Consider the following 144,179-nt stretch of genomic DNA (forward strand, 5'->3'; position numbering starts at 1 on the left):
GCGCACAAAATGTCCCCTTGTGTATTCTACAAAAAGACTGTTTCAAACCTGTTCAATCAAAAGAAAGGTTCAACTCTGTGAGATGAAAGCACACACAACAAAGAAGTTTCTCAGGATGCTTCTGTCTAGTTTTTATGTGAAGATATTTCCTTTTCCACAATAGGCCTCAAAGCGCTCCAAATATCCATTTGCAGATTCTACAAAGAGAGTTTTTAAAAACTGCTCAATTAAAAGAACGGTTCGACTCTGTGAGATGAATGCAAACACCACAAAGAAGTTTCTCAGAGTGCTTCTATTTGGTTTTTATGTGAAGATATTTATTTTTCCTCAGTAAGCCTCAAAGTGCTCAAAATGTCCACTTTCAGATTCTAGAAAAAGTGTTTCAAAAATGCTCAATCAAAAGAAATGTTCAACTCTGTGAGATGAATGCAAACACCACGAAGAAGTTTCTGAGAGTGCTTCTACTAGTTTTTATGTGAAGATATTTCCTTTTCAAAAATAAGCCTCAAAGCCCTGCAAATGTACACTTGCAGATTCTACAAAAAGAGTGCTTCAAAACTGCTCAAGAAAAAGAAAGTTTCAACTCTGTGAAGTGAATACACACACCACAAAGTATTTTCTCAGATTGCTTCTGTCTAGTTTTAATGTGAAGATATTTCCTTTTCCACAGTAGGCCTCAGAGCGCTCCAAATGTCCACTTGCTGATTCTACAAAAAGAGTGTTTCAAAACTGCTCAATTAAAGGAAAGTTTCAACCCTGTGAGATGAATGCACACAACAGAAAGAAGTTTCTCAGAATGATTCTGTCTAGTTTTTTTGTGAAGATACTTCCTTTTCCACAATAGGCCTCAAAGCGCTCCAAATGTCCACTTGCAGTTTATACAAAAAGAGTGTTTCAAAACTGCGCAATCAAAAGAAAGGTTCAACTCAGTGAGATGAAAGCACACACAACAAAGAAGTTTCTCAGGATGCTTCTGTCTAGTTTTTATGGGAAGATATTTTCTTTTCCACAATAGGCCACAAAGCGTTCCAATTGTCCAATTGCAGATTCTTCAAAAAGTTTGTTTCAAAACTGTTCAATCAAAGGAAAGTTTTAACACTGTGAGATGAATGCACACAACAGAAAGAATTTTCTCAGAATGATTTTGTCCAATTTTTATGTGAAGATATTTCCACTTCCACAATAGGCCTCAAAGCACTCCAAATGTCCACCTGCAGATTCTACAAAAAGAGTGCTTCAAAACTGCTCAATCCAAAGAAATGTTCAACTCTGTGAGGTGAATGCACACACCACAAAGTATTTTCTCAGAATGCTTCTGTTTAGTTTTTATGTGAAGGTATTTCTTTTTCCTCTATAGGCCTCAAAGTGCTCAAAATGTCTACTTGCAGATTCTAGAAAAAGAGTGTTTCAAAACTGCTCAATCAAAAGAAATGTTCAACTCTTTGAGATGAATGCAAACACCACAAAGAAGTTTCTAAGAGTGCTTCTGTCTAGTTTTTATGTGAAGATTTTTCCTTTTCCACAACTTGAAATCTAATTTCCCCCTGCCATGCAACCTAACATATTTGTATGTTAGACTCTGGGAATTTAGACATGAACATTTTTGGGAGGCCATTATTTTGTCTACAGCAGACATAATCTATTTACCTGCAGATGAAAGTGTTCTTTATTTTTCTGCCTCCCTCTCAATTTTTTTAAATAATATGAATTGTAGTAAAGAGAAAGAAAGAAAAGAAAAGAAAGAAAAAAGAAGGAAGGAAAGAAGGAAGCAAAGAAAGAAAGAAAGAAGAAAGAAAAGAAGGAGGAAATGAGAGAAAGAAGGATGGGAGGGAGGGAGGCAGGGAGAAAGGCAGGAAGGGAGAAAAAAGGAACTAATAACACAGAAAGAAAGAGAAAGAAAGAAAAAAAGAAAGAAAGAGGGAGAGAGAGGAAGAAAGAAAGAAAGGAAGGAAGGAAGCAGGAAAGGAAGAGGGAAAGGAGGAAGAGAGAATGTTAAAAGGGAGGAAGGCAAAGAAACAAAGAAAATAAAGAGGAGAAGGAAGGAATTAAGAAAAGAAGGAGGGAAGGAAAAAGGAGGAAAGGAAGGGAGAGAGGAAGGAAGAATAGGAGGGAGGGAGGAACGGAGAAAAAAGAAAGAAAGCAAGAAAGTGAGAAAGAAAGAATAAGAGAAAAGAAGGAAGAAAAGAAGGGAGGGAGAAAGGAAGGGAGGGAGGACGGAAGGAAGAATAAGAGGAAAGAAAGAAGGAAGGAGACAAAAGAAAGAAAAGAAGAAAGAAAAGAAAAAAGAAAAGAAAGAGGAAAAGAAGGAAGGAAGAAGGCAAGGGAAGGGAAGAGAAGAGAAAGGAAGATGGAAAGAAGGAAGGAAGACTGCAAATACTAGAAATTCTGGGTTTGTTAGAGAATATGCCATACTGTGTTTTTTTTTTCACTTGAAAGGAAAGAGTATCTGCCATTGAAGATTGGATGTCTTGTCGGTGATATTGTTGTTCTTATCTTCCATATGATTACTCAGTTTGTGCCTAGTCTGTCCATTACTAAGACAAAAGTGCTGAAGTCTGCAAATATAACTTTGGATTTTTCTAGTTCATCTTTGATTTCTTTCATGTTTTACCTCATGTATTTGGAGGTTCTGTTGTTAGCTGCATACCCTAATTAGGAGGATGTTTACATCCTCTTGAGAATTGATTATTATATTATTTATTATCTATGATCTCTGATACTACTTCTTGTTCTGAACTCTGTTGTGTCTAATATCAATGTAGTCCTTCCACAACTTTATTTTAGTGTTTCCATGATATGGCTTTCTCCATATCTTGATTATAACCTATTTATATCTCTATATATTTGGAGCAAGATATAAAATTTAGAGTTGATTTTTTAAAGATTTTTCAAGATGTAATTCCTATTTATTTTTGTTCTATTTGACATTCTCTGAGTTTCCTATATCTGAAGTTCGATTTTCTGTCACTTCTTTTAGAATATTTTTGGTAGTTATTTTGAAAAATATTTCTTTTGCTCCATTATTTTTCCCTCTTTTGTTTTTGGGATTTCAATTATAACTAAGGTGGGTAATTTCACCTCAGTCTTATGCAGGTACTTTTTCTCAGAGTCTCAGGAATGTAGCCTTCTCACACTTCTGTTCTTTTCCTGGCTGTGTTGCTGAGCTCAGTGATATTCCTCCTTCACCTTCAAGAGCAGTTTTGTTTTGTTTTTCCTGTTTGCATACTCCCAGCATCAGGAGTATTCTAACTGTGGCAGTTTGTGTTGCCTTCCCCTACATATTAAGTGGAATATCTTGGTCTATTTGGACTCTTACAACAAAAAAACATAAACTGGGTGACTAAAAAACAACAGATATTTTTTTCACACTTCTTCAGGCTGTAAGATCTCAGGTCAAGATGCTCACAAATTCAGTGTTGATGACAGCCCATCTCACGGTTCATAGATGGTGCCTTCTTTCTATGTCCCCACATAGTGGAAGGCACACAAGAACTCCACTGAGCTTCTTTTATAAAGGCGCTAATCCTATTCATAAGGGCTTGGCCCCCAAGACCTAGTCACCTCCCAAGTGTTCTGCTCTCCCTGATCTGTATCATATACAGACTGTCTTGGATTCCTTACCAATTGCTTGAGAGATCACAGTGGGTTTGTGGGGAAAAAGTTTTCAAGGTGATGGATCTTTCCCAACTACTGAAGCTGTCAGCAGTCTCCCAATCTGACCAGCCCCACTTTGTCTTTAGGAATTTATTGATTATTCCAGCTTTACTTGTCATAGTGCTGTCTATTTGCATCTCTCCTGTGTAAGTGCATCTGTCCTCTTTCTCCTTGTGGGTGCTTGTTTTCCCTCACATTTTGACTCAGATCTTGGCAAACTGGTTGCTATAAAAATAAAGTCATTTGTTTGTATCCTCTTTTATTTTATTAAGCAGTGGTTTGTAGTTCTCCTTGAAGAGGTCCTTCACATCTCTTGTAAGTTGGATTCCTAGGTATTTTATTCTCTTTGAAGCAATTGTGAATGGGAGTTCACTCATGATTTGGCTCTCTGTTTGTCTGTGATTGGTGTACAAGAATGCTTGTGATTTTTTACATTGATTTTGTATCCTGAGACTGCTGAAGTTGCTTATCAGCTTAAGGAGATTTTGGGCTGAGACAATGGGGTTTTCTAGATATACAATCATATCGTCTGCAAACAGGGACAATTTGACTTCCTCTCTTCTTCTCCTGCCTGATTGCCCTGGCCAGAACTTCCAGCACTATGTTGAATAGGAGTGGTGAGAGATGGCATCCCTGTTTTGTGCCAGTTTTCAAAGGGAATGCTTCCAGTTTTTGCCCATTCAGTACGATATTGGCTGTGGGTTTGTCATAGATAGCTCTTATTATTTTGAGATATGTCCCATCAATACCTAATTTATTGAGGGTTTTTAGCATGAAGCGTTGTTGAATTTTGTCAAAGGCCTTTTCTGCATCTATTGAGATAATCATGAAATAAAAGAGGAAACAAACAAATGGAAGAACATTCCATGCTCATGGGTTGGAAGAATCAATATCGTGAAAATGGCCATACTGCCCAAGGTAATTTATAGATTCAATGCCATCCCCATCAAGCTACCAATGACTTTCTTCACAGAATTGGAAAAAACTACTTTAAAGTTCATATGGAACCAAAAAAGAGCCTGCATCACCAAGTCAATCCTAAGCCAAAAGAACAAAGCTGGAGTCATCACGCTACCTGACTTCAAACTATACTACAAGGCTACAGTAACCAAAACAGCATGGTACCAGTATCACAACAGAGACATAGATCAATGGATCAGAACAGAGCCCTCAGAAATAATGCCACATATCTACAACTATCTGATATTTGACAAACCTGACAAAAACAAGCAATGGGAAAAGGATTCCTTATTTAATAAATGGTGCTGGGAAACCTGGCTAGCCATATGTAGAAAGCTGAAACTGGATCCCTTCCTTACACCTTATACAAAAATTAATTCAAGATGGATTAAAGACTTATATATTAGACCTAAAACCATAAAAACCCTAGAAGAAAACCTAGGCAATACCATTCAGGACATAGGCGTGGGCAAGGACTTCATGTCTGAAACACCAAAAGCAATGGCAACAAAAGCCAAAATTGACAAATGGGATCTATTTAAACTAAAGAGCTTCTGCACAGCAAAAGAAACTACCATCAGAGTGAACAGGCAACCTACAATTTGGGAGAAAATTTTCGCAACATACTCATCTGACAAAGGGCTAATATCCACAATCTACAATGATCTCAAACAAATTTACAAGAAACAACAAACAACCACATCAAAAAGTGGGCAAAGGACATGTACAGACACTTCTCAAAAGAAGACATTTATGCAGGCAAAAAACACATGAAACAATGCTCATCATCACTGGCCATCAGAGAAATGCAAATCAAAACCACAATGAGATACCATCTCACACCAGTTAGAATGGCCATCATTAAAAAGTCAGGAAACAACAGGTGCTGGAGAGGATGTGGAGAAATATTCCTATTTCTTTACACTTTTACACTGTTGGTGGGACTGTAAACTAGTTCAACCATTGTGGAAGTCAGTGTGGTGATTCCTCCGGGATCTAGAACTAGAAATACCATTTGACCCAGCCATTCCATTACTGGGTGTATACGCAAAGGACTATAAATCATGCTGCTATAAAGACACATGCACACGTATGTTTATTGTGGCACTATTCACAATAGCAAAGACTTGGAACCAACCCAAATGTCCAACAACGATAGACTGGATTAGGAAAATGTGGCACATATACACCATGGAATACTATGCAGCCATAAAAAGTGATGAGTTCATGTCCTTTGTAGGGACATAGATGAAACTGGAAACCATCATTCTCAGTAAAGTATCTCAAGGACAAAAAACCAAACACCGCATGTTCTCACTCATAGGTGGGAATTGAACAATGAGAACACATGGACCCAGGAAGGGGAACATCACGCTCTGGGGACTGTTGTGGGGTGGGAGGAGGGGGTAGAGACAGCATTAGAAGATATACCTAATGCTAAACGATGAGTTAATCGGTGCAGCACACCAACATGGCACATGGATACACATGTAACAAACCTGCACATTGTGCACATGTACCCTAAAACGTAAAGTATAATAATAATAATAATAATAATAATAAAATAACATGAAAAAAATAAAAAAATAAAGTCATGACTTTGAAGTTAGTTTGGTTCTTTCATTGTTGTAAGGTTAGGAGCCTTATTCCATCCCAGCTCTCCAAAAGCCAGAATTTTTTGGGGGTTGAAATTTTAGGCTTTCTCTTTGAATTGTAGTTTTATCTTATTTCAGTTACAATTTGCATTTTCATAATGATTAATGAGACTAAGCTTTTTTTGTGTATTTGACTGTACCTTTGGATTTTTTTCCCAAATCCCTTTTCATTTCTTATTTTCTTTATTGTTTTAGAAAATGTAGTTTACATATTGCAGCTTGATTTTTTACTCAGTTAATGGCATGCTTAATGGAGAGAAAAAATATTAACTATATTTCCCTTTTTAATTACTGTGCTTTTTTCTTTTTTAAGGAAATATTTCATTTTGTGCTGCTGCTTTTTAACCCCGTCGCCGTGGTGTTTGTCCCCCCCGCCATGGCTTTTTGCAGTTTTTTAACCCCCAACGCTGAGGCTTTTTGCAGGTTTTTTCCCTGCTTCCGTGGCTTTTTACCCCGCCACCACGGCTTTTTGTGGCTTTTTGCCCTGGCCTTCACGGCTTTTTGCCCCCACCACCACGGCGTTTTTGCGCCCGTGCCTGTGGCTTTTTGCTCTGGCCACTGCAGCTTTTTAACGCCGTGGCTTTTTGCCCCCTGCTGCCGCGGCTTTTCGCCCCTGCCGCCACGGCTTTTTGTGGTGGGTACATTCATCTCACAGAGTTGAACCTTTCTTTCAATTGAGCAATTTGGAGACACTCTTTCTGTAGAACCAGCAAGTGGATATTTTGAGCACTTAGAGGCCAATTGTTGAAAAGGGAATGTTTTCAAATAAAAACTAGACAGAAGCATTCTGACCAACTACTTTGTGATGGGTGCATTCATCTCACAGATTTGAAACTTTCTACACATTGAACAGTTTGGAAACACTCTTTCTGTAGAATCTGCAAGTGGACATTTGGAGTAGTTTGAAGCCCCTAGTGGAAAAGGTAATATCTTCACAAAAAAACCAGACAGAAGCATTGTGACAAACTTCTTTGTGGTGGATGCATTCATCTTACAGTGTTCAAAGTTTCTTTCGATTGAGCAGTTTGTGAAGACGCTTTCTGTAGAATCTTCAAGTGCACATTTGGAGCGCTTTGAGGCCCATTGTGGAAAAGGGAATATCTTCACATAAAAACAAGATAGAAACATTCTGACAAACTTCTTTGCGATGGGTGCATTCATCTCAGAGAGTTTAACCTTTGCTTCAATTGAACAGTTTGGAGACACTCTTTCTGTAGAATCTGCAAGTGGGTATTCGGAGTTCTTTGACGCCCACTGTGGAAAAGGGTATATGTTCACATAAAAACTAGAGAGAAGCATTCTGACAAACTTCTTTGTGATGGGTGCATTCATCTCACAGAGTTGAAGGTTTCTTTTGATTGAGCAGTTTGGAAACACGCTTTCTGGAGACTCTTTAAGTGTACATTTGCAGCGCTTTGAGGCCTATTGTGGAAAATGGAATAAATTCACATAAAAATAAGACAGGACCATTCTGACAAACTTATTTGTGATGGGAACATTCATCTCACAGAGTTGAACCTTTCTTCCACTTGAACAGTTTGGAAACACTTTTTCTGTAGAATCTGCAAGTGGAAATTTGGAGGGCTATATTGCCTATTGTGTAAAAGGGAATATCTTCACATAAAAACTAGACAAAAGCATTCTGACAAATTTCTTTGTGATGGGTGCATTCATCTTACAGTGCTGAACGTTTCTTTCAATTGAGCAGTTTTCAAACATGCTTTCTGTAGAATCTTCAAGTCGACATTTGAAGCGCTTTGAAGCCCATTTTGGAAAAGGGAATATCTTCACATAAAAACTAGACAGTAACATTCTCACAAACTTCTTTATAATAGGTGCATTCATCTCACAGAGTTGAACCTTGCTTTCAATTGAGCACATTGGAAACCTTCTTTCTGTAGAATCTGTAATGGACATTTGGAGTGCTTTGAGGCCCATTGTGGAAAAGGGAATATCTTCACATAAAAACGAGATAGAAGCATTCTGACAAACTTCTCTGTGATGAGTGCATTCATCTGAAAGACCTGAACCTTTCTTTCAATTGAGCAGTTTGGAAACCCTGTTTTTGTAGAATCTGCAAGTGGACATTTGAAGGGTTTTGAGGCCCAGTGAGGAAAAGGGAATATCTTCACATAAAAACTAGGCAGAAACATTCTGACAAACTTCTTTGTGTTGAATGCATTCATCTCACAGAGTTGAACCTTTCTTTCAATCGAGCAGTTTGGAAACACTCTTTTTGTAGAATCTGCAAGTGGACATTTTTGGGGATTTGAGGCCCACTGTGGAAAAGGGAATATCTTCACATAAAAACTAGACAGAAGCATTCCGACAAACTTCTTTGCAATGGGTGCATTCACCTCACAAGTTGAATCTTTCTTTCGATTGAGCAGTTTGGAAAAAGTCTTTCTGTAGAATCTGCAAGTGGACATTTGGAGTGCTTTGTGGCCAGTTGTAGAAAAGTGAATATCTTAACATAAAAACTAGTCAGAAGCATTGTGACAAACTTCTTTGTGATGGGTGCATTCATCTCACAGAGTTGAAACTTTCTTCCAATTCAACAGTTTGGAAACACCCTTTTTCTAGAATATGCAAGTGGACATTTCAAGGGCTTTGAAGCCCACCATGGAAAAGGGAATATCTTCACATAAAAACTATACAGAAGCATTCGGAGAAACTTCTTTGTGATGGGTGCATTATTCCCAGAGAGTTGAACCTTACTTTCAATTGAGCATTTTGGAAACACTCTTTCTATAGAACCTGCAAGTGGAAATTTTGAGCACTTTGAGGCCTATAATGGAAAAGGGAATATCTTCACATAAAAACTAGACAGAAAAATTCTGACAACCTTCTTTGTGATGGGTACATACATCTTACAGAGTTGAACCTTTCTTCTGATTGAGCATATTGGAAACACTCTTTCTGCAGAATCTGCAAGTGGAAATTTGGAGGACTATGTTGCCTATTGTGTAAAAAGGAATATCTTCACATAAAAAGTAGACAGAAGCATTCTGACAAAGTTCTTTGTGATGGGTGCATTCATCTTACAGTGTTGAACGTTTCTTTTGGTTGAGCAGTTTGCAAACACGCTTTCTGTAGAATCTTCAAGTTGACATTTGGAGTGCTTTGAGGCCCATTGTGGAAAAGGGAATATCTTCACATAAAAACTAGACAGAAGCATTCCCACAAACTTCTTTGTAATGGGTGCATTCATCTCACAGAGTTGAACCTTTCCTTCGATTGAGCACATTGGAAACACTCTTTCTGTATAATCTGTAAGTGGACATTTGGAGTGCTTTGAGACCCATTGTGGAAAAGGGAATATCTTCACATAAAAATTAGAGAAGCACTCTGACAAACTTATGTGTAATGGGTGCATTCATCAAACAGAGTTGAACCTTTCTTTCAATCGAGCAGTTTGGAAACACTCTGTTGAATCTGTAAGTGGAGATTTGGAGAGTTTTGAGGCCTGTTGTGGAAAAGGTAATGTCTTCACCTACAAACTAGACAGAAGCATTCTGAGAAACTTCTTTGGGATGGGTGCATTCATCTCTAAGACCTGAACCTTTCTTTCGATTGAGCAGTTTGGAAACAGTGTTTCTGTAGAATCTGCAAGTGGACATTCGGAGCGCTTTGAGGCCCACTGTGGAAAAGAGAATATATTCACATAAAAATTAGACAGAAGCATTCTGACAAACTTCTTTGCAATGGGTGCTTTCATCTCACAGCGTTGAAACTTTCTTTTGATTGAGCAGTTTGGAAACCCTCTTTAGAATCTGCAAGTGAATGTTTGGAGTGCTTTGAGGCCCATTGTGGGAAATGGGATATCTTCACATAAAAACTAGACAGAAGCATTCTGACAAACTTCTTTGTAATGGGTGCATTCATCTCACAGAGTGGAATCTTCCTTTTGATTGAGCAGTTTGGAAACACTCTTTCTGTAGAATCTGAAAGTGGACATTTGTAGTGCTTTGAGGCCCATTGTGGAAAAAGGAATACCTTCACATTAAAACTAGACAGAAGCATTCTCACAAACTTCTTTGTGATGGTTGCGTTGATCTCACAGAGCTGAAAATTACTTCTGATTGGGTGGTTTGTAAACACTATTTCTGTAGGATCTGCAAGTGGATGTTTTGTGCACATTGAGAACTATGGTGTAAAAGGGAATACTTTCATCACTAGACAGAAGCATTATGAAAAACTTCTTAGTGATGGGAGCATTCATCTCACACAATTGAAACTTTCTTTTGATTGAGCAGTATGGAAACACTCTTTCTGTGGAATCTGCAAGTGGACATGTGGAGTGCTTTGAGGCCCACTGTGGAAAAGGGAATATCTTCACATAAAAATTAGAAAGAAGCATTCTGACAAACTTCTTTGTGATGGGTAAATTCATCTAACAGATTTGATCCTTTCTTATGATTTAGCAGTTTGGAAACACTGTAGAATCAGCAAGTGGATATTTGGAGCCCTTTGAGGCCCATCGTGGGAAATGGAATATCTTCACATAAAAACTAGACAGAAGCATTCTGACAAACTTCTTTTTGATGGGTGCATTCATCTCATAGAGTTGAATCTTTCTTTCAATTGAGTAGTTTGGAAACAATCTTTCTGATAGAATCTGCAAGTGGACATTTGGAGAGCTTTGAGACTTATTGTTTAAAAGGGAGTATCCTCACTTGAAAACCTGACAGAAGCATTCTAGCAAGCCTCTTTGTGATGGGTGCATTCATCTCACAGAGTTGAACCCTTCCTCGATTTAGCAGTTTGGAAACACTTTTTCTCTAGAATCTGCAAGTGGACATTTTGAGGGCTATGAGGGATATTGTGGAAAAGGGAATATCTTCCCATAAAAACTAGTCAGAAACATCCTGACAAACCTTTTTGTGATAGGTGCATTCATCTCACAGAGTTGAATTTTTCTTCCAATTGAGCAGCTTGGAAACAATCTTTCTGTAGAATGTGCAAATGGAAATGTGGAGGACTATGTTGCCTATTGTGTAAAAGGAAATATCTTCACATAAAAACAAGACAAATCTGACAAACTTGTGTGATGGGTGCATTCATCTTACAGTGTTGAACGCTTCTTTCGATTGAGTAGTTTGGAAACACGCTTTCTGTAAAATCTTCAAGTGGACATTTGGAGTGCTTTGAGGCCCATTGTGGAAAAGGGAATATCTTCACATAAAAACTAGACAGAAGTATTCTCACAAACTTCTTTGTAATGGGTGCATTCATCACACAGAGTTGAATCTTTCTTTTGATTGAGCAGTTTGGAAACCCTCTTTCTGTAGAATCTGCAAGTGGACATTTGGAGCACTTTGAGGCTCAATGTGGAAAAGGGAATATCTTCAGATTAAAACGAGATAGAAGCAATCTGACAAACTTTTTTGAGATGAGTGCATTCATCTCAAAGACCTGAACCTTTCCTTTGATTGATCAGTTTGGAAACACTCTTACTGTAGAATCTGCAGGTGGACATTTGGAGCGCATAGAGGCCTACTGTGTAAAAAGGAATATCTTCACATAAAAGCTAGACTGAAGCATTCTGAAAAACTTATTTGTGATGAGTGCATGCATGTCACAGAGTTGAAGCTTTCTTTCAATTGAGCAGTTTGGAAATACTCTTTCTGTAGAAGCTGCAAGTGGACATGTGGAGTAGTCTCAGGACCATTGTGGAAAGGGGAATATCTTCACATAAAAACCAGACAGAAGCATTCTCACAGACTTCTTTTGATGGGTGTATTCATCTCAAAGAGTTGAACATTTCTTTCAATTGAGCACTTTGGAAACACTCTTTCTGAATAATCCAAGTGGACATTTAGAGTGCTTTGAGGCCCATTGTGGTAAAGAGAATATCTTCACATAAAAACTAGACAGAAGCATTCTGACAAACTTCTTTGTGATGAGTGCATTCATCTAAAAAACCTGAACCTTTCTTTGGATTGAGCAGTTTGGAAACACTCTTTTTGTAGAATCTGCAAGTGGACATTTTTGGAGATTTGAGGCCCACTGTGGAAAAGGGAATATCTTCACATAAAAACTAGACAGGAGCATTCTGAGAAACTTCTTTGCAATGGGTGCATTCACCTCACAAGTTGAATCTTTCTTTCGATTGAGCAGTTTGGAAACACTCTTTTTGTAGAATATGCAAGTGGATTTTGAGAGCTTTGAGGCCTACTGTGGAAAAGGGACTATCTACACATACAAACTAGACAGAAGCATTCTGACAAACTACTTTGTGATGGGTGCATTCATCTCAGAGAGTTGAACCTTTCTTTCGATTGGGCAGTTTGGAACCACTCTTTCTGTAGAATCTGAAAGTGGATATTTTTAGCATTTTCAGGCCCCTTGTGGAAAAGGGAATACCTTCACATTAAAACTAGATAGAAACATCCTCACAAATTTCTTTGTGTTGATTGCATTCACCTCACAGAGTTGAACTTTTCTTCTGATTGAGCCGTTTGTAAACACTCTTTCTGTAGAATCTGCAATTGGACATTTGGAGTGCATTGTGGCCTACTGTGGAAAAGGGAATATCTTCACATAAAAACTAGACAGAGGCATTCAGAAAAACTTATTTGAGATGAGTGCATTCATCTCACAGAGTTGAAACTTTCATTCAATTGAGCAGTTTGGAAGCACTCTTTTTGTAGAATATGCAAGTTGATTTTGAGAGCTTTGAGGCCTACTGTGGAAAAGGGAATATCTACACATACAAACTAGACAGAAGCATTCTGTCAAAGTTCTTTGTGATGGGGACATTCACCTCATAGAGTTGAATGTTTCTTTCAATTTAGCAGTTTGGAAACACTCTTTCTGTAGAATCGGCAAGTGGACATTTGGAGGGCTTTCAGGCCTATTGTGTAAAAGGGAATATATTCACATATAAACTAGACAGAAGCATTCTGACAAACTTCTTTGTGATGGATGCACTCATCTCACAGAGTTGTACGTTTCTTTTGATTGAGCAGTTTGAAAACATGCTTCCTGTAGAATCTGAGAGTGGACATTTGGAGCTCTTTGAGACCTATTCTGGAAAAGGGAATATCATCACATAAAAACTAGACAGAAGCATACTGCCAAACTTCTTCATGACGAGTGCACTCATCTCCCAGAGTTGAACCTTTCTTTCGATTGAGCTGTTTGGAAACACTCTTTCTGTAGAATTTGCATGTGGAAATTTTGAGCGCTTTGAGTCCCATTGTGGAAAAGGGAATATCTTCACATAAAAACCAGACAGAAGCATTCTGACAAACTTCTTTGTGATGAGTGCATTCATCTCAAAGGCCTGTACATTTCTTTCAATTGAGAACTTTGGAAACACTCTTTTTGTAGAATCTAGAAGTGGATATTTTAAGCGCTTTTAGGTCCACTGTGGAAAAGAGAATATCTTCTCCTAAAAACTAGAGAGAGGCATTCTCACAAACTTCACTGTGATGGCTGCATTCATCTCATAGAGTTGAATCATTCTTTTGAATGAGCAGTTTGGAAACCCTCTGTAGAATCTGCATGTGGACATTTGGAGCGCTTAGTGGCCCATTGTGGAAAAGGGAATATCTTCACATGAAAACTAGACAGAAGCATTCTGACAAACTTCTTTGTGATGAGTGCATTCATCTCAAAGACCTGTATGTTTCTTTCAATTGAGAACTTTGGAAACACTCTTTTTGTAGAATCTGGAAGTGGATATTTGAAGCGTTTTGAGGCCCACTGTGGAAAAGAGAATATCTTCTCATAAAAACTAGAGAGAGGCATTATCACAAACTTCACTGTGATGGCTGCATTCATCTCATAGAGTTGAACTGTTCTTTCAAATGAGCAGTTTGGAAACCCTCTGGAGAACCTGCAAGTGGACATTTGGAGCCTTTTGAGGCCCATTGTGGAAAAGGGAATATCTTCACATAAAAGCTAGACAGAAGCATTCTAACAAATTTCTTCTGTTGGGTGCATTCATTGCACAGAGTTGAACTTTTCTTTCGATTGAGTCGTTTGGAAATGCTCTTTTTGTAGAATCTTCAAGTGGACATTTGGAGCACTTTGAGGCCCATTGTGGAAAAGGGAATATCTTCACATAAAAACTAGACAGACACATTCTGACAAACTTCCTTATGATGGGTGCATTCATCTCACTGAGTTGAAACTTCCTTTTCATTGAGCAGTTTGGGACACTCTTTCTGTAGTATCTGCAAGTGGACTTTTTGAGTGCTTTGAGACCCATTGTGGAAAAGGGAATATCTTCACATAAAAACTAGACAAAAGCATTCAAACAAACTTCTATGTGATGGGTGCATTCATCTCACAGAGTTGAACGTTTCTTCTGATTGAGCACTTTGGAAACACTCTTTCTGTAGATTCTATAAGTGGATATTTTGAGTGCTTTTGGGCCCATTGTGGAAAACAGAATAGCCTCATGTAAATACTAGACAGAAGCATTCTGACAAACATTTTTGTGATGAGTGCATTTATCTCTCAGATTTGAACCTTTCTTTCAATTCAGCAGTTTGGAAACACTCTTTCTGTAGAATTTGCAAGTGGACATTTTGAACACTTTGGGGCCCATTGTGGAAAAGGGAATATCATCACATAAACATAGACAGAAGAATTCTGACAAATTGCCTTGTGATTGGTTCATTCATCTCACAGAGTTAAAATCTTCTTTCAATTGAGCAGTTTGGAAACACTTTTTCTGTAGTATCTGCAAGTGGACATTTTTAGCACTTTGAGGCCCATTGTGGAAAATGGAATATCTTCACATAAAAACTGGACAGAAGCATTCTGACAAACTGCTTTGTGATGGGTGCTTTCATCTCACAGAGTTGCACCTTTCTTTTGATTGAGCAATTTGGATACACTCTTTCTGTAGAATCTGCAAGTGTACATTTGGAGCACTTTGAGGTCCTTTGAGAAAAATGGAATATCTTCACATGAAAACTAGACAGAAGTATTCTGACAAACGTCTTTGTGATGGGTGCATTCATATCACAGAGTTGAATCTTCCTTCCAATTGAGCAGTTTGGACACACTCGTTCTGTACAATCTGCAAGTGGACATTTGGAGGGCTTTCAGGCCTATTGTGTAAAAGGGAATATCTTCACATATAAAGCAGACAGAAGCATTCTGACAAACTTCTTGGTGATGGGTGCATTCATCTCACAGAGTTGTATGTTTCTTTCGGTTGCGCAGTTTGGAAACACACTTTCTGTAGAATCTGCAAGAGGACATTTGGAGCTCTCTGAGATCTATTCTGGAAAAGGGAATATCTTCACATAAAAACTAGACAGAAGCATACTGCCGAACTTCTTCATAATGGGTCCATTCATCTCTCAGAGTTGAACCTTTCTTTCAATTGAGCAGTTTGGAAACACTCTTTCTGTAGAATCTGCATGTGGACATTTTGAGTGCTTTGAGGCCCATGGTGGAAAAAGGAATATCTTCACATAAAAGCCAGACAGAAGCATTCTGACAAACTTCTTTGTGATGGATGCATTGATCTCAAAGACCTGAATCTTTCTTTTGGTTTAGAAGTTTGGAAACACTCTTTTTAGAATCTGGAAGTGGATATTTGAAGCACTTTGAGGCCCACTGTGCAAAAGAGAATATCTTCTCATAAAAACTGGAGAGAAGCATCTGACAAACTTCACTGCAATGGCTGAATTCGTCTCATAGAGTTGAAACTTTCTTTCCATTGAGCAGTTTGGAAATAGTCTTTCTGTAGAATCTGCAAGTGGACATTTGAAGTGCTTTCAGGACCATTGTGGAAAAGGGAATATCTTCACATAAAAACTAGAGAGAAGCAGTGTGACAAACTTCTTTGTGTTGGGTGCATTCATCTCACAGTGTTGAATCTTTGTTTGCATGGAGCAGTTTGGAAACACTCTTTCTGAAGAATCTGCATTTAGAGATTGGTAGCACTTTGAGGCCCATGTGGAAAAGGGAATATCTTCACGTGAAAACTAGGCAGCATCATTCTCACAAACTCCTTTGTGATGGGTGCATTCGTCTCACACAGTTGAACCTTTCTTTCAATTGAGCAATTTGGAAACACTCTTTTTGTAGAATCTGCAAGTGGACATTTGGAGCGCTTTGAGGCCCATTGTGGAAAAGAGAATATCTTCACATAAAAATTAGACAGAAGCATTCTCACAAAATCCTTTTAATGGGTGCATCCATCTCACAGATTTGAAACTTTCTTTTGATTTTGCAGTTGATAAACATCCTTTCTGTAGAGTCTGCAAGTGGACAATTGGAGCCCTTTGAAGCCCATTGTGGAAAAGGGAATATCTTCAAATAAAAACTTGACAGAAGCATTCTGAAAAACTACTTTGTTATGGGGGCATTCATCACACAGAGTTTAACCTTTCCTTCAAGTGAGCAGTTTGGAAACTGTTTTTCTGTAGAATCTGCAAGTGGACATTTGGTGCGGTTTGAGGCCCATTGTGGAAAAGGGAATACCTTCACGTAAAAAGTAGACAGAAGCATTCTGATAAACTTGTTTGTGATGGGTGCATTAATCTCACAGAGTTGTACCTTCCTTCAGATTGAGCATTTTGGAAATACTCTCTCTGTAGAATCTGCAAGTGGACATTTGGAGGGCTATGAGGCCTGTTATGTGAAAGGGAATATCTTCACTTAAAAATTACACAGAGGCATTCTGAAAAACTACTTTGGGTTTTTTGTGTTTTGCCTCCCAAGACCTCAAAAGTCCTTACCCTTCTGTGTGTCTGCCATGCAGGAGGGAACTCTCCCATTTTGGAGTGGAGGTGTCTGTGATTGAACTTGGTCACTTCACTACCAATATGAGAGGGTGGAGCCAAGATGGCCAAATAGGAACAGCTCTGATCTACTGCTCCCAGCATGAGCAATGCAGAAGACAGGTGATTTCTGCATTTCCATCTGAGGTACAGGGTTCATCTCAGTAGGGAGTGCCAAACAGTGGGTGCAGGACAGTCGGTGCAGTGCCTCGTGTGAAGCCAAAGAAGGGTGAGGCATTGCCTCACTCAGGAAGTGCAAGGGGTCAGGAAGTTCCCTTTCCTAATCAAAGAAAAGGGTAACAGATGGCACCTGGAAAAACTGGTCACTCCCACCCTAATACTGTGCTTTTCCAACAGGCTTGGAAAACAACACACCAGGAGATTGTGTCCCGCACCTGGCTCAGAGGTCTTATGCCCACGGACTCTCTCTGATTGCTAGCACAGCAGTCTGAGATCAAACTGCAAGGTGGCAGCAAGGCTGGGTAAGGGGCGCCCACCATTGCCCAGGCTTGCTTAGGTAAACAAAGCAGCCACGAAGCTTGAACTGGCTTCCACCGGTGAAGGTAGGGCACAGACAAACAAAAAGACAGCAGGAACCTCTGCAGTCTTAAATGTCCCTGTCTGACAGCTTTGACGAGAGTAGTGGTTCTCCCAGCATGCAGTTGGAGATCTGAGAACGGGCAGACTGCCTCCTAAAGTGGGTTCCTGTCCCCCTGAGCAGCCTAACTGGGAAGCACCTCCCAGTAGCGACAGACTGACACCTCACACGGCCAGGTACTCTTCTGAGACAAAACTTCCAGAGGAACAATCAGACAGCTGGATTTGTGGTCCACAAATATCCGCTGTTCTGCAGCCACCGCTGCTGACACCAAGCAAAACAGGGTCTGGAGTGGACCTCCAGAAACTCCAACAGACCTGCAGCTGAGGGTCCTGTCTGGTAGAAGGAAAGCTAACAAACAGAAAGGACACCCACACCAAAAACCCATCTGTACGTCACCATCATCAAAGACCAAAAGTAGATAAAACCACAAAGATGGGGGAAAAAAAGAGCAGAAAAACTGGAAATTCTAAAAAGCAGAGCACCTCTCCTCCTCCAAAGGAACGCAGTTCCTCACCAGTAATGGAACAAGGCTGGATGGAGAATGACTGATGAGTTGAGAGAAGAAGGCTTCAGATAATCAAGCTACTCCAAGCTACAGGAGGAAATTCAAACCAATGTCAAAGAAGTTAAAAACTTTGAAAAAAAACCCAGAAGAATGTTTAACTAAGATAACCAATGCAAAGAAGGGGTTAAAGGAGCTGATGGAGCTGAAAGCCAAGTTTCGAGAACTACGTGAAGATTGTAGAAGCCTCGGTAGCCGATGCGATTAACTGGAAGAAAGGGTATCAGCGATGGAAGATGAAATGAATGAAATGAAGTGAGAAGAGAAGTTTAGAGAGAAAAGAATAAAAAGAAACGAAAAAAGCCTCCAAGAAATATGGAACTATGTGAAAAGACCGAACCTATGTCTGATTGGTGTATCTGAAAGTGATGGGGAGAATGGAACCAAGTTGGAAAACACTCTTTAAGATATTATCCAGAGAACTTCCCCAATCTAGCAAGGCAGGCCAACATTCAGGTTCAGGGAATACACAGAACGCCACAAAGATACTCCTTGAGAAGAGCAACTCCAAGACACATAATTGTCAGATTCACCAAAGTTGTAATGAAGGAAAAAATGTTAAGGGTGGCCAGAGAGAAAGGTCGGGTTACCCACAAAGGGAAGCCCATCAGACTAACAGCTGATCTCTCGGCAGAAATTCTAAAAGCCAGAAGAGAACGGGGGCTGATATTCAACATTCTTAAAGAAAAGAATTTTCAACCCAGAATTTCATATCCAGCCAAACTAAGCTTCATAAGTGAAGGAGAAATAAAATACTTTACAGACAAGCAAATGCTGAGTGATTTTGTCACCACCAGGCCTGCCCTAAAAGAGCTCCTGAAGGAAGCACTAAACATGGAAAGGAACAACCGGTACCAGCCACTGCAAAAACATGCCAAATTGTAAAGACCATCGAGGCTAGGAAGAAACTGCATCAACTAATTAGCAACATAACCAACTAACACCATAATGACAGAATCAAATTCACATATAACAATATTAACTTTAAATGTAAGTGGGCTAAATTCTCCAATTAAAAGACACAGACTGGCAAATTGGATAAGGAGTCAAGTCCCATCAGTGTGCTGTATTCAGGAAACCCATCTCACGTGCAGAGACACATATAGACTCAAAATAAAGGGATGGGGGAAGATCTACCAAGCAAATGGAAAACAAAAAAGGCAGGGGTTGCAATCCTGGTCTCTGATAAAATAGACTTTAAACCAACAAAGATCAAAAGAGACAAAGAAGGCCATTACATAATGGTAAAGGGATCAATTCAACAAGAAGAACTAACTATCCTAAATATATATGCACCCAACACAGGAGCACGCAGATTCATAAAGCAAGTCCTGAGTGACCTACAAAGAGACTTAAACTTCCACACAATCATGATGGGAGATTTTAACACCCCACTGTCAACATTAGAGAGATCAACGAGACAGAAAGTTAAGACGGATACTCAGGAATGGAACTCAGCTCTGCACCAAGCAGACCTAATAGACATCTACAGAACTCCCCACCCCAAATCAACAGAATATACATTTTTTTCAGCACCACAGACTACCTATTCCAAAATTGACCATAGATGGAAGTAAAGCTCTCTTCAGCAAATGTAAAAGAACAGAAATTATAACAAACTGTCTCTCAGACCACAGTGCAATCAAACTAGGACTCAGGATCAAGGAACTCACCCAAAACCGCTCAACTATATGGAAACTGAACAACCTGCTCCTGAATGACTACTGGGTACATAATGAAATGAAGGCAGAAATAAAGATGTTCTTTGAAACCAATGAGAACAAAGACACAACATACCAGAATCTCTGGGACACGTTCAAAGCAGTATGTAGAGGGAAATTTATAGCACTAACTGCCCACAAGAGAAAGCAGGAAAGATCCAAAATTGACACCTAACATCACAATTAAAAGAACAAGAAAAGCAAGAGCAAAGACATTCAAAAGCTAGCAGAAGGCAAGAAATAACTAAAATCGAGCAGAACTGAAGGAAACAGAGACACAAAAAACCCTTCAAAAAATTAATGAATCCAGGATCTCGTTTTTTGAAAGGATCAACAAAATTGATAGACTGCTAGCAACTCTAATGAAGAAGAAGAGAGAGAAGAACCAAATAGGTGCAATAAAAAATGATAAAGGGGAGAGCTTCTGCACATCAAAAGAAACTACCATCAAAGTGAACAGGCAACCTACAGAATGGGAGAAAATTTTTGCAACCTACTCGTCTGACAAAGGGCTAATATCCAGAATCTACAATGAACTCAAACAAATTTACAAGAAAAAAACAAACCACCCCATCAAAAAGTGGGTAAAGGACATGAACAGACACTTCTCAAAAGAAGACATTTATGCATCCAAAAAACACATGAAAAAATGCTCATCATCACTGGCCATCAGAGAAATGCAAATCAAAACCACAGTGAGATACCATCTCACACCAGTTAGAATGGCCATCATTAAAAAGTCAGGAAACAACAGGTGCTGGAGAGGATGTGGAGAAATGGGAACACTTCTACACTGTTGGTGGGACTGTAAACTAGTTCAACCATTGTGGAAGTCAGTGTGGCGAATCCTCAGGGATCTAGAACTAGAAATACCATTTGACCCAGCCATCCCATTACTGGGTATATACCCAATGGACTATAAATCATGCTCCTATAAAGACACATGCACGCATATGTTTATTGTGGCACTATTCACAATAGCAAAGACTTGGAACCAACCCAAATGTCCAACAACAATAGACTGGATTAAGAAAATGTGGCACATATACACCATGGAATACTATGCAGCCATAAAAAACGATGAGTTCATGTCCTTTGTAGGGACATGGATGAAACTGAAAACCATCATTCTCAGTAAACTATCACAAGGACAAAAAACCAAACACCGCATGTTCTCACTCATAGGTGGGAATTGAATGATGAGAACACATGGACCCAGGAAGGGGAACATCATGCTCTGGGGACTGCTCTGGGGTGGGGGGAGGGGGGAGGGACAGCATTAGGAGATATACCTAGTGCTAAATGACGAGTCAATGGGTGCAGCAAAGCAACATGGCTCATGGATACATATGTAACAAACCTGCGCATTGTGCACATGTACCTTAAAATTTAAAGTATAATAATAATTAAAAAAAAAGAAAAACTACTTTGTGATGTGTGCGTTCATCTCACAGACTTGAAAGTATCTTTCGATTGAGCAGTTTGGAAACACTCTTTCAGCAGAATCTCCAAGTGGACATTTGGAGCTCATTGAGGCCCATTTTGGAAAGGGAATATCTTCACAAAAAAAAGGACAGAAGCATTCTGACAAACTTCTTTGTCATGGGTGCATTCATCTCAGATCGTTCAACCTTTCTTTCGATTGAACAGTTTGGAAACACTCTTTGTGTAGTATCTGCAAGTGGACATTTGGAGCACTTTGAGGCCCATTGGGGAAAAGGGATTATCTTCACTTAAAAAGTAGCAGAAGAATTCTGACAAACTTCTTTGTGATGGGTGCATTCATCTCACAGAGTTGAACGTTTCTTTCGATAGAGCAGCATGGAAACACTCTTTCTGTAGAATCTGCAAGTGAATATTTGGAGGGCTCTGAGTCCCACTGTGGAAAAGGGAATATCTTCACATAAAAGCTAGACAGACTCATTCTGATAAACTTCTTTGTGATGGGTGCATTCATCTCACAGGTTGAACCATTCTTTCGATTGAGCAGTGTGGAAATCCTCTTTCTGTAGAATCTGTAAGTGGACATTTGGAGTGCTTTGACGCCCATTGTGGAAATGGGAATAATTTCAAATAAAAGTAGACAGAAGCATTCTGACAAACCACTTTGTTATGGGTGCATTCATCTCACAGAGTTGAAACTTTCTTTCGATTTAACAGTTTCGAAACCCTCTTTCTGTAGAATTCTGCAAGTGGACATTTGGAGTGATTTCAGGCCTATTGTGGAAAAGGGGATATCTTCACATAAAAACTAGACAGAAGCATTCTGACAAACTTTTTGGGATGGGTGCATTCATCTCATGGAGTTGAACTTTTCTTTCAATTGTGCAACTGGGAAACACTCAGTAAAATCTGCATGTGGACATTTTGAACACTTTGTGGCCCATTGTGGAAAGGGGAATATCTTCACATAAAAAAAGACAGAAGCATTCTGACAACCTTCTTCGTGATGGGTGCATTCACACCACAGAGTTGAAAATTTCTTTTGATTGAGCCATTTGGAAACACTCTTTCTGTAGAAACTGAAAGTGGACATTAGGAGTGCTTTGAGGCCCATTGTGGAAAAATAAATATCTTTACGTAAAAACTAGACAGAAGCATTCTGACAAACTCCTTTGTAAAGGGTGCATTCATCTCATGGAGTTGAACGTTTCTTTCAATTGAGCAGCTTGGCAACATTCTTTCTGTAGAATCTGCAAGTGGACATTTGGAGCTCTTTGAGGCCCATTGTGGAAAATGGAATATTTTCACATAAAAACTAGACAGAGGCATTCTGACAAACTTCTTTCTGATGGGTGCATTCATCTCACAGAGCTGAAACTTTCCTTCAGTTGAGCAGTTGGGAAACGTTCTTTCTGTAGATTCTGCAAGTGGACATTTGGAGTGATTTCAGGCCTATTGTGGAAAAGGGAATGCCTTCACATAAAAACCAGAGAGAAATATTCTGACAGACTTTTTGGGATGGGTGCATTCATCTCACAGAGTTGAACTTTTCTTTCAGTTGTGCAGTTGGGAAACACTCTTTCAGTAAAATATGCTTTCGGACATTTTGAACGCTTTGTGGCCCATTCTGGAAAAGGGAATATCTTCACTTAAAAAAAGACAGAAGCGTTCTGACAACCTTCTCTGTGACGGGGGCATTCATCTCACAGAGTTGAACATTTCTTTCAATTGAGCAGTTTGGAAACCCTCTTTCTGTAGAGTCTGCAAGTGGACATTTGGAGCACTTTGAGGCACATTGTGAAAAACGGAATAACTTCAAATAAAAAATAGAAGCATTCTGACAAACTTCTTTGCAATGGGTGCATTCATCTCACAGAGTTGATTCTTTCTTTCAATTGAGCAGTTTGGAAACACTCTTTCTGTAGTATCTGCAAGTGGAAATTTTGAGCGTTTTGAGGCCTGTTGTGGAAAAGGGAATATCTTCAAATAAAAACTAAATAGAAGCATTCTGACAAATTTCTTTGTGAGGGGTGCCTTCAACTCACAGAGGTGAATCTTTCTATCAATTGAGTAGTTTTGAAACACTCTTTCTGTAAAATCTGCAAGTGGACATTTGGAGCAATTTGAGGCCCATTGGGAAAAAGGGAATATCTTCACTTAAAAACTACACAGAAGAATTCTGACAAGCTTTTTTGTGATGGGTGCATTCATCTCACAGAGTTGAATCTTTCTTTCGATTGAGCAGCTTGGAGACACTCTTTCTGTAGAATCAGCAATTGGACACTTGGAGTCCTTTGAGGCCCACTGTGGGAAAGGGAATAACTTCATATAAAAACTAGACAGACTCATTCTGAGAAAATTCTTTGTGATGGATGCATTCATCTCACCGAGTAGAACATATCTTTCCATTGTGCAGTTTGGAAACACTCTTTTTGTAGAATCTGAAAGTGGACATTTGGAACGCTTAGAGGCCCATTGTGGAAAAGGGAATACCTTCCCATAAAAACTAGAAAGAAGCATTCTGAGAAAGTTTTTTGTGATGTGTGCATTCATCTCACAGAGTTGAAACTTGCTTTAGATTGAACAGTTTGGAAACCCTCTCTCTGTGTAATCTGTAGTGGACAATTGGAGAGGTTTGAAGCCCATTGAGGAAAAGGGAATATCTTCACATAAAAACTAGACAGAATCTTTCTGAAAAACTTCTTTCTGAGGGTTGCACTCATCTCACAGAGTTGAACCTATCTCTCAATTCTGCAGTTTGGAAACACTCTGTAGTATCTGCAAGTGGACTTTGGAGCGCTTTGAGGCCCATTGTGGAAAAGGGAATATCTTCATATAAAAACTAGAAAAAAGAATTCTGAAAAACTTCTTTGTGATTGGAGCATTCGTCTCACAGAGTTGAACTTTTCTATCAATATAGCAGCTTGGAAACACTCTCTGTAGAATCTGCAAGTGGCCATTTTGAGCGCTTTGAGGCCCATTGTGGAAAAGGGAATATTTTCACATAAAAAGTAGAGAGAAGAATTTTGACAAAGTTCTTTGTGATGGGTGCATGCATCGCACAGAGGTGAACCTTTCTTTCAATTGAGCAGTTTGTAAAAACTATTTTGGTAAAATCTGCAAGTGGACATTTGGAATACTGTGAGGCCCATTGTGGAAAAGTCAATATCTTCACATTAAAACTAGAGAGTAGCATTCAGACAAACTTCTTTGTGATGGGTGCATTCACGTCGCAGAGTTGAAACTTTCTTTCAACTGAGTTATTTGGAAACACTCATTCTGTAGAATCCACAAGTGGACATTTGGAGCACTTTGTGGCCCACTGTGGAAAAGGCAGTATCTTCACATAAAAACTAGACAGAAGCATTCTGACAAACTTCTTTGTGATGGGTGCATTTATCTCACAGAGTTGAAGATTTCTTTAGATTGATCAGTTTGGAAATACTCTTTCTGTAGAATCTGCAAGTGGACATTTGGAGCGCTTTGAGGCCCACAGTGGAAAAGGGAATATCTTCACATAAAAATTAGACTGAAGCATTCTGACAAACTTCTTTGTGATGGGTGCATTCATCTCACAGAGTTGAAAAATTCTTTCAATTGAGCAGTTTTGAAACACTCTTTCTGTAGAATCTGAAAGTGGACATTTCGAGCACTTTGAAGCCCATTGTGGAAAAGGGAATATCTTCACACAGAAACTCAAAAACCATTCTGACAAACTTCTTGGTGATGGGTGCATTCATCTCACAGAGTTGAACAGTACTTTTGATTTAGCAGTTTGGAAACAGTCTTTCTGTAGTATCTGCAAGTGGACATTTGGAGTGCTTTGAGGCCTATTGTGGAAAAGGAAATATCTTTACATAAAAACTAGACAGAAGCATTCTGACAAACTTCTTTGTGATGGATGCATTCATCTCAGAGAGTTGAACCTTTCTTTTTATATAGCAGTTTGGAAACACTCTTTCTATAGCATCTGCAAGTGGACATTTGGAGCGCTTTGTGGCCGATTATGGATAAAGTAATATCTTCACATAAAAACTAGACAGAAGCATTCTGATAAACTTCTCCAAGATGGGTGCATTCATCTCACGGAGTTGAACGTTTCTTTCAATTGAGCAGTTTGTAAAAACTATTTCTGTAAAATCTGCAAGTGGACATTTGGAACTCTTTGAGGCCCATTGTAGAAAAGGGTGTATCTTCACATAAAAACTAGAGAGTAGCATTCAGACAAACTTCTTTGTGATGGGTGCATTCATCTCACAGAGTTGAACCTTTCTTTCAACTAAGCAGTTTGGAAACACTCATTCTGTAGAATCTGCAAGTGCACATTTGGAGTGCTTTGAGGCCCATTGTGGAAAAGGAAATATCTTCACATAAAAGTTAGACAGAAGCATAGTGACAAACTTCTTTGTGATGGTTGCATTCATCTCACTGAGTCAAAATTATCTTTCAATTGAGCTGTTTGAAAACACTCTTTCTGTATAATCTGCAAGTGGACATTTGGTGCGTTTGAGGCCCATTGTGGAAAAGAGAATATCTTCACATAAACACTAGAAAGAAGTATTCTGACAAACTTCTTTGTGATGGGGGCATTCATCTCACAAAGTTCAAATTTTCTTTCAATGGAGTAGTTTGGAAACACTCTTTCTGTAGAATCTGCAAATGGACATTTGGAGTGCTTTGAGGCCCATTGTGGAAAAGGAAATATCTTCACATAAAAGTTAGACAGAAGCATTCTGAGAAACTTCTTTGTGATGCATGCATTCATCTCACAGAGTTGAACCTTTCTTTCAATGGAGCAGTTTGGAAACAGTCTATCTATAGAATCTGCAAGTGGACATTTGGAGTGCTTTGAGGCCCATTGTGGAAAAGGGAATATCCTCACATAAACACTAGACAGAAGAATTCTGAAAAACTTCTTTGTGATGAGGGCTTTCATCTCACAGTGTTGAACCCTTCTTTCAATGGAGCAGTTTGGAAACACCCTTTGTGTAGCATCTACAAGTGGACTTTTGAAGCTCTCTGTGGCCCATTGTCGGTAAGGCAATATCTTTACATAAAAACTAGACAAAAGTATTCTGACAAACTTCTTTATGATGGGTGCATTCACCTCACAGAGGTGTAACTTTCTTTCAATTGAGCAGTATGGAAACACTCTTTCTGTAGAATCTGCAAGTGGACATTTGGAGCGTTTTGCGTCCCTTTGTGGAAAAGGGAATATCTTCACATAAAAACTAGACAGAAGCATTCTGCCAAACTCCTTTGTGATGGGTGCATTCATCTCACAGATTTGAATCTTTCTTTTGATTGAGCAGTTTGGAAGCACTCTTTCTGTAGAATCTGAAAGTGGATATTTCGAGCGCTTTGAAGCCCATTGTGGAAAAGGGAATATCTTCACATAAAAAATAGACAGAAGCATTCTGAGAAAATTTTTGTGTTGGCTGCATTCATCTCAGAGAGTTGAGCATTTCTTTCGATTGAGCAGATTGGAAACACTCTTCCTGTAGAATCTGCAAGTGGACATTTGGAGGGCTTTGGGGCCCATTGTGGAATAGGAAATATCTTCACATAAAAATTAGACAGAAGCATTCTGACAAACTTCTTTGTGATGGTGCATTCATGTCACTGAGTCGAAATTATCTTTCAATTGAGCAGTTTGTAAACAGTCTTTCTGTAGAATCTGCAAATGGAGATTTGGAGCATTTGAGGCCTGTTTTGGAAAAGAGGATATCTTCACATAAACACTAGACAGAAGTATTCCCACAAACTTCTTTGGATGGGGCATTCATCTCACAGAGTTCAACTTTTCTTTCAATGGAGCAGTTTGGAAACACTCTTTCTTTAGAATCTGCAAGTGGATATTTGGAGTGCTTTGAGGCCCATTTTGGAAAAGGGAATATCTTCACATAAAACTAGACAGAAGCATTCAGACAAACTTCTTTATGATGGGTGCATTCGTCTCTCAGAGGTGAACCTTTGTTTCAATTGAGCAGTTTGGAAAAACTCTTTCTGTAGAATGTGCAAGTGGACACTGTGAGCACTTTGAGGCCCATTGTGGAAAAGGCAATATCTTCACATAAAAACTAGACAGAAGCATTCTGAAAAACTTCTTTGTGATGGGTGTATTCATCTTACAGTGTTGAACTTTTTTTTCAATTTAATCGTTTGGGAACACTCTACAGAGAGTGTTTGGGAACACTCTCTGTAGAGGGTGCATTCATCTTGCAGAGTTGAACCTTTCTTTCCATTGAGCTGTTTGGGAAACCTCCTTCTGTAGAATCTGGAAGTGGACATTTGGAGCACTTTGAGACCCATTGTGGAACACGGAATATCTTCACATATAAATTTGACAGAAGTATTCTGACAAACACCACTCTGCAAGTGGACATTTGGAAGGCTTTGAGGTTCATTGTGGAATAGGGAGTATCTTCTCACAAAAATTAGACATAAGCATCCTGACAACCTTCTTTGACAACCTTCAATTCACCTCAAAGAATTGAAATTTTCATTCAATTCAGCATTTTGGATACACTCTTTCTGTCGAATCTGCAAGTGGACATTTAGAGCACTTCGAGGCCAATTGTGGATAAGAGAATACCTTCACATAAAAACTAGACAGAAGCATTCTGACAAACTCCTTTATGATAGGTGCATTCAACTCAGAGAGTTGAACCTTTCTTTCAATGGTGCAGTTTGGAAACCCTCTTTCTGTAGTATCTGCAAGTGGACATTTGGAGCGCTTTGAGGCCCATTGTGGAAAAGGAAATATCTTCACATAAAAACTAGACAGAAGAATTCTGACAAACATCTTTGTGGCAGTGCAATCATCTCACAGAGTTGAATCTTTCTTTCGATTGAGCAGTTTGGAAACACTCTTTCTGTAGAATCCGCCAGGGGACATTTGGAGCGGTTTGAGGCCCATTGTGGAAAAGGGAATATCTTCACATAAAAACTAGACAGAAGCATTCTGACAAACTTCTTTGTGATGGGTGCATTCATCTCACAGTGTTGAACCTTTCTTTCGAGTTAGCAGTTTGGAAACACTCTTTCTTTAGAATCTGTAATTGGACATTTGGAGCATTTTGAGGGTCATTGTGGAAAAGGAAATATCTTCACATTAAACTAGACAGAAGCATACTGAGACTCTTCTTTGTGATGGGTGCATTCATTGCACATAGTTTAACCTTTATTTCCATTGAGCAGTTTGGAAACACTCTTTCTGTAGAATCTGCAAATGGATATTTGGAGCACTTTGAGGCCGCTTGTGGAAAAGGGAATATCTTCACATAAAAATTAGAAACACGCACTCTGACAAACTTCTTTGTGATGCGTACATGCATCTCATGGAGTTGAAACTTTCTTTCCATTGAGCAGTTTTGAAACACTCTTTCTGTGGATTCTGCAAGTGGACATTTGGAGTGCTTTGAGGCCTATTGTGGAAAAGGGAATATCGTCACATAAAAACTAGACATAATCATTGTGACAAAGTTCTTTGTGATCGGTGCATTGATCTCACAGGTTTGAAACTTTCTTTTGATTGAGCAGTTTGGAAACATTCTTTCTGTAGTACCTGCAAGAGGACATTTGGAGTGCTTTGGGGCACATTGCAGAAATGGGAATATCTTCACCTAAAAACTAGACAGAACCATTCTGAAAGACTTCTTTGTGATGGGTGCATTCATCTCAGAGAGTTGAACCTTTCTTTTGATTGAGCAGTTTGGTAACACAATTTTTGTAGAATCTGCAAGTGGAGTTTTGGAGCGCTTTGAGGCCCTATGAGGAAAACAGAATATCTTCACATAAAAACTAGCCAGAAGGGTTCTGTCAAACTTCTTTGTGATGTACACATTCTTCCCACAGAGTTGAACATTTCTTTCCATTGAGCAATTTGGAAACACTCTTTCTGTAGAATCTGCAATGGACATTTGGAGTGCTTTGAGGCCCATTGTGGAAAAGGGAATATCTTCACATAGAAATTAGACAGAAGCATTCTGACAAACTACTTTGTGATGGGTGCATTCATCTCTCAGAGTTGAACCTTTCATTCCATGGAGCAATTTGCAAACACTCTTTCTGTAGGATCTGCAAGTGGACATTTGGAATGCTTTGAGGCCCATTGTGTAAAAGGAAATATCTTCACATAAAAACTAGACAGAAGCATTCTGACAAACTTCTTTGTGATGGGTGCATTCACCTCACAGAGTTGAAATTTTCTTTCAATTGAGCAGTTTGGAAACACTTTTTCTGTAGAATCTCCAAGTGGACATTTGGAGTGCATTGCGGCTCATGGTGAAAAAGGGAATATCTTCAGATAAAAACAGACAGAATCCTACTGACAAACTTCTTTTGATTGGGTGCATTCATCTTGCAGAGTTGAACCTTTCTTTCCATTGAGCTGTTTGGAAAACCTCCTTCTGTAGAATCTGGAAGTGGACATTTGGAGCACTTTGAGACCCATTGTGGAACACGGAATATCTTCACATATAAATTTTTTTTTTTTTTTTTTTTGAGACAGAGTCTCGCTCTGTCGCCCGGGCTAGAGTGCAGTGGCGCAATCTCGGCTCACTGCAAGCTCCGCCTCCTGGGTTCACGCCATTCTCCTGCCTCAGCCTCCGAGTAGCTGGGACTACAGACGCCCGCCACCGCGCCCGGCTAATTTTTTGTATTTTTTTTGTAGAGACGGGGTTTCACCGTGGTCTCGATCTCCTGACCTCGTGATCCGCCCGCCTCGGCCTCCCAAAGTGCTGGGATTACAAGCGTGAGCCACCGCGCCCGGCCACATATAAATTTGACAGAAGCATTCTGACAAACTTCTTTGTGATTGGTGCATTCATCTAGCAGAGTTGAACCTTTGTTTCAATTGAGCATTTTGGAAACACACTTGGTGTAGGATCTGCTAGTGGACAATTGGAGCGCTTTGAAGACTATTCTGAAAAACGGAATATCTTCACATTACAACTAGACAGAAGCATTCTGACAAACTTTTTTATGATGGGGGCATTCACTTCAAAGAGTTGTACCTTTCTTTCGATTGAGCAGTTGGGAAACACTTTCTGTAGAATCTGTAAGTGGACAATTGGAGTGCTTTGAGGCCCATTGTGGAAAAGGTAATATCCTCACATAAAATCTAGACAGAAGCATTCTGACAAACTTCTTTGTGATGGGTGCATTGATCTCACAGAGTTGAAACTTTCTTTAGATTGAGCAGTTTGTAAACACTCTTTTTGTAGAATGTGCAAGTGGACATTTGGAGCACTTTTAAACCCATTGTGGAAAAGGGAATATCTTCACATAAAAACTAGAGAGAATCATTCTGACAAACCTCTTTGTGATGGGTGCATTCGTCCCACAGAGTTGAAACTTTCCTTCCATTGAGCAGCTTGGAAACACTCTTTCTGTCGAATCTGCAAGGGGACATGTGGAGAGCTTTGAGGCCCATTGTGGAAAAGGGAATATCTTTGCATAGAAATTAGACAGAAGCATTCTGACAAACTTTTTTTGTGATGGGTATATTCATCTCACCGAGGTGAACTTTTCTTTCAATGGAGCAGTTTGGAAACCCTCTTTCTGTAGAATGTGCAAGAGGACATTTGGAGCACTTTGAAGCTCACTGTGGAAAAGGGAATATCTTCACATAAAAACTAGACAGAAGTATTATGACAAACTTCCTTTTGATGGGTGCATTCATCCCACAGAGTTGAACTTTTCTATTGATTGAGCAGTTTGGAAAACTCTCTTTCAGTAGAATCTGCAAGTGGATATTTGGAGCACTTTGAGGCCCATTGTGGAAAAGGGAATATCTTCATATAAAAGACAGAAGCATTCTGACAAACTTCTTTGTGATGGGTGCATTCATCTCACAGACTTCAGCCTTTCTTTCAATTGAGCAGTTTGGGAACACTCTTTCTGTAGAATCTGCCAGAGGACGTTTGTAGTGCTTTGAGGCCCATTGTGGAAAAGGGAATATCTTCATATAAAAACTAGGCAGAATCATTCTGACAAACTGCTTTCTGATGGGTGCATTCATCCCACTGAGTCGAAACTTTCTTTCAATTTAGCAGTTTGGAAACACTCTTTCTGTAGAATCTGCAAGTGGACATTTGGAGCGCTTTGAGGCCGATTGTGGAAATGGGGATATATTCACATAAAAACTAGAAAGAAGCCTTCTGACAAACTTCTTTGTAATTGGTGCATCCATTGCACAGAGTTGAACCATCCTTTCAATTGAGCAGTTTGGAAACACTCTTTCTGAAGAATCTGCAAGTGGACATTTGGAGCGCTTTGAGGCCCATTGAGGAAAAGGGAATATCTTCACATAAAAACTAGACAGAAGCATTCTGACAAACTTCTCTGTGATGGGTGCATTGATTGCACAGAGTTGAACCTTTCTTTCATTTGAGCAGTTTGAAACACTGTTTCTGTAGAATCTGCAAGTGTACTTTTGGAGCACTTTCAGGCCCACTGTGGAAAAGGGAATATCTTCACAAAAAAACTGGACAGAAGCATTCTGACAAACTTCTTTATGATGGGTGCATTCAACTCACAGAGTTGAACCTTTCTTTCAATGGTGCAGTTTGGAAACCCTCTTTCTGTAGTATCTGCAATTGGACATTTGGAGCGCTTTGAGGCCCATTGTGGAAAAGGCAATATCTTCACATAAAAACTAGACAGAAGAATTCTGACAAACTTCTTTGTGATAATGCAATCATCTCACAGAGTTGAACCTTTCTTTTGATTGAGCAGTTTGGAAACACTCTTTCTGTAGAATCCGCCAGGGGACATTTGGAGCGGTTTGAGGCCCATTGTAGAAAAGGGAATATCTTCACATAAAAACTAGACAGAAGCATTCTGACAAACTTCTTTGTGATGAGTGCATTCATCTCACAGTGTTGAACCTTTCTTTCAAGTTAGCAGTTTGGAGACACTCTTTCGTACAATCTGAAAGTGGACATTTGGAGCTCTTTCAGGCCATTTGTGGAAAATGCAATATGTTCACATAAATACTATACAGAAGTTTCTCTCAAACTTTTTTGAGATGGGTGCATTCATCTCGCAGAGTTTGACATTTCTTTTGACTGAGTAGTTTGGAAACTCTCTTCCTGTAAAATCTGCAAGTGGACATTTGGAGCACTTTGAGGCCACTTGTGGAAAAGGGAACATCTTCACATAAAACTTAGACATATGCATTCTGACAAACTTCTTTGTGATGTGTGCATTCAAGTGACAGAGTTGAACCTTGCTTTCAGTTCAGCCGTTTGGAAAAGCTCTTCCTGCAGGATCTGCAAGTGGACATTTCTAGGGTTTTGAGGCTCATTGTGGAAAAGGGGATATCTTCACATAAAAACTAGACAGAGGCATTCTGACAAACCTCTTTGTGATGGTTTCATTCATCTCGCAGGGTTGAAGCTTTCTTTGCATTGAGCAATTTTGAAACTCTCTTTTTGTAGAATCTGCAAGTGGACATTTGGAGCATTTTGAGTCCCATGGTGGAAAAGGGAATATCTTCACATAAAAGCTAGACAGAAGCATTCAAACAAACTCCTTTGTGATGGGTGCATTCATCTCACAGATTTGAACCTTTCTTTTGATTGATCAGTTTGGAAGCACTCTTTCTGTAGAATCTGAAAGTGGACATTTCGAGCTCTTTGAAGCCCATTGTCGAAAAGGGAATATCTTCACATAAAAACTAGACAGAAGCATTCTGAGAAACTTCTTTGTGTTGGGTGCATTCATCTCAGAGAGTTGAACCTTTCTTTTGATTATGCAGTTTGCAAACTCTCTTTCTGTAGAACATGCATGTGGATATTTGGAGCACTTTGAGGCACTGGGGAAAATGGAGTATCATCACATAAAAACGACAAAAGCATTCTGACAAAGTCCTTTGTGATGGGTGCATTCATCCCACTGAGTTGAACCTTTGTTTGGATTGAGCTGTTTGGAAACACTCTTTCTGTAGAATCTGCAAGTGGACATTTGGAGCACTTTGAGACCCATGGTGGAAAAGATAATATCTTCACATATACACCAGACAGAAGCATTCTGACAAACTTATTTGTGATGGGGGCATTCATCTCAAACAGTAGAAGCTTTCTTTCACTTCAGTAGTTTGGAAACACTCTTTCTGTAGAATCTGCAAGTGGATATTTGGAGTGCTTTGAGGCCCATTGTGGAAAAGGGAGTATCTTCACATAAAAACCAGACAAAAACATTCTGAGAAACTTCACTGTGATGGGTGCATTCATTGCAAAGAGTTAAACCTTTCTTTCAATTGAGCAGTTTGGAAACACTCTTCCTGTAGAATCTGTAAGTGGACTTTTGGAGCACTTTCAGGGCCATTGTGAAAAAAGGAATATCTTCACATAAAAATTAGAGAGAAGCATTCTGACAAACTTCTTTGTGATGGTTGCATTCAACACACAGAGTTGAAACTTCTTTCAATTGAGCAGTTTGGAAACACTCTTTTTGTAGGATCTGCAAGTGGACATTTGGAGAGCTTTGAGGCCCATTGAAGAAAAGAGAATATCTTCACATAAAACTAGAAAGAATCATTCTGACAAGCTCCTGTGTGATGGGTACATTCATCTCACAGGGTTGAACCTTTCTTTCAATTGAGCAGTTTGGAAACTCTCTTTCTGTTGAATCTGGAAGTGGATATTTGGAGCACTTTGAGGTCCATTGTGGAAAAGGGAATATCTTCAAATGCAAATTAGAGAGACGCATTTTGAAAAGCTCCTTTGGGATGGGTGCATTAATTTGACAGTGTTGAACCTTTCCTTCAATTGAGCAGTTTGGAAACACTCTTTCTGTAGTATCTACAAGTGGACATTTGGAGAGCTTCGAGGCCCAATGTTGAAAATGGAATATCTTCACACAAAAAGTAGACAGAGGCATTCTGACAAACATTTTTGTGATGAGTCCATTCATCTTACAGAGTTGAACATTTCTTTCTATCGAGCAGTTTGGAAACACTCTTTCTGTAGAATCTGCAAGTGGACATTTGGAGCATTTTGAGGCCCACTGTGGAAAAGAGAATATCTTCACATATACACTAGACAGAAGCATTCTGACAAACTTCTTTGTGATGAGTGCATTCATTTTACAGAGTTGATATTCTCTTTGACTCAGCAGTTTGGAAACACTCTTTCTGTAGAATCTGCAAGTGGGCATTTGAGAGCCTTTTATGCCCATTGTGTTAAAGGGAATATCTTCACAAAATGTAAGACAGAAGCATTCTGACAAACTTCTTTGTGATGAGTGCATTCATCACACAGAGTTGAACTTTTCTTTTGATTGAGCAGTGTGGAAACAGTCTTTTTGTAGATTCTACAGGTGGATATTTGGAACGCTTTGAAGCCTATTGTGGAAAAGACAATATCGTCACACAAAAACTAGAGAGATGCATTCTGACAAACTTCTTTGGGATGGGTGCATTCATATCACAGAGCTGCACCTTTCTTTTGATTGAGCAATTTGGAAGCACACTTTCTGTAGAATCTGCAAGTGGACATTTTGATTGCTTTGAGGCCCATGATGTAAAAGGAAATATCTTCACAAAGAAACAGTAAAGAGGCATTCTGACACACAATCCTTGTGAAGGGTGCATTCATCACACAGATTGGAAAGTTTCTTTCGATTGAGCTCTTTGGAAACACTCTTTATGTAGAATCTGCAAGTGGACATTTGGAGAGCTTTGAAGCCCATTGTGGAAAAGAAATATCTTCACATAAAAACAAGACAAAATCATTCTGAGAATCTTCTTTGTGATGGAGGCATTCATGGCATAGAGTTGAAGCTTTCTATCTATTGAGCACTTTGGAAACACTCTGTAGAATCTACAAGTCGACAATGGCAGTGCTTTGAGGTTCATAGTAGAACAGGTAATATCTTCACATAAAAACTAGACAGAAGCATTGTGACAAACTTCTATGTGATGTGTGCATTCAATGCACAGAGTTGATACTTTTTGTCAATTGAGAAGTTTGGAAACTCTCTTACTGTAGAATCTGCAAGTGGACATTTGGAGCGCTTTGAGGCCCATTGTGGAAAAGAGAATATCTTCAAAAAAACACTAGACAGAAGCATTCTGACAAACTTCTTGGTGATGGGTGCATTCATCTTCCAGAGTTGAATGTTTCTTTTGAAGAAGCAGTTTGGAAACACTTTTTCTGTAGAATCTGCAAGTGGACATTTAGAGCACTTTTAGGCCCATTGTGGAAAATGGAATATCTTCACATAAAAACTAGACAGAAGCATTCTGACAAACTTTGTGATGGGTGCATTCAATGCACAGAGTTGAAAGTTTCTTTCCAATGAGCAGTTTGGAAACTCTCTGTATAATCTGCCAGTGGACATTTGGAGCACTTTGAGGCCTAATATAGAGAACAGAATATCTTCACATAAAAACTAGACAGAAGCATTCTGACCAGACTTCTTGGTGATGGGTGCATTCCTGTCCCAGATTTGAATCTTTGTTTCCATTGAGCAGTTTGGAAACACTCTTTCTGTAGAATCTGCAAGTGGACATTTGAGCGCTTTGGGGCCTAATATGAAAAACAGTATATTCACATAAAAACTATCCATAAGCATTCTGAGAAACTTCTCTGCAATGCATGCATTCAACTCACAGAGTCGAACCTTTCCATTGATTTAGCAGTTTGGACACCCTCTTTCTGTAGAATCTGCAAATGCACATTTGGAACTCTTTGAGGCCCATTGTGGAATTGGGAATATCTTCACATAAAAACTGGAGAGAAGCAGTCTGACAAACTTCCTTGTGAAGGGTGCATTAATCTCACAGAGTTGAACCTTTCAATTGAGGAGTTTGGAAACACTCTTTCTGCAGAATCTGCTAGTGGACATTTGGAATGCTCTGAGGGCCATTGTGGAAAAGGGAGTATCTTCACATAAAACCTGGAGAGAAGCACTCTGACAAACTTCTTTGTGATGGTTGCATTCATCTCACAGAGTGGAACCTTTCTTTCAATTGAGCAGTTTGGAAACACTCTTTATTTAGAATGTGCAAGTGGATTTCTGGAGCGCTTTGAGGCCCCTTGTGGAAAACAGGATATCCTCACATAAAAAGTAGACAGAAGCATTCTGACCAACTACTTCATGACGGGTGCTTTCATCTCACAGAGTTGAACCTTAATTCTGACAGAGCAGCTTGGAACCACTCTTTCTGTAGGATCTGCAAGTGGACATTTGGAGCGTTTGAGGCCCTTTATGGAAAAGCGAATATCTTCACATAAAAACCAGACAGAAGCATTCTGATGAACTTCTTTGTGATGGGTGCAATCAACTCTCAGAGTTTAAACTTACTTTCCATTGAGCAGTTTGGGAAAACTCTTTCTGAACAATCTGCAAGTGGACATTTGGAGCGCTGTGAAGACAATTGTGGAAAAGGGAATATCTTCACATGAAAACTAGAGAAAAGCATTCTGACAAACTTCTTTGTGATGTATGCACTCATCTCACAGAGGTGAACCTTTCTTTTGATTGAGCAGTTAAGAAACACTCTTTTAGTGGAATCTGCAAGTCGACATTTTGAGTGCTTTGAGGCCCAATGTGGAAAAGGGAATATCTTCACATAAAAACTAGACAGGATTCTGACAAACTTTTTCATGATGGGTGCATTCATCTAACACATTTGAACATTTCGATTGAGCAGTTTGGAAACACTCTTTTTTTTTTTTTGAGATGGAGTGTCACTCTGTCACCCAGGTTGGAGTGCAGTGGTGCAAACTCGGCTCACTGCAAGCTCTGCCTCCCGGGTTCATGCCATTCTCCTGCCTCAGCCTCTCCGAGTAGATGAGACTACAGGTGCCCGACACCATGCCTGGCTAATTTTTTGTATTTTTAGTAGAGACGAGGTTTCACCATTGTCTTGATCTCCTGACCTCATGATCTGCCCAGCTTAGCCTCCCAAACTGCTGGGATTACAAGCATGAGCCACCGCACCCAGCCTGGAAACACTCTTCATTTAAAATCTGCAAGTGGAAAATTGGAGGGCATTAAGGCCCTCTGTGGAAAGGGAATATCTTCACATAAAAATTAGACAGAAGCATTCTGACAAACTTCTTTGTGATGAGTGAATTCATCTCACAGAGTTGAATCCTTGTTTCAATTGAGCAGTTTCGAAACACTCTTTTTGTAGAATCTGCAAGTGGACGTTTGGAGCGGTTTGAGGCCCATTGTGGATAAGGGAATGTCTTCACATAAAAACTAGACAGAAGCATTCTGACAAACTTCTTTGTGATGAGTGCATTCATATCACAGAGTTGAGCATTTCTCTCAATTGAGCAGCATGGAAACACTCTTTCTGTAGAATCTGCAAGTGGACATTTGGAACGCTTTGAGGCCCATTGTGGAAAAGGGAATATCTTCACATAAAAACTAGACAGAAGCATTCTTACAAACTTCTTTGTGATGAGTGCATTCACCTAACAGAGTTGAACCTTTCTTTCAATTGAGCTCCTTGGAAAAACTCTTTCTGTGGAATCTGCAGGTGGATATTTTGAGGGCTTTGAGGCCCATTGTGGAAAAGGGAATATCTTCACATAAAAACTAGACAGAAACATTCTGACAAACCTCTTTGTGATGGGTTCATTCATCTCACAGAGCTAAACCTTTCTTTCAATTAAGCAGTTTGGAAAGATTCTTTCTGTAGAATCTGCAAGTGGACATTTGGAGCACTTTGAGGCTCATTGTGGAAAATGGAATATATGCACAAAAAAACTAGACAGAAACATTCTGACAAACTACTTTGTGATGGCTGCAATTATCTCACAGCATTGAACCATTCTTTTGATTGAGCAGTGTGGAAACACTTTTTCTGTAGAATCTGCAGTGGACACTTGAAACACTTTCAGACACATTGTGGAAAAGGGAATATCTTCATATAAAAACTAGACAGAAGCATTCTAACAATCTTCTTTGTGATGGGTGGATTCATCTCACTAAGTTGAAGCCTTCTTTCGGTTGAGCAGTTTGGAAACACTTTTTGTAGAATCTGCAAGTGCACATTTGGAGCTCTTTGAGGCCCATTGTGGAAAAGGGAATATCTTCACAAAAAAATTAGACAGAAGCATTCTGACAAACTTCTTTGTGATGAGTGCATTCATCTCACAGAGTTGAAACTTTCTATTCAGCAGTTTGAGAGCACTCTTTCTGTACAATCTGCAAATGGACATATGGAGCGCTTTGAAGCCCTTTGTGGAAAAGGGAAGATCTTCACATAAAAATTAGCAGAAGCATTCTGACAAAATTCTCTGAGATGGGTCCATTCACCTCTCTGAGTTGAACCTTTCTTTGGATTGAGCAGTTTGGAAACTCACTTCCTGTAGTATCTGCAAGTGGATATTTACGGTGCCTTGAGGCCCATTGTGGAAAACAGAATATCTTACATTAAAAACTATACAGAAGCATTCTGAAAAACTTTTTTGTGATGGTTGCATTCATCTCACTGAGTTGAAATTATCTTTCAATTGAGCTGTTTGAAAACACTCTTTCTGTATAATCTGCAATTGGACATTTGGTGCGCTTGAGGCCCTTTGTGGAAAAAGGAATATCTTCACATAAAAACTAGAAAGAAGCATTCTGACAATCTTCTTTGTGAGGGTTGAATTCATCACACCGAGTTGAACATTTCTTTCCATTGAGCAGTTTGGAAACACTCTTTCTGTAGAATCTGTAAGTGGACATTTGGTGCGCTTTGAGGCCCACTGTGGAAAAGGCAACATATTGATATAAAAACTAGACAGAAGCATTCTGACAAACTTCTTTGTGATGGGTGCATTCATCTCACAGAGTTGAAACTTTATTTAAATTGAGCAGTCTGGAAAAACTCTTTCTGTAGAATCTGCATGTGGACATTCAGAGCAGCATTGTGGAAAATGGAATATCTTCAAATAAAAACTAAACAGAGGTATTCTGACAAACTTCTTTGGATTGGTCCATTCATCTCACAGGGTTGAACCTTTCTTTCAATTGAGCAGTTTGGAAAAACTGTTTCTGTATAATCTGCAAGTGGATACATTGAGCGCATTGAAGCCCATTGTAGAAAAGGAGATATCTTCACATAAAAACTAGATAGAAGTATTATGACAAAGTCCTTTGTGAGGGTTGCATTCATCTCACAGAGTTGAAGCTTTCTTTGGATTGAGCAGTTTGGAAACACTCTTTCTGTAGAGTCTGCAAGTGGACACTTTGAGAGCTTTAAGGCCCACTGTGGAAAAGAGAATATCTTCACATAAAAACTAGACAGAAGCATTCTGACAAACTTCTTTGCGATAGGTGCATTCATCTCACAGAGTTGAATATTTATTGTGCTTGAGGAGTTTGGAAACACTCTTTCTGTTGAATCTACAAGTGGACAATTGGAGCACTTTGAGGACAATTGTGGAAAAGGAAATATCTTAACGTAAAAACTAGACAGAAGTATTGTGACAAACTTCTTTGTGATTGGTGCACTCGTCTCACAGAGTTGAATCTTTCTTTCAATTGAGCACTTTGGAAGCACTCTTTCTGTAGAATCAGCAAGTGGACATTTGAAGTGCTTTGAGACCATCCTGGAAAAGGGGATATCTTTACATAAAAACTAGACAGAAGCATTCTGACAAATTTCTTTGGGATGGGTGCATTCATCACAGAGAGTAGAACCTTTGTTTCAATTGAGCTGTATGGAAACACTCTTTCTGTAGAAACTGCAAGTGGACATTTGTGGTGGTTTGATGCCATTGTTACAAATGGAATACCTTCACATAAAAAGTATACAGAAGCATTCTGACAAACTTCTTTGTGATGGGTGCACTCATCACACAGATTTGAAATTTTCTTTTGATGGAGCCGTTTGGAAACTCTCTTTCTGTAGAATCTGCCAGTGGACATTTGTGGTGCTTTGAGACTCATTGTGGAAAAGGGAATATCTTCACATAAAACCTTGACAGAAGCATTCTGACAAACTTCTTTGTGATGGGTGCATTCATCTCACAGAGTTAATTTCCTTTGACTCAGCAGTTTGGAGACCCTGTTTCTGTAGAATCTGCAAGTGGGAATTTGGAGTGCTTTTTAGGCCCATTGTGTTAAAGGTAATATATTCACAAAATACTAGACAGAAGCATTCTGACAAACTTTTTGTGATGGGTGCATTCATCGCACAGAGTTGAACTATTCTTTTGATTGAGCAGTGTGGAAACCTCTTTCTGTAGATTCTACAAGTGGACATTTGGAGTGCTTTGAGGCCTATTGTGCAAAAGGCAACATCTTCACATTAAAACTAGACAGAAGCATTCTGACAAACTTCTTTGGGATGGGTGCATTTTTATCACAGAGCTGAGCCTTTCTTTCGATTGGGAAGTTTGGAAACACACTTTCTGTAGAATCTGCAAGTGGAAATTTTGTGCACCTTGAGGCCCATAGTAGAAAAGAAATACCTTCACATAAAAACGGTACAGAGGCATTCTGACACACAATCTTTGTGATGGGCGCATTCATCACACAGAGTTGAAACTTCCTTTCGATTGAGCTCTTTGAAACACTCTTTATGTAGAATCTGCCAGTGGACATTTGGAGAGCTTTGAGGCCCGTTGTGGAAAAAGAAATATCTTCACATAAAAACAAGACAGAATCATTCTGAGAATCTTCTTTGTGATGGCTGCATTCATGGCACAGAGTTGAAGCTTTATTTCTATTGAGCACTTTGGAAACACTCTTTATGTAGAATCTGCCAGTGGACAATTGCAGTGCTTTGAGGCTCATTGTAGAACAGGGAATATCTTCACATTAAAAACTAGACAGAAGCATTCTGACAAACTTCTTTGTGGTGGGTGCATTCATCTCACAGAGTTGAATCTTTCTTTGGATTGAGAAGGATGGGAACCCTCTTTCTTTAGAATCTGCAAGCAGACATTTGGAGCGATTTGTGGCCCATTGTGGAAAAGGCAATATCTTCACACAAAAACAATACAGAAGCATTGTGACAAACTTCTTTGTGATGGGTGCATTCATCTCACAGAGTTGTAAGTTTCTTTCAATTGAGGAGTTTGGAAACACTCTTTCTGTGAAATCCACAAGTGGACATTTGGAGGGCTTTCAGGACCATTGTGGAAAAGGGAATATCTTAACACAAAAACTAGACAGAGGCATTCTGAGAAACTTCTTTGTGATGGGCGCATTCATCTCACAGGGTTGAAACTTTCTTTCAATTGAGCAACGTCAAAACAATTTTTCTGTAGAATCTGCAAGTGGACATTTGGAGGGCTTTGAGGCCAATTGTGGTAAAGTGAATATCTTCACATAAAAACTAGACAGAAACATTCTGACAAACTTGTTTGTGATGGCTGCATTCATCTCACAGAGTTGTAAGTTTCTTTCAATTGAGGAGTTTGGAAACACTCTTTCTGTGAAATCCGCAAATGGACATTTGGAGGGCTTTCAGGACCATTGTGGAAAAGGGAATATCTTAACACAAAAACTAGACAGAGGCATTCTGAGAAACTTCTTTGTGATGGGTGCATTCATCTCACAGGGTTGAAACTTTCTTTCAATTGAGCAACATCAAAACACTCTTTCTGTAGAATCTGCAAGTGGACATTTGGAGGGCTTTGAGGCCAATTGTGGTAAAGTGAATATCTTCACATAAAAACTAGAGAGAAACATTCTGACAAACTTGTTTGTGATGGCTGCATTCATCTCACAGAGTTGAATCTTTCTTTTGATTGAGCAGTTTGGAAACACTCTTTCTGTAGAATCTGCAGGTGGACATTTAGAGAACTTTGAGTTCCATTGTGGAAAAGGGAACGTCTTCACATAAAAACTAGACAGAAGCATTCTGACAAATATCTTTGGGATGAGTGCCTTCATCTCACAGATTTGAACATTTTAGATTCATCAGTTTGGAAACCCTCTTTCTGTAGAATCTGCAAGTGGACGTTTTGAGTGCTTTGCGGCCCTCTATGGATAAGGGAATGTCTTTACATAAAATCTAGAAAGAAGCGTTCTGAAAAACTTCTTTGTGATAGGTTCATTCATCTCACAGAGTTAAAACTTTCTTTTGCTTGGGCAGTTTGGAAACACTCTTTCTGTAGTATCTGCAAGTGGTCATTTGTAGCACTTTGAGGCCCATTGTGGCAAACGGAATATATTCACATAAAAACTAGACAGAAGCATTCTGACCAACTAATTTGTGATGGGTGCAATTACCTCACAGCATTGAACCTTTCTTTTGATTGATCAGTTTGGAAGCACTCTTTCTGTAGAATCTGCAAGTGGATTTTGGAGCACTTTCAGGCCCATTGTTGAAAAGGGAATATCTTCATATAAAACTAGACAGAAGCATTCTAACAAACTTCTTTGTGATGGGTGCATTCGTCTCACTAAGTTGAAGGCTTCTTTTGGTTGACCAGTTTGGAAACAATCTTTCTGTGGAATCTGCAAGTGCACATTTGGAGCGCTTTGTGGTCCATTGTGGAAAAGGGAATATCTTCACATAAAAACCAGACAGAAGCATTCTGACAAACTTCTTTGTGATGTTTGCATTCATCTCACAGAGTTGAAACTTTCTTTTGATTCAGCAGTTTGAGAGCACTCTTCCTGTTCAAACTGCAAATGGACATATGGAGTGCTTTGAAGCCCTTTGTGGAAAAGGGAAGATCTTCACATAAAAACTAGCAGAAGCATTCTGACAAAATTCTCTGAGATGGGTCCATTCACCTCCCTGAGTTGAATCTTTCTTTGGATTGAGCAGTTTGGAAACTCACTTTCTGTAGTATCTGCAAGTGGATATGTACAGTACTTTGAGGCCCATTGTGGAAAAGGGAATATCTTACATTAAAAACTATACAGAAGCATTCTGAAAAGCTTTTTGGTGATGAGTGCATTCATCTCACAGTGTTGTACCTTTCTTTTGATTGAACTGTTTACTCTTTATGTAGAATCTGCAAGTGGACAATTTGAGCGCTTTGAGGCACTTTGTGGAAAAATGAATGTCTTCACATAAAACTAGACAGAAGCATTCTGACAAACTTCTTTGTGATGGGTGTATTCATCTCACAGAGTTGAAACTTTCTTTCTATTGAGAAGTTTGGGAACACTCTTTCTGTAGATTCTGCAAGTGGACATTTGGAACGCTTTGAGGCCCATAGTGGAGAAGGGAATATCTTCACATAAAAACTAGACAGAAGCATTCTGACAAACGTATTTGTGTTGGGTGCACTTATGTCACAGAGTTGAGCCTTTCTGTCAATTGAGCAGTTTGGAAACACCCTTTCTGTAGTATCTGGAAGTGGACATTTGAAGTGCCTGGAGGCCCATTGTGGATAAGGGAATATCTTCACATAAAAACTAGACAGAAGCATTCTGACAAACTTCTTTGTGATGAGTGCATTCATCTCACAGAGTTGAACCTTCCTTTTGATTGAGCAGTTTGGAAACACTCTTTCGGTAAAATCTGCAAGTGGAAATACAGCGCGCTTTGGGGCCCATTGTGGAAAAGGAAATATCTTCACATAAAAACTAGACAGAATCATTCTAACTAACTTCTTTCTGATGGGTGCATTGACTGCACAGAGTTGAATGTTTCTTTCAATGGAGCAGTTTGGAAACACTCTTTTTGTAGAATCTACAAGTGGACATTTGGAGCGCTTTGAGGACCATTGTGGAAAAGGGAATACCTTCACATAAAAACTCGACAGAAGCATTCTAACAAACTTCCTTGTGATGGGTGCATTCATCTCATAGAGTTGAAACTTTCTTTTCAGCGAGCAGTTTGGAACACTCATTCTATAGTATCTGCAACTGGAATTTTCGAGTGCTTTGAGGCCCATTGTGGAAAAGGGAATATCTTCACATAAAAACTAGACAAAGCATTCTAACAAACTACTATGTGTGGGGTGCATTCATCTCACAGAGTTGAACCTTTCTTTTGATTGAGAACTTTGGAACACTCTTTCTGTTGAATCTACAAGTGGACATTTGGAGCGCTTTGGGGCCCATTGTGGAAGACGGAATATCTTCTTGTAAAAACTAGACAGAAACATTCTGACAAACATCTTTGTGATGGCTGCATTCATCTCACAGAGTTGAATCTTTCTTTTGATTGAGTAGTTTGGAAACACTCTTTCTGTACAATCTGCAAGTAGACATTTGGAGAACTTTTATTTCCTTCGTGGAAAAGGGAGCATCTTCACATGAAAACTAGACAGAAGCATTCTGACAAACTTCTTTGTGATGGGTTTATTCATCTCAGAGTTGAAACTTACTTTTCATTGACCAGTTTGGAAACACTCTTTCTGTAGAATATACATGTGGACATTTTGAGTGCCTCGAGGCCCATTTTGGAAAAGGGAATATCTTCACACAAAAACTAGGCAGAAGAATTCTGACAAACTTCATTGTGATTGGTGCGTTTTTCTCACAGAGGTGAAACTTTCTTTTGATTGAGCAGTTAAGGAACACTCTTTCAGTGGCAACTGCAAGTGGACATTTGGAGTGCTTTGAGGCCTATTGTGGAAAAGGGAATATCTTCCCATAAAAACTTGACAGCAGCATTCTGACAAACTTCTTTGTGATGGTTGCATTCATCTCACAGAGTTGAAGCTTTCTTTCAATTCAGCAGTTTATAAACACTGTTTCTGTAGAATCTGCAAGTGGTCATTTGGAGTGCTTTTAGAGGCAATGTGGAAAAGGGAATATCTTCACATAAAAACTAGACAGAAGGATTCTGACAAACTTCTTTGTGTTGCAGGCATTCATCTCACAGAGTTCAAACTTTCTTTAGATTGAGCAGTTTGGAAACCCTCTTTCTGTAGAATCTGCATGTGAATATTTGGAGCGCTTTGATGCCCATTGTAGAAAAGGGAATATCTTCACATAAAAACTAGACAGCAGCATTCTGACAGACTTCTTTCTGTTGCATGCATTCATCTCACAGAGTTGAGCCTTTCTTTGAATTGAGTAGTTTGGAAACACTGTTTCTGTTGTATCTGTAAGTGGATATTTAGAGCACCTTGAGGCCCATTGTGGAAAAGGAAATATCTTTCCATAAAAACAAGACGGAAGCATTCTGACAAACTTCTTTGTGATGGCTGCATTCACTGCACAGAGATGAAACTTTCTTTGGATTGAGTACTTTGGCAACATTCTTTCTGTAGAATCTGCAAGTGTACATTTGGAGCTCTTTGAGGACCATTGTGGAAAAGGGAGTATCTTCACATAAAAACTAGCTAGAAGCATTCTGACAAGCTTCTTTGTGATTTTTGTATTCATCTCACAGTGTTGAAATTTCTTTTGATTGAGCAGATTGGAAACACTCTTTCTGTAGTATCTGCAAGTGGACATTTGGAGTGCTTTGGGGCCCATTGTGGACAAGGTAATATCTTCACATAAAAACTATACAGAGGCATTCTGAGAAACTTCTTTCTGATGGGTACATTCATCTCACAGAGTTGAAACTTTCTTTCAATTAGGTAGTCTGGAAGCACTCTTTCTGTACAATCTGCAAATGGACATTTGGAGTGCTTTGAGACCCATTGTGGAAAAGGGAAGATCTTCACATAAAAATTAGAAGCATTCTGACAAACTTCTTTGTGATGGGTGCATTCATCACACACAGCTAAACCTTTCTTTTGATTGAGCAGTTTTGAAACACTCCTTCTGTAGAATCAGCAAGTTCACATTTGGAGTGCTTTCAGGACCATTGTGTAAAAGGGAATATCTTCACTCGAAAACTACACAGAAGCATTCTGACAAACTTCTTTGTGATGGGAGCATTCATTGCAAAGTGTTAAAACTTTCTTTCATATGAGAATTTTGTAAACACTCTTTCTGTAGAATCTTCAAGTGGACATTTCGAGTGCTTTGAGGCCCGTTGTGGAAAAGGAAATATCGTCACATTAAAACCAGACAGAAGCATTTTAACAAACTTCATTCTGATGGGTGCACTCATTGCAGAGAGTTGAACTTTTCTATCGATTTAACATTTTGGAAACACTCCTTCTACATAATCTTCAAGTGGACATTTGGAACAATTTGAGGCCCATTGTGGAAAAGGGAATATCTTCACATAAAAACTGGACAGACGCATTCTGACAAACTTCCTTGTTATCAGTGCATTCATCTCACAGATTTGAACCATTCTTTTGATTGATTGAGCAGTTTACAAACACGCTTTCTGTAGTATCTGCAACTGGACTTTTGGAGCGCTTTGAGGTCCATTGTGGAAAATGGAATATCTTCACAGAATATCTAGAGAGAAGCATTCTGACAAACTTTTTTGTGACGGGGGCATTCATCACACAGAGTTGAAACTTTCTTTTGACTGAGTGGTTTGGAACGACACTTGTAGAATCTGCAAGTGGACATTGGGAGCACTTTGAGGCCCATTGTGGAAAAGGGAATATCTTCACATAAAATCTAGAAAGAAGCATTCTGACAAACTTCTTTGGGATGAGGGCATTCATCTCACAGAGTTGAACCTTTCTGTTGATGGAGCAGTTTGGGAACACTCTTTCTGTAGAATCTGCAAGTGGACATTTGGAGCACTTTGAGGCCCACTGTGGAAAAGGGAATATCTTCACATAAAAACAATGCATAAGCATTCCGAGACTCTTCTTTGTGATGGTAGCATTCCCCTCACAGAGTTGAACCTTTATTTCGATTGAGCACTTCGGAAAACCTCTTTCTGTAGAATCTGCAATTGGACATTTGGCACTCTTTGATGCCCATTGTGCGAAAGAGAATATCTTCACAGATAAACTAGACTTAAACATTCTGAGAAACTACTATGTGATGGGTGCATTTGTCCCACAGAGTTGAAACTTTCTTTCAATGGAATGGTTTAAAAACACTCTTTCTATAGAATCTGCAAGTGGATATTTGGAGTGCTATCAGGCCCACTGTGGAAAAGTGAGTATCTTCATATAAAAACTAGACAGAAGAATTCTTACAAACTTCTTTGTGATGGATGCATTAATCTCATAGACTTGAAGACTTCTTTCGATTGAGCAGTTTGGTAACACTCTTTCTGTGTAATCTGCAAGTGGACATTTATAGCCCTTTGAGGCCCATTGTGGAAAAAGGAATGTTTTCACATAAAAACTAGCAGAAGAATTTTGATAAACTTGTTTGTGATTGGTGCATTCACCTCACTGAGTTGAACCTTTCTTTAGATTGAGCAGTTTGGAAACACTCTTTCTGTAGTTTCTGCAAGTGGACATTTTGAGCGCTTTGAGGCCTATGGTGAAAAACAATATATCTTCCCACCAAAACTACACAGAAGCATTCTGTGAAAGTTTTTTCTGATGTTTGCATTGATCTCATATTGTTGAACCTTTCTTTTGAGCAGTTTTGAAACACTCTTTTTGTAGAATTTGCAAGTGGACATTTGGAGCACTTTGGGGCCCATGGTGAAAACCAAAATATCTCCCAATAAAAACTACACAGAAGCATTCTGTAGAACTACCTTTTGATCTGTGCATTCATCTCAAAGAGTTGAACCTTTCTTATGATTGTGCAGTTTTGAAACACTTTTTGTAGAATCTGCAAGTGGACATTTGGAGCGCTTTGAGGCCTGTGGTGAAACACAATATATCTTCCGAAAAAAACTACACAGAAACATTCTGTGAAACTTCTTTCTGATGTGTGCATTCATCTCAAAGATTTGAACATTACTTTTGATTGAGCAGTTTTGAAACACTCTTTTTGTAGAATCTGCTAGTGGGTATTTGGAGCACATTAAGGTCTATATTAAAAACCGAAATATCTTCCCATAAAAACTACACAAAAGCATTCTGTAAAACTTGTTTCAGATCTGTGCATTCATCTCACAGAATTGAACCTTTCTTTTGATTGTGCAGTTTTGAAACACTCTTTTTGTAGAATCTGCAAGTGGACGTTTGGAGCGCATTTAGGCCTATAGTGAAAAACGAAATATCTTCCCATAAAAACTACACAAAAGTATTCTGTAAAACTTATTTATGATCTGTGCATTCATCTCACAGAGTTGAACCTTTCTTTTGATTGTGCAGCTTTGAAACACTCTTTTTGTAGAATCTGCAAGTGGATACTTGGAGTGCTTTGGGGCCTATGGTGAAAAAAAATCCTCCCATAAAATCTAACCAGAAGCATTCTGTGAAACTTCTTTCTGATCTGTGCATTCATCTCACAGAGTTCAACCTTTCTTTTGATTCAGCAGCTTTGAAACACTCTTTTTGTGGAATCTGCAAGTGGACATTTGGAATGTTTTGAGGCCTACGGTGAAAAACAAAATATCTCCCCATGAAAACTACACATAAGCATTCTGTGTAACTTCTTTCTCATCTGTGCATTCATCTCATGGAGTGGAAGCTTTCTTTTCATTGAACAGTTTTGAAACACTCTTTTTGTAGAATCTGCAAGTGGACGTTTGGAGCGCTATGGGTCCTATGGTGGAAAACGAAATATTTTCACATAAAAACTACAAAGAAGCATTCTGTGGGACTTATTTCTGATTTGTGCATTCATCTCATGGAGTTGAACCTTTCTTTTCATTGAGCAGTTTTCAAACACTCTTTTTGTAGAATCTGCAATTGGACATTTGGAGCACTTTGAGGCCTATGGTGAAAAACAAAATATCTTCTAATAAAAACTACACAGAAGCATTCTGTCAAACTTCTTTCTGATCTGTGCATTCATCTCACAGAGTGGAAACTTTCTTTTGATTGAGAAGTTTTGAAACACTGTTTTTGTAGAATCTGCAAGTGGACATTTGCAGCACTTTGAGGCCTATGGTTAAAAACGAAGTATCATCCCATAAAAACTACACAGAAGCATTCTGTGAAACATCTTACTGATGTGTGCATTCATCTCACCGAGTTGAACCTTTCTTTTGATTGAAGAGTTTTTAAACTCTCTTTTTGTAGAATCTGCAATTGGACATTTGTAGCGCTCTGAGGCCTAGGGTGAAAAACAAAATAGCTTCCCATAAAAACTACACAGAATCATTTTGTGAAACTGCTTTCTGATCTGTGCTTTCATCTCACAGAGTTGAACCTTTCTTTTTTTGAGCAGTTTTAAAACACTCTTTTTGCAGAATCGGCAAGTGGACATTTGGAGTGCATTGAGGCCTATGGTGAAAAACTGAATATCTTCCCATTAAAAACTACACAGAAGCCTTCTGTGAAACTTCTACCTGATCTGTGCATTCATCTCACAGAGTTGAACCTTTCTTTTGATTGAGCAGATTTGAAAGACTCTTTTTGTAGAATCTGCACAGGGAAATTTGGAGCACTTTGAGGCCTATGGTGAAAAAGGAAATATCTTCACGTAAATACTACACAGAAGCATTCTGTGAAACTACTTTCTGATCTGTGCATTCATCTCACAGAGTTGAACCTTTCTTTTGATTGAGTACTTTTGAAACAGTCTTTTTGGAGAATCTGCAAGAGGACTTTTGGAGCGCTTTGAGGCTTATGGTTAAAAATGAACTATCATCCCATAAAAACTACGCAGAAAGATTGTGTGAATGTTCTTTCTGATGTGTGAATTCATCTCACAGATTTGAACCTTTCTTTTGATTCAGCAACTTCGAAACACTCTTTTTGTAGAATCTGCTAGTGGACATTTGGAGTGCTTTGAGGCCCATGGTGAAAAACGAAATATCTTCCCATAAAATCTACACAGAAGCATTCTGTGTAACTTCGTTCTCATCTGTGCATTCATCTCATGGATTTGAACATTTCATTTGATTGAGCAGTTTTGAAACACTCTTTTTGTAGAATCTGAAAGCGGGTTTTTGGAATGCTTCGGGGCCTATGGTGAAAAACGAAATATCTTCCCATAAAAACTACACAGAGCATTATGTGAAACTTCTTTTTGATCTGTGAATTAATCTCAAAGACTTGAATCTTTGTTTTGATTGAGCAGTTTTGAAACACTCTTTTTGTAGAATCTGCAAGTGGATATTTTGAGCACTTTGAGGCCTATGGTGAAAAACGAAATATCCTCCCATAAAAACTACACAGAAGCATTCTGTAAAATGTCTTTCTGATCTGTGCATTCATCTCACAGAGTTGAACCTTTCTTTTGATTGAGCAGTTTTGAAACACTAATTTTGTAGAATCTGCAAGGGGAGATTTGGAGCGCTTTGAGGCCTATGGCTAAAAAGTAAATGTCTTCACATAAGAACTACACAGAAGCATTCTGCGAAACTTCTGTTCTCTGCATTCATCTCACAGAGTTGAAGCTTCCTTTTGATTAAGCAGTTTTTAAACTCTCTTTTTGTAGAATCTCAACGTGTATATTTGGAGCACTTTTAGGCTATGATGAAAAAGGAAATATCTTCACATAAAAACTATACCAAAGCATTATGCGAAACTTCTTTCTGATCTGTGCATTCATCTCACAGAGTTGAGCCTTTCTTTTGATAGTGCAGTTTTCAAGAACTCTTTTTATAGAATCTGAAAGTGGGCATTTTGAGTGCTTCGAAGCCAAGGGTGAAAAAGGAAATATCTTCACATAAAAACTACACAGAAGAATCCTGCAAAATTTCCTTCTGTTCTGTGGATTCATCACACAGAGTTGAACCTTTCTTTTGATAGAGCAGTATTGAAACACTCTTTTAGTAGAATCTGCAAGTGGACATTTGTAGCGCTTTGAGGTCTATGGTGAAAGAGGTTATATCTTCACTTAAATACTACACAGAAGCATTCTGCGAAACTCCTTCTTGTTCTGTGCATTCATCTCGCAGTGTTGAACCTTTTTTTTGATTGAGCAGCTTTGAAACGCTCTTTTTGTAGAATCTGCAATTGGACATTTGGAGCGTCTTGAGACCTATGGGTAAAAAGGAAATATCTTCACATAAAAAATACACAGAAAGAGTCTGCGAAACTTCTTCTGATCTGTGCATTCATCTCACAGAGTTGAACCTTTGTTTTGATTGAGCTGTTTTCAAACACTCTTTTTGTGGAATCTGTAACTGGACATTTACAGCGCTTTTAGTCCTATGGTGAAAAAGGAAATATCTTCACTTAAATACTACACAGAAGCATTCTTTGAAACTTGTTTCTGTTCTGTGCATTCATCTCACAGAGTTGAACCTTTCTTTTGATTCAGCAGTTTTGAAACACTTTTTTTGTAGAATCTGCTAGGGGACAGTTGCAGTGCTTTGAGGCCTACGGTGAAAAACGGAATATCTTCACCTAAAAACTACACAGAAGCATTCTCCGAAACTTCTTTCTGATCTGTGCATTCATCTCACACTGTTGCATATTTCTTTTGATTGAGCAGTTTTGAAACACTCTTTTTGTGGTATCTTCAAGGGGACATTTGGAGCACTTTAAAGTTTATGGTGAAAAAGGAAATATCTTCACTTAAGTTCTACACAGAAGCATTCTGTGAAACTTCTCTCTGTTCTGTGCCTTCATCTCTCAAAGTTGAACCTTTCTTTTGATTGAGCAGTTGTGAAACCCTCCTTTTGTAGAATCTGCAAGTGGACATTTGGAGCACTTTGTGGCCTACAGCTAAAAATTAAATATCTTCACATAAAAACTAGACAGAAGCATTCTGTGAAACATCTTTCTGTTCTGTGCATTCATCTCACAGAGTTGAACCATTTTTTGTTTGAGCAGTTTTTAAACACTCTTTTCCTAGAATCTGAAAGTGGACATTTGGAGCGCTTTGAGGCCTGTGATGAAAAAGGAAATATCTTCACATAAAAATTACACATAAGCATTCTGCGAAATCTCTTTCAGATCTGTGCATTCATCTCACAGAGATAAACCTTTCTTTTGATACTGCAGTTTTGAAACACTCTTTTTGTAGAATCTGCTAGTGGACATTTGGAGTGCATTGAAGCCTATGGTGAAAAAGGAAGTATCTTCACATAAAAACTACACAGAAGCATTCCATGAAACGTCTCTCTGATCTGTGCATTCAGCACACAGAGTTGAACCTTTCTTTTGATTGAGCAGTTTTGAAACACTGTTTTTGTAGAATCTGCAAGTGGACATTTCTAGCGCTTTGAGGCCAATGGTGAATGAGGAAATATCTTCACTTAAATATTACACAGAAGCATTCTGCAAAACTTCTTTTAGTTCAGTGCTTTCATCTCACAGAGTTGAACCATTCTTTTGATTGAGCAGGTTTGAAACACTCTTTTTGTAGAATCTGCAACTGGACATTTGGAGTGCTTTGAGGCTTATGGGGAAAATGGAAATATCTTCACAAAAAAACTACACAGAAGCATTCTGCAAAACCTCTTTCTGATCTGTGCATTCATCTCACAGAGTTCAAATTTTCTTTTGATTGATCAGATTTAAACACTCTTTTGGTAGAACAGGAAGGTGGACATTTGAGGCACTTAGAGGCCTATGGTGAAAAAGGAAATATCTTCACATAAAAGGTACAAGGAAGCATTCTGCAAAACTTCCTTCTGTTCTGTGCATTCATCTCTCAGAGTTGAGCCTCTCTTTTGATTGAGCAGTTTTGAAACAGTTTTTTTGTAGAATCTGCTAGGAGAAAGTTGCAGCCCTTTGAGGCCTATGGTGAAAAAGGAAATATCTTCACATAAAAACTACAGAAAAGCATTCTGCAAAACTTCTTTCTGTTCTGTGCATTCACCTCACATATTTGAACGTTTCTTTGGATTGAGCAGTTTTTGAACACTCTTTTTGTAAGATCTAAAGGTGGACATTTGAAGCACTTTGTGGCCTACGGTGAATAAGGAAATATCTTCTCATAAAAACTATACAGCAGCATTCTGTGAAACTTCCTCCTGATCAGTGCATTCATCTCACAGAGTTGAACCTTTGTTTTGATTCAGCAGTTTTGCATCAATCTTTTTGTAGAATCTGCAAGTCGACATTTGGAGTGCTTTGAGGCCTATGGTGAAAAAGGAAATATCTTCACTTAGATACTACACAGAAGCATCCTGCGAAACTTCCTTCTGTTCCGTGCATTCATCTCACAGAGTTGAACCTTTCTTTTGAGCAGATTTGGAAAACTCTTTTTGTAGAATCTGCACATGGAAATTTGGAGCGCTTTGAGGCCTATGGTGAAAAAGGAAATATCTTCAGGTAAATACTACACAGAAGCATCCTGCGACACTTCCTTCTGATCTGTGCATTCATCTCACGGAGTTGAACCTTTCTTTCGATTGAGCAGGTTTGAAACACTCTTTTTGTAGAATCTGCAAGTGGACTTTTGAATCAGTTTGAAGCCTACGGTGAAAAAGGAAATATCTTCACATAAAAAATACAGAGAAGGATTCTGTGAAACTTCTTTCTGATCTGCACATTCATCTCACGGAGTTGAACCTTTCTTTTGTTTGAGCAGTTTTGAAACACTCTTTCTGTAGAATCTGCAAGTGGATATTTGGAGCACTTTGAGGCCTAGGGTGAAAAAGGAAATGTTTTCACATAAAAACTACACAGAAGCATTCTGTGAAACTTCTTTCTCTTCTGTGCATTCATCTCTCAGAGTTGAACCTTTCTTTTGATTGAGCCGTTTTGAAACACTCTTTTTGTAGAATCTGAAATTGGACATTTGAAGCCTTTTGAGGCCTATGGTAAAAAAGGAAATATCTACACTTAAAAACTACACAAAAGCATTCTGCGAAAGTTCTTTCTGATCTGTGCATTCATCTCACAGAGTTGAACTTTTCTTTTGTTTCAGCAGTTTTTAAACACTTTTTTTGTAGAATCTGCAATTGCACATTTGGAGCGCTTTGAGGTCTATGGTGAAAGAAGAAATATCTTCACTTATATTCTACACAGAAGCATTTTGTGAAACTTCTTTCTCTTCTGTGCATTCATCTCACAGATTTGAACCTTTCTTTTGATTGAGCAGTTTTGAAGCAGTCTTTTTGTAGAATCTGCAATTGGACAATTGGAGCGTTCTGAGGCCTATGGTGAAAAAGGAAATATCTTCACTTAAATACTACACAGAAGCATTCTGCAAAACTTCTTTCCAATCTGTGCATTCATCTCACAGAGTTGAACCTTTCTTTTGATTGAGCAGTTTTGAAACACTCTTTTTGTAGAATCTGAAAGTGGACATTTGGAGAGCTTGGAGGCCTATGATGATAAAGTCAATATCTTCACATAAAAACTACACAGTGGAATTCTGTGAATCTACTTTCAGTTGTGTGCATTCATCTCACAGCGTTGATCCTTTCTTTTGATTGAGCAGTTTTGAAGCAGTATTTTGTAGAATCTGCAATTGGACATGTGGAGCGTTTTGAGGCCTATGGTGAAAAAGGAAATATCTTCACTTAAGTACTACACAGAAACATTCGGCGAAACTTCTTTTGGTTCTGTGCATTCATATCACAGAGTTGAACCTTTCTTTTGATTGAGCAGTTTTGAAACACTCTATTTGTAGAATCTGCAAGTGGACATTTGGATCACTTTGAGGCCTATGGTGAAAAAGGTAATATCTTCACATAAAAACTACACAGAAGCATTCTGCAAAACATCTTTTTGAGCTGTACATTCGCCTCACAGAGTTGAACTTTTCTTTTGATTGAGCAGATTTGAAACACTCTTTTTGTGGAATCTGCACTTGGAAATTTGGAGTGCTTTGAGGCCTATGGTGAAAAAGTAAATATCTTCACTTAAACACTACACAGAATCACTCTGTGCCACTTCTTTCTGATCTGTGCATTCATCTCACAGAGTTGAACCTTTGTTTTGATTGAGCAGTTTTTAAACACTCTTTTTGTAGAATGTGCAAGTGGACATTTGGAGTGCTTTGAGGCCTGTGGTGAAAAAGGAAATATCTTCACTTAAATACGAAACAGAAGCAATCTCTGAAACTCCTTTTTGATCTGTGCGTTCATCTCACAGAGTTGAACATTTCTTTGATTGAGTAGATTTGAAACACTTTTTGTGGAATCTGCACTTGGAAATTTGGAATGCTTTGAGGCCTATGGTGAAAAATAAATATCTTCACTTAAACACTACACAGAACCACTCTGCACCACTTCTCTCTGATCTGTGCATTCATCTCACAGAGTTGAACCTTTCTTTTGATTGAGCAGTTTTGAAACACTCTTTTCGTAGAATCTGCAAGGGGTCGTTTGGAGTGCTTGGAGGCCTGTGGCGAAAAAGGAAATATCTTCACATAAAAACTACACAGAAGCATTCTGAGAAACTTCTTTCTGTACTGTGCATTCATCTCACAGATTTGAACCTTTCTTTTGTTTCAGTAGTTTTTAAACACTCTTTCTGAAGAATCTGCAAGGGAACATTTGGAGCTCTTTGAGGCCTATGGTGAAAAAGGAAATATCTTCACTACAATACTACACAGAAGCATCCTGTGAAACTCTTTTCTTTTCTGTGCATTCATCTCACAGAGTTGTACCTTTCTTTTGAATGAGCAGTTTTGAAATACTCTTTTTGTAGAATCTGCAAGTGGACATTTGGAGCACTTTGAGGCCAATGGTTATAAAGGAAATTCAATTCACATAAAAACTGCACAAAAGCATTCTGCAAAACTTCTTTCTGATCTGTATATTCATCTCACAAACCTGAACATTTCTTTTGATTGAGCAGATTTGAAACACTCTTTTTGTGGAATCTGCACTTGGAAATTTGGAGCGCTTTGAGGCCTATGGTGAAAAAGTAAATATCTTCACTTAAACACTACACAGAATCACTCCGTGCCACTTCTTTCTGATCTGTGCATTCATCTCACGGAGTTGAAACTTTCTTTTGATTGAGCAGTTTTGAAACACTCTTTTTGTAGAATCTGCAAGGGGTCATTTGGAGCGCTTGGAGGCCTATGGCGAAAAATGAGATATCTTCACATAAAAACTACACAGAAGCATTCTGAGAAGCTTTTTTCTGTTCTGTGCATTCATCTCACAGAGTTGAACTTTTGATTGAGCAGATTTGAAACACTCTTTTTGTGGAATCTGCACTTGGAAATTTGGAATGCTTTGAGGCCTGTGGTGAAAATGGCAATATCTTCACATAAAAACTACACAGAAGCAGTCTGCGAAACTCCTTTCTGATCTGCGCATTCATGTCACAGAGTTGAACCTTTCTTTTGGTTGAGAAGTTTTGAAACACTCTTTTCATAGAATCTTCAAGGTGACATTTTTAGTGCTTTGTGGCCTATGACGAAAAATTAAATATCTTCACATAAAAACTACACAGAAGCATTCTGTGAAAATTCTTTCTGTTCTATTCATTCATCTCACAGAGTTGAACATTTCTTTTTATTGAGCAGTTTTAAACACTCTTTTTCTAGAATCTGAAGGACATATGAAGCACTTTGAGGCCTATGCTGAAAAGGAAATATCTTCACATAAAAACTACACAGAAGCATTCTGCGAATCTTCTTTCTGATCTGTGCATTCATCTCACAGAGTTGAACCTTTCTTTTGATAGAGCAGTTTTGAAACACTCTTTTTGTAGAATCTTCAGGGGGACATTTAGATCACTTTGAGGCCTATGGTGAAAAAGGAAATATCTTCACCTAGCAAATACACAGAAGAATTCTGTGAACCTTCTTCAGATCTGTGCATTCATCTCACAGAGTTGAAACTTTCTTTTGATTAAGCAGTTTTTAAATACACTTTTTGTAGAATCTTCAATTGGACATTTGGAGCGCTTTGAGGCCTGTGGTGAAAAAGGGAATATCTTCACTTAAATACTACACAGAAGCATTCTGCAAAACTTCTTTCTAATCACTGCATTCATCTCACAAAGTTGAATCTTTCTGTTGTTTGAGACGTTTTGAAACACTCTTTTTGTATAGTATGTAAGTGGATATTTGGATCACTTTGAGACCTTCGGTGAAAAAGGAAATACCTTCACATACAAAATACAGAGAAGCATTCTGCGAAACTTTTTTCTGATCTGTACATTCATCACACGGAGTTGAAACCTTCTTCGATTGAGTAGTTTTGAAACACTCCTTTTGTAGAATCTGAAGGTGGACATTTGAAGGACTTTGAAGCCTTTAGTGAAAAAGGAAATATCTTCACATAAAAACTACACAGAGTCATTCTGTGAAACTTCTTTCTGATCTGTGCATTCATCTCACAGAGTTGAAATTTACTTTTCATTGAGCAGTTTTTAAACAAAGTTTTTGTAGAATCTGCAATTGGACATTTGGACAGCTTTGAGGCCTGTGGTGAAAAAGGAAATCTCTTCACTTAAATACTACACAGAAGCATTCTGCGAAACTTATTTCTGATCTGTGCATTCATCTCACAGAGCTGAACCTTTCTTTTGAAAGGGCAGTTTTGAAACACTCTTTTTGTAGAATCTGCAAGTGGACATTTTGATCACTTTGAGGCCTACGGTGAAAAAGGAAATATCTTCATATAATAACTACACAGAAGCATTCTGTGAAACTTCTTTCTCATATGTGCATTCATCTCATGGAGTTGAACCTTATTTTGATTGAGTAGTTTTGAAACACTCTTTTTGTATGATCTGCAAAGGACTTTTTGAGAGCTTTGAGGCCGATGGCGAAAATGGAAATATCTTCAAATAACAACTACATAGATGCCTTCTGCGAAACTTGTTTCTGTTCTGTGCATTCGTCTCACAGAGCTGAACATTTCTCTTGATTCAGCAGTTTTTTTTTTTTATTAAATACCAACATTTGGTTCCTTTTTTTTTTTGATCTTTTTTTTTTATTACACTTTAGGTTTTAGGGTACATGTTCACAAAGTGCAGGTTTGTTACATATGTATCCATGTGCCATGTTGATTTCCTGCACCCATTAACTCGTCATTTAGCATTAGGTATATCGCCTAATGCTGTCCCTCACCCCTGCCCCCACCCCACAACAGTCCCCAGAGTGTGATGTTCCCCTTCCTGTGTCCATGAGTTCTCATTGTTCAGTTCCGACCTATAAGTGAGAACATGCAGTGTTTGGTTTTTTGTCCTTGCGATAGTTTACTGAGAAAGATGTTTTCCAGTTTCATCCATGTCCCTACAAAGGACACGAACTCATCATTTTTTATGGCTGCATAGTATTCCATGGTGTATATGTGCCACATTTTCTTAATCCAGTCTATTGTTGGACATTTGGGTTGGTTCCAACTCTTTGCTATTGTGAATAATGCCGCAATAAACATACGTGTGCATGTTTCTTTATAGCAGCATGATTTATAGCCCTCTGGGTATATACCCAGTAATGGGATGGCTGGGTCAAATGGTATTTCTAGTTCTAGATCCCTGAGGAATCACCACACTGACTTCTACAATGGTTGAACTAGTTTACAGTCCCACCAACAGTGTAAAAGTGTTCCTATTTCTCCACATCCTCTCCAGCACCTGTTGTTTCCTGATTTTTTAATGATGGCCATTCTAACTGGTGTGAGATGGTATCTCACTGTGGTTTTGATTTGCATTTCTCTGATGGCCAGGGATGATACGCATTTCTTCATGTCTTTTTTGGCTGCATAAATGTCTTCTTTTGAGAAGTGTCTGTTCATGTCCTCTGCCCACTTTTTGATGGGGTTGTTTGTTTTTTTCTTGTAAATTTGTTTGAGTTCATTGTAGATTCTGGATATTAGCCCTTTGTCAGATGAGTAGGTTGCAAAAATTTTCTCCCATTCTGTAGGCTGCCTGTTCATTCTGATGGTAGTTTCTTTTGCTGTGCAGAAGCTCTTTAGTTTAATTAGATCCCATTTGTCAATTTTGGCTTTTGTTGCCATTGCTTTCGGTGTTTTAGACATGAAGCCTTTGCCCACGCCTATGTCCTGAATGGTATTGCCTAGGTTTTCTTGTAGGATTTTAATGGTTTTAGGTCCAACATTTTAGTCTTTAATCCATCTTGAATTAATTTTTGTATAAGGTGTAAGGAAGGGATCCAGTTTCAGCTTTCTACATATGGCTAGCCAGTTTTCCCAGCACCATTTATTAAATAGGGAATCCTTTCCCCATTTCTTGTTTTTGTCAGGTTTGTCAAAGATCAGAAAGTTGTAGCTATGCGGCATAATTTCTGAGGGCTCTGTTCTGTTCCATTGATCTATGTCTCTGTTGTGGTACCAGTACCATGCTGTTTTGGTTACTGTAGCCTTGTAGTATAGTTTAAAGTCAGGTAGCGTGATGCCTCCAGCTTTGTTCTTTTGGCTTAGGATTGACTTGGCGATGCAGGCTCTTTTTCGTTTCCATATGAACTTTAAAGTAGTTTTTTCCAATTCTGTGAAGAAAGTCATCGGTAGCTTGATGGGGATGGCATTGAATCTATAAATTAACTTGGGCAGTATGGCCATTTTCACAATATTGATTCTTCCAACCCATGAGCATAGAATGTTCTTCCATTTGTTTGTATCCTCTTTTATTTCATTGAGCAGTGGTTTGTAGTTCTCATTGAAGAGGTCCTTCACATCCCTTGTAAGTTGGATTCCTAGGTATTTTATTCTCTTTGAAGCAATTGTGAATGGGAGTTCACTCATGATTTGGCTCTCTGTTTGTCTGTTATTGGTGTACAAGAATGCTTGTGATTTTTGTACATTGATTTTGTATCCTGAGACTTTGCTGAATTTGCTAATCAACTTGAGGAGATTTTGGGCTGAGACAATGGGGTTTCCTAGATATACAATCATGTCATCTGCAAACAGGGACAATTTGACTTCCTCTTTTCCTAATGGAATACCCTTTATTTCCTTCTCCTGCCTGATTGCTCTGGCCAGAACTTCAAGCACTATGTTGAATAGGAGCAGTGAGAGAGGGCATCCCTGTCTTGTGCCGGTTTTCAGAGGGAATGCTTCCAGTTTTTGCCCATTCAGTATGATATTGGCTGTGGGTGTGTCATAGATAGCTCTTATTATTTTGAGATACGTCCCTTCAATGCCTAATTTATTGAGAGTTTTTAGCATGAAGGGTTGTTGAATTTTGTCAAAGGCCTTTTCTGCATCTATTGAGAATATCATGTGGTTTTTGTCTTTGGTTCTGTTTATATGCTGGTTACATTTATTGATTTGCATATGTTGAACCAGCCTTGCATCCCAGGGATGAAGCCCACTTGATTATGGTGGATAAGCTTTTTGATGTGCTGCTGGATTCGGTTTGCCAGTATTTTATTGAGGATTTTTGCATCAATATTCATCAAGGATATTCGTCTGAAATTCTCTTTTTTGGTTATGTCCCTGCCAGGCTTTGGCATCAGGATGATGCTGGCTTCATAAAATGTGTTAGGGAGGATTCCCTCTTTTTCTATCAATTGGAATAGTTTCAGAAGGAATGGTACCAGTTCTCCTTGTACCTCTGGTAGAATTCAGCTGTGAATCCATCAGGTCCTGGACTCTTTTTGGTTGGTAAGCTATTGATTATTGCCACAACTTCAGAACCTGTTATTGGTCTATTCAGAGATTCAACTTCTTCCTGGTTTAGTCTTGGGAGGGTGTATTTGTCGAGGAATTTATCCATTTCTTCTAGATTTTCTAGTTTATTTGCATAGAGGTGTTTGTAGTATTCTCTGATGGTAGATTGTATTTCTTTGGGATCGGTGGTGATATCCCCTTTTTCGTTTTTTATTGCATCTATTTGATTCTTCTCTCTTTTCTTCTTTATTAGTCTTGCTAGCGGTCTATCAATTTTGTTGATCTTTTCAAAAAACCAGCTCCTGGATTCATTAATTTTTTGACGGGTTTTTTGTGTCTCTATTTCCTTCAGTTCTGCTCTGATTTTAGTTATTGCTAGCCTTCTGCTAGCTTTTGAATGTGTTTGCTCTTGCTTTTCTAGTTCTTTTAATTGTGATGTTAGGGTGTCAATTTTGGATCTTTCTTGCTTTCTCTTGTGGGCATTTAGTGCTATAAATTTCCCTCTACACACTGTTTTGAACGTGTCCCAGAGATTCTGATATGTTGCGTCTTTGTTCTCTTTGGTTTCAAAGAACATCTTTATTTCTGCCTTCATTTCATTATGTCTCAGCCCAAAATCTCCTTAAGCTGATTAGCAACTTCAGCAAAGTCTCAGGATACAAAATCAATGTACAAAAATCACAAGCATTCTTGTACACCAATAACAGAAAAACAGAGAGCCAAATCATGAGTGAACTGCCATTCACAATTGCTTCAAAGAGAATAAAACACCTAGGAATCCAACTTACAAGGGATGTGAACGACCTCTTCAAGGAGAACTACAAACCACTGCTCAATGAAATCAAAGAGGATACAAACAAATGGAAGAACATTCCATGCTCATGGGTTGGAAGAAACAATATTGTGAAAATGGCCATACTGCCCAAAGTAATTTATAGATTCAATGCCATCCCCATCAAGCTACCAATGACTTTCTTCACAGAATTGGAAAAAACTACTATAAAGTTCATATGGAACCAAAAAAGAGCCCGCATCGCCAAGTCAATACTAATTCAAAAGAACAAAGCTGGAGGCATCATGCTACCAGACTTTATACTACAAGGCTACAGTAACCAAAACAGCATGGTACTGGTACCACAACAGAGACATAGATCAATGGAACAGAACAGAGCCCTCAGAAATTATGCCGCATATCTACAACTTTCTGATCTTTGACAAACCTGACAAAAACAAGAAATGGGGAAAGGATTCCCTATTTAATAAATGGTGCTGGGAAAACTGGCTAGCCATATGTAGAAAGCTGAAACTGGATCCCTTCCTTACACCTTATACAAAAATTAATTCAAGATGGATTAAAGACTTAAATGTTAGACCTAAAACCATTAAAATCCTACAAGAAAACTTAGGCAATACCATTCAGGACATAGGCGTGGACAAGGACTTCATGTCTAAAACACCAAAAGCGATGGCAAGAAAAGCCAAAATTGACAAGTGGGATCTAATTAAACTAAAGAGCTTCTGTACAGCAAAAGAAACTACCGTCAGAGTGTACAGGCAACCTACAGAATGGGAGAAAATTTTTGCAACCTACTCATCTGACAAAGGGCTAATATCCAGAATCTACAATGAACTCAAACAAATTTACAAGAAAAAAACAAACAACCCCATCAAAAAGTGGGCAAAGGACATGAACAGACACTTCTCAAAAGAAGACATTTATGCAGCCAAAAAATACATGAAGAAATGCGTATCATCACTGGCCATCAGAGAAATGCAAATCAAAACCACAGTGAGATACCATCTCACGCCAGTTAGAATGGCCATCATTAAAAAATCAGGAAACAACAGGTGCTGGAGAGGATGTGGAGAAATAGGAACACTTTTACACTGTTGGTGGGACTGTAAACTAGTTCAACCATTGTGGAAGTCAGTGTGGCGATTCCTCAGGGATCTAGACCTAGAAAGACCATTTGACCCAGCCATCCCATTACTGGGTATATACCCAAAGGGCTATAAATCATGCTGCTATAAAGAAACATGCACACGTATGTTTATTGCAGCATTATTCACAATAGCAAAGAGTTGGAACCAACCCAAATGTCCAACAACGATAGACTGGATTAAGAAAATGTGGCACATATACACCATGGAATACTATGCAGCCATAAAAAAAGGTGAGTTCGTGTCCTTTGTAGGGACATGGATGAAACTGGAAAATATCATTCTCAGTAAACTGTCACAAGGACAAAAAACCAGACACCGCATATTCTCACTCATAGATGGGAATTGAACAATGAGAACTCATGGACACAGGAAGGGGAACATCACACTCTGGGGACTGTTGTGGGGTTGGGGGAGGGGGGAGGGACAGCATTAGGAGATATACCTAATGCTAAATGACGAGTTAATGGGTGCAAGAAATCAATATGGCACATGGATACATATGTAACGAACCTGCACATTGTGCACATGTACCCTAAAACCTAAAGTATAATAAAAATTAAAAAAAACTACACAGAAGCATTCTCTGATACTTCTTTCTGTTTTGTGCATTCATCTCAGAGTTGAATCTTTCTTTTGATTGGGCAGTTTTGAAACACTCTGTTTGTAGAATCTGCAAGTGGATCTTTGCAGTGCTTTGAGGCCTGTGTTGAAAAAGGAAATGTCCTCAAATAAAAACTACACAGAAGCATTCTGTGAAACTTCTTGCTGATATGTGCTTTCAAATCAGAGTTGAACTTTTCCTTTGATTGAGCAATTTGAAAACACCCTTTTTGTTGAATCTGCACTTGGACATTTGGAGTGCTTTGAGGCCTATGGTGAAAAAGGATGTATCTTCACTTAAATACTACACAGAAGCATTCTGCGAAACTTCTTTCTGTTCTATGCATTCATCTCACAAAGCTGAACTATTCTTTTCGTTGAGCAGTTTTGAAACACACTTTTTGAAGAATCTGATGGTGGACATTCGAAGCACTTTAAGGACAATGGTGAAAAAGGAAATATCTTCATATAAAAACTACACATAAACATTCTGTGATACTTCTTCTGTTCTGTGTATTCATCTCACAGAGTTGAAACATCCCTTTGATTGAGCAGTTTTGATACACTCCTTTTGTAGAATCTGCAAGGGGACATTTGGAGCGCTTTGATGCCTATGGTGAAAACTAAATAACTTCACATGAAAACTATAGAGAAGCATTCTGCAAAACTTCTTGCTGTTGTGTGCATTCATCTGACAGAGTTGAACCTTTCTTTTGATTGAGCAGTTTTTAAATACTCTTTTTGTAGAATCTGAAGGTGGACATTTGAAGCAATTTGAGGCCTATGGTGAAAAAGGAAATATCTTCACATAAAACCTACAGAGAAGCATTCTGCAAAACTTCTTTCAAATCTGTGCATTTATCACACAGAGTTGAAACGTTCTTTAGATAGAGCAGTTTTGAAACACTCTTTTTGTAGAATCTGCAAGTGGACATTTGTAGCGCTATGAGGCCTATGGAGAAAAAGGAAATATCTTCACATGAAAACTACACAGAAGCGTTCTTCAAAACTTCTTTCTGATCTGTGCATTCATGTCACAGAGTTGAACCTTTCTTTTGATTGAGCAGTTTTTAGACACTCTTTGTAGATTCGGAGTGTGGACCATTGGAGCACTTCTAGGGTTATGGCAAAAAATGAAATATCTTCACATAAAAACAACACAGAAGCGTTCTGCGAAACTCCTTTCTGTTCTGTGCATTCATCTCACAGAGTTGAACCCTTCTTTTGATTGCACAGTTTTTTAATAGTCTTTTTGAAGAATCAGAAGGAAGACATTTGGAGTGCTTTAGGCCTGTGGTGAAAATGGAAATATCTTCATATAAAATGTACACAGAAGCATTCTGTGAAACTTCTTCCTGATCTGTGCATTCAAATCAGAATTGAACATTTCTTTTCATTCAGCAGTTTTGAAACACTCTTTTTGTAGAATCTGAAGGAGGACATTTGAAGCACTATTTCACCTGTGGTGACAAAGGAAATATCTTCACATAAAAACTACACAGAATCATTCTGCGAAACTACTTTCTGATCTGTGCATTCATCTCACAGAGTTGAACATTTCTTTTGATTGAGCAGTTTTGAAACACTCTTTTGTAGAACCTGCAAGTGGACATTTGGAGCCCTTTGAGGCCTGTGGTGAAAAAGGAAATATCTTCAAATAAAAACTACACATAAGCATTCTGTGTGACTTCTTTCTGATATGTGCATTCAAATCAGAGTTGAACCTTTCTTTTGATTGAGCAGTTTTGAAACACTCTTTTTGTCGAATCTGCACTTGGACATTTGGAGCACTTTGAGGCCTATGGTGAAAAAGGAAATATCTTCACTTAAATACTACATGGAAGCATTCTACAAAACTTCTTTCTGTTCTATGCATTCATCTCACAAACCTGAACCTTTGTTTTGATTGCTCAGTTTTGAAACACTCTTTTTTTAGAATCTGCAGTTGGATATTTGGATCACTTTAAGACCAACGGTGAAAAAGGAAATATCTTCACATTAAAACTACACAGAAGCATTCTGCGATACTTCTTTCTGATCTTTGCACTCATCTCACAGAGTTGAACCCTTTTTTTGATTGAGCAGTTCTGAAACACTCCTTTTGTAGAATCTGCAAGGGGACATTTGGAGCACTTTGATGCCTATGGAGAAAAATTAAATATCTTCCCATGAAAACTACAGAAGCATTCTGCAAAACTTCTTTCTCTTCTGTGCATTCATCTGACAGAGTTGAACCTTTCTTTTGGTTGAGCAGTTTTTGAACAATCTTTTTGTAGAATCTGAAGTTGGACACATGAAGCACTTTGAGGCCTATGGTGAAAAAGGAAATACCTTCACATAAAACCTACAGAGAATCATTCTGCGAAACTTCTTTCAGATCTCTGCATTCATCTCACAGAGTTGAACCTTTCCTTTGATAGAGCAGTTTTGAAACAGTCTTTTTGTGGGATCTGCAAGTGGACATTTGGAGTGCTATGAGGCCTATGGAGAAAAAGGAAATATCTTCACATAAAAACTACACAGAAGCATTCTGTGAAACTTCTTTCTGATATGTGCATTCATCTCACAGCTTTGAGCCTTTCTTTTGATTGAGCAGTTTTGAAACACTCTTTTTGTTGAATCTGTAAGGGAACATTTGGAGCGCTTTAAGGCCTATGGCGAGAAAGGAAATATCTTCACATAAAAACTACACAGAAGCATTCTGAGAAACTTCTTTCTGTTCTATGCATTAATCTCACAGAGTTGAACCTTTCTTTTGATTGAGCAGTTTTGAAACACTCTTTTTGTGCAATCTGAAAGTGGACATACTGAGCACTTTCTGTCCTATGATGAAAAAGGCAATATCTTCACATAAATACTACACAGAAGCATTCTGTGAAACTTCTTTCAGATCTGTTCATTCATCTCACAGAGTTGAAACTTTCTTTTGATTGAGCAGTTTTGAAACACTCTTTTTGTAGAATCTGCAAGGGGACATTTTGAGCACCTTGAGGCCTATGCTGAAAAAGGTAATATCTTCACATAAAAACTACACAGAAGCAATCTCCGAAACTTCTTTCTGTTTTGTGCATTCATCTCACAGAGTTTAACCTTTCTTTTCATAGAGCAGCTTTGAAACACTCTTTCTATAAAATCTGCCAGTGTACATTTGGAGCGCTTTAAGGCCTATGACGAAAAAGGAAATATCTTCACATAAATACTACAGAGAAGCATTCTGCGAAACTTCATTCTGATCTGTGCTTTCATCTCACTGAGTTGAACCTTTCTTTTGATTGAGCAGTTTTGAAACACTCTTTTTGTGGAATCTGCAAGGGGACATTTGGAGCGTTTTGAGGCCGATGGTTAAAAAGGAAATATATTCACATAAAAACTACACAAAAGCATTCTGCGAAACTTCTTCCTGTTCTGTGCATTCATCGCACAGAGTTGAACCTTTCTTTTGATTGAGTAGCTTTCAAAATCCCTCTTTGTAGATTCTGAATGTGGACAATTGGAGTGCTTTGAGGCCTATGGCGAAAAAGGAAATATCTTCACATAAAAACAACACAGAAACATCCTGCAAAACTTCTTTCTGTTCTGTGCATTCATCTCACAGAGCTGAAACTTTCTTTTGATTGAGCAGTTTTTAAACACTCTTTTGTAGAATCTGAAGGAGGACATTTGAAGCACTGAGGCCTGTGGTGAAAAAGGAAATATCTTCAAATAAAAACTACACAGAAGCATTATGTGAAACTTCTTGTTGATCTGTGAATTCAAATCAGAGTTGAAATTTTTCCTTTGATTGAGCAGTTTTGAAACACTCTTTTTGTCGAATCTGAAAGTGGACATACGGAGCGCTTTGAGGCCTATGGTGAAAAAGGAAATATCTTCAGTTAAATACTACACAGAAGCATTCTGTGAAACTTCTTTCTGTTCTATGCATTCATCTCACAAAGCTGAACTATTCTTTTCATCGAGCAGTTTTGAAACACTCTTTTTGAAGAATCTGAAGTTGGACATTTGAAGCACTTTAAGGACAATGGTGAAAAAGGAAATATCTTCACATAAAAACTACACGTAAACATTCTGTGATACCTCTTTCTGATCTGTACATTCACCTCAGAGAGTTGAAACGTTCTTTTGATTGAGCAGTTTTGAAACACTCCTTTTGTAGAATCTGCAAGGGGACATTTGGAGCGCTTTGATGCCTATGGCGAAAAACTACATAATTTCACATGAAAACTATAGAGAAGCATTCTGCGAAACTTCTTGCTGTTGTGTGCATTCATCTGACAGAGTTGAACCTTTCTTTTGATTGAGCAGTTTTTGAACACTCTTTTTGTAGAATCTGAAGGTGGACTTTTGAAGCAATTTGAGGCCTATGGTGAAAAAGTATATTTCTTCACATAAAACCTACACAGAAGCATTCTGGGAAACTTCTTTCAAATCTGTGCATTTAACACAGAGAGTTGAACCTTTCTTTAGAGAGAGCAGTTTTGAAACATTCTTTTTGTAGAATCTGCAAGTGGACATTTAGAGTGCTATGAGGCCTATGGAGAAAAAGGAAATATCTTCACATAAACACTACACAGAAGCATTCTGAGAAACTTCTTTCTGATGTGTGCATTCATTTCACAGTTTTGAAACTTTATTTTGATTGAGCAATTTTGAAACTCTTTTGTGGAATCTGCAAGGGGACATTAGGTGGGCCTTGAGTCCTATGGTGAAAAAGGTAATATCTTCACAAAAAAACTACACAGAAGCATTCTGTGAAACCTCTTTCTGATATATGCATTCATCTCACAGTTTTGAGCCTTTCTTTTGATTGAGCAGTTTTGAAACACTCTTTTTGTAGAATCTGAAAGTGGACATTTGGAGCCCTTTGAATTCTGTGATGAAAAAGGCAATATCTACACATAAAAACTACACAGAAGCATTCTGTGAAACTTCTTTGTGATCTGTGCATTCATATCACAGAGTTGAACCTTACCTTTGATTCAGCAGTTTTGAAACACTCTTTTTGTCGAATCTGCTCTTGGACATTTGAGACGTATGATGAAAAAGGAAATATCTTCACTTAAATATTACATAGAAGCATTCTGTGAAACTTCTTTCTAATCTGTGCATTCATCTCACATATTTGAACCTTTCCTTTAATTCAGCAGTTTTTAAACACTCTTTTTGTAGAATCTGAAGGTGGACATTTGAAGCACTTGGAGGCCTATGGTGAAAAAGGAACTATCTTCTCTTTAAAACTACACAGAAGCATTCTGTGAAACTTCTTTCTGATCTGTGCATTCATCTCACAAAGCTGAACCTTTCTTTTGATAGAGTAGTTTTGAAAAACTCCTTTTGTAGAATCTTCAAGTGGACATTTGGAGTGCTATTAGGCCTATGGAGAAAAAGGAAATATCTTCACCTGAAAACTACACAGAAGCATTCTGCGAAACATCTTTCTGATCTGTGCACTCATCTCACCATGTTGAACCTTTCTTTTGAGCAGTTTTGAAACACTCTTTTTGTGAAATCTGCAAGGGAAAATTTGGAGGGTTTTAAGGCCTATGGTGAAAAGGAAATACCTACACATAAAAACTACACAGAAGCATTCTGTGAAGCTTCTTTCTATTCTGTGCATTCATCTCACAGAGTTGAACCATTCTTTTGATTGAGCAGTTTTGAAACACTCTTTTTGTTGAGTCTGCAATTGAAAAATCGGAGCGCTTTGAGGCCTATGATGAAAAAGCAATATCTTCACCTAAACACTACACAGAAGCATTCTGTGAAACTACTTTCAGATCTGTACATTCATCTCACAGAGTTGAACCTTTCTTTTGATAGGGCAGTTTTGAAACACACTTTTTGTAGAATCTGCAAGTGGACGTTTGGAGCACTTGGAGGCCTAGGGTGAAAAAGGAAGTATCTTCACATAAAAACTACACAGAAGCATTCTGTGAAACTACTTTCTGATCTGTGCATTCATCCTACAGAGTTGAAACTTTCTTTTCATTGAGCAGTATTGAAATACTCCTTTTGTAGATTCTGCAAGTGGACATTTGGAGCGTTTTGAGACCTAGGGTGAAATGGGAAATATCTTCACATAAAAACTACACAGAAGCATTCCACGAAACTTCTTTCTGATCTGTGCATTCATCTCACAGAGTTGAAATTTTCTTTTCATTGAGCAGTTTTGAAATACACTTTTTGTAGAATCTGCAATTGGACATTTGGAGCGCTTTGAGGCCTATGGTGAAAAAGGATATATCTTCACTTTAATACTACACAGAAGCATTCTGTGAAACGTCTTTCTATTCTGTGCATTCCTCTCACAGAGTTGAGCTATTATTTTGATTAAGCAGTTTCAAAAGGCTCTTTCTGTATAATCTGCATTCGGACATCTTGAGCGTTTTGAGGCCAATGGTTAAAAAAGAAATATCTTAATATTAAAACTACTCAGGAGGATCCTGCGAAATTTCTTTGTGATGTGTGCGTTCATCACACAGAGTTGAAGCTTTCTTTTGGTTGAACAGGTTGGAAACAGTCTTTTTGTAGAATCAGCAAGGGGATATTTAAGATTATTTCATCTGATGCAGGTAAAGAAATATCTTCACTTAAAACTAGACAGAAGCATTCTGAACAACTTCTTTCTGATCCATGCATTCAACACACAGAGTTGAAACTTTCCTTTGATTGAGCAGTTTTGAAACACTCTGTTTGAAGAATCTGCAAGTGGACATTTGGAGTTCTTTGAAGCTGGTGAAAAAGGTGAAAATGGTGAAAAAGGAAGTATCTTCACATAAAAATTACGCAGAAACCTTCTGCAAAATCTCTGTGATGTGTGCATTCATCTCACGGAGTTGAAGCTTTCTTTTGGTTGAACAGTTTGGAAACAGTCTTTTTGTAATATCTGCAAGTTGATATTTGACATTATTTCATCCAATGTGGGTAAACGAAATATCTTCACATAAAAACTAGACAGAAGCATTCTGAACAAATTCTTTCTGATCCGTGAATACAACACACAGAGTTGAACCTTTCTTTTAATTGAACAGAGTTGGAACACTCTGTTTGAACAATCTTCATTTGTACATTTGGAGTGCTTTGAAGCCTATGGTGGAAAAGGAAATATCTTCCTATAAAAACTACAAGGAAGCATTCTGTGAAATCTCTGTGTAATGTGCATTCATCTCACAGAGTTGAAGCTTTCTTTTGGTTGAACAGGTTTGAAACAGTCTTTTTGTAGAATCTGCAAGTGGATATTTGAGATTATTTCGTCCAATGCGGGTAAAGGAAATATATTCACATAAAAACCAGACAGAAGAATTCTAAACAACTTCTTGACCAGTGCATTCAAGACACGGAGTTGAACCTTTCTTTTGATTGAGCAGTTTTAAACACTCTGTTTGAAGAATCTGCAAGTGGACATTTGCAGTGCTTTGAAGCCTACGGTGAAAAAGTAAATATATTCCTATAAAAGCTACACAGAAGCATTCTGCAAAATCTCTTTGTGATGTCTGCATTTATCTCACAGAGGTGAAGCATTCTTTTGGTTGAACACTTTTGAAACAGTCTTTTTGTAGAAGCTGCAAGTAGATATTTGAGATTATTTCCTCCAATGCGGGTAAAGAAATATCTTCACATAAAAACTAGACAAAAGCATTCTGAACAACTTCTTTCAGATCCGTGCATTCAAGACACAGAGTTGAACCTTTGTTTTGATTGAGCAGTTTAGAAACACTCTGTTTGAAGGACTTGCATTTGGACTTTTGGAGTGCTTTGAAGCCTATGGTGAAAAAGGAAATATCTTCCTATAAAAACTACACAGAAGCATTCTGTGGAATTTCTTTAACATGTGTGCATTCATCTCACAGAGTTGAATCTTTGTTTTGGTTGAACAGGTTTGCAACAGTCTTTTGGGGGAATCTGCAAGTGGATATTTGAGATTACTTCATCCAATGCGGGTTAAGGAAATATCTTCACATAAAAACTAGACAGAAGCATTCTGAACAACTTCTTTATGATCCGTGCATTTAACACACGGAGTTGAACCTTTCTTTTGATTGAGCAGTTTTGAAACACTCTGTTTGAAGAATCTGCAAATGAACATTTGTGTGCTTCGAAGCCTATTGTGAAAAAGGAAATATCTCCCTGTAAAAACTACACAGAAGCATTCTGCGAAATTTCTTTCTGATGTGGGCATTCATCTCATGGGGTTGAAGTTTTCTTTTGGTTGAACAGGTTGGAAACAGTCTTTCTGTAGAATCTGCTAGTGGATATTTGAGATTATTTCATCCAATGAAGGTAAAGAAATATCTTTACATAAAAACTAGACAGAAGCATTCTGAACAACTTCTTTCTGATCAGTGCATTCAACACACGGAGTTGAACCTTTATTTTGATTGAGCAGTTTTGAAACACTCTCTTTGAAGAATCTGCATTTGGACTTTTGAGTACTTTGAAGCCTATAGTAAAAAGGAATATCTTCCTATAAAAACTACACGGAAGCATTCTGCAAAATGTCTTTTTCATGTGTGCATTCATCTCACAGAGTTGAAGCTTTCTTTTGTTTGAACAGGTTGGAAACAGTCTTTTTGTAGAATAAGAAATTGGATATTTGAGATTATTTCATCCAATGCGGCTAAAGAAATATCTTCACATAAAAACTAGACGGAAGCATTCTAAAAAACTACTTTCTGACCCATGCATTCAAAACACGGAGGTGAATATTTCTTTTGATTGAGCAGTTTTGAAACACTCTGTTTAAGGGATCTGCAAGTGGATATTGGGAGTGCTTTGAGGCCTAAGGTGAAAAAGGAGATATCTGCCAATAAAAACTACACAGAATCATTCTGCGAAATTTCTTTTTGATGTGTGCATTCATTTCACAGATTTGAAGCTCTCTTGTTGTTGAACAGGTTGGAAACTGTCTTTTTGTAGAATCTGCAAGTGGATATTTGAGATTATTTCGTCCAATGCGGGTAAAGAAATATCTTCACAGAAAAACTAGACAGAAGCATTCTGAACAACTTTTTTCTGATCTGTGCATTCAACACACGGACTTGAATCTTTCTTTTGATTGAGCTGTTTTGAAACACTCTGTTTGAAGGATCTTCATTGGGACACTTGGAGTGCTTTGAAGCCTATGGTGAAAAAGGAAATATCTTCCTATGAAAACTACACAAAAGCATTCTGCATAATTTCTTTTTCATGTGTGCTTTCATCACACTGAGTTGAATCTTTCTTATGGTTGAACAGGTTTGCAACAGTCTTTTTGGGAAATCTGCAAGTGGATATTTGAGATTACTTCGTCAAATGCGCTTTAAGAAAATATCTTCACATAAAAACTAGACAGAAGCATTCTGAACAACTTCTTTATGATCCGTGCATTTAACACACAGAGTTGAACCTTTTTTTTAATTGAGCAGTTTTGAAACACTGTTTGAAGAATGTGCAAATGGACATTTGAGAGCTTTGAAGCCTACTGTGAAAAAGGAAACATCTTCCTGTAGAAACTACATAGAAGCATTCAGAGAAATTTCTTTTTGATGTTTGCATTCATCTCATGGAGGTGAAGCTTTCTTTTGTTTGAACAGGTTGGAACCGGTCTTTCTGTAGAATCTGCAAGTGGATATTTGAGATTGTTTCATCCAATGCTGGTAAAGAAATATCTTCACATAAAAACTAGACAGAAGCATTCTCAACAACTTCATTCTGATCCGTGCATTCAACACACGGAGTTAAACGTTTATTTTGATTGAGCAGTTTTGAAACACACTCTTTGAGGGATCTGCATTGAGAAATTTGGAGTGCTTTGAAGCCTATGGTGAAAAAGAAATTATCTTCCTATAAAAACTACACAGAAACATTCTGTGAAATTTCTTTTTGATGTGTGCTTTCATCTCACATATTGAATCTTTCTTTTGGTTGAACAGGTTTGCAACAGTCTTTTTGTGGAATCTGCAAGTGGACATTTGAGATTATTTCGTCCAATGTGGGTAAACGAATTATCTTCACATAAAAACTAGACAGAAGCATTCTGAACAACTTCTTTCTGACCCGTGTATTGAACACCCAGAGTTGAACCTTTCTTTGGATTGAGCAGTGTTGAAACACTCTGAAGAATCTGCAAATGGACATTTGAGTTCTTTGAACCCTATTGTGAAAATGGAAATATCTTCCTATAAAAACTACACAGAAGCATTCTGTGAAATTTCTTTTTGATGTGTGCATTCATTTCACGGAGTTGAAGCTTTCTTTTGGTTGAACAGGTTTGAAACAGTCTTTTTGTAGAATCTGCTATTGGATATTTGAGATTATTTTGTCCAATGCAGGTAAAGAAATATCTTCACATAAAAACTAGACGGAAGAATTCTGAAAAACTACTTTCTGATCCGTGCATTCAAAACACGGAATTGAACCTTTCTTTAGATTGAGCAGTTTTGAAACAGTCTGTTTAAAGGATCTGCAAGTGGATATTTGGAGTGCTTTCAGGCCTATGGTGAAAAAGGAGATATCTTCACATAAAAACTACACAAAAGCATTCTGTGACATTTCTTTGTGATGTGTGTATTCATCTCACAGTGTTGAATCTTTCTTTTGGTTGATCAGATTTGAAACATTGTTTATGTAGAATTGGCAGGTGGCTACTTTAGATTATTTTGTTCAATGCGGGTAAAGAAATATCTTCCCATAAAAACTAGACTGAAGGATTCTGAACAACTTCTTTCTGATCCATGCATTCAACCAACGGAGTTGAACTTTTCCTTTGAGCAGTTTTTAAACATTGTTTGAAGAATCTGCATTTAGATATTTGGAATGCTTTGAAGCTTATGGTGAAAATGGAAATATCTTCCTATAAAAACTACACAGAAGCATTCTGTGAAATGTATTTTTGATGTGTTCATTCACCTTTCAGAGTTGAATCTTTCTTTTGTTTGAACAGGTTGGAAACAGGCTTTTTGTAGAATCTGCAATTGGATATTTGAGATTACTTCGTCCAATGTGGGTAAAGAAATATTTTCACATAAAAACTAGATGGAAGCATTCTGAAAAACTACATTCTGATCCGTGTATTGAAAACATGGAGTTGAACATTTCTTTTGATTGAGCAGTTTTGAAACACTCTGTTTAAGGGATCTGCAAGTGGACATTTGGAGTGCTTTGAGGCCTATGGTGAAAAAGGAGATATCTTCACAAAAAACTACACAAAAGCATTCTGCGAAATTTCTTTTTGATGTGTGCGTTCATTTCACAGAGTTAAAGCTCTCTTGTTGTTGAACAGGTTGGAAAAAGTCTTTTTGTAGAATCTGCAAGTGGATATTTGAGAATATTTCATCCAATGCGGGTAAGGAAATATCTTCACATAAAAACTAGACAGAAGCATTCTGAACAACTCATTTGTGATCTGTGCATTCAACACACAGAGTTGAACCTTTCTTTTGGTTGAGCAGTTTTGAAACACTGTGTTTGAAGAATCAGCTTTTGGATATTTGGAGTGCTTTGAAGCCTATGGTGAAAAAGGAAATGTCTTCCTATAAAAACTACACAGAAGCATTCTGTGGAATTTCTTTTTCATGTGTGCATTCATCTCACAGAGTTGAATCTTTCTTTTGGTTGAACAGGTTGGAAACAGTCTTTCTGTAGAATTTGCAAGTGGATATTTGAGATTATTTCATCCAATGCGGGTAAAGAAATATCTTCACATAAAAACTATACAGAGGCTTTCTGAACAACTTCTTTCTGACCCGTGCATTCAACACATTGAGTTGAACCTTTCTTTTGATTGAGCAGTTTTGAAACACTCTGTTTGAAAAATATGCATTTGGACATTTGGAGTGCTTTGCCTATGGTAAAAAGGAAATATCTTCCTATAAAAACTACACAGAAGTATTCTGCAAAATTTCTTTCTGATGTGTGAATTCATCTCACAGATTTAAAAATTTCTTTCATTTGAACAGGTTGGAAACAGGCTTTTTGTAGAATCTGCAATTGGATATTTAAAATTATTTCATCCAATGCAGATAAAGAAATACCTTCACATAAAAATTTGACAGAAGCATTCTGAACAACTTCTTTCTGATCTGTGCGTTCAAGACACGGAGTTGAACCTTTCTTTTGATTGAGCAGTTTTGAGACACTTTGTTTGAAGAATCTGCATTTGCACATTTGGAGTACTTTGAAGCCTATGGGGAAAAGGAAATATCCTCCTATAAAAACTACACAGAAGCATTCTGTGGAATTTCTTTTACATGTGTGCATTCATCTCACACAGTTGAATCTTTGTTTTGGTTGAACAGGTTTGCAACAGTCTTTTTGGGGAGTCTGCACGTGGATACTTTAGATTATTTCATCCAATGCGGATTAAGGAAATATCTTCACATAAAAACTATGCAGAAGCATTCTGAACAACTTCTTCATGATCCGTGCATTCAACACACGGAGTTGAACCTTTCTTTTGATTGAGCAGTTTTGAAACACTCTGAAGAATCTGCAAATGGACATTTGAGTGCTTCGAAGCCTATTGTGAAAAAGGAAATATCTTCCTATAAAAACTACACAGAAACATTCTGTGAAATTTCTTTTTGATGTGTGCATTCATCTCTCAGAGTTGAAGCTTTCTTTTGGTTGAACAAGTTGGAAGTAGTCTTTCTGTAGAATCTGCAAGTGGATATTTGAGATTGTTTCATCCAATGAAGGTAAAGAAATATCCTCACATAAAAACTAGACAGAAGCATTCTGAACAACTCCTTTCTGATCCGTGCATTCAACACATGGAATTGAACCTTTCTTTTGATTGAGCCGTTTTGAAACACTCTCTTTGAAGAATCTGCATTTGGACTTTTGGAGTGCTTTGAAGCCTGTACTAAAAAGGAATATCTTCCTATAAAAACTACACAGAAGCATTCTGCGAAATGTCTTTTTGATGTGTGCATTCATCTCACAAAGTTGAAGCTTTCTTTTGTTTGAACAGTTGGAAACAGTCTTTCTGTAGAATAAGAAATTGGATATTTGAGGTTATTTCGTCCAATGCGGGTAAAGAAATATCCTCACATGAAACTAGACAGAAGCATTCTGAAAAACTACTTTCTGATCCGTGCATTCAAAACACGGAGGTGAATATTTCTTTTGATTGAGAAGTTTTGAAACACTCGTTTAAGGGATGTGCAAGTGGACATTGGGAGTGCTTTGAGGCCTATGGTGAAAAAGGAGATATCTGCCAATAAAAACTACACAGAATCATTCTGTGAAATTTCTTTTTGATGTGTGCATTCATTTCACAGATTTGAAGTTCTCTTGTTGAACAGGTTGGAATCAGTCTTTTTTTAGAATCTGCAAGGGGATATTTTAGATTATTTCATCCAATGCTGGTAAAGAAATATCTTCACATAAAAACTAGACAGAGCCATCCTGAACAACTCCTTTCTGATCAGCGCATTCAACACACGGAGTTGAACGTTTCTTTTGCTTGAGCAGTTTTGAAACACTCTCTTTGACGAATCTGCATTGCGACATTTGGAGTGCTTTGAAGCCTATGGTGAAAAAGAAAATATCTTCCTATAAAAACTACACAGAAGCATTCTGGGAAATTTCTCTTTGATGTGTGCATTCATCTCACAGATTTGAATCTTTCTTTTGGTAGAACAGGTTTGCAATAGTCCTTTTGGGGAATCTGCATGTAGATATTTGAGATTATTTGTCCAATATGGGTAAAGGAAATATCTTCACATAAAAACTAGACAGAAGCATTCTGAACAACTTCTTTCTGATCCGTGCATTCAACAAACGCAGTTGAACGTCTCTTTTGATTGAGCAGTTTTGAAACACTCTGTTTGAAGAATCTACAAATGGACTTTTGAGTGCTTTGAAGCCTATTGTGAAAAAGGAAATATCTTCCTATAAAAAATACACAGAAGCATTCCTCGAAATTTCTTTTAGATGGGTGCATTCATTTCACAGAATTGAAGCTTTCTTTTGGTTGAACAGGTTGGAAACAGTCTTTCTGTAGAACCTGCTGTTGGATACTTGAGATTATTTCATCCAATGTGGGTAAAGAAATATCTTCACATAAAAACTAGACAGAAGCATTCTGAACAACTTCTTTCTTATTCGTGCATTCAACAAACGGAGTTGAACATCTCTTTTGATTGAGCAGTTTTGAAACACTCTGTTTGAAGGATCTGCATCTGGACATTTGGAGTGCTTTGAAACTTATAGTGAAAAACGAAATGTCTTCCTATACAAACTACAAAGAAATATTCTGCGAAATTTCTTTTTGATGTGTGCATTCATCTCAGAGAGTTGAAGCTTTCTTTCGGTTGAACAGGTTTGAAACTGTCTTTTTGTAGAATCTGCAAGTGGATATTTGAGATTATTTCGTCCAATGCAGGTAAAGAAATATCTTCATATAAAAACTAGACAGAAGCATTCTGAACAACTACTTTCTGATCCGTGCATTCAAAACTCGGAGTTGAACATTCTTTTGATTGAGCAGTTTTGAAACACTCTGTTTAAAGGATCTGCAAGTGAACATTTGGAGTGCTTTGAGGCCTATGGTGGAAAAGGATATATCTTCCCACAAAAACTACAGAAAAGAATTCTGCGAAATTTCTTTGTGATGTGTGTATTCATCTAACAGAGTTGAATCTTTCTTTTGGTTGAACAGGTTTGAAACAGTGTTTTTGTAGAGTTGGCAGTTGGCTACTTTAGATTATTTCGTCCAATGCAGGTAAAGAAATATCTTCACATAAAAACTAGACAGAAGTATCTGCGCAACTCCTTTCTGATCCATGCATACAACCAACGGAGTTGATCCTTTCTTTGATTGAGCAGTTTTGAAACACCGTTTGAAGAATCCGCATTTGGACATTTGGAGTGCTTTGAAGCCTACGGTGAAAAAGGAAATATCTTCCTATAAAATCTACACAGAAGCATTCTGCTAAATGTCTTTTTGATGTGTGCATTCATCTCACAGAGTTGAAGCTTTCTATTGTTTGAACAGGTTGGAAGCAGTCTTTTTGTAGAATCTGCAATAGGATATTTGAGATAATTTCATCAAATGCGGGTAAAGAAATATCTTCACATAAAAACTAGATGGAAGCATTCTGAAAAACTACTTTCTGATCTGTGAATTCAAAACATGGAGTTGAACATTTCTTTTGATTGGGCAGTTTTGAAACACGCTGTTTAAGGGATGTGAAAGTGGATATTTGTAGTGCTTTGAAGCCTAGGGTGAAAAAGGGGATATCTTCCAATAAAAACAACACAGAATCATTCTGCTTAATTTCTTTTTGATGTGTGCATTCATTTCACAGAGTTGAAGCTCTCTTGTTGTTTAACAGGTTGGAAACAGTCTTTTTGTAGAATCTGCAAGTGGATATTTGAGATTATTTCGTCCAATGATGGTAAAGAAATATCTTCACATAAAAACTAGACCAAAGCATTCTGAAAAACTACTTTCTGATCCGTGCATTCACAACACGGAATTGAACCTTTCTTTTGATTTAGCAGTTTTGAAACACTCTGTTTAAAGGATCTGCAAGTGGACATTTGGAGTGCTTTGAGGCCTATGGTGAAAAAGGAGATATCTTCACAAAAAACTACACAAAAGCATTCTGTGAAATTTAATTTTGATGTGTGCATTCATTTCACAGAGCTAAAGCTCTCTTGTTGTTGAACAGGTTGGAAAAAGTCTTTTTGTAGAATCTGCAAGTGGATATTTGAGAATATCTCATCCAATGCGGGTAAGGAAATATCTTCACATAAAAACTAGACAGAAGCATTCTGAACAACTTCTCTCTGATCTGTGCATTCAATACACAGAGATGAAACTTTCTTTTGATTGAGCAGTTTGAAAACACTCTGTTTGAAGAATCTGCAAGTGGACATTTGGAGGGCTTTGAGGCCAATGGTGAAAAAGGATATATCTTCCCACAAAGACTACACAGAAACATTCTGCGAAATTTCTTTCTGATGTGTGTATTCATCTCCCAGAGTTAAAGCTTCTCTAAGTTCAGCAGCTTTGAAACAGTCTTTCTCTGGAATCTGCAAGTGGATATTTGAGATTATTTCATCCAATGCGGGTTATGAAATATCTTCACATAAAAACTAGACAGAAGCATTCTGAACAACTTCTTTCTGATCTGTGCATTCAACACACTGAGTTGAACGTTTCTTTTGATTGAGTAGTTTTGAAACACTCTGTTTGATCTGCATTGGGACATTTGGAATGCTTTCATGCCTATGGTGAAAAAGTAAATATCTTCCTATACAAACTACACAGAAGCATTCTGCGAAATTTCTTTTTGATGTGTGCCTTCATCTCACAAGGTTCAAGCTTTGGTTGAACAGGTTTGAAACAGTCTATTTGTAGGATCTGCTATTGGATATTTGAGTTTATTTCGTACAATGCTGGTAAAGAAATATCATTACCTAAAAACTAGACAGAAGCAATCTGAACAACTGCTTTCTGATCCCTGCATTCACAACACAGAATTGAACCTTTCTTTTGATTTAGCAGTTTTGAAACACTCTGTTTAAAGAATTGTCGTGTGGACATTTGGAGTGCTTTGAGGCCAATGGTAAAAAAGGAGATATCTTCACCTAAAAACTACACAAAAGCATTCTGCGAAATTTCCTTGTGATGTGTGTATTCATCCCACAGAGCAGAATCTTTCTTTTGGTTGAATAGGTTTGAAACAGTGTTTTTGTAGAATTGACAGGTGGCTACGTTAGATTATTTCGTCCAATGCGGGTAAAGGAAATATCTTCACATAAAAACAAGACAGAAGTATTCTGAACAACTTCTTTCTGATCCGTGCCTTCAACACACGGAGTTGAAACTTTCTTTTGATTGAGCAGTTTTGAAACACTCTATTTGAAGAATCTCCATTTGGACATTTGGAGTGTTTGAAGCCTACGGTAAAAAGGAAATATCTTCATATAAAAATTACACAGTAGCATACAGCAAAGTGACTTTGTAATGTTTCTATTCATCTCACAGGGTTGAATCTTTCTTTTGGTTGAACAGGTTGGAAACAGTCTTTTTGTAGAATCTGCTAGTGGATATTTGAGATTATTTCATCCAATGCGGGTAATGAAATATCTTCACATAAAAACTACACAGAAGCATTCTGAGCAACTTCTTTCCGATCCGTGCATTCAACCAACGGACTTGAACCTTTTCTTTGATTGAGTTGTTTTGAAACACTCTGAAGAATCTGTATTTGGACATTTGGAGGGCTCTGAAGCCTATGGTGAAAAAGAAAATATATTCCCATAAAAACTACATAGAAGCATTCGGTGAAATTTCTTTTTGATGTGTGCATTCATCTCACAGAGTTGAATCTGTCTTTTTATTGAACAGTTTTGCAACAGTCTTTTTGGGGAATCTGCAAGTGGATATTTGAGATTATTTCGTCCAATGCGCATAAAGGAATTATCTTCACATAAAAACTAGACAGAAACATTCCGAACAACTTCTTTCTGACCCGGGCTTCGAACATATGGAGTTGAACTTTTCTTTTGATTGAGAAGTTTTGAAACACTCAGTTTGAAATATCTGCAAATGGATATTTCAGTGCTTGGAAGCCTGTTGTGAAAAAGGAAGTATCTTCCTATTAAAACTACACAGAAGCATCCTGCGAAATTTCTTTGTGATGTGTGTATTCATCTCACAGAGTTAAAGCTTTCTCTAGGTTCAGCAGGTTTGATGCAGTCTTTTTCTGGAATCTGCAAGTGGATATTCGGGATTATTTCGTCCAATGAGGGTTATGAAATATCTTCACATAAAAACTAGACAGAAGCATTCTGAACAACTTCATTCTGACGTATGCATTAAATACACAGAGTTTAATCATTCTTTTGATTGAGCAGTATGGAAACACTCTGAAGAATCTGCAAGTGGATATTTGGAGTGCTTTCAGGCCTATGGTGAAAAAGGATATATCTTCCCACAAAAACTACACATAAGCATTCTGTGAAATTTCTTTCTGATGTGTGTATTCATCTCAAAGAGTGAAAGCTTTCTCTAGGTTCAGCAGGTTTGAAACAGTCTTTTTCCAGATTCTGCAATTTGATATTTGAGATTATTTCGTCCTATGCGGGTTATGAAGTATCTTCACTTAAAAACTAGACAGAAGTGTTCTGAACAGCTTCTTTCTCACCAGTGTATTGAACACACAGAGTTGAACCTTTCTTTTGATGGAGCAGTTTTGTTACACTCTCTTGGAAGAATCTGCAAGTGGAAATTTGGAGTGCTTTGAGGCCTATGGTGAAAAAGGATATATCTTCCCACAAAAACTACACAGACGCATTCTGAGAAATTTCTTAGCGATGGGTGTATTCATCTCACCGAGTGAAAGCTTTCTCTAGTTTCAGCAGGTTTGAAACTGTCCTTTTCCAGAATCTGCAAGTGGATATTTGAGATAATTTCGTGCAATGCGGGTTACGAAATATCTTCACATAAAAAGTAGACAGAAGCGTTGTGAACAACTTCTTTCCAATGTATGCATGCAATGCACAGAGCTGAAACTTTCTTTTGATTCAGCAGTTTGGAAACACTCTGTTTAAAGAATCTGAAAGTGGACATTTGGAGTGCTTTTAGGCCTATGTTGAAAAAGGATATATCTTCCCACAAAAGCTACACAGTAGCATTCTGCGAAATTTCTTTGTGTTTTGTGTATTCATCTCAGAGAGTTAAAGCTTTCTCTAGGTTCAGCAGGTTTGACACAGTCTTTTTCCAGATTCTCCAAATGGATATTTGAGATTATTTTGCCCGATGTGGGTTATGACGTATCTTCACTTAAAAACTAGACAGAAGCATTCTGAACAGCTTCTTTCTCATCGGTGCATTGAACACACAGCGTTGAACCTTTCTTTTGATTGAGCAGTTTGGAAACACTCTGTTTGAAGAATCTGCAAGTGGACATTTGGAGGGCTTTGAGGCCTACGGTGAAAAAGGATATATCTTCCCACAAAAACTACACAGAAGTATTCTGCGAAATTTCTTTGTGATGTGTGTATTCATCTCACAGGGTAAAAGCTTTCTCTAGGTTCAGCTGGTTTGAAATAGACTTTTTCTAGAATCTGCAAGTGGATATTTGAGATTATTTCATCCAATGTGGGTTGTGAAATATCTTCACATAAAAACGAGACAGAAGCATTCTGAACAACTTCTTTCAACATTTCTTTTGATTGAGCAGTTTGGAAACACTCTGAAGAATCTGCAAGTGGACGTTTGGAGTGCTTTGAGGCCTATGGTGAAAAAGGATATATCTTCAAACAAAAACTACACAGAAGCATTCCGTGAAATTTCATTTTGGTGTGTGTATTCATCTCACAGAGTTAAAGCTTTCTCTGGGTTCAACAGATTTGAAACAGTTTTTCTAGAATCTGCAAGTGGATATTTGAGATTCTTTCGTCCAATGTGGGTTATGAAGTATCTTCACATAAAAACTAGACAGAAGCATTCTGAACAACTTCTTTTTGATGTATGCATTCAGTACACAAAGCTGAACATTTCCTTTGATTGAGCAGCTTTGTAACACTCTCTTTGAAGAATCTGCAAGTGGATATTTGGAGTGCTTTGAGGCCTACAGTGAAAAAGGATATATCTTCCCACAAAAACTACACATAAGTATTCTTCGAAATTTCTTAATGTTGTGTGTATTTGTCTCACAGAGTTAAAGTTTTCTCTAGGTTCAGGAGGTTTGAAACAGACTTTTCCTAGAATCTGCATGTAGATATTTGGGATTATTTCATCCAGTGAGCATTATGTAATATCTTCACATAAAAACTAGACAGAAGTGGCTGGGCGTGGTGGCTCACGCTTGTATTCCCAGCACTTTGGGAGGCCGAGTTCAGGTGATCGAGACCACGGAGAAACCCCGTCTCTATTACAAATACAAAAAATTAGCCGGGCGTGGTGGCAGGTGCCTGTATTCCCAGCTACTCAGAGAGGCTGAGGCAGGAGAATGGCGTGAACCTGGGAGGCAGAGCTTGCAGTCAGCCGAGATTGCGCCAGAGAAATCCAACCTGGGTGACAGAGTGAGAATCCATCTCAAAAAACTTAAAAAGAAAAAAAACTAGACAGTAGCATTCTGAACAACTTCTTTCTGATGTAAGCATTCAACACACACAGTTGAACATTTCTTTTGATTGATCAATTTTGTAACTCTCTCTTTGAAGAATCTGCAAGTGGACACTTGGAGTGCTTTGAGGCCTCTGGTGAAAAAGGATATATCTCCAAACAAAACCTACACAGAAGAATTCTGTGAAATTTCTTTGTGATGTGTGTATTTATCTCACAGAGGGAAAGCTTTCTCTAGCTTCAGCTGGTTTGAAACAGACTTTTTCCAGATTCTGCAATAGGATATTTGAGATTATTTCATCCAATGCGGGTTATGAAATATCTTCACTTAAAAACTAGACAGAAGCATTCTGAACAACTTCTTTCTCATCAGTGCACCCAACACACAGAGTTGAACCTTTCTTTTGATTGAGCAGTTTTGTAACACTCTCTTGGAAGAATCTGCAAGTGGACATTTGGAGTGCTTTGAGGCCTGTGGTAAAAAAGGATGTATCTTCCCACAAAAGCTACACAGAAGCATTCTGTGAAATTTCTTTGTGATGTGTGTATTCATCTCACAGACTTAAAGCTTAATCTAGGTTCAGCATGCCTGAAACAGTCTTTTTTTAGAATGTGTAAGTGGATATTTGAGATTATTTCATCCAATGCGGATAACGAAATATCTTCACATATAAAAGAGACAGAAGAATTCTTAACAACTTCTTTCTGATTGGTGCATACAACACGGAGTTGAAATTTCTTTTGATTGAACAGTTTTGTAACACTCTCTATGAAGAATCTACAGGTGGACATTTGGAGTGCTTTCAGGCCTATGGTGAAAAACTATATATCTTCCCACAAAAACTACACAGAAGCTTTCTGCGAAACTTCTTGGGATGTGTGTATTCATCTCACAGTGAAAGCTTTCTCTTACTTCAGCATGTTTGAAACAGTCTTTTTCAAACTTTTTCAGATTCTAATCTGCAAGTGGATATTTGAGACTATTTCTTTCAATGCGGGTTAAGAAATATCTTCACATTAAAACTAGAAGGAAGCATTCTGAACAACTTCTTTCTGATCGGTGCATTCAACACACACCGTTTAACCTTTCTCTTGATTGAGCAGTTTTGTAACACTATCTTTGAAGAATCTGCAAGTGAACTTTGGAGGGCTTTGAGGCCTATGGTGAAAATGGATATATCTTCCCAGAAAAACTACACAGAAGCATTCTGCGAAACTTTTTGGGATGTGCATATTCATCTCATAGAGTTAAAGCTTTCTCTAGGTTCAGGAGGTTTGAAACAGTCTTTTTCTAGAATCTACAAGTGTATATTTGAGATTATTTCGTCAATTGTGGGTTATGAAATTTCCTCATATAAAAACTAGACAGAAGCATTCTGAACAACTTCTTTCTGATCGGCACATTCAACACACAGATTTGAACATTTCTTTTGATTGTGCAGTTTGGAAACACTCTGTTCGAAGAATCTGCAAGTGGATATTTGGAGTGCTTTGAGGCCTCAGGTGAAAAGGGATATAGCTTCCCCAAAACTACACAGAAGCATTCTGAGACATTTCATTGTGATATGTGTATTCATCTCACAGAGTTAGAGCTTTCTGTAGGATCAGGAGGTTTGAAAGGTCTTTTTCTAGAATCTGCAGGTGGATAGTTGAGATTATTTTGTCCAAAGCGGGTTATGAAATTTCTTCATATAGAAACTAGACAGAAGCATTCTGAGTAACTTCTTTCTGATGTATGCATTCAATACACAGAGCAGAATCTTTCTTTGGATTGAGCAGTTTGGGAACACTCTGTTTGAAGAATCTGCAAGTGGACATTTGGAGAGCTTTGAGGCCTATGGTGAAAAAGGTTATATCTTCCCAAGAAAACTACACAGAAGCATTCTGCAAATGTTATTTGTGAGGTGTGTATTCATCTCACAGAATTAAATCTTTCTCTAGGATCAGCAGGTTTGAAATAGTCTTTTTCTAGAATCTGCCAGTGGATATTTGAGATTATTTCATCCAATGTGGGTTATCAAATATCTTCTTATTAAAACTAGATAGAAGCATTCTGAAAAACCTCTTTCTAATCAGTGCATTCGCAACACAGATTTGAGCTTTCTTTTGATTGAGCAGTTTTGTAACACTGTCTTTGAAGTATCTGCAAGTGGACTTTGGAATGCTTTGAGGCCTATGGTGAAAATGGATACATCTTCCCAGAAATACTACACAGAAGTATTCTGCGAAATTTCTTTGTGATGTGTGTATTCATCTCACAGAGCTAAAGCTTTCTGTAGGTTCATCAGGTTAGAAACAGTCTTTTTCTACAATCTGCACGTGTATATTTGACATTATTTCATCCAATGTGGGTTACGAAATATCTCCATATAAAAAGTAGACAGAAGCGTCCTGAACAACTTCTTTCTGATGTATGCATTCAGTAGAGAGAGCTAATTTTTTTTTGATTCAGCAGTTTGGGAACACTCTGAAGAATCTGCAAGTGGACATTTGGAGTGCTTTGAGGCCTATGGTCAAAAAGGGTATATCTTCCCACAAAAACTACACTGAAGCATTCTGCAAAAGTACTTTGTGATGCATGTATTCATCTCACAGAGTTAAAGCTTTCTCAAGGATCTGCAGGTTTGAGAAGTCTTTTTCAAGAATCTGCAAGTGGATATTTGAGATTATTTCGTCCAATGCGGGTTATGAAATATCCTCACACAAAAACTAGACAGAAGCATTCTGAACAACTTCTTTCTGATCGGTGCATTTTCCACACAGAGTTGAATCTTTCTTTTGATTCAGCAGTTTTGAAACACTCTCTTTGAAGAATCTGCAAGTGGACATTTGGATTGCTTTGAGGCCTATGTTGAAAAAGTATATATCTTCCCACAAAAGCTACACAGAAGTGTTCTGCGAAAATTCTTTGTGATGTGTGTATTCATCTCACAGAGATAAAGCTTCCTCTAGGTTCAGCATGCCTGAAAAAGTCTTTTTCCAGAATCTGCAAGTGTATATATGAGATTATTTCGTCCAATGCGGGTTATGAAATATCTTCACATAAAAACTAGACAGAAGCATTCTGAACAACTTCTTTCTGACATATGCATTCAATACACAGAGCTGAAACTTTCTTTTGATTGAGCAGTTTGGCAACGCTCTGTTTGAAGGATCTGCAAGTGGACATTAGGACTGCTTTGAAGCCTATGTTGAAAAAGGATATATCTTCCCAGAAAAGCAACACAGAAGCATTCTGCAAAATTTCTTTGTGATGTGTGTATTCATCTCACGGAGTTAAAGCTTTCTCTAGGTTCAGCAGGTTTGAAACCGTCTTTTTCCAGAATCTGCAAGTGGAAATTTGAGATTATTTCATCCAATGCGGGTAATGAAATACCTTCACATAAAAACTAGGCAGAAGCAATCTGAACAACTTCTTTCTGATCGGTGCATTCAACACCCAGCGTTGAAACTTTCTTTTGATTGAGCAGTTTAGTAACACAGTATTTGAAGGATCTGCAAGTGGACATTTGGAGTGCTTTGAGGCCTAGGGTGAAAAAGGATATATCTTCCCACAAAAACAACATAGAAGTATTCTGCGAAATTTTTTTGTATTGTGTTTAATCGTCTCAGAGTGTTAATGCTTTCTCTAGGTTCAGCCGGTGTGAAACAGTCTTTTTCTAGAATCTGCAAGTGGATATTTGAGATTATTTCGTCCAATGTGAGTTATGAAATATCTTCACGTAAAACATAGACAGAAGCATTCTGAACAACTTCTTTCTCATGTATGCATTCCATACACAGAATTGAAACTTTGTTTTGATTGAACAGTTTGGAAACACTCTGTTTGAAGAATCTGCACGTCGACGTTTTGTGTGCTTTGAGGCCTACAGTGAAAAAGGGAATTTATTCCCACAAAAACTAACACAGAAGCATTCTGCGAAATTTCTTTGTGAAGTGTGTATTCATCTCACAGAGATAAAGCTTTCTCTTGGTTCAGCAGGTTTCAAAGAGTCTTTTTCTAGAATCTGCAAGTGGATATTTGAGATTATTTCGTCCAATGCAGTTTACGAAGTATCTTCATATAAAAACTAGACCGAAGCCTTCTGAACAACTTCTTTCTGATGTATGCATTCCATACAAAGAGCTGAGACTTTCTTTTTATTGAGCAGTTTGGAAACACTCTGTTTGAAAAATCTGCAAGTGGACATTTGGAGTGCTTGAGGCCTATGTTTAAAAAGGATATATCTTCCCACAAAAACTACACAGAAGCATTCCACAAAATTTCTTTGTGACGCATGTGTTCATCTCACAGAGTTAAATCTTTCTCTAGGTTCAGCAGGTTTCAAACAGACTTTGTCCAGAATCTGCAAGTGGATATTTGAAATTATTTCATCCAATGCGGGTTATGAAATATCTTCACATAAAACCTAGACAGAAGCATTCTGAACAACTTCTTTCTGATGTATGCACTCCATACACAGACCTGAAACTCTCTTTTGATTGAGCACTTTGGAAACACTTTGTTTGAAGAATCTACAAGTGGACTTTAGGGTGCTTTGAGGCCTATGGTGAAAAAGGATATATCTTCCCAGAAAAACTACACAGAAGCATTATGTGAAATTTCTTTGTGATGTGTATATTCATCTCACAGATTTAAAGCTTTCTCTAGGATGAGCAGGTTTGAAACAGTCTTTTTCCATAATCTGCATGTGGACATTTGAGATTATTTCTTTCAATGTGGGTTATGAGTTATCTTCACATGAAACCTAGACAGAAGCATTCTGAACAACAACTTCTTTCTGATGTATGCATTCAATATACAGAGCTGAACATTTCTTTGGATATAGCAGTTTGGAAACACTCTGTTTGAAGCATCTGCAAGTGGACATTTGGAGTGCTTTTTGGCCTAGGGTGAAAAAGGATATATCTTTCCACAAAAACTACACAGACGAATTCTGCGAAATTTCTTTGTAATGTGTGTTCATTTCTCAGAGTTAAAGCTTTCTCTAGGTTCAGCAGGTTTGAAACAGTCTTTTTCTAGAATCTGCAGTTGGATATTTGAGATTATTTCATCCAATGCTGGTTATGATATATCTTCAAATAAAAACAAGACAGAAGCATTCTGCACAACTTCTTTCTGAGGTATGCATTCAATACACAGAGCTGAAACTTTCTTTTGATTGAGCAGTTTGGGAACACTCTGTTTGAAGAATCTGAAAGTGGACATTTTGAGTGCTTTGAGGCCTACAGCAAAAAAGGATATATCTTCCCACAAAAACTACACAGAAGCATTCTGCGGAATTTGTTTGAGATGTGTGTATTCATCTCACAGAGTTGAAGCTTTCTCTAGGTTCGGCAGGTTTGAAACAGTCTTTTCCTAGAATCTGTAAGTGGATATTTGAGATTATTTTGTCCAATTCCAGTTTGAAATATCTTCATATAAAAACTAGACAGAAGCGGCCGGGCGCGGTGGCTCACACTTGTAATCCCAGCACTTTGGGAGGCCGAGGCGGGCGGATCACGAGGTCAGGAGATCGAGACCACGGTGAAACCCCGTCTCTACTAAAAATACAAAAAATTAGCCGGGCGTGGTGGCGGGCGCCTGTAGTCCCAGCTACACGGAGAGGCTGAGGCAGGAGAATGGCGTGAACCCGGGAGGCGGAGCTTGCAGTGAGCTGAGATTGCGCCACTGCACTCCAGCCTGGGCGACAGAGCAAGACTCCGTCTCAAAAAAAAAAAAAAAAAAAAAACTAGACAGAAGCATTCTGAAAAACTACTTTCTGATGTATGCATTCAATACACAGAGGTGAAACTTTCTTTTGATTGAGCAGTTTGGAAACACTCTGTTTGAAGAATCTACAAGTGGACATTTGGAATTTTTTGAGGCCTATGTTGAAAAAGGATATATCTTCCCACAAAAACTTCACAGAAGCATTCTGCGAAATTTGTTTGTGATGTGTGTATTCATCTCACAGCGTTAAAGCTTTCTGTGGGTTCAGCAGGTTTGAAACAGAATTTTTCCAGAATCTATTAGTGGATATTTGGGATTATTTCGTCCCATGCAGGTTATGAAATATCTTCATATAAAAACTAGACAGAAGCGCCTTCCTTCCTTCCTTCCTTCCTTCCTTCTTTTCTTTTTGTTTCTTTTCTTCCCTCTATGGCCCAGGCTGAAATCTAGTCAGCTCGCTGCAGACTCCCTGCCTCTGGCTCCCGTGATTCTCCTGCCCCAGCCTGTGGGCTGTCTGGGATTGCCGGCCCACACCACCACCGCTGCCTGCTTTTACTCCTTTGGCTGGAGGCGCCGTTTCGCCGGGTTGACCAGGCTGGTCTACAGCTCCTGATCCCGACTGCTCTGCCCGCCTTGGCCTCCTGAGATGCTGGGACTGCAGACGGAGTCTCGCTCACTCGGTTCTCAGTGTTTCCCGGGCTGGAGTGCAGTAGTGTAGTCTTGGCTCACTGCAGCCTCCGCCTAAAAGCCGCCTGCCTTGGCCTCCCAGGGTGCTGGGATTGCAGCCCCTGCCCGGCTGCCGCCCCGCCTGGGAGGTGGGGAGCTTCTCAGCCCGGCAGTCCCTTCTGGGAAGTGAGGAGCCCCTCTGCCCAGCCACCCATCATCTGGGAAGTGAGGAGCGCCTCTGCCCGGCCACCCATCGTCCGGGAAGTGAGCGCCTCTGCCGCACCGCCCCATCTGGGAAGTGAGGAGCGCCTATGCCCAGCCGTCCCGTCTGGGAAGTGAGGAGCACCTCTGCCTGGCCCCCCATCGTCTGGGAAGTGAGGAGTGCATCTGACCAGCCATCCCGCCTGCGAAGTGAAGAGCACCTCTGCCCGGCCACCCCTTCTGGGAAGTGAGGAGCGCCTCTGCCCTGCCGCCTCTTCTGGGAAGAAGTGAGGAGCGCCTCTGCCTGGCCACCCCATCTGGGATAAGTGAGGAGTGCCTCTGCCCTGCTGCCCCATCTGGGAAGTGAGGAGCACCTCTGCCCAGACACCCATCATCTGGGAAGTGAGGAGCACCTCTGCCCGGCCACCCATCTTCTGGGAACTGCGGAGCGCCTCTGCCCGGCCACCAATCGACTGGGAAGTGAGGAGCGTCTCTACCCGGCCACCCTGTCTGGGAAGTGAGGAGGGTCTCTGGCAGGCCTCCCCGTCTGGGAAGTGAGGAGCACCTCTGCCCGGCAGCCCATCATCTGGGAACTGAGGAGCGCCTCTGCCTGGGAACCCATCGTCCGGGAAGTGAGAAGCGCCTCTGCCTTGCCACCCCATGTGGGAAGTCAGGAGCGCCTATGCCCGGCTGCCCCGTCTGGGAAGTGAGGAGCGCCTCTGCCTGGACCCCCGTTGTCTCGGAAGTGAGGAACACCTCTGCCCAGCCACCCATCATCTGGGAAGTGAGGAGTGCCTCTGCCCTGCCACCCTGCCTGTGAAGTGAGGAGCGCCTCTGCCCGGCCACCCCTTCTGGGAAGTGAGGAGCACCTCTGCTTGGCCGCCGCATCTGGGAAGAAGTGAGGAGCACCTCTGCCCGGCCACCCCATCTGGGATAAGTGAGGAGTGCCTCTGCCCAGCCGACCCATCTGGGAAGAAGTGAGGAGGGCCTCTGCCTGGCCACCCGTCTTCTGGGAACTGTGGAGCACCTCTGCCCAGCCACCCATCGTCTGGGAAGTGAGGAGCACCTCTGCCCGGACACCAATCATCTGGGAAGTGAGGAGCACCTCTGCCCGGCTGCCCCATCTGGGAAGAAGTGAGGAGTGCCTCTGCCGCCCTCCCCGTCTGGGAAGTGAGGAGCGCCTCTGCCCGGCCACCCCATCTGGGAAGTGAGGACCGCCTCTGCCTGGCCACCCATCATCTGGGAAGTGAGGAGCACCTCTGTCGGGCCGCCCAGTCTGGGAAGTGAGGAGCGCCTCTGCCCGGCCACCCATCGTCTGGGTGAGGAGCGCCTCTGCCTGGCCACGTATCGTCTGGGAAGTGAGGAGTGCCTCTGCCCGGCTTCCCTGTCTGGGAAGAAGTGAGGAGCGCCTCTGCCCGGCTACCCCGTCTGGGAAGTGAGGAGCGTCTCTGCCCAGCTGCACCGTCTGGGAAGTGAGGAGCACCTCTGCACGGCCACCCATCGTCTGGGGAGTGAAGAGCGCATCTGCCCGGCCACCTATCATCTGGGAAGTGAGGAGCGCCTCTGCCGGGCCACCCCATCTGGGAAGTGAGGAGCGCCTCTGCCGGGCCACCCCATCTGGGAAGTGAGGGACCCCTCGGCCCGGCCACCCATCGTCTGGGAAGTGAGGAGCACCACTGCCCGGCCGCCCTCTCTGGGAAGAAGTGAGGAACACCTCTGCCTGGCCACCCATTGTCTGGGAAGTCAGGAGTGCCTATGCCCGGCTGCCCTGTCTGGGAAGTGAGGAGCACCTCTGCCCGGCCCCCCATCGTCTGGGAAGTAAGGAACGCCTCTGCCCAGCCACCCATCATCTGGGAAGTGAGGAGCGCCTCTGCCCGGCCACCCCTTCTGGGAAGTGAGGAGCGCCTCTGCCTGGCCGCCGCATCTGGGAAGAAGTGAGGAGCGCCTCCGCCCGGCCACCCCATCTGGGATAAGTGAGGAGTGCCTCTGCCCGGCCGACCCATCTGGGAAGAAGTGAGGAGGGCCTCTGCCTGGCCACCCGTCTTCTGGGAACTGTGGAGTGCCTCTGCCCGGCCACCAATCGTCTGGGAAGTGAGGAGAACCTCTGCCCGGCCGCCCCTTCTGGGAAGAAGTGACGAGTGCCTCTGCCGGCCTCCCTGTCTGGGAAGTGAGGAGCGCCTCTGCCTGGCCGCCCCATCTGGGAAGTGAGGAGTGCCTCTGCCTGGCCACCCATCGTCTGGGAAGTGAGGAGAGCCTCTGCCCGGCCACCCCGTCTGGGAAGTGAGGAGCACCTCTGTCGGGCCGCCCAGTCTGGGAAGTGAGGAACACCTCTGCCCAGCCACCCATCGTCTCGGAAGTGAGGAGCGCCTCTGCCCGGACACCCATAGTCTGGGAAGTGAGGAGCGCCTCTGCCTGGCCACCTATCGTCTGGGAAGTGAGGAGTGCCTCTGCCCGGCTGCCCTGTCTGGGAAGAAGTGAGGAGCGCCTCTGCCTGGCTACCCCGTCTGGGAAGTGAGGAGCGTCTCTGCCCAGCTGCCCCGTCTGGGAAGTGAGGAGCACCTCTGCGCGGCCACCCATCGTCTGGGGAGTGAGGAGCGCATCTGCCTGGCCACCTATCATCTGGGAAGTCAGGAGCGCCTCTGCCGGGCCGCCCCATCAGGGAAGTGAGGGGCCCCTCGGCCCGGCCACCCATGGTCTGGGAAGTGAGGAGCACCACTGCCTGGCCACCCATCCTCTGGGAAGTGAGGGGTGCCGCTGCTCGGCCATCTATCATCTGGGAAGTGAGGAGCGCCTCTGCCCGGCTGCCCCGTCTGGTAAGTGAGGAACGCCTCTGCCCGGCCACCCATCATCTGGGACATGAGGAATGCCTCTGCCCAGCCACCCATTTTCTGGGAAGTGAGGACCACCACTGACAGGCCGCCCCACCTGCGAAGTGAGGGGCACCTCTGCCCGGCCACCCCGTCTGAGATAAAGGTGGAGCACCTCTTCCTGGCTGACCCGTCTGGGAAGAAGTGAGGAACGCCTCTGCCTGGCTGCCCCGTCTGGGAAGTGAGGAGCACCTCTGCCTGGCCACCCTGTCTGGGAAGAAGTGAGGAGTGCCTCTGCCCAGGCACCCCGTCCGGGAAGAAGTGAGGAGTGCCTCTGCCCATCCACCCATCATCTGGGAAGTGAGGAGCACCTCTGCCCAGCTGCCCCATCTGGGAAGTGAGGAGCCCCTCTGCCCGGCCGCCCCATCTGGGAAGTGAGGAGTGCCCCTGCCCGGCCACCCATTGTCTGGGATTCAGGAGTGCCACTGCCCAGCCACTCATCGTCTGGGAAGTGAGGAGCACCTCTGCCCGGCCGCCCCGTCTGGGAAGAAGTGAGGAGCGCCTCTGCCCGGCTGCCCAGTCTGGGAAGAAGTGAGGAGTGCCTCTGCCCGGCCACCCCGTCTGGTATAAGTGTGGAATGCCTCTGCCCGGCCGCCCTGTCTGGGAAGTGAGGAGCGCCTCTGCCTGGACACCCATCATCTGGGAACTGAGGTGCGCCTCTGCCTGGCTGCCCCATCTAGGAAGTGAGGAGCGCCTCTGCCCGGCTGCCCCGTCTGGTAAGTGAGGAACGCCTCTGCCCGGCCACCCATCATCTGAGAAGTGAGGAGTGCCTGTGCCCGGCTGCCCCATCTGGGAAGAAGTGAGGAGCACCTGTGCCCGGCCGCCCCATCTGGGAAGAAGTGAGGAGCGCCTCTGCCCGGACACCCATAGTCTGGGAATTGAGGAGCGCCACTGCCTGGCCACCCATCATCTGGGAAGTGAGGAGCACCTCTGCCCGGTGGCCCCGTCTGGGAAGAAGTGAGGAGCGCCTCTGCCTGGCCGCCCCGTCTGGGAAGTGAGGAGCACCTCTGCCCAGCCACCCATCATCTGGGATGTGAGGAGCGCCTCTGCCCAGCCACCTATCGTCTGGGAAGTGAGGAGCGCCTCTGACCGGCTCCCCCGCCTGCGAACTGAGGAGAACCTCTGCCCGGCCACCCCTTCTGGAAACTGAGGAGCGCCTCTGCCTGGCCGCCCAGTCTGAGAAGAAGTGAGGAGCGCCTCTGCCCGGCCACCCCATCTGGGATAAATGAGGAGGGCCTCTGCCCAGCTGACCCGTCCGGGAAGAAGTGAGGAACGCCTCTGCCTGGCCGCCCCATCTGGGAAGTTAGGAGTGCCTCTGCTCGGACGCCCATCGTCTGGGAAGTGAGGAGCGCCTCTGCCTGGCCGCCCCATTTGGGAAGTGAGGAGCGCCTCTGCCTGGCCGCCCCTCTGCCTGGCCGCCCCATCTGGGAAGTGAGGAGCGCCTCTGCCTGGCCGCCCCGTCTGGGAAGTGAGTAGCACCTGTGCCTGGCCGCCCCATCTGGGAAGAAGTGAGGAGCACCTCTGCCTGGCTGCCCTGTCTGGGAAGAAGTGAGGAGCGCCTCTGCCCGGCCACCCCATCTGGGATAAATGTGGAGGGCCTCTGCCCGGCTGACCCGTCTGGGAAGAAGTGAGGAACGCCTCTGCCTGGCCGCCCCATCTGGGAAGTTAGGAGTGCCTCTGCTCGGACGCCCATCGTCTGGGAAGTGAGGAGCGCCTCTGCCTGGCCGCCCCATCTGGGAAGTGAGGAGCGCCTCTGCCTGGCCGCCCCGTCTGGGAAGTGAGTAGCGCCTGTGCCCGGCCGCCCCATCTGGGAAGAAGTGAGGAGCACCTCTGCCTGGCTGCCCTGTCTGGGAAGAAGTGAGGAGCGCCTCTGCCCGGCTGCCCCATCTGGGAAGTGAGGAGCACCTCTGCACGACCTCCCCATGTGGGATGTGAGGAGTGCCTCTGCCCAGCCTCCCCATCTGGGAAGTGAGGAGCGCCTCTGCCCGGCCACCCATCATCTAGGAAGTGAGGAGCGCCTCTGCCCGGCCACCGATCATCTGGGAAGTGAGGGGCACCTCTGCCCAGCCACCCATCATCTGGGAAGAAGTGAGGAGTGCCTCTGCCCAGCTGCCCCATCTGGGAAGTGAGGAGCACCTCTGCACGACCTCCCCATGTGGGATGTGAGGAGTGCCTCTGCCCAGCCTCCCCATCTGGGAAGTGAGGAGCGCCTCTGCCCGGCCGCCCCGTCTGGGAAGAAGTGAGGAGCGCCTCTGCCTGGCTACCCCGTCTGGGAAGTGAGGAGCGTCTCTGCCCAGCTGCCCCGTCTGGGAAGTGAGGAGCACCTCTGCACGACCTCCCCATGTGGGATGTGAGGAGTGCCTCTGCCCAGCCTCCCCATCTGGGAAGTGAGGAGCGCCTCTGCCCGGCCACCCATCATCTAGGAAGTGAGGAGCGCCTCTGCCCGGCCACCGATCATCTGGGAAGTGAGGGGCACCTCTGCCCAGCCACCCATCATCTGGGAAGAAGTGAGGAGTGCCTCTGCCCAGCTGCCCCATCTGGGAAGTGAGGAGCACCTCTGCACGACCTCCCCATGTGGGATGTGAGGAGTGCCTCTGCCCGGCCTCCCCATCTGGGAAGTGAGGAGCGCCTCTGCCCGGCCGCCCCGTCTGGGAAGAAGTGAGGAGCGCCTCTGCCCGGCTGCCCAGTCTGGGAAGAAGTGAGGAGTGCCTCTGCCCGGCCACCCCGTCTGGTATAAGTGTGGAATGCCTCTGCCCGGCCGCCCTGTCTGGGAAGTGAGGAGCGCCTCTGCCTGGACACCCATCATCTGGGAACTGAGGTGCGCCTCTGCCTGGCTGCCCCATCTAGGAAGTGAGGAGCGCCTCTGCCCGGCTGCCCCGTCTGGTAAGTGAGGAACGCCTCTGCCCGGCCACCCATCATCTGAGAAGTGAGGAGTGCCTGTGCCCGGCTGCCCCATCTGGGAAGAAGTGAGGAGCACCTGTGCCCGGCCGCCCCATCTGGGAAGAAGTGAGGAGCGCCTCTGCCCGGCCCCCCATCGTCTGGGAAGTGAGGAGCGCCTCTGACCGGCCGCCCCGTCTGCAAAGTGAGGAGCACCTCTCCCCGGCCACCCCTTCTGGGAAGTGAGGAGCTCCTCTGCCCGGCCGCCCAGTCTGGGAAGAAGTGAGGAGCGCCTCTGCCCGGCCACCCTGTCTGGGATAAGTATGGAGCGCCTCTGCCCAGCCGACCCATCTGGGAAGAAGTGAGGAGCACCTCTGCCCAGCCACCCATCGTCTGGGAAGTGAGGAACACCTCTGCCCAGCTGCCCCATCTGGGAAGTGAGGAGCGCCTCTGCCCGGCCACCCATCGTCTGGGAAGTGAGGAGCGCCTCTGCCCGGCCACCCATCATCTGGGAATTGAGGAGCGCCACTGCCCGGCCACCCATCATCTGGGAAGTGAGGGGCGCCTCTGCCGGGCCACCTATCGTCTGGGAAGTGAGGAGCACCTCTGCCCGGCGGCCCTGTCTGGGAAGAAGTGAGGAGCGCCTCTGCCCGGCCGCCCCGTCTGGGAAGTGAGGAGCACCTCTGCCCAGCCACCCATCATCTGGGATGTGAGGAGTGCCTCTGCCCAGCCACCTATCGTCTGGGAAGTGAGGAGCGCCTCTGACCGGCTGCCCCGCCTGCGAACTGAGGAGAACCTCTGCCCGGCCACCCCTTCTGGAAACTGAGGAGCGCCTCTGCCTGGCCGCCCAGTCTGAGAAGTGAGGAGTGCCTCTGCCCGGCCACCCCATCTGGGATAAATGTGGAGGGCCTCTGCCCGGCTGACCCGTCTGGGAAGAAGTGAGGAACGCCTCTGCCTGGCCGCCCCATCTGGGAAGTTAGGAGTGCCTCTGCTCGGACGCCCATCGTCTGGGAAGTGAGGAGTGCCTCTGCCTGGCCGCCCCATCTGGGAAGTGAGGAGCGCCTCTGCCTGGCCGCCCCGTCTGGGAAGTGAGTAGCGCCTGTGCCCGGCCGCCCCATCTGGGAAGAAGTGAGGAGCACCTCTGCCTGGCTGCCCTGTCTGGGAAGAAGTGAGGAGCGCCTCTGCCCGGCTGCCCCATCTGGGAAGTGAGGAGCACCTCTGCACGACCTCCCCATGTGGGATGTGAGGAGTGCCTCTGCCCGGCCTCCCCATCTGGGAAGTGAGGAGCGCCTCTGCCCGGCCACCCATCATCTGGGAAGTGAGGGGCGCCTCTGCCCAGCCACCTATCATCTGGGAAGTGAGGGGCACCTCTGCCCAGCCACCCATCATCTGGGAAGAAGTGAGGAGCGCCTCTGCCCGGCTGCCCCATCTGGGAAGTGAGGAGCACCTCTTCACGACCTCCCCATGTGGGATGTGAGGAGTGCCTCTGCCCAGCCTCCCCATCTGGGAAGTGAGGAGCGCCTCTGCCCGGCCACCCATCATCTAGGAAGTGAGGAGCGCCTCTGCCCGGCCACCCATCCTCTGGGAAGTGAGGGGCACCTCTGCCCAGCCACCCATCCTCTGGGAAGTGAGGGGCACCTCTGCCCAACCACCCATCATCTGGGAAGTGAGGAGTGCATCTGCCCAGCCACCCATCATCTGGGAAGTGAGGAGCGCCTCTGCCCAGCCTCCCATCATCTGAGAAGTGAGGAGCGCCTCTGCCCGGTCGCCCCGTCTGGGAAGTGAGGAGCGCCTCTGCCTGGCCACCCTGTCTGGGAAGTGGGGAGCACCTCTGCCCGGCCACCCATCATCTGGGAAGTGGGGAGCACCTCTGCCCGGCCATCCATCGTCTGGGACGTTAGGAGTGCCTGTCCACAGCCACCCATCGTCTGCTAAGTGAGGAGCGCCTCTGCCCAGCCACACATCATCTGGGAAGTGAGAAGCACCTCTGCCCGGCTGCCCAATCTAGGAAGTGAGGAGCGCCTCTGCCCGGCCTCCCCATCTGGGAAGAAGTGCGGAATGCCTCTGCCCGGCCACCCTGTCTGTGAAGTGAGGAGCACGTCTGCCCGACCGCCCCATATGGGAGGTCTACCACGGAGGCCAGAAGCAATGTGGGGGCTGGACATGGTGGCTCATGCCTGTAGTCCTGGAAATATGGGAGGCCAATGCGGTTTGATCACTTCAGGCTAGGAGTTCGAGACCAGCCTGGCCGAAATGGCGAAGCATATGAAAAACACAACAGACAAACCAAGCAACCAACCCAGCAACAAAAAAACAGGTCTACCCTGGAGTCATATTCTAATTTTTTCTATTTTCCTCCCTTTCTGATCCTTTATCCCACTTTCTTTTTCTTCCTCTTCCTTCTCCTTCTTTGTAGTCGAATAGAGGATGGAGTTATTATCATTGATCCATACAAAGTCCCTCTCTCATTTATTTTATTTAATTCCCACTCCCAATTTCTACTCCCCATCTTCCCATGTGCAACCTTCCTAATATGCTTGATACGCATCTTTTTGTTTGTATGTATTTTTTAGAAAATGTTTATTGTTTTGTGTGCAAAAAAATTAATAAAAAATAGACAGAAGCATTCTGAACAACTTCTTTCTCATGTATGCGTTCAATACACAGAGCTTAAACATTCTTTTGATTGAGCAGTTGGGAAACACTCTTTTTGAAGGATCTCCAAGTGGACATTTGGTGTGCTTTGAGGCCTATGTTGAAAAACTTTATATCTTTCCACAAAAACTACACAGAAGCATTCTGCGAAACTTCTTTGTGATGTGTACTCATCTCACAGTGTTAAAGTTTTCTCTAGGTTCAGAACGTTTGAAACAGTCTTTTTCTAGAATCTGCAAGTGGATGTTAGAGATTATTTCGTCCAATGCGGGTTATGAAATATCTTCACATGAAACCTAGACAGAAGCATCCTGAACAACTTCTTCCTGATGTATGCATTCAATACACAGAGCTGAATATTTCTTTCTATTGAGAAGTTTGGAAACCCTCTGTTTGAAGAATCTGCAAGTGCACATTTGGAGTGCATTTAGGCCTGTGGTGAAAAAGGATATATGTTCCCACAAAAACTACACAGAAGAATTTTGCGAAATTTCTATGTAATGTGTGTATTCATCTCACAGAGAAATCTTTCTATAGGTGCAGCAGGTTTGAAACAGTCTTTTTCTAGAATCTCCAAGAAGTTATTTGAGATTATTTCTTCCAGTGCGGGTTATGAACTATCTTAACATCTAGACAGAAGCATCCTGAACTTCTTTCCGATGTATGCATTCAATACACAGAGCTGAACCTTTCTTTTGATTGAGCAGTTTGAAAAACTCTGTTTGAATAATCTGCAAGTGGACATCTGGAGTGCTTTGAGGCCTAAGTTGAAAAAGGATATATCTTCACACAGAAACTACACAGAAGCATTCTGTGAAATTTCTTTGTGATGTCTGTATTCATCTCACAGAGTTAAAGATTTCTCTAGGTTCAGCAGGTTTGAAACAGAATTTTTCCAGAATCTGCTAGTGGATATTTGAGATTATTTCGTCCAATGCGTGTTATGAAATATCTTCATATAAAAACTAGACAGAAGCATTCTGAAAAACTTCTTTCAGATGTATGCATTCAAAACACAGAGCTTAACCTTTCTTTTGGTTGAGCAGTTGGGAAACACTCTGTTTGAAGAATCTGCAAGTGGACATTTGGTAAGCTTTGAGGCCTATGTTGAAAAGGTTTATATCTTTCCACAAAAACTACACAGAAAAATTCCGCGAAACTTCTTGTGATGTGTATTCATCTCACAGTGTTAAAGCTTTGTCTAGGTTCAGCAGGTTTCAAACAGTCTTTTTCTAGAATCTGCAAGTAGATATTGGAGATTATGTGGTCCAATGCGGGTTATGAAACATCTTCACAAGAAACCTAGACAGAAGCATTCTGAGCAACTTCTTTCTGATGTATGCATTCAATACACAGATCTGAACTTTCTTTGACTGAGCAGTTTGGAAACACTCTGATAGAAGAATCTGCAATGGGACATTTGGAATGTTTTGAGGCCTATGTTGAAAAAGGATATATCTTCCCACAAAAACTAGAAGGAAGTTTTCTGCTAAATTTCTTTGTGATGTGTGTATTCATCTCACAGAGTAAAAGCTTACTCTAGGTTCAGCATGCCTGAAACAGTCCTTTTCCAGAATATGCAAGTGGATATTTGAGATTATTTCATCCAAGGCGGGTTATGAAATATCTTCACATAAAAACTAAGCAGAAGCATTCTGAACTATTTCTTTCTGATTGGTGCATTGAACACACAGATTTGAACCTTTCGTTTGATGGAGCAGTTTGGGAACACTCTGAAGAATCTGCAAGTGGACATTTGGTGTGCTTTGAGGCCTACGCTGAAAGCATATATCTTCCCACAAAAACCACACAGAAGCATTCTGCGAAATTTCATTGTGATGTGTGAATTCATCTCATAGAGTTAAAGCTTTCTCTAGGATCAGGAGGTTTGAAACAGTCTTTTTCTAGAATCTGCAAGTGGATATTTGAGATTATTTTGTCCAGTGCGGGTTATGAAATATCTTCATATAAAAACTAGGCAGAAGCATTCTGAACAACATCTTTCTGATGTATGCATTCAATACACAGAGCTGAATCTTTCTTTTGATTGAGCTGTTTGGGAACATTCTGTTTGAAGAATCTGCAAGTGGACATTTGGAGTGCTTTGAGGCCTACGGTGAAAAGGGATATATCTTCCCACAAAAACTACACAGAAGCATTCTGCGAAATTTCTTTCTGATGCGTGAACTCATCTCACAGAGCTAAAGCTTTCTCTACGTTCAGCAGGTTTGAAACAGTCTTTTTCTAGAATCTGCAAGTATGTATTTGAGATTATTTCATCCAATGCGGGTTATGAAATATCTTCACATAAAAACTAGGCAGAAGCATTCTGAACTATTTCTTTCTGATTGGTGCATTCAACACACAGATTTGAACCTTTCATTTGATGGAGCAGTTTGGGAACACTCTGAAGAATCAGCAAGTGGACATTTGGTGTGCTTTGAGGCCTACGCTGAAAAAGCATATATCTTCCCACAAAAACTACACAGAAGCATTCTGCGAAATTTCATTGTGATGTGTCTATTCATCTCACAGTGTTAAAGCTTTCTCTAGGATCAAGAGGTTTGAAACAGTCTTTTTCTGTTATCTGCAAGTGGATATTTGAGATTATTTCATCCAATGCGGATTATGAAATATCTTCATATAAAAACTAGACAGAAGCATTCTGACAACATATTTCTGATAGGGGCATTCAACACACAGAGTTGAACCTTTCTTTTGATTGAGCAATTTGTAACACTATCTTTGAAGAATCTGGAAGTGGACTTGGGACTGCTTTGAGGCCTTTGGTGAAAATGGATATATCTTCCCAGAAAACCTACCCAGAAGCATTCTGCAAAATTTCTTTGTAATGTTTGTATTCATCTCACAGAGTTAAAGCTCTCTCTAGGTTCAGCAGGTTTTAAACAGTCTTTTCCCAGAATCTGCAAGGGGATACTTTTTTTTTTTTAAATTTTTTGGTATTTTTCTTTTGATATACTTTTTTTTTTATTATACTTTAGGGTTTTAGGGTACATGTGCACAATGTGCAGGTTTGTTACATACGTATCCATGTGCCATGTTGATTTCCTGCACCCATTAACTCGTCATTTAGCATTAGGTGTATCTCCTAATGCTGTCCCTCCCCCCTCCCCCCACCCCACAACAGTCCCCAGAGCGTGATGTTCCCCTTCCTGTGTCCATGAGTTCTCATTGTTCAATTCCCACCTATGAGTGAGAACATGTGGTGTTTGGTTTTTTGTCCTTGCGATAGTTTACTGAGAATGATGTTTTCCAGTTTCATCCATGTCCCTATAAAGGACACGAACTCATCATTTTTTATGGCTGCATAGTATTCCATGGTGTATATGTGCCACATTTTCTTAATCCAGTCTATCGTTGTTGGACATTTGCGTTGGTTCCAACTCTTTGCTATTGTGAATAGTGCCGCAATAAACATACGTGTGCATGTGTCTTTATAGCAGCATGATTTATAGTCCTTTGGGTATATACCCAGTAATGGGATGGCTGGGTCAAATGGTATTTCTAGTTCGAGATCCCTGAGGAATCGCCACACTGACTTCCACAATGGTTGAATTAGTTTACAGTCCCACCAACAGTGTAAAAGTGTTCCTATTTCTCCACATCCTCTCCAGCACCTGTTGTTTCCTGATTTTTTAATGATGGCCATTCTAACTGGTGTGAGATGGTATCTCACTGTGGTTTTGATTTGCATTTCTCTGATGGCCAGTGATGAGGAGCATTTCTTCATGTGTTTTTTGGCTGCATAAATGTCTTCTTTTGAGAAGTGTCTGTTCATGTCCTCTGCCCACTTTTTGATGGGGTTGTTTTTTTCTTGTAAATTTGTTTGAGTTCATTGTAGATTCTGGATATTAGCCCTTTGTCAGATGAGTAGGTTGCAAAAATTTTCTCCCATTGTGTAGGTTGCCTGTTCACTCTGATGATAGTTTCTTTTGCTGTGCAGAAGCTCTTTAGTTTAATGAGATCCCATTTGTCAATTTTGGCTTTTGTTGCCATTGCTTTTGGTGTTTTAGACATGAAGTCCTTGCCCACGCCTATGTCCTGAATGGTATTGCCTAGGTTTTCTTGTAGGATTTTAATGGTTTTAGGTCTAACATATAAGTCTTTAATCCATCTTGAATTAATTTTTGTATAAAGTGTAAGGAAGGGATCCAGTTGCAGCTTTCTACATATGGCTAGCCAGTTTTCCCAGCGATGTTTATTAAATAGGGAATCCTTTCCCCATTTCTTGTTTTTGTCAGGTTTGTCAAAGTTCAGATAGTTGTAGCTATGTGGCATCATTTCTGAGGGCTCTGTTCTGTTCCATTGATCTATGTCTCTGTTGTGGTACCAGTACCATGCTGTTTTGGTTACTGTAGCCTTGTAGTATAGTTTAAAGTCAGGTAGTGTGATGCCTCCAGCTTTGTTCTTTTGGCTTAGGATTGACTTGGCGATGTGGGCTCTTTTTTGGTTCCATATGAACTTTAGTTTTTTCCAATTCTGTGAAGAAAGTCATTGGTAGCTTGATGGGGATGGCACTGAATCTATAAATTACCTTGGGCAGTATGGCCATTTTCACGATATTGATTCTTCCAACCCATGAGCATGGAATGTTCTTCCATTTGTTTGTAACCTCTTTTATTTCATTGAGCAGTGGTTTGTAGTTCTCCTAGAAGAGGTCCTTCACATCCCTTGTAAGTTGGATTCCTAGGTATTTTATTCTCTTTGAAGCAATTGTGAATGGGAGTTCACTCATGATTTGGCTCTCTGTTTGTCTGTTATTGGTGTACAAGAATGCTTGTGATTTTTGTACATTAATTTTGTATCCTGAGATTTTGCTGAAGTTGCTAATCAGCTTAAGGATATTTTGGGCTGAGACAATGGGGTTTTCTAGATATACAATCATGTCATCTGCAAACAGGGACAATTTGACTTCCTCTTTTCCTAATTGAATACCCTTTATTTCCTTTTCCTGCCTGATTGCTCTGGCCAGAACTTCCAGCACTATGTTGAATAGGAGCGGTGAGAGAGGACATCCCTGTCTTGTGCCAGTTTTCAGAGGGAATGCTTCCAGTTTTTGCCCATTCAGTATGATATTGGCTGAGGGTTTGTTGTAGATAGCTCTTATTATTTTGAGATACGTCCCATCAATACCTAATTTATTGAGAGTTTTTAGCATGAAGGGTTGTTGAATTTTGTCAAAGGCCTTTTCTGCATCTATTGAGATAATCATGTGGTTTTTGTCTTTGGTTCTGTTTATATGCTGGATTACATTTATTGATTTGCGTATATTGAACCAGCTGCAAGGGGATATTTGAGATTATTTCCTCCAATGCATGTTAGGAAATATCTCCATATAAAAACTAGACAGAAGCATTCAGAACAACTAGTTTCTGATGTATGCATTCAATACACAGAGCTAAACCTTTCTTTTGATTGAGGAGTTTGGAAACACTCTCTTTGAAGAATCTGTAAGTGGACATTTGGAGTGCTTTGAGGCCTATGGTGAAAAAGGATATAGCTTCACACAAAATCTACACAGAAGCATTCTGCGAAATTTCTTTCTGATGCATGAACTCATCTCACAGAGCTAAAGCTTTCTCTACGTTCAGCAGGTTTGAAACAGTCTTTTTCTAGAATCTGCAAGTGGATATTTCAGATTATTTCATCCAATGCGGGTTATGAAATATCTTCATTTAAAAACTCGACAGAAGCATTCTGAACAACTTCTTTAAGATGCATGTATTCAATACAAAGAGCTCAATCTTTCTTTTGATGTAGCAGTTTGGAAACACTCTGTTTGAAAAACCTGCAAGTGGACATTTGGAGTGCATTGAAGCCTGTGGTGAAAAGGGATATATCTTTCCACAAAAATTACACAGAAGAATTCTGCGAAATTTCTTTGTAATGTGTGTATTCAACTCATGGAGTTCAATCTTTGTCTAGGTTCAGCAGGTGTGAAACAGGTTTTTCTAGAATCTGCTAGAGGATATTTGAGATTATTTCGTCCAATGCGGGTTATGAAATATCTTGATATAAAAACTAGACAGAAGCATTCTGAACAATTTCTTTCTGATGTATTCATTCAATACACATAGCTGAACCTTTCTTTTGCTTGAGCAGTTTGGAAACAGTCTGTTTGAAGAATCTGCAAGTAGATATTTGGTGTGCTTTGAGCCCTATGGTAAAAAAGGGTATACATTCCCACAAAAACTACACAGAAGCATTCTGCGAAATTTCTTTGTGATGTGTGTATTCACCTCACAGAGTTAAAGCTTTCTCTAGGATCAGGAGGTTTGAAACAATCTTTTTCTAGAGTCTGCAAGTGGATATTTGAGATTATTTCATCCAATGCGGGTTATGAAATATCTTGATATAAAAACTGGACAGAAGAGTTCTGAACAACTTCTTTCTGATATATGCATTCAATATACAGAGCTGAATCTTTCTGTTGATTGAGCAGTTTGGGAACACTCTGTTTGAAGAATCTGCAAGTAGACATTTGGAGAGCTTTGAGGCCTACACTGAAAAAGGAGATACCTTCCCACAAAAACTGCACAGAAGCATTCTGCGAAAGTTCTTTGTGATGTGTGTATTCATCTGACAGAGTTAAAGCTTTCCCTGAGATCAGAAGGTTTGAGAAAGTCTTTTTCTAGACTCTGCAAGTGCATATTTGAGATAATTTCATCCAATTCGGGTTATGAAATATCTTCATATAAAAACTAGACAGAAGCATTCTGAACAACTCCTTTCTGATCGGTGCATTCAACACACAGATTTCAACATTTCTTTTGATTGAGCAGTTATGTAACACTGTCTTTAAAGAAATTGACTGTGGACATTGAGTGCTTTGAGGCCTGTGGTGAAAATGGATATATCTTCCCAGAAAAACTACATAGAAGAATTCTGCGAAATTTCCTTGTGATGTGTGTATTCATCTCACACAATTAAAGCTTTCTATATGTTCAGCAGGTTTGAAACAGTATTTTTCTAGAATCTGCAAGTGGATATTTGAGATTATTTCATCCAATGCGGATTATGAAATATCTCCAGATAAAAACTAGACAGATGCATTGTGAACAAATTCTTTCTGATGTATGCATTCAATACACAGAACTGAACCTTTCATTTGATTGAGCAGTTTGGAAACACTCTGTTTTAAGAATCTACCAGTGGATATTTGGAATGCTTTGAAGCCTATTTTGAAAAGGATATATGTTCCCACAAAAGCTAGACAGAAGCACTCTGTGAAATTTCTTTGTGATGCGTGTACTAATCTCACAGAGTTCAATCTTTCTCTGGGTTCAGCAGGTTTGAAACAGTGTGTTTTCAGAATCTGCAAGTGTATATTTGAGATTATTTCATCCAATGTGGGTTATGAAATATCTTCACATAAAAACTAGGCAGAAGCATTCTGAACAACTTCTTTCTGATCGGTGCACTGAACACACTGAGTTGAACATTTCTCTTGATGCAGCAGTTTTCTAACACTCTCTTTCGAGAATCCACAAGTGGACATTTGGAACGATTTCAGGCCTATGGTGAAAAATGATATATCTTCCCATAAAAACTACACAGAAGCATTGTGCGAAATTTCTTTGTGATATGTGTATTCATCTCACAGAGTTAAAGATTTCTCTAGGTTCAGCAGGTTTGAAACAGTCTTTTTCCAAAATCTGCAAGTGGATATTTGAGATTATTATGTCCAATGCGTGTTATGAAATATCTTCATATAAAAACTAGGCAGAAGCATTTTGAACAACTTCTTTCTGATGTATGCATTCAATATACAGAGCTGAACCTTTCTTTTCATATAGCAGTTTGGAAACACTCTGTTTGAAGAATCTGCAAGTGGACATTTGGAGTGCATTGAGGCCTGGGGAGAAAAAGGATATATCTTCCTACAATAACTACCCAGAAGAATTCTGCGAAATTTCTCTGCAATGTGTGTATTCATCTCACAGATTTAAATATTTCTCTAGATTCAGCAGGTATGAAACAGTCTTTTTCTAGAATCTGCAAGGGGATATTTGATATTATTTCATCCAATGTGGGATACGAAATATGTTCATATAAAAACTAGACAGAAGCATTCTGAAAAACTTCTTTCTGATGTAGGCATTCAATACACAGAGCAGAATCTTTCTTTTGATTGAGCAGTTTGGGAACACTCTGTTTGAAGAATCTGCAAGTGGACATTTGGAGTGCTTTGTGGTCTACAGTGAAAAAGGTTATATCTTCCCACAAAAACTACACAGAAGCAATCTGCGAAATTTCTTTGTGATGTGTGTATTCATTTCACAGAGTTAAAGCATTCTCTAGTTTCAGCATGCCTCAAACAGTCTTCTTAAAGAATCTGCAAGTTTATGATTGAGATTATTTTGTCCAATGTGGGTTATGAATTATCTTGATATAAAAACTAGACAGAAGCATTCTGAACAACTTCTTTCTGATGTATGCACTCAATACACATAGCTGAAAGTTTCTTTTGATTGACCAGTTTGGAAACACTCTGTTTGAAGGATCTGCAAGTGGATATTTGGTGTGCTTTGAGGCCTATGGTAAAAAAGGATATATATTCCCACAAAAACTACACAGAAGCATTCTGTCAAATTTCACTGTGATGTGTGTATTCATCTCACAGTGTTAAAGCTTTCTCTAGGGTCAGGAGGTTTGAGACAGTCATTTTCAACAATCTGCAAGTGGATATTTGAGATTATTTCATCCAATGCGGGTTATGAAATATCTTCATATAAAAACTAGATGGAAGCATTCTGAACAACTTATTTCCGATTGGTGCATTCAACACATAGAGTTTAACTTTTCTCTTGATTGAGCACTTTGTAACACTATCTTTGAAGAATTTGCAAGTGGACTTTGGAGTGCTTTGAGGCCAATGGTGAAAATGTATATATCTTTCCAGAAAAAATACAAAGAGGCATTCTGCGAAATTTCTTTGTGATGTGTGTATTCATCTCACAGAGTTAAAGCTTTCTTTATGTTCAGCAGGTTTGAAACAGACTTTTTCTAGAATCTGCAAGTGGATATTTGACATTATTTCGTCCAATGAGGGTTATGAAATATGTTGACATTAAAACTAGACAGAAGCATTCTGAACAACTGCTTCCTGATGTATGCATTCAATCCACAGAGCTGAACCTTTCTTTTGATTGAGCAGTTTGGAGACACTCTGTTTGAAGAATCTGCAAGTGGACATTTGGAGTGCTTTGAGGCCTAAGTTGATAAAGGATATATCTTCCCAAAAAACTACACAGAATAGTTCTGCAAAATTTATTTGTAATGTGAGTATTCATCTCACAGTTTTAAACCTTTCTCTAGGTTCAGCAGGTTTGACACAGTCTTTTTCCAGAATCTGCAAGTGGATATTTGAGATTATTTCGTCCAATGCGAGTTATGAAATATCTTCACATAAAAGCTAGACAGAAGCATTCTGAACAACTTCTTTCTGATGTATGCATTCAAGACGCAGAGAAGAAACTTTCTTTGATTGAGCAGTTTGGAAACACTGTGTTTGAGGAATCTGCAAGTGGACATTTGGAGTGCTTTGTGGCCTATTTTGAAAAAGGATATATCTTCCAACAAATACTACAAAGAATCATTCTGTGAAATTTCTTTCTGATGTGTGTGTTCACCTCACAGAGTTAAAGCTTTCTCTAGGTTCATCAGTTTTGAAAGAGTCTTTTTCTGGAATCTGCAAGGGAATATTTGAGATTATTTCATCCAATGTGGGTTATGAAAAATCTTAACATAAAAAGCAGACAGATGGATTCTGAACAACTTCTGTCTGATCAGTGCATTCAATACACAGAGCTGAAACTTTCTATTGATTCCGCAGTTTGGAAAAACTCTGTTTGAAGAATCTGCAAGTGGATATTTGGAGTGCTTTGGGGCGCATGGTGAAAAAGCACACATCTTCCCACAAAAAATTCACAGAAACATTCTGCGAAATTTCTTTGTGATGTGTTTATTCATCTCACAGAGTTAAAGATTTCTTTAGGTTCAGCAGGGTTGAAACAGTCTTTTTCCAGAATCTGCAAATGGATATTTGAGATTATTTTGTCCAATGCGGCTTATGAAATATCTACACATAAAAACTAGACACAATATTCTGAACAACTTCTTTCTAATGTGTGCATTCAATACACAGAGCTGAACCTTTCTTTTGACTGAGCAGTTTGGATACACTCTGTGTGAAGTATCTGCAAGTGGACATTTGGACTGCCTTGAGGCCTATGTTGAAAAAGGATATATTTTCCCAGAAAAACTACACAGAAGCATACTGCAAAATTTCTTTGTGATGTGTGTATTCATCTCACAGAGTAAAAGCTTTCTCTAAGTTCAGCAGGTTGAAACAGTCTTTTTCTACAATCTGCAAGTGGATATTTGAGATTATTTCATCCAGTGTGGGTTATGAAATATCTTAACATAAAAACTATACAGAAGCGTTCTGAAAAATTTCTTTCTGATCTGTGCATTCTATTCACAGAAGTGAATATTTCTTTTGACTGAGCAGTTTGGAAACACTCTGAAGAATCTGCAAGTGGATATTTGGAGTACTTTGAGGCCTTTGGTGAAAAGGAATACAGCTTCCCATAAAAACTACACAGAAACATTCTGCGAAATTTCATTCTGATGTGTGTATTCATCTCACAGAGTAAAGCTTTCTCTAAGTTCAGCAGGTTTCAAAGAGTATTTTTCTGGAATCTGCACTTGGATAGTTGAGATTATTTCGTCCCATGGGTGTTATGAAATATCTTCACATAAAAACTAGACAGTAGCATTCTGAACAACATCTTTCTGATTTATGCATTCAATACACAGAGCTGAACCTTTCTTTTGATTGAGTAGTTTGGAAACACTCTGAAGAATCTGCAAGTGGACATTAGGAATGCTTTGAGGCCTATGGTGAAAAAGGATATATCTTCCCACAAAACTACACAGAAGCATTCTGCAAAATTTCTTTGTGATGTGTGTATTCATCTCACAGAGATAAAGCTTTCTCTAGGTTTAGCAGGTTTGAAACAGTCTTTTTCTAGAATCTGCAAGTGCATATTTGAGATTATTTCATCCAATGCGTGTTATGAAATATCTTCACATAAAAACTAGACAGAAGCATTCTGAACAACTTCTTTCTGATCAGTGGATTCAACACACAAATTTGAACCTTTGTTTTGATTGAGCAGTTTGTAACACTCTCTTTGAAGAATCTGCTAGTGGACATTAAGATTGCTTTGGGGCCTATGGTGAAAAAGGATATATCTTCCCACAAAACTACACAGAAGCATTCTGCAAAATTTCTTTGTGATGTGTGTATTCATCTCACAGAGATAAAGCTTTCTGTAGGTTTAGCAGGTTTGAAACAGTCTTTTTCTAGAATCTGCAAGTGCATATTTGAGATTATTTCATCCAATGCGTGTTATGAAATATCTTCACATAAAAACTAGACAGAAGCATTCTGAACAACTTCTCTCTGATCGGTGCATTCAATACACAGAGCTGAACCTTTCTTTTGATTGAGCAGTTTGGAAACACTCTGTTTGAAGAATCTGCAAGTGCACATTTGGATTGCTTTCAGGCCTACTGTCAAAAAGAAAATATCTTCCCACAAAAACTACCCAGAAGCATTCTGTGAAATTTCTTTGCGATGTGTGTATTCATCTCACAGAGTTAAAGCTTTCTCTAGGTTCAGCAGGTTGGAAAGAGTCTTTTTCTAGAATCTGCAAGTGGATATTTCAGATTATTTCATCCAATGCGGGTTATGAAACATCTTCAATTAAAAACTAGACAGAAGTATTCTGAACAACTTCTTTCTGATCGGTGCATTCAATACACAGAACTGAACCTTTCTTTTGATTGAGAAGTTTGGAAACACTCTGTTTGAAATATCTGCAAGTGGACATGTGGAGTGCTTTGAGGCCTATGGTGTAAAAGGATATATCTTCCCACAAAAACTTCACAGAAATATTCTGCTAAATTTCTATCTGTTGTGTGAATTCATCACACAGAGATAAATCTTTCTCTAAGTTCAGCAGGTTGGAAACAGTCTTTTTCTAGAATCTACAAGGGGATATTTGAGATTATTTCTTCCAATGCGGGTTATGAAATATCTTCACATAAAAACTAGACAGAAGCCGTCTGAACAACTTCTTTCGGGTGTATGCTTTGAATACACAGTGGTGAACATTTCTTTTGATTGTGCAGTTTGTAAACACTCTGTTTGAAGTATCTGCAAGTGGACATTTAAAATGCTTTGAGGCCTATGATGAAAAAGGATATATCTTCCCACAAAAACTACACAGAAACATTCTGCGAAATTTCCTTCTGACGTGTGTATTCATCTCACCGAGTTAAAGCTTTCTGTAGGTTCAGCAGGTTTGAAACCGTCTTTTTCTAGAATCTGCAAGTGGATATTTGAGTTTTTTTCATCCCATGAGGGTTATGAAATATCTTCACATAAAAACTAGACAGAAGCATTCTGGACAACTTCTTTCTGATGTATGCATTCAACACACAGAGCTGAACCTTTCTTTTGATAGAGCAGTTTGGAAATACTGTGTTTGAAGAATCTGCAAGTGGACAGTTGGAGTGCTTTTGGGCCTATGGTGAAAAAGGATATATGTTCCAACAAAAACTTCACCGAAACATTCTGCGAAATTTCTTTGTGATGTGTGTATTAATCTCACAGAGTTAAAGCTTTCTCTAGGTTCAGCAGGTTTCAAACAGTCTTTTTCTACAATCTGCAAGTGGATAGTTGAGATTATTTCGTCCCATGCGGGTTATGAAATATCTTCACATAAAAACTAGACAGAAGCATTCTGAACAACTTCTTTCTGATCGGTGCATTCTATATACAGAGCTGAACATTTCTTTTGATTGAGCAGTTTGGAAACACTCTGTTTGAAGAATCTGCAAGTGGACATATGGACTGCTTTGAGGCCTATGGTGAAAATGGATATATTTTCCCACAAAAACTACACAGAAATATTCTGCGAAATTTACTTCTGATGTGTGTATTCATCTCACAGAGTTAAAGGTTTCTCTACGTTCACCAGGTTTAAAGAGTCTTTTTCTAGAATCTGCAAGTGGATACTTGAGATTATTTCATCCATTGTGGGTTATGAAACATCTTCACATAAAAACTAGACAGAAGCATTCTGGACAACTTCTTTCTGATGTATGCATTCAATACAAAGAGCTGAAACTTTCTTTTTTTTTATTATTATACTTTAGGTTTTAGGGTACATGTGCACAATGTTCAGATTTGTTACATATGTATCCATGTGCCATGTTGATTTCCTCCACCCTTTAACTCATCATTTAGCATTACGTATATCTTCTAATGCTGTCCCTCACCCCTCCCCCAACCCCACAACAGTCCCTGCAGTGTGTTGTTCCCCTTCCTGTGTCCATGAGTTCTCATTTTTCAATTCCCACCTATGAGTGAGAACATGCGGTGTTTGGTTTTTTTCCTTGTGATAGTTTACTGAGAATGATGGTTTCCAGTTTCATCCATGTCCCTACAAAGGACACGAACTCATCATTTTTTATGGCTGCATAGTGTTCCATTGCGTATATGTGCCACATTTTCTTAATCCAGTCTATCGTTGTTGGACATTTGGGTTGGTTCCAATTCTTTGCTCTTGTGAATAGTGCCACAATAAACATACGTGTGTTTTATAGTGATTTATAGTCCTATGGGTATATACCCAGTAATGGGATGGCTGGTTCAAATGGTATTTCTAGTTCTAGATCCCTGAGGAATCGCCACACTGACTTCCACAATGGTTGAACTAGTTTACAGTCCCACCAACAGTGTAAAAGTGTTCCTATTTCTCCACATCCTCTCCAGCACCTGTTGTTTCCTGATTTTTTAATGATGGCCATTCTAACTGGTGTGAGATGGTATCTCACTGTGGTTATGATTTGCATTTCTCTGATGGCCAGTGATGATGAGCATTTCTTCATGTGTTTTTTTGGCTGCATAAATAAATGTCTTCTTTTGAGAAGTGTCTGTTCATGTCCTTTGCCCACATTTTGATGGGGTTGTTTGTTTTTTTCTTGTAAATTTGTTTGAGCTCATTGTAGATTTTGGATATTAGCCCCTTGACAGATGAGTAGGTTGCAAAAATTTTCTCCCATTCTGTAGGTTGCCTGTTCACTCTGATGGTAGTTTCTTTTGCTGTGCAGAAGCTCTTTAGTTTAATGAGATCCCATTTGTCAATTTTGGCTTTTGTTGCCATTGCTTTTGGTGTTTTAGACATGAAGTCCTTGCCCATGCCTATGTCCTGAATGGTATTGCCAAGGATTTCTTGTAGGATTTTAATGGTTTTAGTTCTAACATTTAAGTCTTTAATCCATCTTGAATTAATTTTTGTATAAGGTGTAAGGAAGGGATCCAGTTTCAGCTTTCTGCATATGGCTAGCCAGTTTTCCCAGCATCATTTATTAAATAGGGAATCCTTTCCCCATTTCTTCTTTTTGTCAGGTTTGTCAAAGATCAGATAGTTGTAGATATGCGGCATCATTTCTGAGGGCTCTGTTGTGTTCCATTGATCTATGTCTCTGTTGTGGTACCAGTAACCTGCTGTTTTGGTTACTGTTGCCTTGTAGTATAGTTTGAAATCAGGTAGCATGATGCCTCCAGCTTTGTTCTTTTGGCTTAGGATTGACTTGGTGATGCGGGCTCCTTTTGGTTCCATATGAACTTTAAAGTAGTTTTTTCCAATTCTGTGAAGAAAGTCATTGGTAGCTTGATGGGGATGGCATTGAATCTATAAATTACCTTGGGCAATATGGCCATATTCATGATATTGATTCTTCCAATGCAGGAGCATGGAATGTTCTTCCATTTGTTTGTATCTTCTTTTATTTCATTGAGCAGTGGTTTGTAGTTCTCCTTGAAGAGGTCCTTCACATCCCTTGTAAGTTGGATTCCTAGGTATTTTATTCTCTTTGAAGCAATTGTGAATGGGAATTCACTCATGATTTGGCTCTCTATTTGTCTGATTGGTTTAAAAGAATGCTTGTGATTTTTGTACATTGATTTTGTATCCTGATACTTTGCTGAATTTGCTAATCAGCTTAAGGAGATTTTGGGGTGAGACAATGGGGTTCTCTAGATATTCAATCATGTCATCTGAAAACAGGGGCAATTTGACTTCTTCTTTTACTTGAATACCCTTTATTTCCTTCTCCTGCCTGATTGCTCTGGTCAGAACTTCCAGCACTATGATGAATTAGACAGATCAACGAGACAGAAAGTTAACAAAGATATCCAGGAACTGAACTCAGCTTTGCACAAAGTGGACCTAATAGATATCTGCAGAACTCTCCACCCCAAATCAATAGAATATACATTTTTTTCAGCACCACACCACACCTATTCCAAAATTGACCATATAGTTGGAAGTAAAGCTCTCCTCAGCAAATGTAAAAGAACAGAAATTATAACAAACTGTCTCTCAGACCACAGTATAATCAAACTAGAACTCAGGATTAAGAAACTCACTCAAAACGGCTCAACTACATGGAAACTGAAAAACCTGCTCCTGAATGACTATTGGGTACATAATGAAATGAAGGTAGAAATAAAGATGTTCTTTGAAACCAACGAGAACAAAGACACAACATACCAGAATCTCTGGGACACGTTTAAAGCAGTGTGTAGAGGGAAATTTATAGCACTAAATGCCCACTAGAGAAAGCAAGAAAGATCCAAAATTGACACCTTAACATCACAATTAAAAGAACTAGAAAAGCAAGAGCAAACACATTCAAAAGCTAGCAGAAGGCTAGAAATCACTAAAATCAGAGCAGAACTGAAGGAAATAGAGACACAAAAAACCCCTCAAAAAATTAATGAATCCAGGAGCTGGTTTTTGGAAAAGATCAACAAAATTGATAGACTGCTAGCAAGACTAATAAAGAGGAAAAGAGAGAAGAATCAAATAGATGCATGAAAAATGAATAAGGGGATATCACCACCGATCCCACGGAAATACAATCTACCATCAGAGAATACTACAAACACCTCTATGCAAATAAACTAGAAAATCTGGAAGAAATGGATAAATTCCTCAACAAATACACCCTCCCAAGACTAAACCAGGAAGAAGTTGAATCTCTGAATAGACCAATAACAGGTTCTGAAATTGTGGCAATAATCAGTAGCTTACCAACCAAAAAGAGTCCAGGACCTGATGGATTCACAGCTGATTTCTACCAGAGGAACAAGGAGGAACTGGTAGCATTCCTTCTGAAACTATTCCAATTGATAGGAAAAGAGGGAATCCTCCCTAACACGTTTTATGAAGCCAGCATTGTCCTGATGCCAAAGCCTGGCAGAGACATAACCAAAAAAGAGAATTTCACACCAATATCCTTGATGAACATTGATGCAAAAATCCTCAATAAAATACTGGCAAAACAAATCCAGCAGCACATCAAAAAGCTTATCCACCATGATCAAGTGGGCTTTACCCTGGGATGCAAGGCTGGTTCAACATACGCAAATCAATAAATGTAATCCAGCATATAAACAGAACCAAAGACAAAAAATAACACGATTATCTCAATAGATGTAGAAAAGGCCTTTGACAAAATTCAACAACCCTTCATGCTAAAAACTCTCAATAAATTAAGTATTGATGAGACTTATCTCAAAATAATAAGAGCTATCTATGACAAACCCACAGCCAATATCATACTGAATGGGCAAAAACTGGAAGCATTCCCTCTGAAAGCTGGCACAAGACAGGGATGCCCTCTTTCACTGCTTCTATTGAAACTTTCTTTTGATTGAGCATTTTGGAAACACTCTGTGTGAAGAATCTGCAAGTGGATATTTGGATTGCTTTGAGGCCTATTGTGAAAAAGGATATATCTTCCCACAAAAACTACACAGAAGCATTCTGCAAAATTTCTATGTGATGTGTGTATTCGCCTACAGAGTTAAAGCTTTCTCTAGATTCAGCAGGTTTGAAACAGTCTTTTTGTAGAATCTGCAAGTGGATATTTGAGATTATTTCGTCCAATGCAGGTTATGAAATATCTTCACATAAAAACTAGACAGAAGCATTCTGAACAACTTCTTTCTGATGTATGCATTCAATAAACAGAGCTGAACCTTTCTTTTGATTGAGCAGTTTGGAAATACTCTGTTTGAAGAATCTGCAAGTGGACATATGGAGTGCTTTGAGGCCTATGGTGAAAAAGGATATATTTCCCATAAAAACTACACAGAAGCATTCTGCAAAATTTCTTTGTGATGTGTGTATTCATCTCACCGAATTAAAACTTTCTCTACGTTCAGAAGATTTGAAACAGTCTTTTTCTAGAATCTACAAGTGGATATTTGAGATTTTTTCTTCCAATACGTGTTATGAAATATCTTCACATAAAAACAAGAGAGAAGCATTCTGAACAACTACTTTCTAATCGGTGCATTCAATACACAGAGCTGAACCTTTCTTTTTATTGAGCAGTTTGGAAACAGCCTATTTAAAGAATTTGCAAATGGACATTTGGAGTGCTTTGGGGCCTATGGCGAAAAAGGATATATCATCCCACAAAAAGTACATAGAAGCATTCTGCAAAATTTCTTTGTGATGTGTGTATTCACTTCACAAAATTAAAGCATTCTCTAGGTTCAGCAGGTTGGAAACAGTCTTTTTCTAGAATCTGCAAGTGGATATTTGAGATTATTTCATCCAATGCGGGTTATGAAATATCTTCCCATAAAAACTAAACAGAAGCATTATGAACAACTTGTTTCAGATATATTCATTCAATACACAGAGCTGAACCTTTCTTTTGATTGAGCAGTTTGGAAACAACCTGTTTGAAGAATCTGCAAGTGGATATTTGGAGTGCTTTGGGGCCTATGGTGAAAAGGGATATATCTTCCCACAAAAACTTCACAGAAGCATTCTGCGAAATTTCTTTGTGATGTGTGTATTCATCTCACAGAATTGAAGCTTTGTCTAGGTTCAGCAGGTTTGAAACAGTCTTTTCCTACAATCAGCAAGAGAATATTTGAGATTATTTCATCCCATGCGGGTTATGAGATATCCTCACGTAAAAACTAGACAGAAGCATTCTGAACAACTTCTTTCTGATAGGTGCATTCTATACACAGAGCTGAAACTTTCTTTTGATTAAGCAGTTTTGGAAACACTCTGTTTGAAGAATCTGCAAGAGGACATTTTGAGTGCTTTGAGGCCTATTCTGAAAAAGGATATATGTTCCCCAAAAAACTACACAGAAATATTCTGCGAAATTTCCTTCTGGTGTGCATATTCATCTCACAGAGTTAAAGCTTTCTCTCATTTCAGCAGCTTTCAAAGAGTCTTTTTCTAGAATCTGCAAGTGGATATTTGAGATTATTTCATCCAATCCGGGTGATGAAATATCTTCACATAAAAACTAGATGGAAGCATTCTGAACAACTTCTCTCTGATCGGGGCATTCAGTACACAGAGCTGAATCTTTCTTTTGATTAATCAGTTTGGAAACACTCCGTTTTAACTATCTGCAAGTGGACATATGGAGTGCTTTGAGGCCTACGGTGAAAAAGGATATATCTTCCCCCCAAAACTACACAGAAACTATCTGCGAAATTTTCTTCTGATGTGTGTATTGATCTCAAAGAGTCAAAGCTTTCTCTAACTTCAGCAGGTTTGAAACAGTCTTTTTCGAGAATGTACGAAAGGATATTTGAGATTACTTCATCCAATGCGGGTAATGAAATATCTTCACGTAAAAAGAAGACAGAAGCATTCTGAGCAACTTCTTTCTGATTGGTGCATTCAATACACAGAGCTGAACCTTTCTTTTGGTTGAGCAGTTTGGAAACACTCTCTTTGAGGAATCTGCAAGTGGACATTTTCAGTGCTTTGGGGCCTATGGTGAAAAAGGATATAACTTCCCACAAAAACTACACAGAAGCATTCTGCAAAATTTGTTTGTGATGTGTGTATTCATCTCACAGAGTTAAAGCTTTCTTTGGGTTCAGCAGGTTTGAAACAGTCTTTTTCTAGAATCTGCAAGTGGATAGTTGCAATTATTTCGTCCAATGCGGGTTATGAAATATCTTCACATAAATACTAGACAGAAGCAGAAGCATTCTGAACAACTTTTTCTGATCAGTGCATTCAATACACAGAGCAGAAACTTTCTTTTAATTGAGCAGTGTGGAAACACTCTCTTTGAAGAATCTGCAAGTGGACATTTGCAGTGCTTTGAGGCCTATGGTGAAAAAGGATATATCTTCCCACAAACACTACACAGAAACATTCTGCGAAATTTCTTTCTGATGTGTGTATTCATCTCACGGAGTTATAACTTTCTCTATGTTCTGCAGGTTTGAAACAGTCTTTTTCTAGAATCTGCAAGTGGATATTTGAGATTATTTCGTCAAATGCGGGTTATGAAATATCTTCACATAGAAACTAGACAGAAGCATTCAGAACAACTTCTTTCTGATCGGTGCATTCAATACACAGAGCTGAACATCTCTTTTGATTGAGCAGTTTGGAAACACTGTGTGTGAAGAATCTGCAAGTGGACATTTTGAGTGCTTTGTGGCCTAGGGTGAAAAAGTTATATCTTCCCACAAAAACTACACAGAAGCATTCTGCAAAATTACTTTGTGATGTGTTTATTCATCTCACAGAGTTAAAGCTTTCTGTAGGTTCAGCAGGTTTTAAAGAGTCTTTTTCTAGAATCTGCAAGTGGACATTTGAGATTATTTCCTCCAATGCCTGTTATGAAATATCTTCACATAAAAACTAGACTGAAGAATTCTGAACAACTTCTTTCTGATCATTGCATTCAATACACAGAGCTGGACCTTTCTTTTGATTGAGCAGTTTGGAAACACTCTGTTTGAAGAATCTGCAAGTGGACATTTTGGGTGCTTTGAGGCCTATGGTGAAAAAGGATATATCTTCCCACAAAAACTACACAGAAACATTCTGCGAAATTTCTTTCTAATGTGTGTATTCATCTCACGGAGTTAAAGCTTTCTCAAAGATCAGCAGGTTTGAAACAGTATTTTTCTAGAATCTGCAAGTGTCTATTTGAGGTTATTTCATCCAATGCGGTTATGAAATATCTTCACATAAAAACTAGACAGAAGCAGAAGCATTCTGAACAACTTCTTTCTTTTTTTTTTGTAAAATATGACAGATTTATGTCTTTATTATACAAGGAAATATACATTGTGTGCAATGATGTATGTGAAAGTATTTTATAATAGTAATAAAAGAGACAATTCAATTTATAAAATAGGGATAGTTTATAGAATGGCCAAAAATTATACACTTATTACAAATTAGGTTGTAAAATAACACTTTAAAAAATACTTAAAATATATATATAATCTTACAAATAAAAGACTTAGAAAATGCTCACATATAATTAAATGAAAATTATTTTAATACACTGTGTTTAATATGATATGAATTTTAAGAGTATGTTTTGACAAAACTGTCAAAATATGATTCTAAGAGATATGATGAGCATATGAAATGTTCTTTTGTTTTTCTGTTTCCAAAATTTCAACAATGAATATATATTCTAACCAAACCCCTATTATACGTTATTTTAAAAACATACCATAAATATATTAAAAATAAACAATGAGTGGGAATAATGTTCCAACATACTTAACCAAAAATTAACATTTTCTTACCTTGATGCTGCCTCTTATTTTCTGAGCTACATCTTAGTTTTATTCTGTTAATTACATAACTTGAACAGAACTTCCACAGATCTTATCTTTAAGAATGTATCACAGAAAAATAAATATAAATGTCCAACCTCATTGTTAAATAAAATTATGCTAATTCATAAGATAGAATGTTGTGCAACTATTAAGTATGCATGTTTAAGAGAATAATGTTATGATCAAAGCAAATTGCACAGCAGCCTATTCAAAATAATCCCAATTGTGTCTTTGTTCAAATGTCACTTTTTCTTTTTTTTTTATTATTATAGTTTAGGTTTTAGGGTACATGTGCCCAATGTGCAGGTTTGTTACATATGTATCCATGTGCCATGTTGATTACCTGCACCCATTAACTCTTCATTTAGCATTAGGTATATCTCCTAATGCTGTCCCTCCCCCCTCCCCCAACCCCACAACAGTCCCCGCAGTGTGATGTTCCCCTTCCTGTGTCCATGAGTTCTCATTGTTCAATTCCCACCTATGAGTGAGAACATGCGGTGTTTGGTTTTGTCCTTGTGATAGTTTACTGAGAATGATGTTTTCCAGTTTCATCCATGTCCCTACAAAGGACATGAACTCATCATTTTTTATGGCTGCATAGTATTCCATGGTGTATATGTGCCGAGGCTACAGTAACCAAAAGAGCATGGTACTGGTACCACAACAGAGACATAGATCAATGGAACACAACTGAGCCCTCAGAAATGATGCCGCATATCTACAACTATCTGATCTTTGACAAACCTGACAAAAACCATAAATGGGGAAAGGATTCCCTATTTCATAAATGGTGCTGGGAAAACTGGCTAGCCATATGTAGAAAGCTCAAACTGGATCCCTTCCTTACACCTTATACAAAAATTAATTCAAGATGGATTAAAGACTTAAATGTTAGACCTAAAACCATTAAAATCCTACAAGAAAACCTAGGCAATACCATTCAGGACATAGGCGTGGGCAAGGACTTCATGTCTAAAACACCAAAAGCAATGGCAACAAAAGCCAAAATTGACAAATGGGATCTAATTAAACTAAAGAGCTTCTGCACGGCAAAAGAAACTACCATCAGAGTGAACAGGCAACCTACACAATGGGAGGAAATTTTTGCAACCTACTCATCTGACAAAGGGCTAATATCCAGAATCTACAATGAACTCAAACAAATTTACAAGAAAAAAACAAACAACCCCATCAAAAAGTGGGCAAAGGACATTAACAGACACTTCTCAAAAGAAGACATATATGCAGCCAAAAAACACATGAAGAAATGCTCATCACTGGCCATCAGAGAAATGCAAATCAAAACCACAGTGAGATGCCATCTCACACCAGTTAGAATGGCCATCATTAAAAAATCAGGAAACAACAGGTGCTGGAGAGGATGTGGAGAAATAGGAACACTTTTACACTGTTGGTGGGACTGTAAACTAGTTCAATCATTGTGGAGGTCAGTGTGGCAATTCCTCAGGGATCTAGAACTAGAAATACCATTTGACTCAGCCATCCCATTACTGGGTATATACCCAAAGGAGTATAAATCATGCTGCTATAAAGACACACGCACACGTATGTTTATTGTGGCACTATTCACAATAGCAAAGAGTTGGAACCAAACTGAATGTCCAAAAACGATAGACTGGATTAGGAAAATGTGGCACATATACACTGAACAACTTCTTTCTGATTGGTGCATTCAATACACAGAGGTGAACCTTTCTTTTGATTGAGCAGTTTGGAAACACTCTGTTTCCAGAATCTGCATGTCCACGTTTGGAGTGCTTTGAGGCCTATGGTTAAAAAGGATATATCTTCCAACAAACACTACACAGAAGCATTCCGCAAAATTTCTTTGTGATGTGTGTAAATATCTTGCAGAATTAAAGCTTTCCTTAGGATCAGCAGGTTTGAAAGAATCTTTTCCTAGGATCTGCAAGAAGATATTTGCGATTATTTCATCCAATGTGGGTTATGAAATATCTTCACATAAAAACTAGACAGAAACATTCTGAACAACTACTTTCTGATGTATGCATTCAATACACTGAGCTGAATCTTTCTTTTGATTGAGCAGTTTGGAAACACTGTGTTTGAAGAATCTACTAGTGGACATTTGGAGTGCATTGAGTCCTAAGGTGAAAAAGGTTATATCTTCCCACAAAAACTACACAGAAGTATTCTGCAAAATATCTTTGTGATGTGTGTATTCATCTCACAGAGTTAAAGTTTCTTTAGCTTCAGTAGGTTTGAAAGAGCCTTTTTCTAGAATCTGCAAGTGGATATTTGTGATTATTTCATCCAATTTGGATTATGAAATACCTTCACTTAAAAACCAGACAGAAGAATTCTGAACAACTTCTTTCTGATCGATGCATTCAATACACAGAGGTGAACCTTTCTTTTGATTGAGCAGTTTGGAAACACTCTGTCTGAGGAATCTGCAAGTCTACATTTTAAGCGCATTGAGGCCTATGCTGAAAAAAGGTATATCTTCCCACAAAAACTACACAGAAACATTCTGTGAAATTTCTTTGTGATGTGTGTATTCATCCCACAGAATTAAAACTTTCTCTAAGTTCAGCAGATTTGAAAGAGTCTTCTTCCAGAATCTGCAAGTGGATATTTGAGATTATTTCGTTCAATGCGGGTTATGAAATATCTTCACATAAAAAGTAGACAGAAGCATTCTGAACAACTTCTTTCTGATGTATGCATTCAAAACACAGAGCTGAACCTTTCTTTTCATGGATCAGTTTGGAAACACTCTGTTTGAAGAATCTGCAATTCTACATTTGGAGTGCTTTGAGGCCTACGGTGAAAAAAGATATATCTTCCCACAAAAACTACACAGAAACATTTTGCGAATTTTCTTTGTGATGTGTGTATTCATCCCACAGAATTAAAACTTTCTCTAAGTTCAGCAGATTTGAAACATTCTTTTTGCAGAGTATGCAAGTGGATATTTGAGATTATTTTGTCCAATGCGGGTTATGAAATATCTTCAAATAAAAACTAGACAGAAGCATTCTGAACAACTACTTTCTGATCGGTGCATTCAGTACACAGAGCTGAACATTTCCTTTGACAGAGCAGTTTGGAAACACTCTGTTTCCAGAATCTGCATGTCTACATTTGGAGTGCTTTCAGGCCTATGGTTAAAAACGATATATCTTCCCACAAACACTACACAGAAACATTGTGCAAAATTTCTTTCAGATGTGTGTATTTCCCTTACAGAGTTAAAGCTTTCTCTCAGTTCAGCAGGTTTGAAACAGTCTTTTTCTAGAATCTGCAAGTGGATATTTGAGATTATTTCGACCAATGAAGGTTATGAAATATCTTCACATAAAAACTAGACAGAAGCATTCTGAACAACATCTTTCTGATCGGTGCATTCAATAAACAGAGCTAAACCTCTATTTTGATTGAGCAGTTTGGAAACAATCTGAAGAATTTGCAAGTGGACATTTGGAGCGCTTTGATGCCTATGGTGAAAAAGGATATATCTTCCCAAAAAAGCTACACAGAAGCATTCTGCAAAATTTCTTTGAGATGTGTGTATACATCTCACAGAATTAAAGCTTTCTTTAGGATCAGCAGGTTTGAAAGAGTCTTTTCCTAGAATCTGCAAGAGGATATTTGCGATTATTTCATCCAATGCAGGTTATGAAATATCTTCACATAAAAACTAGACAGAAGCATTCTGAACAACTTCTTTCTGATGTATGCATTCAATACACTGAGCTGAACCTTTCTTCTGATTGAGCAGTTTGGAAACACTGTGTTTGAAGAATCTGCTAGTGGACATTTGGAGTGCTTTGAGTCCTATGGTGAAAATGGTTATATCTTCCCAAAAAACTACACAGAAGTATTCTGTAAAATTTCTTTGTGATGTGTGTATTCATCTCACAGAGTTAAAGCTTTCTCCAGGTTCAGTAGGTTTGAAACAGTTTTTTTCCAGAATCTGCAAGTGGATATTTGAGATTATTTCATCCAATGCGGGTTATGAAATATCTTCACATAAAAATTAGACAGAAGCACTCTGAACAACTTCTTTCTGGTCGGTGCATTGAGTACACAGAGCTGAAACTTTCTTTTGATTGTGCAGTTTGTAAGCACATTTGGAGTGCTTTGAGGCCTATGGTGAAAAAGGGTATATCTTCCCACAAACACTACCCAGAAATATTCTGCAAAATTTCTTTCTGGTGTGTGTATTCGTCTCACGGATTTATAGCTTTCTCTAAGTTCTGCAGGTTTGAAACTGTCTTTTTCTAGAATCTGTAAGTGGATATTTGAGATTATTTCATCCAATGTGGGTTATGAAATATCTTCACATAAAAATTAGACAGAAGCACTCTGAACAACTTCTTTCTGATCAGTGCATTCAATACGTAGAGCTGAACCTTTCTTTTGATTGAGCAGTTTGGAAACACTCTGTTTGAACAATCTGCAAGTGGACATTTGGAGTGCTATGAGGCCTATGGTGAAAAAGGATATATTTTCCAACCGAAACTACACAGAGGGATTCTGCAAAATTTCTTGGTGGTGTGTGTTTTCATCTCACAGAGTTAAAGCTTTCTCTAAGTTCAGCAGGTTTGAAAGAGTCTTTTTCCAGAATCTGCAAGTGGACATTTGTGATTATTTCGTCCAATGCGGGTTATGAAATATCTTCACATAAATACTAGACAGAAGCATTCGGAACAACTTCTTTCTAATGTATGTATTCAATACACCGAGCTGAAACTTCCTTTTCATTGAGCTGTTTGGAAACACTCTGTTTCAAGAATCTACAAGTGGACATATGAATTGCTTTGAGGCCTATGGTGAAAAAGGTTATATCTTTTCACAAAAACTACACAGAAGCATTCTGCAAAATTTCTTTGTGATGTGTGTATTCATGTCACAGAGTTAAAGCTTTCTCTAGGTTCAGCAGATTTGAAACAGTCTTTTTAAAGGATCTGCAAGTGGATATTTGAGATTATTTCATCCAACGCGGGATATGAAATACCTTCACATAAAAACTAGAAAGAAGCATTCTGAAGATCACCTTTCTGATTGGTGCATTCAATACACAGAGCTGAACCTTTCTTTTGATTGAGCAGTATGGAAACACTCTGTTTGAAGAATCTGCAAGTGGACATATGGATAGCTTTGAGGCCTGGGGTGAAAAAGATTATATCTTCCCACAAAAACTACACAGAACAATTCTGTAAAATTTCTTTGTGATGTGTGTCTTCGTCTCACAGAGTTAATGCTTTCTCTAGGTTCATCACGTTTTAAAGGGTCTTTTTCTAGAATCTCCAGGTGGATATTTAAGATTATTTCATCCTATGTGAGTGATGAAATATCTTCATATAAAAACTAGACAGAATAATTCTGAACAACCTCTTTCTGATTGGTGCATTGAATACACAGAGCTGAAACTTTCTTTCGATTGAGCAGTTTGTAAGCAATCTGTTTGAAGAATCTACAAGTGGACATTTGGAGTGCTTTGAGGCATATGGTGAAAAAGGATATATATTGCCACAAACACTACCCACAAATACTCTGCGAAATTTCTTTCTGATGTGTGTATTCATCACACGGATTTATAGCTTTCTCTAAGTTCTGCAGGTTTGAAACAGTCTTTTTCTAGAATCTGCAAGTGGATATTTGAGATTATTTCATCCGATGCGTGTTATGAAATATCTTCACATAAAAACTAGACAGAAGCATTCAGAACAACTTTTTTCTGATGTATGCATTCAATACACAGAGCTGAACATCTCTTTTGATTGAGTAGTTTGGAAACACTCTGCTTGAATAATCTGCAAGCTGACATTTGGAGTGATTTGTGGCCTATGGTGAAAAAGGATGTATCTTCCCACAAAAGCTACACCGAGACATTCTGCGAAATTTCTTTCTGATGTGTGTATTCATCTCATAACTTTAAAGCTTTCTCTAAGTTCAGCAGGTTTGAAACAGTCTTTTTCTAGAATCTGGAAGTGGATATTTGAGATTATTTTGTCCAATGCGGGTTATGAAATGTCTTCACATAAAAACTAGACGGAAGCATTCTGAACAACTTCTTTATGATGTACACATTCAATACTCTGAGCTGAACCTTTCGTTTGATTGAGAAGTTTGGATACACTCTGTTTGAAGAATCTGCTAGTGGACATTTGGAGAGCTTTGAGTCCTATGGTGAAAAAGGTTATATCTTCCCACAAAAACCACACAGAAGAATTCTGCAAAATTTCTTTGTGATGTGTGTATTCATCTAACAGAGTTAAAGCTTTCTCTAGGTTCATCCGGTTTTAACAGTCTTTTACTAGAATCTGCAAGAGGATATTTGAGATATTTTCATCCCATGCGGGTTATGAAAAATCTTCACATAAAAATTAGGCAGAAGCACTCTGAACAACTTCTTTCTGATTGGTGATTTCAATACACAGAGCTGAACCTTTCTTTTGATTGAGCAGTTTGGAAACACCCTGTTTGAACAATCTGCAAGTGCACATTTGGAGTGCTGTGGGGCCAATGGTGAGAAACGATATATCTTGCCACAAAAACTACAAAGAAACATTCTGTGAAATTTCTTTCTGATATCTGTATTCATCTCACAGACTTAAAGCTTTCTATAAGTTCGGCAGGTTTGAAACAGACTTTTTCCAGAATCTGCAAGTAGACATTTGAGATTATTTCGTCCAATGCAGGTTATGAAATATCTTCAAATAAAAACTAGACGGAAGCATTCTGAACAACTTCTTTCTGATGTAGGCATTCAATACACTGAGGTTAACTTTTCTTTTGATTGAGCACTTTGGAAACACTCTCTTTGAAACATCTGCAATTGGACATTTTGAGGGCTTTGAGGCCTATGGTGAAAAAGGATGTAACTTCCCACAAAAACTACACAGAAGCATTCTGCAAAATTTCTTTGTGATGTGTGTATACATCTCACAGAGTTAAAGCTTTCTCTAGGTTCAGCAGTTTAGAAAAAGTCTTTTTCTAGAATCTGCAAGGGGACATTTTGGATTATTTCATCCAGTGTGGGTTATGATATATCTTCACATAAAAACTACACAGAAGAATTCTAAACAACTTCTTTCTGATCAGTGCATTCAGTACACAGAACTGAACCTTTCTTTTGATTGAGCAGTTTGGAAACACTCTCTTTCAAGTATCTGCAAGTCTATATTTGGAGTGCTTTGGGGCCTATGGTGAAAAAAGATATATCTTCCCACAAAAACTACACAGAAACATTCTGCGAAATTTCTTTGTGATTCGTGTATTCATCTCACAGAGTGAAAGCTTTCTCTGAGTTCAGCAGATTGGAAATAGTCTTTTTCCAGAATCTGCAGGTGGATATTTGAGATTATTTCATCCAATGTGGGTTATGAAACATCTTCCCATAAAAACTAGACAGAACCATTCTGAACAACTTCTTTCTGATGTATGCATTCAAAACACAGAGCTGAACCTTTCTTTTGATTGAGGAGTTTGGAGACACTCTGTGTGAAGGATTTGCAAGTGCATATTTGGAGTGCTTTGAGGCCTATGGTGAAAAAGGATATATCTTCCCACAAATACTATGGAGAAACATTCTGTGAAATTTCTTTTTGATGTGTGTATTCATCTCACAGAGTTAAAAGTTTCTTTATGTTCAGCAGGTTTGAAACAGTTTTTTCTAGATTTTGCAAGTGGATATTTGAGATTGTTTCGTCCAATGCTGGTTATGAAATATCTTCACGTAAAAACTAGATGGAAGCATTCTGAACAACTTCTTTCTGATCGGTGAATTCAATACACAGAGCTGAAACTTTCTTTTGATTGAGCAGTTCGGAAACACTCTGTTTCCAGAATCTGCAACTCTACATTTGCAGGGCTTTGAGGCCTATGGTGAAAAAGGATATATCTTCCCACAAAAACTACACAGAAACATTCTGCGAAATTTCTTTCTGATGTGTGTATTCATCTCACAGAGTTAAAGATTTCTCTAAGTTCAGCAGGTTTGAAACAGTCTTTTTCTAGATTCTGCAAGTGGATATTTGAGATTGTTTCGTCCAATGCGGGTTATGAAATATCTTCACATAAAAACTAGACAGAAGCATTCTGAACAACTTCTTTCTGATTGGTGCATTCAATACACAGAGCTGATCCTTTCTTTTGATGGAGCAGTTTGCAAACACTGTTTTTCAAGAATCTGCAAGTCTACAGTTGGAGGGCTTTGAGGCCTATGCTGAAAAAAGTTATATTTTCCCACAAAAACTACAGAGAAACATTCTGCGAAATTTCTTTCTGATGTGTTTATTCATCTCACAGAGGTAAAGCTTTCTCTATGTTCAGCCGATTTCAAACAGTCTTTTTCCAGTATCTGCAAGTAGATATTTGAGATTATTTCGTACAATGCAGGTTATGAAATATCTTCACATAAAAACTAGTCAGAAGCATTCTGAACAACTTCTTTCTGATGTATGCATTCAATACACAGAGCTGAACTTTTCTTTTGATTGAGCGGTTTGGAAACACTATGTTTCAAGAATCTGCAGGTCTACATTTGGAGGGCTTTGAGGACTATGGTGAAAACAGGTATACCTTCCCACAAAAACTACACAGAAACATTCTGCGGCATTTCTTATGTGTTTATTCATCTCATAGAATTAAAGCTTTCTCTAAGTTCAGCAGATTTGAAACACTCTTTTTCCAGAATCTGCAAGTGAATATTTGAAATTATTTCGTCCAATGCAGGTAGTGAATTATCTTCACATAAATCCTAGACAGAAGCATTCTGAACAACTTTTGTCTGATGTATGCATTCAATACACAGACCTGAAAATTTCTTTTGATTGAGCAGTTTGGAAACACTCTGTTTGAAGAATCTGCAAGTGGACACTTGGAGTGCTTTGAGGCCTATGGTGAAGAAAGTTATATCGTCCCACAAATCTACACAAAAACATTCTGCGAAATTTCTTTCTGATGTGTGTATTCATCTCACAGAGTTAAAGCTTTCTCTACATTCAGCAGATTTGAAAGTCTTTTTCCAGAATCTGCAAGTCGATATTTAGGACTATTCCATGCAATGCTGGTTATGAAATATCTTCACATAAAAACCAGACAAAAGCATTCTGAACAACTTCTTTCTGATCGGTGCATTCAATACACAGAGCTGAACCTTTCTTTTCGTTGATCAGTTTGGAAAAACTCTGTTTGAAGAATCTGTAAGTGGAAACTTGGAGTGCATTGAGGCCTATGGTGAAAAAGGATATATCTTCCCACGAAAACTACACAGAAATGTTCTGTGAAATTTCTTTCTAATGTGTGTATTCATCTCATGGATTTAAAGCTTTCTCTAAGTTCAGCAGGTTTGAAGCAGTCTTTTTCTAGAATCTGCAAGTGGATATTTCAGATTATTTCGTCCAATGCTGGTTATGAAATATGTTCACACAAAAACTAGACAGAAGCATTCTGAAAAACTTGTTTCTGATCTGTGCATTTTCAATACACAGGGCTGAAACTTTCTTTTGATTGAGTAGTTTGGAATCCCTCTGTTTCAAGAATCTGCAAGTCTACATTTGTAAGGGTTTGAGGTCTATGGTGAAAAAAGGTATATTTTCCCACAAAAGCTACACAGAAATATTCTGCGAAATTTCTTTCTGATGTGTTAGTCATCTCCCGGAGTTAAAGCTTTCTCTAAGTTCAGCAGGTTTGAAACAGTCTTTTTATAGTATCTGCAAGTGGATATTTGTGATCACTTCGTCCAATGCGGGTTACGAAATATCTTCACATAAAAACTAAGCAGAAGCATTCTGAACAACTTCTTTCTGATCGGTGCAGTCAACACACAGAGCTGAAATTTTCTTTTGATTGAGCAGTTGGGAAACACTCTGTTTCAAGAATCTGCAAGTCTACAGTTGGAGGGCTCTGGTGCCTATGGTGAAAAAACATATCTTCCCACAAAAACTACACAGAAATATTCTGCGAAATTTCTTCCTGATGTTTTTATTTATCTCACAGAGTTAAAGCTTTCTCTAAGTTCAGCAGATGTCAAACAGTCTTTTTCCAGAATCTGCAAGTGGATATTTGAAATTATGTTGTACAATGCTGGTTATGAAATATCTTCACATAAAAACTAGACAGAAGCATTCTGAATAACTTCTTTCTGATGTATGCAGTCAATACACAGAGCTGAAACTTTCTTTTGATTGAGCAGTTTGGAAACACTCTGTTTCAAGAATGTGCAAGTGGACATTTTTAGTTCTTTGAAGCCTATGGTGAAAAAGGATATATCTTCCCACAAAAACTACACAGAAACATTCTGTGAAATTTTTTGTGATGTCTGTAATCATCTTACAGATTTAAAACTTTCTTTATGTTCAGCAGGTTTGAAACAGACTTTTTCTATAACCTGCAAGTGGATATTTCGATTATATCATCCATTGCGGGTTATAAAATATCTTCCCAAAAATCTAGACAGAAGCATTATGAACCACTTCTTTCTGATGTATGCTTTCAATACACAGAGCTGAACATTTCTTTTGATTGAGCAGTTTGGAAACACTCTGAAGAATCTGCAAGTGGACATTTGGAGTTCTTTGAGGCCTATGGTGAAAAAGGATATATCTTCCCACAAAAACTACACAGAAACATTCTGCGAAATTTCTTTCTGATGTGTGTGTTCATCTCACGGAGTTAAAGCTTTCTCTAAGTTCAGCAGGTTTGAAACAGTTTTTTCTTGAATTTGCAAGTGGATATTTGAGATTATTTCATCCAATGCGGGTTATGAAGTATCTTCACATAAAAACTAGACAGAAGCATTCTGAAAAACTTCTTTCTCATCGGTGCATTCACTACACAGAGCTGAACCTTTCTTTTGATTGTGCAGTTTGGAAACACTCTGTTTCAAGTATCTACAAGTCTACATTTGGAGGGCTTTGAGGCCTATGTTAAAAAAAGATATATCTTCCCACAAAAACTACAGAGAAATATTCTGGGAAAATTCTTTCTGATGTGTGTATTCATCTCACAGAGAAAAACTTTCTCTATGTTCAGCAGATTTGAAAGAGCCTTTTTCCAGAATCTGCAAGTGGATATTTGAGATTATTTTGTCCAATGCGGGTTACGAAATATCTTCACATAAAAACTAGACAGAAGCATTTTGAACAACTTCTTTCTGATGTATGCATTCAATACATGGAACTGAAACTTTCTTTTGATTGAGCAATTTGGAAACACACTGTTTGAAGAATCTGCACGTGGACATTTCGAGTGCTTTGAGGCCTATGGTGAAAAAGGATATATCTTCTCACAAAAACTACACAGAAGCATTCTTCGAAATTTCTTTCCGATGTGTGTATTCATCTCACGGAGTTAAGTCTTTCTCTAAGTTTAGCAGGATTGAAACAGTCTTTTTCTAGAGAAAATCTGCAAGTGGATAATTGAGATTATTTCGTCCAATGCACTTTATGAAATATCTTCACATAAAAACTAGACAGAGGCATTCTGAACAACTTCTTTCTGATGTATGAATTCAGTACACAGAGTTGAACCTTTCTTTTGATTGAGCAGTTTGGAAACACTCTGTTTCAAGAATCTGCAAGTCTACATTTGAAGGGCTTCAGGGCCTATGGTGAAAAAAGTTATATCTTCCCACAAAAAGTACACAGAAACATTCTGCGAAATTTCTTTCTTATGTGTGTATACATCACACAGAGTTAAAGCTGTCTCTAAGATCAGCAGATTGAAACAGTCTTTTTCCAGAGTCTGCAAGTGGACCTTTGAGATTATTTCGTCCAATACAGGTTATGAAATATCTTCACATAAAAACTAGAAAGAAGCATTCTGAACAACTTCTTTCTGATCAGTGCATTCAATACACAGAGCTAAACCTTCCTTTTGACTGTGCAGTTTGGAAAAAAATAGTTTGAAGAATCTGCAAGTGGACATTTAGAGGGCTTTGAGGCCTATGGTGAAAAAGATATATCTTCCCACAAAAACTACACAGAAATATTCTGTGAAATTTCTTTCTGATGTTTGTATTCATCTCACGGAGTTAAAGCTTTCTCTAAGTTCAGCAGGTTTGAAAGAGTCGTTTTCTAGAATCTGCAAGGGGATATTGCAGATTATTTCATCTAATGCGGGTTATGAAATATCTTCACATAAAAACTAGACAGAAGCATTCTGAAGAACTTCTTTCTGATCAGTGCATTCAATACACAGAGCTGAACTTTCTTTTGATAGAGCAGTTTGGAAACACCCTGTTTGAAGAATCTGCAAGTGGACATTTGGAGGGCATTGAGGCTTATGGTGAAAAAGGACATATCGTCCCAGGAAAACTACACAGAAACATTCTGCGAAACTTCTTTCTGATGTGTGTATTCATCTCACGGAGTTAAAGCTTTCTCTAAGTTCAGAAGATTTGAAACAGTGTTTTTCTAGAATCTGCAAGCGGATATTTGACATTATTTTGTCCGAAGCGGGTTAGGAAATATGTTCACATAAAAACTAGAAAGAAGCATTCTGAACAACTTGTTTCTGATCGGTGCATTCAATACACAGAGCTGAAGCTTTCTTATGATTGAGCAGTTTGGAAACAACCTATTTGAAGAATTTGCAAGTGGACATTTGGAGGGCTTTGAGGCTTATGGTGAAAAAGGATATATCTTCCCAGAAAAACTACACAGAATCATTCTGGAAATTTCTTCCTGATGTGTGTATTCATCTAACGGAGTTAAAGCTTTCTCTACCTTCAGCAGGTTTGAAACAGTGTTTTTCTAGAATCTGCAAGTGGATATTTGAGATTTTTTCATCCAAAGCGTGTTATGAGATATCTTCACATAAAAACTAGACAGAAGCATTCTGAAAAACTTCTTTCTTATTGGTGCATTCAATACACAGAGCTGAACTTCCTTTTGATTGAGCAGTTTGGAAACACTCTGAAGAATCTGCAAGTGGACATTTGGAGGGCATTGAGGCCTATGGTGAAAAAGAATATATCTTCCCAGGAAAACTACACAGAAACATTCTGCGAAATTTCTTTCTGATGTGTGTATTCACCTCACGGACTTAAAGCTTTCTCTAAGTTAAGCAGGTTTGAAACAGTCTTTTTCTAGAATCTGCAAGTGGATATTTGGTATTATTTCCTCCAAAGTGGTTTATGAAGTATCTTAACATAAAAACTAGACAGAAGAATTCTGAATAACTTCTTTCTGATAGTTGCATTCAACTAACAGTTGAACCTTACTTTTGATTGAGCAGTTTTGAAACACTCTTTTTTTAGAATCTGCAAGTGTACATTTGGAGAATATTGAGGCCTGTGGTGAAAAAAGGAATATCTTCCCTTAAAAACTACACGGAATAATTCTGTGAAACTTCTTTCTGATCTGTGCATTTAACTAAAAGAATTTAACCTTAGTTTTGATGGAGCAGTTTTGAAATACTCTGTATAAATTGCAAGTGGACATTGGGAGCACTTTTAGGCCTATCGTGGAAAAAGGAATATCTTCAAATAAAAACTAGACAGAAGCATTCTTTGAAACTTCTTTCTGATCTGCACATTCACCTAACAGAGTTTAACCTTACTTTTGCTGTAGCAGTTTTGAAACACTCTTTTTGTAGAATCTGCAAGTGGACGTTAGGATAATTTTGAGGCCTATGGTGAAAAAAGAAATATCTTCCCCTAAAAACAACACAGAAGGAGTCTGTGAAACTTTTTTCCTATCAGTGCATTCAACTAACGGAGGTGAACCTTACTTTTGATTGAGGAGTTTTGAAACAATCTTTATGTATAAACTGCAAGTGGACATTTTGAGAGCTTTGATGCCCTTCGTGGAAAAACGAATATCTTCAAATAAAAATTACACAGAAGCATTCTGTGAAACTTCTTTCTGATCTGTGCATTCAACTAACAGAATTCAACCTTACTTTTGACTGAGCAGTTTTGAAAAACTCTTTTTGTAGAATATGCAAGTGGACATTTGGAGCACATTGAGACCTATCGAAGAAAAAGGAATATCTTCAGATAAAAACCACATGGAAGCATTCTGTGAAACTACTTTCTGATCTGTGAAATTCAACTAACAGTGTTGAAGTTTACTTTTGATGGAGTAGTTTTGAAACACTCTTTTTGTAGATTCTGCAAGTAGACATTTGGAAAACATTGAGGCCTATGGTGAAAAAAGAAATATCTTCCCCTAAAACCTACACGGAAAAATTCTGTGAAACTTCTTTCTGATCTGTGCATCCAACTAACAAATTTTAAGCTTAGTTTTGATGGAACAGTTTTCAAACACTCCTTCTGTACAAACTGCAAGTGGACATTTGCAGCGCTTTGAGGCCCATCAAGGAAAAAGGAATATCTTCAAATAAAAACTACACAGAAGCATTCTGTGAAACTTCATTCTGATCTGTGTATTCAACTAACAGAGTTGAACCTTACTTTTGATGGAGCAGTTTTTAAATACTCTTTTTGTACAATCTGCAAGAGGACATTTGGAGAATATTGAGGCCAATCGTGGAAAAAGGAATATCTTCAAATAAAAACTACACAGAAGTATTCAGTGAAACTTCTTTCTGATCTGTTCATTCTACTAATAGAGTTGAAACTTATTTTTCATTGAAGAGTTTTGAAACTCTCTTTCTGTATAAACTGCAATTGGACATTTGTAGTGCTTTGAGCTCTATTGTGTAAAAAGGAATATCTTCAAATAAAAACTACACAGAAGTATTCAGTGAAACTTCCTTCTGATTTGTGCATTCAACTAAGAGATTTGAAAATTACTTCTGATTGAGCAGTTTTGAAACACTCTTTTTGTAGAATCTGGAAGTGGACATTTGGAGAATATTGAGGCCTATGGTGAAAAAAGAAATATCTTCCCCTAAAAACTACACGCAACTATTGTGTGAAACTTCTTTCTGATCTGTGCATTCAACTAAAAGAGTTTAAGCTTACTTTTGATTGAGCAGTTTTGAAACACACTTTTTGTAGAATCAGCAAGTGGACATTTGGAGAACTTTGAGGCCAATGGTGAGAAAAGATATATCTGTCCATAAAAACTACACAAAAGCATTCTGTGAAACTTCTTTCTGATCTGTGCATTCAGCTAAAGAGTTGAAGCTTACTTTTGATTGAGCAGCTTTGAAACACTCTTTTTGTAGAATCTGCAATTGGAAATTTTGAGAAAACTGAGGCCTATTGTGAGAAAAGGAATATCATCCCCTAAAAACTACATGGTAGAATTCTGTGAAACTTCTCTCTGATCTGTGCATTCAACTAATGGAGATTAACCTTACTTTTGATGGAGCAGTTTTGAAACTCTCCTTCTGTATAAACTGCAAGTGGACATTTTGAGCGCTTTGAGGCCTATCGTGGAAAAAGGAATATCTTCAAATAAAAATTACACAGAAGCATTCTGTGAAACTTCTTTCTGCTCTGTGCATTCAACTAAAAGAGTTTAAGCTTACTTTTGATTGAGCAGTTTTGAAACACACTTTTTGTAGAATCTGCAATTGGAAATTTGGAGAAAACTGAGGCCTATGGTCAGAAAAGAAATATCTTCCCCTAAAAACTACACGGTAGTATTCTGTGAAACTTTCCTCTGATCTGTGCATTCAACTAACGGAGATTAACCTACTTTTGATGGAGCAGTTTTGAAACTCTCTTTCTGTATAAACTGCAAGTGGACATTTTGAGCCCTTTCAGGCCTATCATGGAAAAAGGAATATCTTCAAATAAAAACTACACAGAAGCATTCTGTGAAACTTTTTTCTGCTCTGTGCATTCAACTAACATAGTTGAACCTTACTTTTGATGGAGCAGTTTTGAAACACTCTTTTTGTAGAATCTGCAAGTGGACTTTTGAGAACATTGAGGCCTATGGTGAGAAAAGAAATATCTTCCCTATAAAGTACACAGAAGTATTCTGTGAAACTCCCTTCTGATCTGTGCATTCAACTAACAGAGTTGAAACTTACTTTTGATTGAGGAGTTTTGAAACACTCTTTCTGTATAAACTGCAAGAGGATATTTGGAGTGCTTTGATCCCCATCGTGGAAAAAGGAATATCTTCCAATAAAAACTACACAGAAACATTGTGTGAAACATCTTTCTGCTCTGTGCATTCAACTAACAGAGTTGAATCTTACTTTTGAGTGAGGAGTTTTGAAACAATCTTTCTGTAGAATATGCAAGTGATCATTTGGAGAATATTGAGGCCTAAGTTGAAAAAAGAAACATCTTCCCATAAAAACTACACGGCAGAATTCTGTAAAACTTCTTTCTGATCTGCGCATACAGCTAACAGAGTTTAACCTTACTTTTGATGGAGCAGTTTTGAAACACTCTTTCTGTATAAACTGCAAGTGGACATTTGGAGCGCTTTGAAGTATATAGTGGAAAAATGAATATCTTTAAATAAATACTGCACAGAAGGATTCTGTGAAACTTCTTTCCAATCTGTTCATTCAACTAATAGAGGTGAACCTTACTTTTGATGGACCAATTTAGAAACAATCTTTTTGAAGAATCTGCAAGTGGACATTTGGAGAACATTGAGGCCTATGGTGAGAAAAGAAATATCTTCCCCTAAAAACTACACAGAAGCATTCATTGAAGCATCTTTCTGATCTGTGGATTCAACTAACAGAGTTTCACCTTACTTTTGATGGAACGGTTTTGAAACACTTTCTGCATAAACTGCAAGTGGACATTTGGAGCCCTTTGGGGCTTATGTTTCAAAAAGGAATATCTTCAAATAAAAATTACAGAGAAGCATTCTGTGAATCTTCTTTCAGATCTGTGAATTCAACTAACAGAGTTGAGCCTTATTTTGATTGAGCAGTTTTGGAACCCTCTTTTTGAGGAATCTGCAAGTGGACATTTTTGAACATTGAGGCCTATCTTGGAAAAAGGAATATCTTCAAATAAAAACTACACCTAAGGATTCTGTGAAACTTGTTTCTGATCTATGCGTTCAACTAACGGAGTTGAACCTTAGTTTTGATTGAGGAGTTTTCAAATTGTCTTTCTGTATATACTGCAAGTGGACATTAGGAGCGCTTTGAGGCCTATCGTGGAAAAAGGAATATCTACAAATAAAAACTACACAGAAGCATTCTGTGAAACTTCTTTCTAATCTGTGCATTCAACTAACAGAGTTGAACCTTCCTTTTGATGCAGCAGTTTTTAAACACTCTTTTGCAGTATCAACAAGTGGACATTTGGAGCACTTAGAGGCCTATCGTGGAAAAAGGAATATCTTCAAATAAAAACTACACAGAAGGGTTCAGTGAAACTTCTTTCTGATCTGTGCAATGAACTAACAGAGTTGAACCTTACATTTGATTGAGGAGTTCTGAAACACTCTTTCTATGCAAACTGCAAGTGGACATTTGGAGCGCTATGAGGCCTATCTCGGAAAAAGGAAATTCGTCAAATAAAAACGAAACAAAATCATTCTGTGAAACTTCTTTCTGATCTCTGCATTCAACTAACGGAGTTTAACCTTCCTTTTGATTGAGGAGTTTGAAACACTCTTTCTGTATAAACTGTAAGTGGACATTTGGAGCGCTTTGAGGCTTATCGTTTAAAATGGAATATCCTCAAATAAAAACTACACAGAAGCATTCTGAGAAACTTATTTCTGATCTGTGCACTCTACTAACATAGTTGAACATTACTTTTGATGGAGCAGATTTGAAACACTCTTTTTGTAAAATCTGCAAGTGGACATTTGGAGAACATTGAGGCCCATCGTGGAAAAAGGAATACCTTCAAATAAAAACTACACAGAAGTATTCTGTGAAACTTCTATCTGATCTGTGCATTCAACAAACTGAGTTGAACCTTACATTTGATTGAGGAGTTTTGAAACACTCTTTTTGTATAAACTGCAAGTGGACATTTGGAGTGCTTTTAGGCCTATCGTTCAAAAAGGTATATCTTCTAATAAAAACTACGCAGAAGCATTCTGTGAAACTTCTTTCTGATCTGTGCATTCAACTAACAGAGTTGAACTTTACTTTTACTGGAGCAATTTTGAAACACTCTTTTTCTAGAATCTGCAACTGGAAATTTGGAGAAAATTGAGGCCTATGGTGAAAAAAGATATATCTTCCCCTAAAAACTACACGAAATAATTCTGTGAAACTACTTTCTGATCTGTGCATTCAACTAACAGAGTTTAACGTTACTTTTGATTGATTAGTTTTGAAACACTCTTTCTGTAGAAACTGCAAGTGGACATTTGGAGCGCCAAGATGCCTACCATGGAAAAAGGAATATCTTCAAATAAAAACTCCACTAAAGCATTCTGTGAAACTTCTCTCTGATCTGTGCATTCAGCTAACAGATTTGAACCTTACTTTTGATGGATCAGTTTTCAACCTCTCTTTTTGTAGAATCTGCGAGTGGACATTTGGAGCGCTATGAGGCATAACGTGGAGAAAGAAATATCTTCAAATAAAAACCACACAGAAGCATTATGTGAAACTTCTTTCTGATCTGTGCATTCAACTAACAGAGTTTAACATTACTTTTGATTGAGGAGTTTTGAAACACTCTTTCTGTATAAACTGTCAATGGACATTTGGAAGGCTATGAGGCCTTTCATTGAAAATGGAATATCTTGAAATAAAAACTACACAGAAGCATTCTGTGAAACTTATTTCTGATCTGTGCATTGAGCTAACAGAGTTGAACCTTACTTTTGATTGCGGAGTTTTGAAACACTCTTTCTGTATAAACTGCAAGAGGAAATTTGGAGTGCTTTGAGGCCTATCATGGAAAAAGGATCATCTTCAAATAAAAACCACACAGAAGCATTCTGTGAAACTTCTTTCTGTTCTGTGCATTCAACTAATAGAGTTTTACCTTACTTTTGATTGGGAAGTTTTGAAACACTCTTTCTGTATAAACTGCAAGTGGACATTTGGGGTGCAATGAGGCCTAACGTGGAAAAAGGAATATCTTTTTATAAAACTACACAGAAGGATTCTGTGAAACTACTTTCTGATCTGTGCATTCACCTAACAGAATTGAACCTTACTTTTGATTGATGTGTTTTGAAACACGCTTCCTGTATAAAGTGTAATTGGACATTTTGAGCCCTATGAGGCCTATCGAAGAAAAAGGAATATCTTCATATAAAAACTACACGGAAGCATTCTCTGAAACTTCTTTCTGATCTGTGCATTCAGATAACAGAGGTTAACATTACTTTAGATTGAGGTGTTTTGAAACACTCTTTCTGTATAAACTGCAAGTGGACATTTGGAGTGCTATCAGGCCTCTCGTGGAAAAAGGAATATCTACAAATAAAAACTACACTGAAGCATTCTGTGAAACTTCTTTTGGATCTGTGCATTCAACTAACAGAGTTCAAACTCCCTTTTGATTGTGGAGTTTTGAAACACTCTTTCTGAATAAACTGCAAAAGGACATTTGGAGCGCATTGAGGCCTATCAGGGCAAAAGGAATATCTTCAAATAAAAACTACACAGAACCATTCTGTGAAACTCCTTTCTGATCTGTACATTCAACTAACAGGGTTGAACCTCAATTTTGATTGAGGAGTTTTGAAACACTCTTTCTGCATAAAATGCAAGTGGACTTTTGGAGCTCTTTGAGGCCTATCATGAAAAAATACACATCGTCAAATAAAAACTGCACAGAAGCATTCTGTGAAACTTCTTTCTGATCTGTGAATGCAACTAACAGAGTTGAACCTTACTTTTGATTAAGGAGTTTTGAAACACTCTATGTGTAGAATCTGCAAGTGGACATTCGGAGAACATTGAGGCCTATGGTGAAAAAAAAATAACTTCCCCTAAAAACTACACGTAAGTATTCTGTGAAACTTCTTCCTTTTCTGTGCATTCAACTAACAGAGTTGAAACTTACTTTTGATTGAGGAGTTTTGAAACACTCTTTCTGTACAAACTGCTAGTGGACATTTGGAGCGCTATGAGGCCTAACGTGGAAAGAAGAATAACTTCAAATAAAAACTACACAGAAGCATTCTGTGAAACTACTTTCTGATCTGTGCATTCAACTATCGGTGATAAACCTTTTGATTGAGGAGTTTTTAAACACTCTTTCTGTATAAACTAAAGGTGGACATTTCGAGTGCTATGAGGCTTATAGTGGAAAAAGGAATATGTTTATATAAAAACTACGCAGAAGCATTCTGTGAAACTTGTTTCTGATCTGTGCATTCAACTAACAGTGTTTAACCTTACTTTTGATTGAGCAGTTTTGCAACAATCTATTTGTAGAATCTGCAAGTGGACACTTGGAGAACATTGAGGCCTATGGTGAAAAAAGAAATATCTTCCCTTAAAAACTACACGGAGGCATTCTGTGAAACTTCTTTTGGATCTGTGCATTCAACTAACACAGTTGAAACTTATTTTTGACTGAGGAATTTTGAAACACTCTTTCTGTTTAAACTGTAAGTGGAAATTTGGAGCACTATGAGGCCTATCGTGGAAAAAGGAATATCTACAAATAAAAACTACACAGAAGCATTCTGTGAAACTTCTTTCTGATCTGTGCATTCAAATAACAGAGGTTAACCTTACTTTTGATTGAGGCATTTTGAAATACTCTTTCTGCATAAACCGCAAGGGGACATTTGGAGCGCTATGAGGCCTATCGTGGAAAAAGGAATATCTTCAAATAAAAACTACACAGAAGCATTCTGTGAAACTTCTTTCTGATCTGTACATTCAACTAACAGAGTTTAACCTTACTTTTGATTGAAGAGTTTTGAAACAATCTTTTTGTATGAACTGCAAGTGGACATTTGGAGCGCTATGTGGCCTATCGTTGAAAAAGGAATATCTTAAAATAAAAACTACACATAAGCATTCAGTGAAACTTCTTTCTGATCTATGCATTGAAGTAACAGAGTTGAACCTTACTTTTGATTGTGGAGTTTTGAAACACTCTTTCTTTATAAACTGCAAGTGGACCTTTCCTGCGCATTGAGGCCTATCATGGCAAAGGGAATATCTTCAAATAAAAACTACACAGAACCATTCTGTGAAACTTCTTTATGATCTGTACATTCAACTAACAGAGTTTAACCTTACTTTTGTTTGAAGAGTTTTGAAACACTCTTTCTGTATGAACTGCAGGTGGACATTAGTAGCGCTATGTGGCCTATTGTTGAAAAAGGAATATCTTCAAATAAAAACTACACAGAAGCATTCTGTGAAACTTCCTTGTGATCTGTGCATTCAAGTAACAGAGTTGAACCTTACTTTTGATTGAGCAGTTTTGAAACAATCTATTTATTGAATCTGCAAGTGGACACATGGAGAATATTGAGGCCTATGGTGAAAAAGGAAATATCTTCCCCTAAAAACTACACGGAGGCATTCTGTGAAACTACTTTCTGATCTGTGCATTCAACTAACAGATTTGAAACTTATTTTTGACTGAGGAATTTTGAAACACTCTTTCTGTTTAAACTGTAAGTGGACATTAGGAGCACTGTGAGACCTATCCTTTAAAAAGGAATAACTTCAAATAAAAACTACACAGAATCATTCTGTGAAGCCACTTTCTTATCTGAGCATTCAACTAACAGAGTTGAACCTTAGTTTTGATGGAGGAGTTTTGCAACAGTCTTTCTGTATGAACTGCAAGTGGACATTTAAAGCGCTATGAGGCCTATCGTGGAAAAAAGAATATCTTCAAATAAAAACTACACAGAAGCATTCTCTGAAACTTCTTTCTGATCTGTGCATTCAACTAACAGAGTTGACCCTTACTTTTGTTTGAGGAGTTTTGAAACACTCTTTCTGTAGAAACTGCAAGTGTACCTTTGGAGCGCTATGGGTCCTATTGTGGGAAAAGGAATATCTTCTAATAAAAACTACACATAAGCATTCTGTGAAACGTTTTTCTGATCTGTGCATTCAACTAACAGAGTTTAACCTTACTTTTGACTGAGGCGTTTAGAAACACTGTTTCTGCAAAAACCACAAGTGGATATTTGGAGCCCTAATGAGACCTATCGTGGAAAAAGGAGTATCTTCAAATAATAACTACACAGAAGAATTCTGTGAAACTTCTTTCTGATATGTGCATTCAACTGACAGAATTTAACCTTACTTTTCATCCGGGAGTTTTCAAACACTCTTTATGTATAAAGCACAAGTGGACTTTTGGAGCGCTATGAGTCCTATCTTGGAAAAAGGAATATCTTTAAATAAAAACTGCAGGGAAGCATTCTGTGAAACTCCTTTCTGATCTGTGCATTCACCTAACAGAGTTGAACCTTACTTTTGATTGAGGAGTTTTGAAACATTCTTTCTGTATAAACTCCAAGTGGAAATTTGGAGCGCTATGAGGCCTATCGTAGAAAAAGGAATATCTACAAATAAAAACTACACTGAAGCATTCTGTGAAACTTCTTTTGGATCTGTGCATTCAACCTACAGAGTTCAACCTCACTTTTGATTGTGGAGATTTGAAACACTCTTTCTGAGTAAACTTCAAGTGGACATATGGAGCGCTATGAGTCCAATCTTGGAAAAAGGAATATCTTTAAATAAAAACTGCAGGGAAGCATTCTGTGAAACTCCTTTCTGATCTGTGCATTCACCTAACAGAGTTGAACCTTACTTTTGATTGAGGAGTTTTGAAACATTCTTTCTGTATAAACTCCAAGTGGAAATTTGGAGCGCTATGAGGCCTATCGTAGAAAAAGGAATATCTACAAATAAAAACTACACTGAAGCATTCTGTGAAACTTCTTTTGGATCTGTGCATTCAACCTACAGAGTTCAACCTCACTTTTGATTGTGGAGATTTGAAACACTCTTTCTGAGTAAACTTCAAGTGGACATATGGAGCGCAGTGAAGCCTATCATGGCAAAAGGAATATCTTCAAATAAAAACTACACAGAACCATTCTGTGAAACTACTTTCTGATCTGTGCTTTCAACTAACAGAGTTGAACCTCACTTTTGATTGAGGAGTTTTGAAACACTCTTTCTGCATAAACTGCAAGTGGACATTTGGAGCTCTATGAGGCCTATCGTGAAAAAATATATATTGTCAAATAAAAACTACACAGAAGCATTCTGTGAAACTTCTTTCTGATCTGTGAATGCAACTAAGAGAGTTGAAACTTACTTTTGATAAAGGAATTTTGAAACACTCTATTTGTAGAATCTGCAGGTGGACATTTGGAGAACATTGTGGACTATGGTGAAAAAAGAAATATCTTCCCCTAAAAACTACACAGAAATATTCTGTGAAACTTCTTCCTTTTCTGTGCATTCAACTAACAGAGTTGAAACTTACTTTTGATTGAGGAGTTTTGAAACACTCTTTCTTTATGAACTGCAAGTGGGCCTTTGGAGCGCATTGAGGCCTATCATGGCAAAAGGAATATCTTCAAATAAAAACTACACAGAAGCATTCTGTGAAACTTCTTTCTGATCTGTGCATTCAACTAACAGAGTTTATTGTTACTTTTGATTGAAGAGTTTTGAAACACTCTTTTTGTATGAACTGCAAGTGGACATTTGGAGCGCTACGTAGCCTATCATTGAAAAAGGAACATCTTAAAATAACAACTACACAGAAGCATTCTGTGAAACTTCTTTCTGATCTGTGCATTGTAGTAACAGAGTTGAACCTTACTTTTGATTGAGGAATTTTGAAACACTCTTTCTGTATAAACTGCAAGTGGACATTTGGAACGCTATGAGGCCTATCGTGGAAAAAGGAATATGTACAAATAAAAACTACACAGAAGCATTCTGTGAAACTTCTTTCTGATATAAGCATTCAACTAACAGAATTTAACCTTACTTTTTATTAAGCAGTGTTGAATCAGTCTATATGTAGAATCTGCAAGCGGACATTTAGAACGCTTTGAGGCCTATCGTGGAAAAAGGAATAACTTCAAATAAGAACAACGCGGAAGCATTCTGTAAGACTTCTTTCTGATCTGTGCATTCAACTAACAGAGTTTAACCTTACTTTGGATTGTGGAGTTTTGAAACACTCTTTCTTCATGAACTGCAAGTGGAGACTTGGAGAGCACAGAGGCCTATCATGGCAAAAGGAATATCTTCAAATAAAAACTACACAGAACCATTCTGTGAAACTTCTTTCTGATCTCTGCATTCAACTAACAGAGTTGAACCTTACTTTTGATTCAGGAGATTTGAAACACTCTTTCTGTATAAACTGCAAGTGGACATTTGGAGCGCTATGAGGCCTATTGTAGAAAAAGGAATATCTTCAAATAAAAACTACACAGAAGCATTCTGTGAAACTTGTTTCTGATCTGTGCACTCAACTAACAGTGTTTAACCTTACTTTTGATTGAGCAGTTTTGCAACAATCTATTTGTAGAATCTGCAAGTGGACACTTGGAGAACATTGAGGCCTATGGTGAAAAAAGAAATATCTTCCCTTAAAAACTACACGGAGGCATTCTGTGAAACTTCTTTTGGATCTGTGCATTCAACTAACACAGTTGAAACTTATTTTTGACTGAGGAATTTTGAAACACTCTTTCTGTTTAAACTGTAAGTGGAAATTTGGAGCACTATTGCGTCTATCGTAGAAAAAGGAATAACTTCCAATAAAAACTACACAGAAGCATTCTGTGAAACTTCTTTCTGCTATGTGCTTTCAACTAACAGAGTTGAACCTTACTTTTGAATGAGCAGTTTTGAAACACTCTTTCTGTATAAACTGCAAGTGGATATTTGGAGCGCAATGAGGCATATAGTGGAAAGAGGAATATCTTCAAATAAAAACTACACAGAAGCATTCTGTGAAACTGCTCTCTGATCTGTGCATTCAAATAACAGAGTTTAACCTTACTTTTGATTGTGGAGTTTTGAAACACTCTTTCTTTATGAACTGCAATTGGGCATTTGGAGCGCATTGAGGCCTATCATGGCAAAAGGAATATCTTCAAATAAAAACTACACAGAAGCATTCTGTGAAACTTCTTTCTGATCTGTGCATTCAACTAACAGAGTTAATTGTTACTTTTGATTGAAGAGTTTTGAAACACTCTTTTTGTATGAACTGCAAGTGGACATTTGGAGCGCTATGTTGCCTATCGTTGAAAAAGGAACATCTTAAAATAAAAACTACACAGAAGCATTCTGTGAAACTTCTTTCTGATCTGTGCATTGTAGTAACAGGGTTGAACCTTACTTTTGATTGAGGAATTTTGAAACCCTCTTTCTGTATAAACTGCAAGTGGACATTTGGAACGCTATGAGGCC

The 144,179-nt window shown here is 39.1% G+C and overlaps 1 pseudogene; it reads right to left on the bottom strand.

Annotated features, from left to right (window-relative positions):
* Nucleotides 1-7,662: 7,662 nt before the first annotated feature.
* On the bottom strand, nt 7,663-97,458 carry LOC134732168 (uncharacterized; annotated as a pseudogene).
* Between the last annotated feature and the right edge of the window lie 46,721 nt (nt 97,459-144,179).

This window comes from Symphalangus syndactylus, chromosome 13 (genome assembly GCF_028878055.3).
Source record: "Symphalangus syndactylus isolate Jambi chromosome 13, NHGRI_mSymSyn1-v2.1_pri, whole genome shotgun sequence".
Classification (NCBI taxonomy): Eukaryota; Metazoa; Chordata; class Mammalia; order Primates; family Hylobatidae; genus Symphalangus; species Symphalangus syndactylus.